The 141,955-nt window shown below is 47.9% G+C and overlaps 5 protein-coding genes and 2 pseudogenes across 7 annotated transcripts in view; 2 read left to right on the top strand and 5 right to left on the bottom strand.

The window, feature by feature from the left end:
- Positions 1 to 367: 367 nt before the first annotated feature.
- Positions 368 to 17,984, bottom strand: LOC118590219 (serine hydroxymethyltransferase, cytosolic-like). Its single transcript, XM_036198108.1, has 9 exons — positions 17,670 to 17,984; positions 14,628 to 14,724; positions 11,870 to 12,015; positions 10,086 to 10,201; positions 9,592 to 9,752; positions 5,957 to 6,038; positions 4,761 to 4,973; positions 2,245 to 2,360; positions 368 to 448 (listed from the first exon to the last, which is right to left on the bottom strand). Exons 2-9 carry the CDS (start codon positions 14,703 to 14,705, stop codon positions 431 to 433), a joined length of 930 nt encoding a protein of 309 aa, XP_036054001.1. The 5' UTR covers positions 14,706 to 14,724; positions 17,670 to 17,984; the 3' UTR covers positions 368 to 430.
- A 13,899-nt stretch (positions 17,985 to 31,883) lies between these two features.
- Positions 31,884 to 62,261, top strand: Dhrs7b (dehydrogenase/reductase 7B). 2 transcript variants are annotated; one of them, XM_036197472.1, is made up of 8 exons: positions 31,924 to 31,961; positions 37,599 to 37,657; positions 44,056 to 44,234; positions 49,463 to 49,572; positions 55,555 to 55,771; positions 56,206 to 56,298; positions 59,613 to 59,765; positions 61,823 to 62,261. In XM_036197472.1, exons 2-8 carry the CDS (start codon positions 37,638 to 37,640, stop codon positions 62,026 to 62,028), a joined length of 978 nt encoding a protein of 325 aa, XP_036053365.1. In that variant the 5' UTR covers positions 31,924 to 31,961; positions 37,599 to 37,637; the 3' UTR covers positions 62,029 to 62,261. The 2 variants fall into 2 exon arrangements, with proteins under 2 accessions (XP_036053364.1, XP_036053365.1); XM_036197471.1 differs by lacking the exon at positions 37,599 to 37,657 and having other exon boundaries at positions 31,884 to 31,961.
- LOC118590155 lies at positions 32,446 to 33,343 on the bottom strand (annotated as a pseudogene).
- Positions 47,354 to 47,746, bottom strand: LOC118589842 (annotated as a pseudogene).
- A 6,054-nt stretch (positions 62,262 to 68,315) lies between the features above and the next one.
- Positions 68,316 to 83,238, bottom strand: Tmem11 (transmembrane protein 11). Of its 2 annotated transcripts, XM_036197989.1 has the most exons (3): positions 82,920 to 83,238; positions 79,967 to 80,256; positions 68,316 to 69,209 (listed from the first exon to the last, which is right to left on the bottom strand). In XM_036197989.1, the coding sequence occupies exons 2-3, from the start codon at positions 79,978 to 79,980 to the stop codon at positions 68,693 to 68,695; spliced, it is 531 nt and encodes a 176-aa protein (XP_036053882.1). In that variant the 5' UTR covers positions 79,981 to 80,256; positions 82,920 to 83,238; the 3' UTR covers positions 68,316 to 68,692. The 2 variants fall into 2 exon arrangements, with proteins under 2 accessions (XP_036053882.1, XP_036053881.1); XM_036197988.1 differs by lacking the exon at positions 79,967 to 80,256.
- A 22,006-nt stretch (positions 83,239 to 105,244) lies between these two features.
- Natd1 (N-acetyltransferase domain containing 1) lies at positions 105,245 to 115,282 on the bottom strand. The gene is made up of 3 exons (XM_036196432.1): positions 115,092 to 115,282; positions 108,898 to 109,016; positions 105,245 to 108,194 (listed from the first exon to the last, which is right to left on the bottom strand). The coding sequence occupies exons 1-3, from the start codon at positions 115,186 to 115,188 to the stop codon at positions 108,078 to 108,080; spliced, it is 333 nt and encodes a 110-aa protein (XP_036052325.1). The 5' UTR covers positions 115,189 to 115,282; the 3' UTR covers positions 105,245 to 108,077.
- Positions 115,283 to 135,557: 20,275 nt separating this feature from the next.
- Positions 135,558 to 141,955, top strand: part of Map2k3 (mitogen-activated protein kinase kinase 3) — a 21,283-nt gene continuing 14,885 nt past the window's right edge. The window contains exon 1 of the mRNA XM_036198165.1: positions 135,558 to 135,802. Coding sequence (XP_036054058.1) covers positions 135,754 to 135,802 — 49 coding nt within the window. The 5' untranslated portion in view covers positions 135,558 to 135,753. The remainder of the gene's footprint in view (positions 135,803 to 141,955) is intronic.

The following is a 141,955-nucleotide window of genomic DNA, read 5'->3' on the forward strand; positions in this document are numbered from 1 at the left end:
GTGCCCTGGCCTCGTGGATGGTGTGAGCTGTCACCAAATGGAAGGATGCTGGCTCTGCCACCTGCAAATGCGTGACAGCTACAACCTGCCATCTCTCAGGTGAGTCTCAGCTATTCTCAGAACGTGCAGAGTCTCCGTACTGGGTGTCGCGTGGCAGCACACAGAAGGATAAGACCTGCAGCCAAGGGTATGCTCAGCCACCTGAGGTGCCAGGAGTCACTGCAGTGATGGCACACCCCACCCAGACCAGATGAACCAGGAGGCAAGACTTTACCATGCCGCCCACCAGAGAAGGTCTGCCCAGCACTGTGTGCATTCGGTGTACCTGTGACTACTTTGTAGCCTAGCTCGGTGAGGGCCTCGGACAGAGCCCTGCAGTTGGCCACCACCTGGAGCTGGTAGATTTTGAATTCTGTTGTCATGGCTTGCTTCAGGGCCACAGCAACACCTGGAGGAGGAGACAGATTTAAAGACAGTGGTGGCTCAGGAGCAGTCCTTGCTTTCAAGGAACCCAGTGTCTGTGAGTTATTACACCCCTCCCCCACTGCCCAATTATACATTTCTGGGTTTTTTGTTTTTTGTTTTTTTCAAAACAGGGTTTCTCTGTGTAGCTTTGCGCCTTTCCTGGAATTCACTTGGTAGCCCAGGCTGGCCTCGAACTCACAGAGATCCTCCTGGCTCTGCCTCCCGAGTGCTGGGATTAAAGGTGTGCGCCACCACCGCCTGGCCACATTTCTGTTCTTTTACAGTGCTAGGGATAGAACTCAGGACCGTGATTGTGCTACCCCCATATTCATTGTTTTAGCCCTATAATTACCCTGCCACCCTTGCAGAAGTCACTGAAGCCACTCTCCCAGGACTGCTTTGGATGAAAGCCCAGTGGTAATCTGATTGCCACAGGATGGCTTTTAGTCGCCTTTTATGCTTGATATATGGAAATGAATCTCTGGATGAACAAAGTCAGTCAGTGCCTTGTGTGACGTAATGCAGCATTCTGAGCTGTACTCCCAGAAGGGATGGCCCCGTTTGCCCCTCACCACTTAGGTGCACTGACACCCATGTAATTATTCCTGAGGGCTGTTTGACTACAAGGGAGAGAAACAGAGCACCACGCAAAAATGCACTTAAGTCCTGGTATGGAGCCACCTGTCTGCTTGTGGAAACCAGCAAGCCCAGCATCTTCGGTAAGCAGGAGCCATGAGAGCTAAGCATACAAACACAGTGGGGAAATCTGAAAACCTGCCCAGGGCCTGCTACATCCCATGGCCCCACGACTCAGGCATCCTCTGTGCTCCACCAATAAGCTGTGTTAGCCAAACTAGTTTCAAACTCCGAGATCTCTTCCTCTTCCAATGCTGGGTTTAAGGCATGTGTCACCATTTTAAATTTTCTTTTAATTTTATGTGTATGGGTATTTGGCTTGCGTGTGTGTGTGTGTGTGTGTGTGTGTGTGTGTGTGTGTGCGCGCGTGCGCGCGTGCGTGCGTATGTGAGCACATCACTTGCATGCCTGGTGCCTGCCGAGACCAGAAGTGGGTATTGGAGTTCCTGGACCGTGAACCCCCTGTGGATGCTGGGAATTGAGCCAGGTCCTCTGGGAGAGCAGCCACTCACCTAACTGCTAAGCCATCCCTCCAGCCCCACGTGCTGTTCAAATCAGTGTGTACACTGATGTCTTGCCTGAGAAACCCCACCTTGTCCCAAGTGCCTCAATACCAGCAAGGGCCACAATCTCTGCCAAAATGACAGTGAGGTGATCGAGACTGTTACAGGTTATCTATAAGCCATGTGTCCAAATAGAGGGGAAAGGAGGGGAGAGCCTGGAGGGCTCCCATGGAACCCAGGAGGTACTACTCTAGCCAGGGCTCAAGGTGCAGGGGTCGTAAAATGGGAGCCTACAGCCCCACGTGTGTGGGGGAAGAAAAGCAGCCCGTCCCGCAGAACTGGGCCGTACTTCTCCTCACTGCCAACTGCACTCATCTCTCAGGTATCTTCCCTGCTGCAGGAGTGCTGCCTAAGGATGGCCATCTGCGTGAACAGACCACTTCTCTCCTGTCCTCACCTTGTACCACTTTTAACTGCCTCCCCCCCTCCTGTACGACATTTTCTCCCAAGTTCCTTCTCCAGTGTGGAAGTCCAGGAACATCCTTTGGAGGAGGACAGGCAAGGATGAGTTATAGACTCCATGGGGCTATGCCAGCTAGGGTACAACCCAAGGGCTCTACAGTAGACTTGGTAATGTTACCAGCAATGGCATGGTTGTGGGGGCCCCTGGAGGCCTGGGAACACAGCAGAGTTGATGAGTGATTACCAGCTCATAATGAATCTCTTTGCCAGTCTTGGGATCCACACTGCGCACACCTGGTAAAGAAACGAGACTGTTAACAGGACCAGTTTCCTTTGACTCACAGCCAAATTGATATGTGTAGGCAGTCCCACCTCAGTCTGATCTGGGTGCAAGGAAGCTGTTTACAATACCAGAGCAAAGGGCCCCTGCCGATGGCTGCATGCTGGTTTTCAGTTGTACACCACCCTGCTTTTTGAGACAGTCTTGCTTTGCAGCTTTGGCCAGCCTGGAACTTGACTGGAACCTCCCCAAGTGCTGGATTAAAGGAGTGTGCCACCATGCTTGGCCCCCTTTTTTCTTTTTTTATATTCTGGAAAACTAATGAGTTTAGAGCACAGGCGATCTTAAGACAGAAACACTAGAGGAGTCTGCACTCAGTCTGGATGACGACTCTCCCATGGCTAACTAGATAGATTGCCCTTCCCTATCCTTTACCAGCCTATATAGTCTGGTCACATGCTATTAGGGCAGAATTGCATGCAACTGGTTTAAATGAATGGCTGGACACTCAGATGTAAGTTCCCGGACCCTCTCTCCCTCACCTCCTCCCTTTTTACCTTAATTAAAAAACCACAACTCTAGCAAGGGTGTGAGGTGCACACCTTTAATCCCAACACTCAAGAGGCAGAGGCAGGAGGACCTCAGAGTTTGAGGTCAGCCTGTTCTGCAGAGCAAGTTCCAGGACAGCCAGGGCTGTTACACAGAAACCACGTTTCAAAAATAAAAAACAAAAACCCCACAAATCTATTACTGTGTATGGGCATGATATGTGTGTGGACACACATGTACTGTGTATGGCAAGTCCCATGGAAAAGGTCAGAGGGCCACTGTAGAGTTGGTTCTTTACTTGCGTCTTGATGTGGATTCTGGGGATTGAACTCAGTCACTGGCTTGTGTGGAATGTGACCTAGTGACAGTATGATGGTAGTAATGCTCAGATGACTCTTGGTGAGGAAAAGCAGATAGTGTAGATAATTCCTACTCAACGGTCAGTATCAGTAACACCTACATGTTCTTGTAAGACAGGACTGTTGGAGAAGTCACTGAATCCCCAAACAGTCTAGAGGCATAAGCCCTACTGAGGCACTCTCTGCTCTAGAGATGGGGAAGCCAGGCTCAGAGAAGCTGATGGTGGCCCAAGATGACACAGCAGCAAGAGAGGCCAGATCCACTCTGACTGGCTGAGGACCAACAAATCCCCCTGCACACAGCAGACACACCAAAGGTCTCCTTGGCAAGGAAAACAGCTACCAACGTGTGCCTCACCTATAATCTGATCACTTGAGAGACTGAGACAGGAGGCTCGTGCTACAGAGTGAGACCCTGTTTCCAAACAAACACCAACAACAAGCAACCAACAACACCACTCCAAGCAAGCTGACAAAGGCCCTCAGGGGCCAGAGGACGGGGAGACTGAGGAGGCACTTGACTGGGGCTTGCCCTCAATAGGGTAGGGTGGGCTAAGGCAGGAAGAGCCTGCCAGGGCAAGACACACTGGAGGGCTAGTTTCTCGCTTCCCCAAGGCTACCTAACTGTTGACAGGACTTTCACCACTGTGGCAACTCCAGAATAAGGGGAGCATATGCAGAGGTGGGGTGTAAGGTAATAGGAGAGAAACACCTTACTAAAATGATGGACCTCATACAGAGGCTATTGTATGTTTTATGCATGAAGCGTGAGTCTGAACTACCTAGTCCTGGCTGGCCTAGAACTTAACTATGACAACCAGGCTGCCCCAAATTTGCAGCTGTCTCCTGCCTACACCTTCCAAGGGCTGGGATTACAGATGTGCACCACCACACCACTCCTGTATCCATGTTTTATAGCTTAATTATTGTTGCGTGTCAGTGTGTTAGTCTCACTGTTACCCCCACCCCCCTTCTGAGACAAAGTCTCAGGCTGGCTTCGAATTCCTGACCCTCCCGCTTCAGCTTAAGAGCTGCGATTATAGGTATGTACCACCACACCCAGCCCACACCAGTCTTTATGAGGGCCATCGAGGCGTCTCAGCAGATAAAGGTGCTCGCTGTACAAACCTGTAACCCCGAGTTCAATCCCCGGATCCCACGATGGAAGGAGAGAACTAACTTCCAAAAGTTGCCCTCTGTCATGTGGCATGTGAGTACTCTACCAATAACAGTATTTTAAAAAATCATTCTTGACCAATATACTAGTTCATCAAAATATTGCTGCATTCTGGAGCCCTGTGGATACCCCAACCTTCCTCCTATGGGGAGGGTCAGGTGAGCAGAACACTGCCTAAGCCCCTTCCTGTCATACACATCCAGGTCAGAACTGTGGCTTGGGGCTTCCTTCAGGGCACAGAATCCTGATCTTCAGAGTTTTCCCGGTTTCTTCTTCCACACAGGAAATATTAACCCACCCTCTGCCTGTCCCAGCATGTGGGAACTTACCCTTTCTGTAGAATATCATACCAGCACGGCAGCCTCTCAGGGTTTTGTGGGTTGTGGTGGTCACCACATGGCAGTGTTCAAAAGGGGAGGGCACCACACCAGCTGCTACCAGCCCACTGATGTGTGCCATGTCTGCCATGAGATATGCCCCGTTATCGTCTGCGATCTTTCGCAGACGTGCATAGTCCAGGTTCCGGGAGTAGCAGCTGGTGCCTGAGACACAGAGGTGACAGAGGAGTGTCAAAGATGTCCAGGGCAGTGAGCCAGCCTCTGATGGACAGCTCTGCAAGGAGATCCCCGCTCCCCCCCATCTTTAAGGACAGATGTGCAGTATGCCCTCAAAACCATCTGTGAGCTGAGTGTGGCGGTACACACACACACACACACACACACACACACACACACACACACGACACACAGCACTTCGATCCTGGCACTTGGAAAGCCAGCAGATCTCTGAGTTTGAGACCAGACACAATCAGGCGTCAACCACTGATCTACTACGCACTATTGATGACAAGCTGTTAAAATTTGTCTGAGAGGGATGTAAACAAGGTCTACCTTCCCCTCACATGATCCCAATAACAAACCAAAGTACAAGCTCACCATGGGAAACCAGAGCTTATTGGGCTTACTTATGGGTGAGAGAATAGTGACAGAAGGGTAGGTGGCCCTGATGCAGTTGTCCTGGAAGTCCTCACCAGCATGGATGGCCTCTCCATAACAGTGTAAAGAAAGCTCCCTTCCCAGTCTTCCCCAGCCGAGATTCTCTAGCCCCTCATGGAGGCCACTCACACTTAGGGCAGAAGGGCACAGATGGCTGGGAGACGTGGCCTGACACTCGGGTGAGGGTTCAATAACTCTTCTAGCTCCCTCCTGTCAACTTTCCACAGACCCAATCAAGATGGACCCTTAGGGTTGGGGATTTAGCTCCTAGCAAGCACAAGGCCCTGGGTTCGATCCTCAGCTCAAAAAAAAAAAAAAAAAAAAGATGGACCCTTGTCAGCAGGCACAGCTGACCTCATGAAGATGGCAGCCTGGCTCAAAGAATAGCTTTTTACAGTCCAAGTCAGAATAGGTCTCAAGTCACGAGCTCTGCACAGTGAGCTGGAGGATGGGATATCTTTCCACCCTTCCCTGGAGGAGGCAGAAGAGGCCCTGGCCAGGAACCAGGCTGTGTCCCACTTGCAGCTCACCTGCGATGATCAGCTTCGGGTGAAAGAGGCTGGCGTTCTCCTCCAGCTGGTCATAGTTGATGTAGCCAGTGTCTGGGTACACCTGGTGGGAGCAGGAAGACACAGGCTTGGCTGCTTCCTCTGGCCACACAGTGCTGCTTGCACACCTACCTGAGCCCATTCAACCTGCCACGACAGGGACCAGGACCTGAGGCAGGGCACTGCATTCAGCTTGCACAAGGGCATAAAAGGGCAAATATCACACAGACTTGGGAGTCCTCACAGGGGCCTCAGGATAGAGGGGAGACTCAGCCCTGGGTATTACACCATGTTATAGAACAAAAAGCCCAGGAAATGAGAAAGGCACAGCCAAGCCTAGAATCTCAGCTACTGGCTAAGGCAGAAGGATTGTCAAGAGTTCAAAGTCAGCCTTGGTTACAGTGTAAGACACTGGCTAATCAATAAAGACAAGAGCTGGAGAAATGGCTCAGCAGTTAGGAACACTTGTTGTTCTTGCAGAGGACCCAGGTTCAACTCCCAGCACCCACACAGATGCACACCACTGTCTGTAACACCAGTTCCAGGAAATCTGACGTCCTTTTCTGACCTCTTCAGGCACCAGATACACATACATGTTTTATATATGTACACACACACACACAGAGACACATACACACACATACACGTGCGCATATGCTCGCGCACACACAGGCAAATACTCATACACATAAATCTTTAAACAAACACCCAACAACAACCAAGACACACACCTGGAAGCATCCGAGCACTCACAGGCTAGCGAGCTTCTTTCTGGCAGGGTAGCACAGAGGCCACCAAGTAGGAGACCAGAGAGAGGGAGCGAGTCTCCATTTTCAGGAGGGAATGGAAGCAGGTGTGAGGTGTGAACCAGAAACAGTAATAGAAGGTCAGGGTTGCTGTCACTGCAGAGAAAGAAACCCCTGGCCCTGCGCCGGGTAGCTGATGAGAGTCCAGGAGAGATGGGCAGGGGCTGAAGTGAGAGACAAATGGTCTGAGGAAAGTGGACAGAGGAGAGCTGTGTCTCCTGGACCCAAGCAGCTCATTCTGGCCACACCTGACAGGCCACCACAGGCGCTATCATGGTCAAGGGCCACAACAAGTACAGTGCTGGAGAAAAACTGGCATTGGAACAGAGGAACGGGCTTCATGGCAAATTTAGACAGCAGGAAGCTGGCCAACAACGCATCACAGGTTACAGAGAAAACGCCTGCAGTTACTCCCTACCACAATTCTTTCTCTGTCCTAACAGTACAAACCAGCTTGTATGCTCTAGTGTAGTAAGACCAAAGAGACAGGACTTGGTTACTGTTGTCCCATGTTTCCAAGCTGGGCCTGGGGGCACCCGCCTTTAATCCTACACTCGGGAGGCAGAGGCAGGTGGATCTCTTGAGCTCTAGGCCAGCCTGGTCAATAAAACAAGTTCCAGGCCAGCTAGGGCCATACATAACAGAGAGACTTTATCCTAAATAAAGGAAGGAAGGAAGGAAGGAAGGAAGGAAGGAAGGAAGGAAGGAAGGAAGGAAGGAAGGAAGAAAGGAAGGAAGGAAGGTAGATAGATTTAGTTTCTAGGCTGGCCAATAAGGATCTGTGACGAGAAATCCTCAAGCTGTCCACAAAAGTCACTCACACCCACATATAGCTATTACAACTGAGACTCGGCTGATTTTACAGCAAATAGGATGCTATGAAGATGACAGCATTTTGTGTGTGTGTGTGTGTGTGTGTGTGTGTGTGTGTGTGTGTGTGTGTGTGTGTACGTGCACCCATGAGTACCATGGAGCACATGTGGAGGTCAGAGAGAAACTTAGGGGAGTTGGTTCTCTTATTTTACCATGTGGGTCCTTGAACTCAGGTCACCAGGCCTGGCAGCAAGCATTTTTATCTACTTACTTAGCTATCTTGCCAACCCTCAAATTTCTTAAAAGAATAGAAATCGCATCTAATAGTTGAGTAGAAAGATTCACTGTCACCTTTTCATGGTAGCAAACAGAAAACAACCAGAGACAGCATATTAAATACCAAATAATCCAAAAAGAAGGTCACCAGAAAGGACACACTACCACACAATAGAAAATATGCATGTTTCCTTCTTCTATCCAGGCACCCTTAGTTGTTTTTAGGATTTATTATATGTGTATGGGCGCTTTGCCTGCATGTATGTGTGTGCACTATATGCATGCCTGGTACCAGTGGAGGCCAGAAAGTGTTGGATCCCCTGGAACTGGAGTTAAAGATAGTTGTGAGTCACCAGGTAGGTGTGGGGGGGAACTGAACCCAGGCCCTCTGCAGCTCCTCAACATCTCCAGCTCCCGCTGTTGGTCAAACAGACAAATTATAACGGTACATATAAGTCCTTGGGATTTTCTTTATTTTTTTAAACATAAGGTCTCACTGACTTGAAACTCATGTAGCATCATCTGGCCTCAAAATTCTTGATCCTTCTGCCTTAGCCTCCCGTGTCTTAGGACAGAGAGCAAGTGTTGCCACCTCTGGGGAGGCCTCAAACCTATCTTTCTCCACTTTCTTTCTTTCTTTCTTTCTTTCTTTCTTTCTTTCTTTCTTTCTTTCTTTCTCCACTTTCTTTCTTTCTTTCTTTCTTCCTTTCTTTCTTTTTTTGGTTTGGTTTTTCGAGACAGGGTGTATCTGCGTGGCTTTGCACCTGTCCTGGAACTCGCTTTGTAGACCAGGCTGGCCTCGAACTCACAGAGATCCACCTGCCTCTGCCTCCCAAGTGCTGGGATTACAGGCGTGCGCCACCACCGCCCGGCTCCTCCTTCCCTTTCTTTAGACAGGGCTTTATGTACCTCACGGTGGTCTTGAACTTTTGAACCCACTGTATCCACCTTCTAAGGGCTGGGATTACATTAGGTGAAAGTACCATCTTGCAGAGCTAGGGCTGGAACCTAGGGTTTTGCACATAATAGGCAAGTACTTTTATCACCTGAGCCACATCCCCAACCCCCTATATTCATTTTCTGGGTTCATCTGATAATGCAGAAAAAGAAGAGGCACACAACACATACTGCCCCCTACACACACACACACACACACACACACACACACACACACACCCCACATACCGCCCCTGCCCCCTCCCCCACATATTTGCTGTGGGCACTCGCTCTAATGTAACAGATTCCACTGGTGGGTACATGGCCATAATAACGGCTGAGAAAAGACTGTGACATAGGGTAGTGGTGGGCTGCAGGGCTGCAGGGCTGGGCTGTAACCATATGCAGGCAAGGGCTGGCTCTAATTGGGCTGTAGAGGCCTATGGCTATTATTAATGGTGAAGCTGCTAGTATTGGTGTTAAGAGATGGGGACATTGCCATCTTTGCACTTGCTGACCTTGGTGAAGGCAGACCTGTGCCAGCAGCTGTTGCTAGGGATCTGGCTATCTGATCCTTTCTCAGTCATAGCTTCCATCATGTCATGACCTTGGCCCAAACCTTAACACCCCTTCCATGTTGTGCGCAATGTGCCAAGAGCCTGAGGGTGTCCTCGGGGCAAGGAAGTGAGGTCTAGTAGGAGGAACTGCGGCAGTGCTGTGCAAATGAAATTACTTATCCCCATGGGTGCTATCGCATAAGAACTGAGGAGACACACACCCCCCTACCTTATAAGGCATAGATTCAAAGAAGATAGATGTAGCAGAGACTTTCTTCTTGTCTGTCATGAAGCCATGAGTCAAATGACCTCCATCTGGCAGGTCCAAGCCCATGATACGCCCATGGGGCTCTACCAGGGCAGTATACACAGCAAAGTTTGCAGGGGAGCCTGAAACAGGGAGAACAGAGAGGCTATGAATATTCCTACCCATGAGACACAAAATGGCACCTGGGAGCTTGGCTATTAGACAATCTCTCGGCAGGCTGTCACCATGATTTTCCTGACCCTTAGAATGTACCCTTGTCCTAGTTCCAGGGCAGAATGCTACTTGGGAGGGGCGTGTAGAGCTAAGTCAGTCCAATGGAGATAGATACACATATTCCCTGGCTTGTCTCTGTTATTTATGGAAGCCTTTTGTAGGACTTGACCTGATGGCTGTAACACCATGGAGCTAGCTAGGCCTAAGGAGCTACCCAGGGTCTATGTGGATGCAACAATCACCTGAATAAGGCTGGACATTGACTCCCCAGCACTGAGGATCCAGATGATAGGCTTGCAATGCACGCTTCTGACACAGTGTCTCCAGCTCATCAATGAACTCATTCCCACCATAATACCTGTGAAGAGAAGCAGGATCCACATCCCCCTTGGGCCCAGTCTCTGTGCCTAGCAGAGGCCAAAGATGCCCAAGGGTGGGCAGAGTATGGTGGGGGATCTGAGTCCTGCTCTAAGGCTGCTGTGAGGATCCAGTGAAACATTAGTAGCTAGGCCAGATTTGGTGGTGCACACCTTCAATCCCAGCACTTGGGAGGAAGAAGCAGGAGGGGTTCCAGGCCAGCTGGTGCTATATACAAAGATCCTGTCCCGGGAAGAAAAAAAGGGGAAGGAAAAGAAACAAGGGTATCTCAGGACAGAGTGCATTGTATTCTTTGAAGGATCCTTTTTTTTTTTCCTTCCTGTTTCCATTGAAACGAATGCATACATGTGCAAAAAACACTGTCAACTTCTGTATTGCCTTTGCCTGATAATGACTGTAACAGATAGACAGACAGACAGACAGACAGACAGTCTGATAATGGGTGTGAGATAGATAGATAAATAGATAGATAGATAGATAACCGTTTGAACTTAGAAACACGAGGCCAGCCTATGCTATGCACTGAGATTCTCAGATTCAAATCAAACTGGTTTCAAGGTGGTGAGTGTCTAAGTCAGTGGTAGACTTGCCTAGTGTGCATGAGGTCCTAAAGTGAACTCCAAACAAGCACCACCAAACACAACAAAAAAGCTCAGGCATAGTGGTGCATGCTTGCAAGCAAAACAGAACACCCAAAATTTCAAGCTTTGAAACACTAGTTTCAGATATAGAAGGCTTCACCAAAGAATCAAGTAGATATTTTAATGAAAAACACTTCTGATTGTAAGCATTTTAGAGAAGGGAGGCTGAGCCTGCAGTACAGGGTTCTCACTTCCCAGACATAAAGATTCTCAGAGCAAAAGCCACTCTCTGCAGCTTCCTCACAGGACAATGACCTTTCCTACATCTCTCATAGACAAGCCTGCTTACAACGACTTGAACTCAGAGGGGCGAGGCCAGCCTATCCTAGGCAGGTTTTATAAAGGGACTGTTGAGGGGCTGGAAAGATGGCTCAGTGGTTAAGAGCACTGGTTGCTCTTCCAGAGGACCTGGGTTCAATTTCCAGCATCCACATGGCAGCTCACAACTGTCTGTAAGTCCAGTTCCAGGGGATCTGGCATCCTCACATAGACACACATGCAAACAAAACACCAATGCACATTAAGGGACTGTTAAGTAGGACTGCTGTGAGGAAGGTCACAGAATCCCACCCGAGCAGAGAACTGGAGAAGTTACATCAGAGAGCAAGAAGGGAAGACAACCCGACAGCTAGGAAGCTACAGGTGTTTGAAAGATACACATTAGTTGAAAGCCGGGCACCGTAATTACAACTGCCACAGCACTTGGAAGGCTGAGGCAGCCTGGGCTAGACAGTGAGTTCAAGGTCAGCCTGAACCACATAACAAGAAATAAAACCAAAATGGTCAGAGCGGGACTTTAAGAACACTCAACGAGGCCGGGGGTTGGTGGTGGCGCACAACTTGGATCCCAGCACTCCGGAGGCAGAGGCAGGAGGATCTCTGTGAGTTCGAGGCCAGCCTGGTATACAGTGAGATCCAGGGCAGGCCCAAAACTCCACAGAGAAACCCTGTCTCAAAAAACCAATAAAAACCCCAACTAAACAAAAAATGAAGAATACTCAACTCACCTTTGGCCTGGATACCCCTCGGAGTATTTGTTATTTAAGCAAGACCCCAGGGCCTCCAACACAGCTCTGCTGGCAAAGTTCTCTGAGGCAATCAGCTCTAGTCCAACCTTCTGCCGGTGGCTCTCCTTTTTAATGATGTTGTAAACCTTATCAGAGGAAAACAGACGTGGGGCTGGAGGGCAGCTCATCTAGCACTCAAAATCCCTTGCTTGGGTTTGATCCCCAGCACTGAATAGTTGGGGAGGGTGGCACATGCCTGAAATCTCAGTCCTCAGGATGTGAAGTTTCAAGGTCACCCTTGGCCGTACAAGAGTTTAATTAGAAAAAAGGCAACAAAAAATAAATTAACAAAATGAACAGGAACTGCTGGCACGTGTCTCTAGTCTCAACACTTGGGAGTGAAGGTGGGGTGACAGAGGCTCAGGGTCATCCTCAGATGGGGTGACAGAGGCTCAGGGTCACCCTCGGATGGGGTGACCAGAGGCTCAGGGTCACCCTCAGATAGGGTGACCAGAGGCTCAGGGTCACCCTCGGATGGGGTGACAGAGGCTCAGGGTCATCCTCAGATGGGGTGACAGAGGCTCAGGGTCACCCTCGGATGGGGTGACCAGAGGCTCAGGGTCACCCTCGGATGGGGTGACCAGAGGCTCAGGGTCACCCTCGGATGGGGTGACCAGAGGCTCAGGGTCACCCTCGGATGGGGTGACCAGAGGCTCAGGGTCACCCTCGGATGGGGTGACCAGAGGCTCAGGGTCACCCTCGGATGGGGTGACAGAGGCTCAGGGTCACCCTCGGATGGGGTGACCAGAGGCTCAGGGTCACCCTCAGATGGGGTAACAGAGGCTCAGGGTCACCTTCAGATGGGGTAACAGAGGCTCAGGGTCACCCTCAGATGGGGTAACAGAGGCTCAGGGTCACCCTCAGATGGGGTAACAGAGGCTCAGGGTCACCCTCAGATGGGGTAACAGAGGCTCAGGGTCACCCTCAGATAGGGTGACCAGAGGCTCAGGGTCACCCTCGGATGGGGTGACCAGAGGCTCAGGGTCACCCTCAGATGGGGTAACAGAGGCTCAGGGCCACCCTCGGATAGGGTGACCAAAGGCTCAGGGTCACCCTCAGATGGGGTAACAGAGGCTCAGGGTCACCCTCAGATAGGGTGACCAGAGGCTCAGGGTCATCCTCAGATGGGGTAACAGAGGCTCAGGGCCACCCTCAGATGGGGTAACAGAGGCTCAGGGTCACCCTCAGATGGGGTGACCAGAGGCTCAGGGTCACCCTCGGATGGGGTAACAGAGGCTCAGGGTCACCCTCGGATGGGGTGACCAGAGGCTCAGGGTCACCCTCGGATGGGGTGACCAGAGGCTCAGGGTCACCCTCGGATGGGGTAACAGAGGCTCAGGGCCACCCTCGGATGGGGTGACCAGAGGCTCAGGGTCACCCTCAGATGGGGTGACCAGAGGCTCAGGGTCACCCTCAGATAGGGTGACCAGAGGCTCAGGGTCACCCTCAGATGGGGTGACCAGAGGCTCAGGGTCATCCTCGGATGGGGTAACAGAGGCTCAGGGCCACCCTCAGAGAGCCAGAGAGCAATGTGATTTAGCATCATACCTAATTTCTATTGTTTTTGTTTGTTTACCGACACAGGGTCTCACTATGTGTCTTGGCTGGCCTGGAATATAGTCCAGGCTGGATTCTAATTCAGTGACCCACTTGCCCTTCTGCCAGCATTAAAGGCATGACCACCACCCCCAGCTAACTTTTAATTCTGTCCTTACATTTTACTAAGTTCTTCTCTCCAAGAACCTTATTCCAAAAATGTTTTAACAGACACAAAGAAACAGAAGCTTCACTAATGGTTGCCCAGGGTTGGGAAATTTAGGGAGAATGGGGTAGCTGCTCATGGATTCCTGGGTATAAAAATGTTCTTCACTCTACTTTGAGTATTGATGCTGCGGGACATTCAATTTCTCAGCTTCAGAGGCAAAGCACTGAGTAGAAACCACTTCAAGCTTTGAACAGGTCTCTTTCCCAGGCTAGAGAGATTCTGATCTCCCCTCCTGATCCTGGGCAATGGCAGCAAGCCACAGTGCCCAGTGAGCCCATGATGGGAAACGCTCTAACTATCCCGCTCCACACTGCCAAGCCTGGATGTGACAGGTGAGAAGTGGATTCAGTGCAGCGTGGCCTATCAACTTACATAGGTTTATTAGAGCACAACTACCATTGAGTACTAAAACCACTGAATTGTACAACTGAGTAATGTATCAATAAAGCTATTATAAATCAAGTTGCTTTTAGGCATTATGAGCACATCTGTAACTGTGCAATGTAAAGGAAGAAAGGCCAGCGTTCTTCCTATGTCCTAGAGCACCTAACATTGACCTCAGAAATACCTACATTTATCCCCAAAGGACTATCAGCCACAGCTCCTCCATCTGCCCCCTTTATTGGTGGTGCCAGAGATGTAATTGGGAGATTAACTGCTCTGCTGCCGCACTACACATCAGCCTCAATCTATCACTCTACAAAGCTGTCTGTACATAGTAGTCAACCCAGGATTGTAACGAGCAATTTAGAGGACAGGAATGCAGTAGTTCAGTAGTAGGACATCTGCCTAACAGGTGTGAGGCTCTGGGTTCCACCCCTAATAGCACAAGAATCAAAATGAAATAACACAAAATCCCCACAAAACAACAGAAAACCCACAGTGATCCTAACAAGACCGCCAATGGAAAAGCCTGTGAAGGAGCCATCTCACCTCAGCGTCACTGTCCTTGAGGGGCTGTGTCAACATCTTCTCATGAGAGGACCACAGGCTGACATCCATTTTTGCCATTGCACTGGTTCAGAGTTGCCTAAAACCAGGGGAAAGTACTTGTGGATTCCAACATCAACCTCCAGCAAGTCGCCTCTGTGTGGCTGATACACTTTTTTGATAAACAGGAACATAAATAAACCCCTGCAAATCACTTGGGGCTCCTTTCTGAACGTCCAATCTGATTCTCCTCATTCCAAAGTTCTCTGCCCCAAAGCCTCCTCCTTCCAAGGCTTTCTTAGTGGTTCTACACCCAGCCCTGCCAGCTAAACAATGGTCTTCCCTAATCTCCCACGGTATCCAGCACAGCTACACTGGGAAAAGCAACCTGTCCAAATGATCGACCAGACCCTTTACGTAAACCAATCCCACTGGCAGCGAACTGGCAAGTTCCTGTGAAACAATACACATTCCAGACTTAGCAAATTCTCAGATTTTCCTGCGTAGACACACAAACTAACAGAGAACACAGGCAACTGGGATACTCCTTCCAAGATGCCCTACAGCAGCACTTTATAGTTTTTTTCTCACATGGTCCAGGTTGGCCTTAGACTCAGCGTGTAGCTAGAAATGACTTTGAACTCCTTCTCTTTCTTCCAAGTGCTTGGATTATGGGCATGCTCTACTATATGCAGCAAGCATTTTATAATTAAGTCCTGCAATCTCTACTCCATCTGGACACATTTCTCTCAGACTCCGTGGAAGCACACATGGAGTTCTGCTGTAAGAAACTCTCTGATTTGTTGGGGTCCACAGAGGTTTCCTAGTGAGATCTGAGCTTGCTTTACCCAGCAGGGCTGTATGAGGGGATGGACTGGCCATGTGCATGTCACCAGGTGTTTGGAAGGGTCTGCACTTGGCTGTGCTAGGGGAGGTCTTTTGCTCCACCTCTTGGCATTTCCATAAACAGCCCTTTAGAAGAGACAGAGGGGGCTGGTGGGGTTTGACCCAGGCTCTCCTGAGGCTGTCCTATGTTTCTGTCTTTCCTCTTGTCGTCTAGGTATCTCTATCTAAATATTCCTCACTTCTCCCTGCTCCCCTGGTTGTAAAAGTGGGGGCTGGTCCCCCACATGGACTAGGCATAGAACAGCAAGGTGTGTGTTGTGCAAAACAGTCATGCACGTAAAGAAAATAAATGCAGAACACTACATTCAGTCTGGACATGGTGGCACATGCCTTTAATTCCAGCACTTGGGAGGCAGAGGCGGGGGCTATCCTGGTCTACAAAGAGTTTCAAAACAGCCGAAGATATGCAGAAACCCTGTTTTGGGGGTGGGGAGGGAGCAAAACAAACCCACTGCATTCACAGCTCTTCCTTTACACATGGCCCCTCCTTTTCTGTTCATTTGTGTAAACTTTATTTACAGGACAAGCAGTTAAGAACCTTCCACCAACTACTACTTTTTAGTGCTGTGGTCAACAAATCCGACTGGGGGCCCTGTCTTTATGGGGCTTCCTCTGGTGGAGAAGGACCACAGACCAACACAAATACTGAATACAGAAGGCCAATTAGGTGAAGAATTGAGCACTGGGGTGAGAGGTGCCTAGGACAGGAGGTCTCCTGATGGAAAAGGACACTCCCACAGACAGAAAGCAGCCAATCATGAGCAAAGAGCCTACTCTCCAAGAGGGCACACTCCCAGACAGACAAAACCAAGAGGCAAACTGCAAAAATAGTCCCACACACTAGAGCTCCTTCTCTCCGGACGAGGTAAACAAAGGAAGTGTCCATCACCTTTAAACAGAAAACCCCTAGTTAGGACTTTCAGAGTAGTTATTTTAACACAGCATGGAATCATCAGACATATATATAGCCACACTCGAAAAGCACTTAAGAGTCAAATTTGCTTCTGCAGCTACAGCAGCGCCCCGGGAAGGAGAGGTTTATAGTGACCTCAGCGACACATGCAAAGTACCGGGTGAGCTTCTTCCCTCAAGATCGGCACCAGGTAATCCAGGCACCTCTCTGGGCCCTTGGCAAACTGGAACCGCAATCCTCACCAGTCAGGTTGGGACTTTGCTCCTGGAATCCCAAAGGGCAGCATTTTGATTAAACATTAACTGCTGAAGGCTAGAAAGGGATCTCTCCTGACCATCAAGAGCGAAGATCCACTTGGAGTCCTCCTCTTCTCTGGAGGGCCAGCCCTCTTATCCTTGGGCAAGGAGCATTCAGTCCCTTTCTCCTCAGGAAGACCGTATTACCACCCTTGTCTAGGTACCATCAGCGTCCCCACTCTGGTCCACAGATTCACTTGCTGCCCATTGACTGGCCCACATGCAGTGGCTTTTCTGGCCCCAGTCATCAGAAGTAGCACTTAATTGAGCCCTAGGTGGGAGCTGCAGGGGTGGCCTTCCTTGTCTCACAACGTAGATTTTTGTGTTCTGCTTTATAGAGGACCCCAAAGGCCGTGAAACTACTTTGTCTACCTAAGGTCATACAACAAGAGTCAGAATCTGAGCTCCAGTTTACTTCCGGTCCTTCCCAGAACCCCGAGTAACACAATTATTCACCTCTCTTTGACATTCCCTCAAGGAAGAAATTTAAAATGGATTCCATAGGGAAACTAAACTGGTGTTTCCAGTCCAGCGACTGCGTGAGTCAAGGAAACACAGGTGTGCTTGCTTCAGCTAACCAAGGGTCCTCTAACTTCCAGACCTTGAAATAGAAGTCCTGGGCTAAGAACGTTACAACCCAACCTATCTCCTAGATAAGGGTAACACACCGCAGACAGGCGGGTGCTAGTGAATCAAAAGTAGTGATTACAGAACTACACACCTCAGGAGCTTCACTAATATGTATAAACCAAGGGGTTCCATCCCCAGCACCCCATAAACCAGGAGTGGTAGCTCTCGCTGGTGAGATGGACAATAAATAGTTCAAGGTCATCATCCTTGGCTACACAGCAAGTTCGAGGCTAGCACGTGTTACTTGAGACTTCCCCACCTCATAAAAACAAACAACCGCAAGGATCAGACATTACATACCTAGTATTAGGAGGGAGGAGTATTTTTGTGAGAAGGTCTCAATCTGTGGTCCAGGATGGCCTCCAATTCGCTTGGTAGCGGGATCTGGCTTTACACGCCTGGTCCTCCGGCCTTAACGAAAGGGGTTAGGGACAGCGTGCTGGCACACGCCTTTAATCCCAGCACTAGGGAGGCAGAGGCAGGTGGATCGCTGAGATTCCTGGAGAGCGCGCGAAGAACGATCCGAGTCCCACCGCCTGCCGGAAAGCCACACCGCGCTGTCTGGGATAACCCGCCAAGTCCCAACAGCCCAACACGTGCCCTGGGAACCAGCCCACAGACCACGTGACGCGCCGCGTCCCCGGGAACCCAAACTTGGCGCGCGGAGGCCGGAGCTCCACTAGGCTCTCCCTGGCACAGCCCTGCCCCGCCCCGCCCCTTCGGCGGCCCAATCAAAGGGCGCATTCAAGTAGAGCCCGCCCCCAGCCTCCCAGGCGCGATTCGCTGCCGCAGAGAAGGGCAAAGGCGGAAAGAGGAAGACAGCTGCAGCTGCAGAGGGGCGGGAGGGAGGAGGGGACCGGGCGGTCCCTCACCTTGGGACCTAGGACTTTGGGGCTTTAGATCTGGCTGTGGAGTGAAGGCTTGTGTCATCCAGAAGATCTGGGTTGGGTTGGGGATCAAGCCTAGCTCGGGTTCAATTCCCAGCAACTTTACAACTGTCTGTAACTCCAGTCCGAAGTTATCTGCGTCCAGAGTTCAGGGGTTAAAGGAATGTGCCACCATGCCTGGCTTAAATAAATCTACTTTAAAAGGAACGCATGATAGCTAGGGCCCTGGTTCCTGTCACAAAAACACAGCTGGAGTTAGGCATGACGGCATTACCAGAACTCTGTAGGCTTAGACACAGGGATCTTGAGACAAGGGACAACCTGACTGAATACCTTGATTCAGGCCAGCTGGCTGTCTCAAAAATTAAAACAAGGCTGGACTTGTAGCTAAGTGGTTAGAAAGCTTCCTTAGCATATACAAGGGTCTGGATTCAATCTGCATTACACATACACAAAAGTAAGTAATAACTAATGGAGCAAAATATAATGCCACCAGGCAAGAGAGATGGCTCAGTGGTTACAAGTATTGGTTGCTCTTGAAGAGGACCTGAATTCAATTCCCAGCACCCACATGGACAGCTCACAACCATTTATATCTTCAGTTCCAGGGGATTTGATGCACATGGTGCACACATACACACACAGGCAAACACTTGTACACATAGATAAAATAAATATTTAAATATATATACACATATATAATGCCACATGCATAAAATCGAAAAATACTTTGGTAACAAAATTAAAATAAGATTTAAAAACATTTTTTAGATCTGGCAGTGGTGGAGGCACATTCCTATAATCCCAGCACTCAGGAGGCAGAGACAGGCAGATCTCTGTGAGTTCAAAGACAGCCTGGTCTACAAAGTGAGTTCCAGGACAGCCAGGGCTACACAGAAAGACCCTGTCTCAATTATTTTTTATTTCATTTTCTGTGTATAAGTGTTTTGTCTCCATATATGTATGTGTACCATGTGCATGCCTGGTGCGCATGGAGGTCAAAAGAGGGTGTCGAATGCTCTAGAACACTGAAGTTATGAATGGTTATGAGCCACCACGTAGGTGCTGGGAATAAGTGCTCTTTTTTTTGTGGAGCTGAGGATCGAACCCAGGGCCTTGTGCTCACTAGGTAAGCACTCTACCACCGAACTAAATCCCCAACCCCTAGATTTTGGGGGTTTTTTGGGGGGGTTGTTTTTTGTTTGTTTGGTTTTGGTTTTTCAAAACAGGGTTTCTCTGTAGCTTTGGAGCCTGTCCTGGACTAGCTCTGTAGACCAGGCCAGCCTTGAACTCACAGAGATCCGCCTGCCTCTGCCTCCCGAGTGCTGGGATTACAGGCGTGTGCCACCACCACCCGGCAAGTGCTCTTAACTACTGAGCCATCTCTCCAGAACCTAACAAAAAGTTTTTTTTTAATAATATTAAAAACAAAATCCCGCCGGGCGGTGGTGGCGCACGCCTGTAATCCCAGCACTCGGGAGGCAGAGGCAGGCGGATCTCTGTGAGTTCGAGGCCAACCAGGGCTACCAAGTGAGTTCCAGGAAAGACGAAAAGCTACACAGAGAATCCCTGTCTCAAAAAAACAAAACAAAACAAACAACAACAACAACAACAACAAAACCCACAAGGGCTGAGAGTCACACCTCTGCTCTGTAGCAGTCACCTCTCAGTCTCGTTATCACCCAGAAGTGCGATGTCTAGCCTTCTGATTCTTGGGATTTCACACCCCTCATGATGCCCAACAAATTCCAAAGTGTATAAAATATGGCTAGTGTGACAGTCCAGAAGGCCAGACATAGTCACTTAGTCCTTGATTCCCAGCATGCAGGAGGCAGAGACAAAGGGATTATTGTAGGTTCCAGGCCAGCCTGGTCTACATAACAGTTCCAGACTACATAGTGAGACTTTGTCTCAAAAACGAAAAATAAAATCTGACTCAGAAAAGCTTGCAAATCAAACAAACAAACAAACCCCAGTAAGAATGGGGTGAGATTCACAGGTGGTCCCAGAAGACACTGTCACTTTCATTAGTCACACATACTTGGAATCAGGATTTTCCCAAATGCCTCTTTGGTTTAGGGATACTTCATCCTGCCCCACCCTTCCCCAGAGCGGACACCAAGTAGGGAGCTTGTTGGGACAAACAGAAGGTGGAGAGGTGTAATTTCCCAGTGGAAACCAGAGCTTCCCTCCGGTGTTTGACACTGGGGATTTACCTATGGGAAAACTTGCTATTGTATTCTTCCCATTCTTTGAAGTACACATAAACCCAGCTAGATAGGCTTTCTGTCAGTTTGATGGCATAGAAATATCTTTCCCACAGACTTGAAATAGAGCTAGGGTTGGTGGGGCATGTCTGTAATCCCAGTCCTCAGGAGGCAGGAGCCGAAGGATGATAAATTGGAAGTGAGCCTGAGCCAGGTGGTTGTGGTAACCAGTACTTGGGAGGCAGAGGTAGGAGGATCTCTGAGTTCCAGGCAGGACAGCCAGGGCTACACAGAAAAACTCTGTCCCAAAAAAAAACAAACCAACCCCTGGTGTTGTGATCCATGTCTATAATCCCAAAATTTGGGAGGCTAGGGCATAATTGGAAGTTTGAGGCCAGTCTCTAAAGTGAGACCCAGGCTCAAAAAACAAAAAATCCAGGGCTGGAGAGATGGCTCAGCAGTTAAGAGCACTGGCTGCTCTTGAAAGGGACCTAAGGAGCCCCCCAGCCTTCTGCTAGCTAACGATAGCTTTCCCTGCCCTGCAGCTGGAAGGTCCCTAACCACTATATCCTCCCACCAGTCAGCCCCTGGACTAATCTTTCCTCCACCAATCAGCACCAGATTAACCGCTCCTCCCTGGAATTCCTCTAACTCTGCTTACAAGGAGCTTGTGACCTCCTTTTGGGGTCACTATTTGCCACCCCAACATGTTAAAAATTATAAATGCTCTTGCTGATTGCATACCTGGCTGATGGTCTTTCTTGGGGGGCTTTTCTGGGACCCTAACACTCATCACCTGCGTAGTGGATTACAACCATCTGTAACTTCAATCCTGGGGATCAGACACCCCGTCTGGCCTCCTCAGACACTGCATGCATGTGTACCATCCATACACTAAATAAAGGAGAAAAAAACACAATAACTGAAAAATCTACCTCCTTGGACGTTTGTTTTTCTTTTAGATAGAGGTAAAAATTGAGCATAGGGGGGATTTAGCTCAGTGGTAGAGCGCTTGCCTATCAAGCACAAGGCCCTGGGTTCGGTTCTGAGCTCTGGAAAAAAACAAACAAACAAATCGAGCATAGGTTGTTGTGACTGCAATACACAAGGTGCTGAGAATAAAGTATTTATCAGGCCAGAAATGATATTAACATTTTAAACATTATGTTAATATATGTTTGGGGGTGTGTGGCAGGATGCATATGTGGAGATCAGGAGACAACTTTGGGAATTGAATTCAGGTGGTCAGGCTTAGTGACAAGTGCCTTTACCTGTTACGCCATCTCTGGCCATGATATAAAAGTTTACTAAAGATAGACATTGTGGGTTGATAATTATAGCTCAGTTGATCATGTGCTAGTTTTCAAGAAGCCGGGTTGGATCCCCAACACTGCATAAACTGGCAATGGTGGTCCAGTCCTGTAATCCCAGTATTTGGGAAGTAGAGACAGCATGGGAAGAGAGTTATAGTAAACCATCTGTCTATTTGTTCCTTGGTTCTTGGTTTTTTGTTTGTTCGTTTGGGTTTTCTTTGGTGATTTTGTTGTTGTTGTTTTAATACAAGGTTTCTCTTTGTAACAGAGCCCTAGCTGTCTTGAAACTCCATAGTAGACCAGACGGGCTTTGAACTCACAAGGATCTGCCTGCTTTTGTCTCTCCAGTGCTGGGATTCAAGGTGTGTGCCATCACCACCTGACTTTTTGTTTGTTTCTTAAAGGGCACTGTGGACAGAGAAAAATCACACTATTAGGAGTAAATTAGATCTTTTATAGTAGTTAACAGAAGTTACCTGGCCTTACTTCCTGGGCCATTATTGTGTCGTATTTGAATAGGATTCAACATAACTCACTAACTTGAGTCCTCCCTGAGACTGGCTATTAAATGAGGTGACAGAGAAAATTAGACATTAGGTTTTTTGTTTTGGTTTGGTTTTTGTTTTTGTTTATTCGAGACAGGGTTTCTCTGTAGCTTTAGAGCCTGTCCTGGACTAGCTCTGTAGACCATGCTGGCCTCGAACTCACAGAGATCCACCTGCCTCTGCCTCCCAAGTGCTGAGATTACACCACTCGGCTAGACATTTAGGTTTTAATTGTCTGTTTAGGGCATTAGAAGTCACTATGGCACCGGGCGGTGGTGACACATGCCTTTAATCCCAGCACTCGGGAGGCAGAGGCAGGCAGATCTCTGTGAGTTCGAGGCCAGCCTGGTCTACAAAGTGAGTTCCAGGAAAGGTGCAAAGCTACACAGAGAAACCCTGTCTTGAAAAACCAAGAAGAAGAAGAAGAAGAAGAAGAAGAAGAAGAAGAAGAAGAAGAAGAAGAAGAAGAAGAAGAAGAAGAAGAAGGAGAAGTCACTATGGCTGGACGTGGTGGCGCACACCTATAATTTCAGCACTCAAGAGGCAAGGGCAGGCAGATCTCTGAGTTTGAGGCCAGCCTGGTCTACATTAAAGAGTTCCAGAATAGCTAGGGCTACACAGCAGAGACACTCTGTCTGGAAAAATAAAACAAAACAAGTCACCATGGCTGAACATGGTGACACACACCTTTTAGTCCCAGCTCTCAGGAGGCAGAGGCAGGCAGATCTCTATGAGTTCAAGGCCAGCTGGTCTACACAGTAAGTTCTAGAACCACTGAGGCTACATAGTAGGACCCTGTCTTAAAATAATAATAATAATAATAACAATAATAATAATAATAATAAAAGATGTCACTATGTCCTCAGGCTCCAGATTGTTAGAATCACTGCTAGAGTACAATATTTCGCTTGATATTTTTGGCCTTTTCTTTACACAGATGGGCACACCAATTGCTGGAAAAAGTAAGGAACAAAAATATATGACAGACAGAGCTGTTAAAGCAGTTTGCTTCAGAACTAACTTTCTCTTGGATGTTATGGATGTGTTGGGTCATGACAGACTAGCTACAGAAGGAGGTGAGATTTCTTTCTGTCTATAATCATGTGAAGGACTGCTTGGTGTACACCACTCTTTGGGCTCAATGCTTAATTATTAACAAAACTGTTTGTTTTCCGCTGTTGACTAGGGTGAGAGTCCAGGGACTCTCCACTTCCTCCTTCTGCGGTGGAGTGTCAACAGTAACAGTCCCCAGCTTTGGAGTAGTCAGAGCCGTTGTGATGATGATGACAGCTGTTATACACAGAGAATATAATTCTACAACACTGTCCTCGAATGCATCTGCTTTCAATCATGTGGGTTCCAGTTATGCATAGTCATAGAATGGTGAATAAGCGATTTCCCCTAAAAGTTCACTTTGAGGACCCAATTTGCCTGTACACCCAAAACTAATTCAGGCTGGATTGGCCTTCCTCCTCCTACACCTGAACATAACTAGAGTAGAACTGAATAAAACCTGTCTAATTTTATGGTCATTAAGGAAAGGAGAAATGTATTCTATTCTTTAGAATGAGATGTGCATGCAACCTGACACAGGTGGATGCCCTAGGTTGCTAACAAATTGCTAGGTACATTGTTTGGAGGCTGTGTGTGTGTGTGTGTGTGTGTGTGTGTGTGTGTGTGTGTGTAGTGCATGCAGCTAAGTACATTATTAGAAGAGGGGTGTGTGCATACGCCAAAACAGGTAGAATCCCAGGTGGTTAAACTATTCCTTAAGCCTGTTTGTCTCAAGGCAAACTTCCCCAAGAGACTTTCCCCCTTGATATGGCAGATGAAAGCAGATCAGCCTTGCCGGGACTGCTTGTTCTAAGAATTTTCACTGTAGATTTTGTAGGGGATGCTAAGCAACATTCCCCCCTTGAGGTCCCATTGACAAACCAAAGCCTGATTCCACCAGAGTACACCCAGGGGAACCGATGAGTAGGCTTACTCACAGAGCAATGGGTCAGGGATTCCAGGCAGAAGAGTTGGTGACTTTAAAACAGTCACATTGGAAAGCCTGTTCCCTGCAGGGACAATGGTTAACTTGTGGCCCCGTAGATGGAGCTCCCTTCTCCTGGTTCTTACACACCTATATATTCCAGCCCCTCCTCGCAAGCCCCAAGGGAAGAACTGCATACAACTTATTGGGAAGGTGGCTGGATACTCAGGTGAGGGTTCTATGAGCTTTCCCACGCCCTCCTTTTATGAGGGAGCGTCAACAGTCAACAGTCCCAACTTGGGATGGATGCTCATTTTCAAGCACGCCCAGGTGAATTCCTGAAGATGGTAGCAGCTTGGCTCAGAGGATAGTCCTGTACAATATTGCTTCATGCTGAAGAGAAGCACAGAGCTAAGTAGGGCAGAAAAACAATCTCTCTTATTCTGTCCCTAAAGCAGTTGTATCTCCTGGGTCCTCATTGGAGAGTGTGATGGCTAATCTTGGTTGTCAACTTGACTACATCTGAAATTAAATGGGACCCAGGCTGCTAGGCACTCTTGTGGGGGACCCTCCTTAATCAGCTATTTGAAGCAGGAGGACTCACCCTAAATGAGGGCCTCCCCTTCTGATGGAAATCCAGACAGGACATGGAAGAGGATGCTTTGCTTTTCTGCCTGCTCGCCTCCACTCTTGCTGGCAAGTCCATCTACGTGTTGCTGTGGCAGGTCCTAAATTCAGCTTCTTTAGGATTCCAACCTAAACTGAAGACCAGCAGCTCTTTGGGAATACTCCAGGACTCCAGTACTAGTTGAGATTGCTGAGACATTCAGCCTCAGGACTGAACTACCAGATTCCTGACTTTTCCATCAGCACAGGGACATTGTTGGACTATCCAGACTGTATCCTGTAAGCTTGTCTATTAAAGTACACACACACACACACACACACACACACACACACACACACACACACACACTCTGTCAGATCTCACACACAAATGCCACATACAGGTAGATATATATGCTGATACGGAGAGAGCATCCATGAAACTTCCTAGCCTGCTGGTCCACGACCAAGCAGATGTTTCCCTCTCCATGGTCACCCGAGTCTCATTTCTTTGTTGTTCCCAGTGGCAGCTGTTGTTGAGAGACCATCTGTAAGTAGACTCTGTTTATTGACAAGTTTATTGAGAAGAAGAGATCCAAAAGCAAAGGAGAGAGGAAGGGAGAAGAGAGTCACCAGGAAAGGAGTACAAACATTACCCTATCTTTCCAGTCCGGGGTTGAAAGACTAGTACCAAGTTTTTCTTTCTCTTTTTTTCTTTTTTTTTTCTTTTAAATCTATTTTATGTTCATTGGTGTGAAGGTGCCAGATCCCTGGAACTGGAATTACAGACAGTTATGAGCTGCCATGTAGGTACTGGGAACTGAACTGGGTCCTCTGGAAGAGCAGCCAGTGCTCTTAACCACTGAGCCATCTCTCCAGCCCCTACCAAGCTTTTTAATTGCATTATCTCTGTCGAGGACATTTTTGACATTTCATTGTACTTTTCTATATGTATTAACACAAAACATCATTCCTTCTGGAGATACAAGTAAATTTCCCCCTGTCAGGCAGTAAGTGTGAGGCTTTCTGTTTTGGAGACCCACTTCTGCAAGGCAGTCTACTTGATGTTGAATTTAGGCTAGTCCTTCTGCAATCTCTTTTATAGTCCCTGAACTTACTTTAGCTTTATAGTTTTATTTTATTTTATTTTATGTGTACGAGTGCTTTGCCTCATGCATGTCTGTGTACCACATGCATGCCCAGTGTAGATCAGGAGAGGGAGTCAGATGCCCTGGAACTAGAGTTATAGATGGTTGTGAACCACCGTATGGACCTGGGAACCGAACCTAGGTCCTCTGCAGGAGCAACAAGAGCCATCTCTCCAGCCCCTCCTCGGGACTTTTATCACAGAAATATTTGCTGTTACATATCCCAGAGAGGAAGTGCCTTTCCAAAAAGAAAGCAATATTTAAAAAAGCCTGTTGCCCGGGGCTGGAGAGATGGCTCAGAGGTTAAGAGCACTGACTGCTCTTCCAGAGGTCCTGAGTTCAATTCCCTGCACCCACATGTGGCTCATAACCATCTGTAAGAGATCTGGTGCCCTCTTCTGGCCTGCAGTCATATAGGCTGTATACATAGTAAATACGTGAATAAATCTTAAAATATATATATATAAAAGCCTGTTGCCCACAAATAAGATATTTGAATTGGGTAGCTTGGGTGGGAGGTCCAAGTGTGGTTATCTGAAGGTCTGCATGTGGCAATTTAAGCTGAGGCCATTAGTGAATCCAGGTAGCAATTAGAGGTACATATCTCCAGGCTTGGTCTGCAGGATAACTCCTTATGCCCCCGAACTGGCTCTGACAAAAGGTGACCTTCCAGGTTGTTTTGACTGGGTTTGATTGTCTAGCCTTTCAAAGTACCAAGTACCTCTCTTTCAAAATCCTGCAGGAGCCAGAGGGTTTGTGATTATAGCTGATAAGAAGAAAATACCCATTATTACTAGATTTTTGTAGGAAGGGAGTCTGGGTTGGTCTAATCCCCCCCTTTTTTCTGTTTTAAATTTCATGAATTTCCCTATTTGCTTGTCTTTGAGACAGGTTCAGTCTGTAGCCCAGGAGGACTGAGAACTCACTATCAAGCTCAGACTGGCTTCAGATTCTTAGCAACCCTTCCTCTTTAACCTCTCAATGAGGCTTGAGACCACAGATGTCATCCATCACAGCTGGAGAATTTCACCAATCTTTGTCTTTATTTCTTTCTGCTTTTTTTTTTATTTGTGTAACATCATTAGATTTGAGACTTTGTAGTTGGTCTTTCTTTGGGCCACCTGCATCCCAAATAATGACACAGAGACTTGTTATTAATTATGAAAGCTTAGCCTTAGCTTAGGCTTGTTCCCACCTAGCTCTTAAAACTTAAATTAACCCATTCATATTAATCTACAGTTTGCCACATGGCTCATTGACTCTCCTCAGTACTATGTGTCCTGCTTCCTCACTGTCTGGCTGGCAAATCCTGCCTCTCTTCTTCCCAGAGTAACTATCTCTTCCTGGAAGTCCCATCTATCCTCTCTCACCTAGCTATTGGCTGTTCTGCTCTTTATTAAACCAATCAGAAGGTGCCTTGGCAGAGACACAGCTTCACACTGAACAAAAGGATTATCCCACAAGACTTCTCTTTTAAGCATTTAGTGCCATAAACTTCTCTCTCTGTATTGTCTTAGGTACATCTAAAAAAGTTCTGTTTCACTGGGCAGTGGTGGCACATGTCTTTAATCCCAGCATTCGGGAGGTAGAGGCAGGTGGAGCTCTGTGAGTTCGAGGCCAGCCTGGTCTATAGAGTGAGTTCCAGGACAGGCTCCAAAGCTACACAGAGAAACCTTGTCTCAAAAAAAAAAAAAAAAAAAAAAAAGAGTTCTGTTTCTTGTGGGTTCTAAATAGATGGCTCAGTAGTTAAGAGCACTGGCTGCTCTTCCAGAGGACCCAGTTCCAATTCCCAGTACCTACATGGAAGCTCACACTCATCTGTAACTTCAGTCTCAGAAGATTTGGTGCCTTCTTCTAGAGACCCTGGGCACCTGGCACATAAATGGTACATAGACATATAGGGCAGGTAAGACAACCATACACACAAAAATTTGAAAAGGGTTCAGTTTCTTTTTTTAAATTAATTAATTTATTTTTCTATTATCAGCTTGATACAGTATAAATTCTTATCCTAATAGTGAAATGTTTGATTGAGGCTTGCCCAGTAATTGAGTAAAACCAAAACTTATTATAAGCCACAGTCATCCTAGGGTCCCCCCTGCTATATAGCCTCCCTGCTTCTGTGGGTTGCAGTCTGATTGTTCTTTGCTTTATATCCAGAATCCACTTATGAGTGAGTACATACCATGTTTGTTCTTCTGGGTTTGGGTTACCTCACTTAGGATGATATTTTCTAGTTCTATCCATTTGCCTACAAATTTCATGCTGTCATTGTTTTTCTCTGCTGAGTAGTACTCCATTGTGTACATGTACCACATTTTCTTAATCCATTCTTCAGTTGACGGGCATCTAAGTTGTTTCCAGGTTCTGGTTATTACAAATAGTGTTGCTATGAACATAGTTGAGCATTATCTTTGTGGTATGGTTGAGCATTCCTTGGATATATGCCCAACAGTATTATGGCTGGGTCTTGAGGTAGATGGGTTCCCAATTTTCTGAGAAACCACCATACTGATTTCCACAGTGGTTGTACAAGTTTGCATTCCCACCAACAGTGGAGGAGTGTTCCCTTTGCTCCACATCCTCTCCAACATTGACTGTCATTAGTGTTTTTGATCTTAACCATTCTGATGGGTTCAGTTTCTTGATTGAAAAAAATGTATGCTTTTTAATTTTCTTTTTCGTGCTATGGATAAAACTCAGGGCATTGCACATGCTTACAACATTGTGCTATACGCCTGGCCTAAAGGGAGTGGTTTTTGACAGAAACCTGACCTTCTGAGTTCCATAAAATTCTAAATCCTATTTCCATTTTGCATTTAAGCTGGTTTCGTTGGACATTACTTTGGCAGGGGAATTTTATGCCTTTTTTGCTATCGGCAGATAGGAGTGGAAGTCTGTATGTTCCACGTCTCTGACATTTAGAGGAACTCTTGTTTCTATTTTGTACAAATAGAAGTCCAAGCTCCCAATAAGCCTCCGCTGCTACCCTCTTGTCTGGGAGGAGAAAGAGTATCTAGTTATTGCTTCCTGCATGGCCTCTTTCCATATGTGGGAAGTGGTCTTGGTGCCAGTAAGGAGTGATGGAAGTCCTGACTCTCTGCTTGGCTTCTGCTGATATCACACTGAGAGAAGGGGGGAGGGATGGGAGCCCAGGCTCCCCCATTGGCCCACTGACACCATTGGACAAGAGTCTCCTTACAGTGCACGGGGAATGGAAGTCCCAGCCTGCCATATGTTCTTCCCTGAGACTGTACCAGCAGAAGAGGAAGCAGTGGCATGGGGGCACCCTAGGCTTTCTTCTGAGCAAGCATGGAGGAGGGCTGGTTTTTTTCGTGATTTTGGAAAGAGTTGAACTGTCATTGTCTGAAAATTGTTTTCCTTTCTAAGTTGCTGCTTTCCTGGTCCTTTGCCAGAGAGAACAGTTTTTCCTGGGACTTTGTACTTGCTGACCTCTCTAGGTGGCCTATTCCTCCAGTATCTCATCTGGGATACATGAAGCCACCATGTTATTCCTTGGGACCTGAGGTCCTAGCTGGTCTATCTTTTCCCTACCTTTCAGTTCTCTGGTGGTGTTCAGGGTGTGATTCATACACAATGGGAGAAATAGGGAAAATGTATTTAGTCCATCTTCTTGGAAATAAACGTCCCCTGTCCTGTTTCTACAGAAGGTCATGGTGCTCCCCTAATCAGTGGGGTCTACTTGTGTAATATCCTGGCTGGAAAGTTCAAGTTCTTATATTTGCATGTGATAAACCCAATTCAAATGGGCTGCAAAGTACATTAGAATTTATTGTCTTGCTTCTAGAACAGTCTCTAAGCAGGAATGAAATGTGGGTTCACTAAGGTTTGGTAGATGGATCAGTCTTTCAGGATGATTCAGAATCATTCTGAATTGGCAAACAGGAGTATGGAGTTTTCAAAACTGTGAAGAGAAGCCATGCTGTCACATAAACGTCTGTGGATATGTTAAAAGGAAGGATACAGAAAATATTTGAAAATGTAGCTTACATATATTTAAAAATAAAATTTCTTCTAGGTACTCATGGTGATATAAATATTATATATAAAAATATATAATATCAATATATAATATATATATTCCCAGCTACTCAAAAGACCGAGGCAGGAGGATGGCTTGGCTTGAGCTCATTGAGTCCAGCCTGGGCAATTTGGAAGATCCTGTCTCTCAAAATAGAGCAATAAAACAAACAATAACAAAATAAATATTCCACTGTATTTCCAGACTTTGAGGATAATTGTAAGGATTTTAATTTAAACATAATTGATTAATTAGGAATGATAGATGTGGGAAGACATACACAGTTAATTGCAGTGTGATGGGGAGGTAAGAAAGGGGAAGACAGAAAGAATGGAGGGGAATATGACCAAAGCACATTTGCTGGGAACAGGGAGAAGCATTTGCCATAAGCACTGCCATTTTGACTTCAGACTCCATTTTACCTGCAGGGGAAAACAAAGTTCAAGTTCCCAAGCCCTGGGGGAGCCAGGAACTTTCCAATAACTGACCCACTCCTCCTCAAACAATAGAAACAGCCTGTTTTACATTTTCAGTTCTCTAGAAACACGATGGCTGTCCTTAACACCAAAAAGAACAACTGAGTCTGACTAGTCGGTCTGAAAAGCTTGCATTGTATGTCGGGTGACAATGATGGAACACAGAGCCTCTAATCTTTGAATTCTGATTGGTGAAAAATTGTAACTGTAGCTTGGCACTGATGTTCATGAGTTTGTGTGTGTGTGTGTGTGTGTGTGTGTGTGTGTGTTTAAATGTTTGCGTTAGCTGGCATTCTGGGTCATAGTTTAGCTCCTGAGTCTGTTTTGTGGCCCTGATTGATCAGTTTTTTGTTTTGTTTTGTGCTGTCCTGTATTAACTCTTGCTTTGCAAAAACCTCTTGTACCTGTTTGGGTTGATTCAGAGCCTTGACCCACAACACGTTATAAACTTTTTATAAAAATATCTTTATGTAACTTTATCCTTTCTATAATGAATATACAACAATGAAAATAAAATACATTTATTTGGAAGCTTTGGGTCATTTTTTTTTTTTTCCAGAGCTGAGGACTGAACCCAGGGCCTTGTGCTTGCTAGGCAAGCGCTCTACCACTGAACTAAATCCCCAACCCCCAAATAAATTTTTCTTCTTTTTTAAAAAAGCTGGTTGATTGTGGCGCACGCCTTTAATCCCAGTACTTGGCAGGCAGAGGCAGGTAGATCTCTGAGTTCCAGGCCAGCTTGGTCTACATAGTGAGTTCCCTGGACAGTGGACAGCCAGGGCTACACAAAGAAACCCTTTAACGTCTTGAAAAACGGAAAAAAGAAAAAAAAAAAGAAAAAAGAAAAAAAAAAGTTCCATCCCCAGTCCCCCAGTCCCCAGTTGGCCCACCTAGCACTCTTGGTAGAATAGTAGGTTCCTAGTTGTATTAACTGTGGCTTCCTGTTAGAAGGAAATGACTACTTATCTTTGTACCAACATCACATCGCTCTTTATAATACAGCTGTAGCATTTATTTTGCTTTTTGAGAAAGTGTCATGCAGCCTAGCCCGAAGGTGACCTTGAATTCCTGAACTTCCTCTCTCCATCTCCAAAGTGCTGGGATAACAGGCATATGCCATAACACCCAGCTTTGCAGTCTAAATTGTTTTCTGAAAGCCAACGGAACCCAAGCCACTACCCAGAATGTCCCTCCGGAAGACTTTAGGGAAAGGACTTTAAGCCGGATGATTTCACTCAGATCTCAAAGGTGAAACCGTACGCTAGGCGGGCGGTGCATCTCCATAGCGCATGTGCTCTCTAAGCGTTGTGATTGGACCGAGCCTGCTGCATTACGTCAATTCCGAGGCGGGAGGATGAAGCCGATAGACCATGGTCGCTCCATCCACTAGGTAAAGACTAGGGATGTAGGACCCTCTTTGGTGAGGGAGTATGAGGAGGGCAGTGTCCTGTCTAGAGCTGAGGCGTGCGGTGCATCCGATTCCAGTGACTCCTAGTCCGGGCGAGGCGGAGCACGCTGCGAGGAGGCCGTGGGCCCTGATAGTTTCCTGCTCCCTGCGGCGCCCAACTTTGAAGAAAGCTAGGTTCTGGCGCCGGGACTGGAATGGGGGTCCTGCGTGCCCGTCGCGGAGGTCGCTGGGTCTGCGCGCGCGCGTGTGTGTGTGTGTGTCGGGGTCTGCGAAGGGCACCTGAGCCTGCGCACAGCTACTGCGGCGTGTGTTGATGCGTGACCAGGGATGGAGCGCCCGGACCCGTGGCACCCCAGCCCGGGCATGGTTAGCACTAGCAAAGAAGATCTGGGTTGTCGGAAGGGCGGGCAAGATACTGACCCTGGAACATCCATGGGAATGGCTTTCTTAGATTTCTCTTTCAGCCCTAGCTCTGCCGCTTAGCGGGTGCAACTTTGGGCAGATGTCTTAAACATTCAGCGATCGTTTCTTCGGTTAAAACTTTAGGAATACGGCAGTAGTGAAGTGTAAATGAGATTTTGCTTTCAAGGGCTTAGCTAGTGGCTGCACGTAGTAGGTACTCAACACAATGTACACATAAAATTCTCTTCCGTTCATATGCCTTTAGTATAGTGATTTGAGAGTTAATACATATTCCTTTCCACACGAACACAACCTTGCACTACCTCTCAGGTGGTTATCTAATTTTGTTATTGTTTGTCTTTGTTCAATATTTTATTAAATGCCTTTATAGGACAACATCCAGCCTCTAGATGCTGCTTCCAAGACCCTGTAGGCACTGGCTGGGGCATAGCAGATGGCTCTGGCTTCCCACTCTTTTTTCTTTCTTTCTTTTTTTTTAATTTTTATTTTTTGGTGTTTTGAGACAGGGTTTCTCTGTGTAGTTTTGGTGTCTGTCCTGGAACTTGATTTGTAGACCAGGCTAGCCTCGAACTCACAGAGGTCTATTCCTCTCTGCCTCTCCAGTGCTATGTGCACCACGTGGCTTCCCACTCTTTCGTTCTGAGATGGGGCGTGGTGGAGTGGGCAGGATCTCATTTAGGTTCCAGGATGCTCTCATGGTCAGGCAGAGGCTTCTTATGGCGGATCTTACCAGTTGGGTCCCAGGGCAGCATGATCTTTTTCAGTACACCCTGTCTGAGCAACACGTGGTACAGGCGATGTAAATATAGTAGTTAACAGGGTGGGTCACCTCTGTGGGTATCCACAAACTTCATGGACTTGGCCCTCTGTCCTCAGAGCTTCCCAGACACCAGGAAGCCCTTGGTGCCACACTCCATAATGGACCCTAGCACACCATAGCAAGCCCTTGGAACAGCAAGCCCTCCTAGAAGTTTGTAACCTATAGATTCTAGGTGAGTATCTTTGTGCCTCAGATGTACACATCCATGCTACTGTTAGTGGAATTGCCTGTAAGGGCTTTTCTAAAGTTTATCTCTGCGGTGGTGGCTCACGCCTGTAATCCCAGCACTCGGGAGGCAGAGGCAGGCAGATCTCTGTGAGTTCGAGGCCAGCTTGGGCTACAGAGCCAGTCTAGGATAGGCTCCAAAGCTACAGAGAAACCCTGTCTCAAAAAACCAAAAAAAAAAAAAAAAAAAAAGTTTATCTGTGTGTGTGTGTGTGTGTGTGTGTGTGTGTGTGTGTGTGTGTGTGTGTATGTACTTTAGAGAAGTAGCAGGTGGAAAGGGGATCCCTTAGTGATACAGTTTGAATCAGCCATCAAGATCTACTTGTTTTAGAAGAGAGGGGAGGAAACTTAGTGGAGCACCCAGCATAGTGGCTGTTGTAGATAGATACCCAGGGTCTTCATCAATACAATAAAGTCAGTGGTATCGCCACGTTTCAGAAGTCACAGAAGCTAAGCTGCAGCACATTAGTGAGGGAGACAGGCTTTTAGACCCGTGCCTCTCTGCAAAACCTGTGTCCATTCAGGGAAGAAGATGGTCTTTGAGTTGGTCACTGTAAATGAAACTGTATTGAAAGATTGTTCCAAGTGTGTATCACAGAGCTGTACACTGGCTTAGTGTGGAGGCCACATTCCTCCTCACACCCAGTGCCAGGCACTTGGGAATGCCTGAAGTTCCAGTTACTCTGCATTAGGAGATCACAAGGCCAAGACTGGAGGCCAGGCCCTGGTGGAGGTGCTTTTTCTGGAGATACAAAAATGCCTATTCATTCCATGTAGAGAGCTGTGACAGACTAAAAGAGTGATCCCACCCACGTCAGGCGTGGTAAACAGTGAGATGATTAGGGTGACTTACGGGAGACTGGGTGAGGGATTACTTACAGGAACATGAACTATTCAAAGGCAGCTTTGTCGTTGAAAGGCCCATCACAGAGTGGGAGATGCAGCATTGGCTTCTGTTCACCCTGCAGGCAGCTACACCACTGAGCAGTCTCCCTCCACCAGCCTTCATTTGCTCTCTCCCCTGCAGTTGTTAACCCAGAGCTTTCAGGACAGGCATTGTTGAGTCTTGAAAGTTTCACAGACTTTCAGACTTGGAAGTTTTGCATTTCATGAGCTAGATAACCCCTCCTCGCTTGTTTAGTTTTTTCCTTCCCAACATTTAGCGTCTGTTTGGGCTCATTTATTCTAGTACATTGATTAATAGGATAGGTGGGAATTTCCTTTTGTTATAGAGAACAGGCTCTGAAAAACTGCTTGCTATATTGGAAAAGAGCTTTGCTCAGTTTTTTTCCTGACTTACAGGTTGACTAGGGATTTGGTAAGAGCAGCGAAACAAAATAGCCTGTGCTAATAACACATCATGTGCTTATCTAAGGCGAGACTAGCTTAGTTCCTTTCTTTTTTCCTCCTTATTTGACAGTCTGATTATGGAGCAACCAGGTTTCTGAGAAATTCCTTTCCCTTCCTGTATCTCCTTCTTGCCTGGTGCTGTCCGTCCTGTTCTTCATAGTCGGGTTAAATCTCGATATGGCTCTGGTTTCTCATCCTTAGTTAACTGAAAGAAGAAATATGAAGAGCCTCATGTTTTGACTGGACAGAATGTAACTGGAAAAAGTATGGAATACAGTTTTGATCTATCAGCTGTCAATGCAGGGAACACAGTGGGAATAAGAGAGAGTTTACTCTGGAGCCAGATACGATTCCACGTGCTAATAGCAGCGTGAGTTACAGTAACAAGAAAGAAAACCATAATTCCAGTCGCTCTGCGAACACATTGGTGGAAATACCTGGTAGTTGGTTACAGAAAAGTGGAAAAATCTCAATGCCAAGCCACAGATGCTGTCTGCAGCATTCATAGCCTTTTGGTTGGTGGAAGCTAGGAGTCTGTACATTCCAAAGCATTTATCTCAGGTTCACAAAGATGTTTGGTCCCATGTAGAGTTGGAGGATAAATGACAAGTAAGGGGGCTAGAGATGGCCCACGCTAATTTGGGCTCTGCACTTACAGCATTGCAGCCTCTTCACATCATTGACGTTCTAACAGTCGATTAGACAACTGTGTAGTCACAGCTTTGTTTCAGAAACTCCGGAATTATAGACACTTTAGGTTTTTAAGCAAATATCGCTTCCTATTCCTCTGTTGGCTTTACTTTTGCCCTTAGCAGCTCAGCGTGTTACATGTATAAATAATACACTTGGGGGGTTGGGGATTTAGCTCAGTGGTAGAGGGCTTGCCTAGCAAGCACAAGGCCCAGGGTTCAGTCCTCAGCTCTTGCAAAAAAAAAAAATAATAATAATAAAATAAATAAATAAATAAATAAATAAATAAATAATAATACACTCGGAACATCTTTCTTTCTACAGTTTGGCTGATCAGAGTCTCGACCCCAGCAACTGTTTGTTTTTATACTGCTGGGTAGTGGCCTTTGAGAGTCATCCAAGTTTCTGTTCTGTATGTGATGTTTTCTTCCTAATGCTCCCGCTCCTTCCTGCGGGATAATGTTTTATTTAGAGGGAGTACTGTAATTTGGAGGGAAATGCCACACAACAACATTGAAATTCCAGTTTTCGCCTATGTCAAAGTATGTAGGTAGGCATAGTCTGTCCTGGATTAAAGATGAAGAGCTGAGACTTTGTAATAAATGGTCAGCTTCCATATTGCGCTCTGCCAGGATGTGGCACTCTGCCTCTTCATGGCACTGCCTTGTGATCACTGCTTGATGGCTGCCTCCCAGTGGCCGTATTGCAGGGGCTGGCACTGAACCCTCTGTGAACCCTGTATGCAGGGTTGCTGGGAGTGTGTGCCTACTAGAGACCAGAGATGCTCAGTGTACTTGCTCTTTCCAGAACTGGCATGAAGTACCCTCTATCCTTGCTTCCCATTTTGTTACTGATGCCCATCTGTATTCCTTCAGATGTGGTACCCTAGGCTGACAGCCCCAAATACAACACTGTAGCTTGTTCCAGCAAAGTCCAGCTGGCCTGAAGGTGTTTTCCCGCCCCTGATCTTAAGCACTGTCACTGGTGTGGGGACAGGAGATGTCTTGCTGGACTCTGCTTATCAGATACAAGCTAGGAAAGAGTAAGTAAGTGCCTTTATTCCTTTTTAAAAAGGTTATACTTTCTGGGGGTGGGGTTAGAGAGGGGGCTCAGTGCCTAAGATCACTGGCTGTTCTTCTGAGTTCAGTTCTTAGCACCTTCATTGGGAGGTCACAATGGCCTGTAACTGTCACTCCAGGGGATCCGATGTTCAGTTTTTAAGCTCTTTGTATATCTAGATACTAGTCTTCTGTCAGATGGATAGATGGCAAAGATTTTCTCCCATTCTGTAGGCTGCCTATTCACACAATTAGCAATTTCCTTTGTAGACTAGCAGATTTTTCACTTTATTAGGTCTCACTTGCTGCTTGTTGGCCTTATTGCCTGAGCATCTAGTATCCAAGTAAGGAAGTCCTATGTGTGCCTCTATCTATAAGTGTACACCCAAATTTAAATTGAGGTCTCTGATCCATTTGGAATTGATCTTTGTGCAAGGTAAGAGGTGAAGATGGAGTTTGATTTGTCTAAATGTAGACATACAGCTTTCCCAGCACCATTTGTTGAAGATGCTTTCTTTTTCTTTTTCTTTCTTTCTTTTTTTTTTTTTTTTGGTGGGGGTAGAGGCAGGGTTTGAGACAGGGTTTCTCTGTGTAGCCCTGGATGTTCTGGAACTTGCTTTGTAACAAAGACCAGGGTGGCCTTGAACCCTGAGATCTACTTGCCTCTGGCTGCTGAGTGCTGGGCTGCGAGAGTGGAGGTTTCGAAGTCACTGGTTAGGATTTGGGTTGCATTTGCTTGGAAGACCTCTTTCCGTCTGTTCTCCTTAGCTTCAGATGTCAACTTGATACAACCTAGTCATCTAGGAAGGAGGATCTCAAATGAAGAGTTGCTTTGGTCAGGTTGGCCTGAGGGCATGCCTGTAGGGCATTGTCATGATTGGTGATTGATGTAGACACACACACACACACACACACACACAGAGTGAGTGGCACCATCACTTGTGGGTGGCACCAGGTGGGCCATGGGATGTATAAGAAAGCTAGCTGAACAAGTATCCAAGAGAGACTCAGAGGGATTCAGTAAGCAGCCTTCCTGCATGGTTTCTGCTCCAGGTCCTGCCTTGAGTTTCCTGCTGATTCCTTCGGCGATGGATGGATTGTTACCTGCACGTGTAAGCTGAAATAAACCTTTTCTTTTCCTCGGTTTCATATGGTTGTGGTGTTTATTAGAGCAACAGAAAAGCAACTAGAGCTCCGTCTAAGATGCCATCTGCTCTGACGAGGTGTGTTTCCTCGAGGCAGCAAGAGGAAGGATTGTGTCTTCTGATTGACAGCTAACATTCAGTCATTCTTGAAAAGTGTGTACCACGTCCTGTCATCCTGCTGCCTTTTGATGCTTTCTTAGTCCTCTTCTGTTTAACAACTGTCTTAGCCTTGGCAATTTCTTCTCTGTAGTCTCTTGGATATAATTGTCTCTCTCTTCCTTCTGATGTTTTCTTCCAGTATCTTCTGTAAGGCTGGCTTGTGATCATAGTTCCTTTAGCCAGCTTTTGAAGTGGAGAGTTCTTCCTCCCCTCTCATTTATGATAAAGTTTTGCTGGGTATATTAGGGTGGTGTCTTAGCTACTTTTCTGTCTCTGTGCTAAGATGCCATGAATAACTTGTAGAAGAAGAAAGAGCTTGTTGCGGGAGCTTGTGGTTTCAGAGGGCGAGTCCATAACACCATGATGATGGCGGGGAGCGTGGCAGCAGGCAGGCATGGTGTTGGAGCTGGAGCTGAGAGCTGACATTCTGATCCACACACAGGAAGCAGAGAGATCTAACTGAGAATAGCTTTGGCTTTTGAAACCTGAAAGACCACCTCCAGTGACACTTCTCCAAGAAGGCCACTCCTCCTAATCCTTCCCCAACAGTTCTACCAACTGGGGACCAGGCATTCAAATATATGGACCTGTAGGGGTCATTCTCATTCAAACTACAACACTCTACCCCCGGCCCATAGGCTTGTAGCCATAATACAAAAAGCACTTAGTCTAACTTAAAAAGTTCTCATAGACTTTCACTGTCTCAACACTCAACCAAAAATCTCTTAAGAGGGCATCAGATCCCACTATAGATGGTTGTGAGCCACCTTGTGGTTGCTGGGAATTGAACTCAGGGACTTCTAGAAGAGCAGTCAGTGCTCTTAACAGCTGAGCCATCTCTCCAGCCCCTCAAGGCAATCTCTTAATTGTAACCCCCTGTAAAATCAAAAAGCAGCCAGGCAGAGGTGGCGGATCTCTGTGAGTTCGAGGCCAGCCTGGGCTACCAAGTGAGTTCTAGGAAAAGGCGCAAAGCTACACAGAGAAACCCTGTCTCAAAAAACAAAAGCAAAACAAGACAAAAACAAAAAATAAGTAAAAAAGCAAATTACATATTTGCAATATACAATGGCACAGGATATATGTTACCATTCCAAAAAAGAGGAATAGGAGCATAGTGAGGAAATTCTGGGCCAAAGCAAGATGGAAATTCAGCAAGGCAAACTCCAAATCCTATAGCTCCATATGTGATGTTGAAGGACTTAGATAGTGTCTTAGTGTTCTATTTCTGGGAAGAGACATCATGACCACGGCAACTTTTTTTTTCCTTTTTTTTTTTTTTGAGCTGGGGATTGAGCCCAGGGCCTTGTGCTTGCTAGGCAAGCACTCTACCACTGAGCTAAATCCCCAACCTGACCATGGCAACTCTTATAAAGGAAAACGTTTAACTGGGGCTGGCTTACAGTTTCAGAGGTTTAGTCCGTTGTCATCATGGCGAAGTAGCAGAGAGTAACACATCTGGATACGCAGGCAGCAGGAAGAGAGACTCTGGGCTTGGAATGTATCAGGCTTTCTTGGACTGGCAGCCCCCAAATCATGTGGAGACTTATTAATTACGAAAACTTGGCCTATAGCTTAGGCTTGTCCCACTAGCTCTTACAACTTAAATTAACCCATTTTTTTTTTTTTATTAATCTACGTTTCGTCTCATAACTTTTTATCTCTCTTCCGTCTTGCACCTCCTGTTTCTTCTCCATGTCTATGGTGTCTCTCTTGTCTCACATCTCCTCTTCTCTCTCTGCCCAGAAGTCTTGCCTAACCTCTTCCTGCCTATCTATTGGCCATTCAGCTCTTTATTAAACCAATCAGAAGGTACCTTGTTAAAGACACATCTTCACAGTGCACAAAAGATTATTCCACAGCACCCCCAGTGACATAGTTCTTCCAACAAGGCCACACCTCCTGTACTTGCAAATAGTGCCACTGTCTGGTGACCAAGTACTCAAATCTATGAGCTGAGGGGGCCATTCTCATAAAAACCACCCAAGGTGGCTTTACCTTTCTGGGTATACTGCCTGCAACATACTTCCCCCTCTCTCAGGCTGGTTCCTCTCCCTAAGTGCAGTTCTCTATTTCCACTTGCCTTTCTACTTTAGTGGGCTGTTTGCAGGGTCCAAAAAGTCTTTTGTGGAGACTGGGTTGATGCTTTTCTTTATGCTTGTGCACGGCACTAGGCTCTCCTCGGGGTCTAGCAGTAAACCCATCATGAAAACGGAGTGCCAGTTGCCTATAGAACGGTCATTCTTTCCTTTAGCATTATTTTGGAGAGTAAAGAGACACCACCACCAGTCCTATGTGTCCTCGTGTGTTAGTTGTGGCTATGAGTGGAAAAAAAGAAGAGGACATAAATCACAGTGAGATCAGTAACAGGTTGCCATGTAGAGGAAAGAGCACGTACACAAGAGGAGAGTTAAAGATGTGCATGGAAATAAGGGAGCAGTCTTTTCTCTCAGGAGGTTCAGTCACAGAGACTCTAGGGCAGCCAGGACGATAGGATACAGAGAGAAAAGAAAAATACTACAATACTGAGAAAAGAAGCCGGCGTCGTGGTGGTGCATGCCTTTAATCCCCACACTGGGGAAGCAGAGGCAGGCCTGGTCTGCACATGGAGTTCCAGGACAGCCAGGGCTGTTACACAGAGAAACCAGTCTCAAAAACAAAACAAAGAATACTAAGAAAAGAAGAAAGAACCAACAACATGGTGTATTTTATAAACAAAAAAGAACTGTAGAAGGAAACAGAACTGGGAGGAGACTGGGTGTGAGGCCAGATACTCTACTGACTCCCTGACCTAGTAGGCGTCTTGGGATTCAGGCCAAAGTCTCGGTGTATTCAACGTCAAAAGTGACTAGGAGCTGGGACCAGAGAGCAGTGGCTGTCTGGCTTCAGATGCTGAGGCAGAGCAGGTAGGCTCCTTAAGTGCTAATGGCTGACCAGAGTTGGGGCTGAAGAATGGGCAGGCTGTCTTGGTGTCTCTGCCTCCCCACTTCCTCTTCTCTGACTTGTCTGTTACTTAAATTTGTGACTAATCCTCCCGCTTTAGCCTTGAGTACCAGAATTACAGGTGTGCACCATTATACCTGCCCCTCTCAGACTTTTGGAAAATAGATAGGAATTTTCAAACTTCTTTAGGTAGATTCTTGTCTTCCATTTGGAACCCTGTCTGCCCTTTGGCCCAGTTTGCTTGTAATGTGGCACAGTATTGCATGGTTCCCTTCTTACAGACCTGGACCGATTCCTCTCTAAGCTCTGGGCTATTCTTAGGTCCTGTTTTGTGATTTTCAGATTTACATGTTTAATTTCTGTGCGTCGTTTCTGACTAGATTACAATTGCCCATTTTTACTGATGATTTGGTTTTTTAAAACATCGCTTGAGTGAATAAAGGAACCTGAGGAACAAATCCCATTGACATAAAATGGTGAACTTTGGCCAAGGTAATTGAAAGGAGCTATCAGCATGGGTGACATAGCTTCATATCTAAGTTGCTGTTCTAGAAACCATTGCCAAAGAGAGCTGCTGAATGAGAGAGCTCGTAGCTGTGGCCACCTGGCCCGAGGAACACCTCAAAGGGGTACCCAGGCACGCTTTCTGGAGGTCTAGAATTCACCAGTGTACAAGCAGATAGCCTTAGCCTGTGAGCCCCTTGGCTCTGTCACTTATGCCAGTCTGTAGTTATTAGTGCAAGTTCAGGCCTTGCTCACTGGCAGTTAGGAGTAACTGTGACTGCTGTGCAGCCTGCATGGTAGGCGGCCCAGCCTCCCTCCTGGGTGGTCTGTGAGCACAGCGCACACTGTGCTGTCTGTTGAAGAAGCCTTCTCTCCCTGTGTCCTGCTCTGGTCAAATAGCCCTGGGCAGACTCTATCCCTTTTTCCTACCAGTTGATACCTGGAAAAGTTAAGCAAAGTAAGTCTGTCCCTGCCCTCCTTTTTTTTTTTTTTTTTGAAGCTGAGGATCGAACCCAGGGCCTTTCTGGTAGGCAAGTGCTCTACCACTGAGCTAAAACCCCAACCCCCCTTTTGGCTTTTATTTTGTTTTGTTTTTCTTTTTGATTTTTTTCGAGACAAGGTTTCTTTGTATAGTCTTAGCTGTCCTGGAACTAGCTCTGTAGCCCAGGCTGGCCTCAAATACCTAGAGACCCACCTGCCTCTGCCTCCTGATGCTGGGATTAAAGGTGTGCACCAGCACCACCCGGGAGGTGGGTTATTTATTTATTTATAATTTTAATTAATTAATTTTTATTTTATGTGCATTGGTGTTTTGCCTACATGTATGTCTGTGTGAGGGTGTCAGGTCCCCAGGAACTGGAGTTACAGACAGTTATGAGCTGCCTTGTGGATGCTGGGAATTGAACCTGGGTCCTCTGGAAGAGCAGTTAGTGCTCTTAACCTCTGAGCCATCTCTCCACCTTATCTATTTTTATGTAGACCAGGCTGGCCTCAGACTCACAGAGATCCCACTGCCTCTGCTTTTGCCTTCTACTGGAATCCCACTCTTTTATGTTGTCACTCTTGCCTTCCTGGTCCATAATTTGGCCAAAGCCTGAACTAGAAGTAAATATGCATTTGGATGTAACATGTGTGTTTTTATAAATGCACTAAAGCCCTCTTGTGAGCTACTTTGAAAGGAAACAGGCTTGTTTTTGGCCTTGCTTTATAGAAAAGATTTATTTCCTAGTCTGTAAATATGACTGCCCAAGACAAATTCCCTTCTACTTTTCAGTGAGATTACCCATACTCTTTTTTTCCCCCCCGCCTTGGAGCTGGGGACCGAACCCAGGGCCTTGCGCTTGCTAGGCAAGCACTCTACCACTGAACTAAATCCCCAACCCCCAAGATTACCCATACTCTTTTGGCTATCTTCATCCAGCTGTTTCAGAGAAGCCAGGAAGGCCCAAGCAGCCTGGAGGGTCATCGGTGGGGTTATGTGCCACGCAGTGTAGAATAGGTTGGTGGGGATTTAAATATTTGAAAGATGGTTGTGTCTTAGGGTTATCACTGTGATGAAACACTTGACCAAAGCAGGTTGGGGAGGAAAAGGGTTTATTTGGCTTACACCTGCACATTGGAGTCCATCATTGAAGGAGGTCTGGAAAAACGCACGTAGACATGGGATGCAAACTTTTTTTTTTTTTTTTTAATTTTTTCAAGACAGGGTTTCTCTGTGTAGCTTTGGAGCCTGTCCTGGAACTTGCTTTGTAGACCAGGCTGTCCTCTGAACTCAGAGATCTACCTGCCTCTGCTTCCCGAGTGCTGGGATCAAAGGCATGTGCCACCACCACCTGGTGGGATGCAAACTTTTTTGTGTGCATGTGACAAAATATGTTCTGTTAATTTAATTAAACTAAGTGATTTATGCAGGTACAAAAATTAAACCTCATAGAACCCTACCTACTCATTAAGTCTCTTTCATTAGGAAAGAACGAGTGTTTCCAAGGTCTCTTTTAGAATCTGTTGGCTGTGAAGCGAGTTTCTGAGGTCTGAGATGGCTCTGCATGAAGCTGCTTCTGCTGCCGCAGCTGCATCCCATGCACATGCCCCCAACCATGCACAAAGAAAGTTCATCACGCCTGTCAACAGGCCTGAGGGAGGAGGACAGAGGCCTAAGCTGGAAGTGCCAGTGGGATTGGATTGGCGCCCCCTGCAGGCTGGGAGGGGGCTGGTTCTTCAGGGCTCTCACTGCTACTCCCATGCCACTTCTGGCGTCTGAGTTCCTGGAGCCTCTTAGTAATTCTTGATACTCTGCCTCATGGCCTTTGCTGTAGCTGTGGTTCACTTACACGTTGTGGGTGTGAAAGGGGCTGAGACTCTGCTGGTTCTGGTCTTGGGGGCCCATGAGAGGGTGTGCAGAGTGGGCCCCAGTTAATAAGCCTAGCAAAGCCCTAGTTCATGTCCCAGAGGCTAAGCTCTGCTGTCCTTCCCTGAGCAGGGGCCCTACCCACCCATCTTCCCCTTATTTGGGAAATGACCAGCTCCTGGGCCATTTTGTACAAGGCAGGGTCGTTCCACACTGAGTCTTTCCTGGTACAAGGAGCTGAGATTGTAGTGAGAAAAAAAAAAAATGTCCCCAAGCCCTCACCTCAGCTGGGTTGAGCCCCAGTCTCCTCCAGCCCTAGTTATTACATGGAAAGGCTGGAGTGGGGTCTGCATAGCTTTGACTAATCCTCGGTTCTCCTCCTTTGTCCCTGATCGATTTGCTTTGATTCTTCCAGGAAGAGTATGCTGAAGGACAGGGTCATGGACTTGGTCACCCAGACAACCATCCTGCCCCTGCTGTTTGGCTGCCTGGGGATTTTCAGCCTCTTCCGGGTGCTACAGCGGATCCGCTCAAAGGCTTACCTGAGGAATGCTGTGGTGGTGGTTACAGGTGCCACCTCAGGGCTCGGCAGAGGTAAGTCATGGGTCTGTGATGCCAGGAGTGGAATCAGCAGGCTTCATGGGCATCACAGGACATGTGCAAGGGATCTGCTGTCCATGGTCCAATAGGAAAGAAGGGGCCTGTGAGGGGTGAGAAAGGCCTGAGCCTCAGTGTGGAGGATGAGGGCAAGTGTAGAGGCTGCTGCTGGGAAGCAGTGGCCTTCCTCAGCCTTGCTGCTTATTGAGAGAGGGGTTTTCAGATATGGAGAACTAGGTGAATGGGTGTGTTCACCGTTTTCTGGGTTTAGAGCTTGGCGCTGGCTTCCACGATTTCCCCTCTTCCCCATCAGGGACTTAGCAGGATTAGAGGTCAGGTCCATGAGGCCCCGGCTTTCCACACCTAGGCCTTCCAGCTCAGTGCCCTTGCCCTTCAGTGACACCTCTGAGTCATGGGGAAAGTGTGCTCGATGAAGCTCAGCCCTTTCCTTCCCTGGAGCTCTGTCAAAGACTCCAGCAGCCTAGGCAGAGGCTTACGACACACCTGCCATGTAGGGCACCTGCCCTCCTCCCTCAGCCTCTGCTCCCCATAACAGCTCCCTGTGTGCCATTCCAGGGAGGAAGGTTGAGGAGCCCTGGGATTGTGCCTCAGCAGTGTGTTCCCAACAGGCGTGGTGGGGAGGGACAGTAACCAGTGCCCTCACTGTGCCCTCCCAGCTGATAGTCCAGACGCCATGATTAGGCCTTAGAGCAGCAGCAGCTGCTGCAGAGACAGGAGCCAAACCCAGGTCTGACTCCAGAGCTCAATCCTAAAGGCGCAGCTAGGGAAGCGAGGAGCCCTTCAAAGAATGTGTGAGTCACAGGGATAGTCCAGATTCATCCACAGGTGGGAGCAAAAGGGTGTGGAAGGTGTGGAAGGTGGGTGTGAGAGGAACACAAAGGAGCAGACAGGCCTGTGGTGTGCCAGGGGAGTGAAGGAAGGCCCTCGAGCTCACTTGTATACCTGATGCTATGGCTGGTAGGTGAGGTCTCTGAGGGTGACCCCGGGTTTGCCTTTAGATCTTTAGAGACAGGGTTTCTCTGTGTAGCCCTGGCTGTCCTGGAATTCACTTAGTAGACCAGGCTGGCCTCCAACTCAGAGATCTGCATGCTTCTGCCTCTGGAGTGCTGGAAGTACAGCTGTGCTAGGCCCTGTGCATTGGTCAGGCCTCTGACCTCACTTAGCTACTACAAATAGGGCAGTCAGCAGCTGCTTATTGGATCTCACTGAAGAGGAGCAATTTGGGCCTATTTTTATGTTTTTTGAGACAGGGTCTCACTGTGAAGCCCTAACTGGCTAAGAACCTGCTTATATAGACCAGGTTGGCCTTGAACTTGTGATGGTCCTGTGGCCTCTGCTTCCCTGCTGCTGAGATTCCCATGCCTAGCTTGAGAAGAACAAATTTCCAAGTCCTTGGAGAGTGACAGCTGGCTAGATTGGAGTGATGCAGGGCGGGGGGCCGGACATGTGGATGTGTAGGCCATTGTCTGTTATCTGCGCTTTCTCTCCCAGTACCAGAAATGGGATTGAAGAAACTGCACCTGAGCATAGTGCACTCTTCTGTGCCTCCATCAGTGTGCTTACATTCTGCTCACATAAGGCCTTAGCAGCAGGAGTCCATCTGGGTTCAGTGGGACAGAGCCTTAGGAGGCCACCTCAGAGATATATACCTGCCTGGTTGCTGCTGGGGAAATGCTGCTGTCCTCTAGCATCCTGCCTACTGTGTCTGCTGCCCCGAGGGTCAGTGTTATAGAATACGTTTTCAGATAGACTGATTCTCAAAGTTTGTCTTCTGTTTTGTGCATTTAAGCTACATGAACCTTGTCCTTGTAGAACACTGACTAAATGTCCAGAAGGATTTGGATGTTCTGGATGCCGACTTGTGCCAGCCTGAAGCACGGTTATGCACAGCTGTCTTGTAGAGCCCAAGCACACCAGCAGTGCTAGGGACTTGTTTGCAGCCGTAGATAACTGCTGGCCTCTTCCCTTGGCCATCCTGCCTCCTGTGTCAGCTTTTCCAGGAAGCGAAAGTGGAATCTTTCCAGGCTGTTCTCACCTCTGTCACTACATCGATTTTAATTTCCCCCCTTTTAGGCATCTCTAGTACGCAAAGCTCACATAAAATCTAGATCATTTTCTAGAAGCTGTCTAGGCACCAGTATGACTCCTCACTCTCGTTCCTATGCATCACTTCCTAAAATGTCCCATCTCTTGGTCAGGACAGGACAAGACAGGGTGAGGAACCCTGCAGGGCCCAAGCTTCCGCCCCGTGGGGTGCTGTAGTAAGCCATGTAGTAAATAAGGTCTGGCCTCAGGAGCTAGCCTTCCATCAGGACGAGCCTGTGAACAAAGTTGTTGGCCTCCTTCAGAAATGACAGGACCCTGTTGTGCTTAGCACCTCCTTCAGAAGGGTGAGGGCTGCTGGCCTGATATGCTGGGGAATGCTGTGCAGGAGGCTGAAGGAACAGCCACAGGGCACAGAAGTACCTCCCTGTCCCATGAGCCGGTCCATGAGCCGCTCAGTTGGCAGAGCACCTCTCTTTTTTGTGAAGGACATGACTTTCTTCTGCTCTCTTACCCAGCTCTTGTGTGAGGGAAGGTTGTTTCCTCTCTACGCACAGTGTACAGTAGACCTTTGACCCTGACCCTTCTCAGATAAGCAAATGATAGCTTGGTGATGGCTTTCAGAGGTTGAATTGCCCTGCAAGGCAGGCTTGTCCCATCCTTCTTAGCCATAGTGCCTAAGAAACCTCTAGACTGCCTGGGCCTCTCAGATTGGATCAGAGACCTGTTGGGGACCCATGTGTCCTGAGAAGACAGCTGCACGGGCACTTGGGTTTTTTTTTTTTTTTTTTTTTTTTTAAGATTTATTTATTATGTATACAGTGTTCTACCTGCACGCCAGATCTCATTACAGATGCTTGTGAGCCACCATGTGGTTGCTGGGAATTGAACTCCAGACCTCTGGAAGAACAAGCAGTGCTCTTAACCTCTGAGCCATCTCTCCAGCCCTGCACGAGCACTTGTAAGACAAGTTTACACTTATGCCAGCTGCTTAGTTAGTTTGTTTGTTTTTTAGAGTTTTTCCTTTTTTATTGAACCATTCTTTCACGGACAATCATATATATAGTCAAGGATGCTAGAGTGGGGAAATCTTAGGATTATGAGAGAGAAGTCACAAGATAATTCCAGGTGCTGTCTTCAGTGATGCTTCTTATCATCACTCGGGGAGGTCAGGAAATGTTCAGCCCCTAGAGCTACCACAAATGCAGCAAAGCCCCATTGAACCTTTTGAACAACACGCTCATGAAGGAGATATTTTCTTCAAAGCTACCCATGTATCTCCAAGCCTCATTGTGAGCCCACGGATCCCTCAGTCCTCATGCAGCAAGCTTCTTCTGGACTGTTTCTAATGGTGTCCCTTCTGTTTTCCACTGTCTGTAATCTGGAAGTACCAATTTATCATGACCATGACCATGTCCATGATCGTGTCCATGCCCAGCTGCCATGTTTGACAGCAATATGACCTCTCAGGACACTCAATGTTCCGCCAGCTGCTTAGTTTGTAGGACACTTTTGAGGGGCAGTTTGGAAACATTAAAGCATTAGCCAGGCAAGGTGGTGCGTGCCTGTATCCTAACACTTGGATGGTAGAAGCAAGAGCATCAAGAGTTCAAGGCCATCCTCAGCTTCTTGGTGAGTTTGAAGGCCAGACTAGGCTGCATGAGGCCTTGTCTCCAAACAACAGAAAGGTTCAAGTATTCAAGACAGGCATTAAAAATACTTCATAATGCTTTACCTATGAAGTGATTACCTACTTTACCTCATTCAACCTCAGTCTCTCCTGGATGAGGTATTACTATTTATATCTTATGGGGGAAAGGGAGAAACAGATTGTAACGTAGGCGGTTATCACAGAACCTATAAGCAAAAGAAAGCTAGAGTTGTGTATAGACCTAGCTTAAGTCCGTTCTCCAGAACACTGGGCTCCACTCTGTCTAAACTGCAGATGTTGGGGCATAGTATGAATCTTAAAGGTTCTTATTAATAAAATCAAACCCGAGGCCAGTTATTGGGGTGAACGCTGGAAGATCAGAGAGATAGAACAAGCCACAGCTACCTCAGCTTGCCAGTTCCTCAGCTGGTCTTGTTTCCTCAGACTGGAAGCTTCTGAGTCCTCATCCCAATGGCTCTCAGCTGTGTTGCTCCAAAGCCTAAAAGCTTAACCAGCCAAAAGCTTAACCAGCCAAATGCTTAACCAGCCAAATGCTTAACCAGCCAAACGCTGCTAGTTTCTGGTCTTCACACCTTATATACCTTTCTACTTTCTACCGTCACTCCCTGGGATTAAAGGCTGGATTTCTGGGATTAAAGGCTGGATTTCTGGGACTAAAGGCTGGATTTCTGGGATTAAAGGCTGGATTTCTGGGATTAAAGACTGGATTTCTGGGACTAAAGGCTGGATTTCTGGGATTAAAGGCGTGTGTCACATTGGGGTACTGAGAGTTAGCTAGGACATGTTTGGGGGAGTAAACAAGGAGGAAGAGGCATTCCCCTATCACCCCACTTGATTTTGCTGCCTGAACATCTTCTCTGGCCCAGAAAGGCCTTAGGCCCAGCATCAATCACCTTCCATGGCCTAGTCCCCTGCCTCCAGTATTTCCTCTGCACTTACCCTTCAGGGTCAGGACTCCCGAAGGGCCCAGCCTTTCTGCTTTGATTTTTCCAAAGAACTGTGCATGTGTGTCTGCCGGTGCATTAGTGGTCTGGGCAGCAGCGTTGGCACTGGAAGGCAGCCTCCAGGGACCAACCACAGCCATGGGAGAACTCGCACCACTTGTGGAAGTGGGTTGAGTTTACTGAACAGGTTCTCTGCTTGTTGGTCTTGAACTCTGCTTAGCCTCGCTGGGCTTCATCAATAACAAGTGAGTTGATGCCCACAGGGTTGCTCAGGACCACATGAGAACACCATGGGAAGTTCTGAGCAATGTACTCACAAACCTGTCCACCTTCCTGGCTTTTCTCTGCCCCATAAATGTGTGTCATATCTTTGGATGGGAACCCTACACTAACCTTACCTCCCAGCTCCACACTGGTCTACATATACGTGTCAAGTATATGAGAAGCAGGCATTCTGCAACGCTGGGTGACTTTGAACTGATCTGCTTGGAAGAAAAATGGCACTGGATAATTACAGCTGTCAGAGTTCTTTTCTTTTCCCTTAGAATGTGCCAGAGTCTTCCATGCTGCGGGGGCTAAGCTGGTGCTCTGTGGTCGAAATGTGGAAGCCCTTGAAGAACTCACCAGGGAACTTGCTGGTTCCTCTACCTCCCAGGTGAGCTTACAGCAAGGGTTCAGGGGAAGGAAGACCTGTCGTAGGCCACAGTAGCCTACTCTAGGACTGCTGAGCTACAAGGCATCCATCTATCCATGTGATCACATTCTACTGGAAGGCAGCAGGCTCCAAGCAGTTTGAGAACCATCCACATTTTATATCCCAACATGGCCATCAGCTACCAGCCACCACTGCCTATGCTAACAGCTAGGGAAGTCTTCTTCATACTCATCTGGTGTTGGCTGGAGAAGTGGTGATGATTTTTTTTTTTAATTGTCTTACCAGCTGGGCAGTGGTGCATGCCTTTAATTCCAGTGCTTGGGAGGCAGAGGCAGACGGATCTCTGTGAGTTTGAGCCTGGTCTACAGAGTGAGTTCCAGGATAGCCAAGGCTACACAGAGAAACCCTGTCTTGAAAAAGAAAACAAAAAGACAAACAAACAGAAGTTGTTCCACTATCTGGAGAGATGATCAGAGGTTAATAACACTGGCTGCTCTTCCAGAGGTCCTGAGTTCAATTCCCAGCAACCACATGGTGGCTCACAACTATCTATAGTGAGATCTGGTGCCCTCTTCTGGCATGAAGGCATACATGCAGGTAGAACACAATACTAAATAAACAAACAAACAAACTCTTTAAAAAAATTGTCTTACAACATTTATAGTACTATTTTTTTTAAACCACTGAGCCATATCATCAGCTCTGCTTCAGTTAACTTTATATATAGTATTAGGAAAAGGTCCAATTTCACTCTGTAATTTTCTCTTTTCTTTAATTTTTTTTTGCTTTTTGAGACAGGGTCTTTCTTTGTAGCCCTAGCTGCCCTAGAACTCACTCTGTAGGACAGGCTGGCTTTGAACTCACATAGATCTGTTTACCTCTGTCCCCAAAATGCTGGGATTAAAGGCGAGTACCACTACGCCTGGCAGAATTATTTGTTATTACATAAATGTTTGATCTTATATTTTTTCGTAATAAACTTCTTTTTTGGTTTTTTGAGACAGGGTTTCTCTGTGTAGCTTTGCACCTTTCCTGGAACTCACTTGGTAGACCAGGCTGGCTTTGAACTCACAGAGATCTGCCTGCCTCTACCTCCCGAGTGCTGGGATTAAAGGTGTGCACCACCACCGCTTGACCTAAACTTCTAATATATAACATCCTTGTACTGTTTCTTTGACATTTAAAGTCTATTTTATCTAATGGTAGTGTAGTTACTGTATCTCCCTCTTGGTTGCTGTTTACATGAGGCATCTTTATGTCTAGATCTCAAGTGAGCCTTTCATATATAACATATAGTTGGATTGTTTTTAAAAAATTCATTTTGTTGGGGGTTGGAGAGATGGTTCAGCGGTTAAGAGCACTGGCTGCTCTTCCAGAGGACCCAAGTTCAATTCCCAGCACCCACATGGCAGCTCACAAGGCTTTTGACATCCTCATACAGACATACATTCAGGCAAAATGCTAGTGAGCATAAAATAGAAACAAATTATGTATTTAAAAAATAAATTTTGGGGTTGGGGATTTAGCTCAGTGGTAGAGCGCTTATCTAGCAAGCGCAAGGCCCTGGGTTCGATCCTCAGCTCCCCAAAAAAAACTAACTAAATTTTGTCAGTCTCTATATGATTAGAGAGTTTATTCTAATTACTTTTTTTTTGTTGTTTCAGTTTTTTTTTTTTTTTTTTTTTTTAAGCTGAGGATCGAACCAGGGCCTTGTGCTTGCTAGGCAAGCGCTCTACCACCGAGCTAAATCCCCAACCCCTTGTTTTAGTTTTTTGAGACAGGGTTTCTCTGTGTAGCCTTGGCTGTTCTGGAACTCACTTTGTAGACCACGCTGGCTGAAAACTCGAGATCCACCTGCCTCTGCCTCCTGAGTGCTGAGATTAAATGTTAGCATTTAGACTTCTGTACTGGCCTGCCCTCCGCAGCTGCAGTCACTAAGAGCACCACTGTGCACATTCGCTATGTTTCCTTATAAAAGGCCTTGTACACCTCCCAGCTCTTTCTCTTCCTGCGCTCTAGTCCCCAGGGACCAGTCTCTGCCCCATTTCTGTCCCTTTCTCTCCTCTCCCCTCAATAAACTTCCCACGTGGGCCTGTTGTATGGTGTAACTCCTTCTCGCCACTTTTTAAAAAAAATTCATTTATTATATATCCATGGTCTGCCTGCATGTATGCCTGCATTCCAGAGGAGGGCACCAGATCTCATTACAGATAGTTGTGAGCCACCATGTGGTTGCTGGGAATTGAACTCAGGACTCTTGAAGAAGAGTCAGTGCTTTTAACCTCTGAGCCATCTCTCCAGCCCATTCCCGCCACTTTTAAAATACAATATTAAAGGCTGTGCCAACACCGTGGGGCACTCTATTTACATTTAAAGTATTTTCTGACCAGGAGGGACCTTTTGCTATTTGCTATTCTATTATCTATATGCTTCCTAGCTTTTAATTTTAACCCCTCATTTCTTCTTTAATCATCTTTGTTGAAAAACTGATTTTTTTTGTTGTAGTTGTTGTTGTTTTTCAAGACAGGTTATCTCTATGTAGCTTTTGCACCTTTCCTGGAACTCGCTCTGTAGACCAGGAATCCACTTGCCTCTGCCTCCCGAGTGCTGGGATTAAAGGGAGCAGCACCACCGCTCGGCCATCTGAACTCTTCAGGCACCTCCACTCTCACATGCACAAGCTCACATGCAGACACATGTATACACACAAGTCAATCAGCAGAGGGGAACAATGGAAAACACCATTCGCTTAGCCACTGGACAAGGTACATGCACCTTCAAAGTATTCTTTTCTTTATGGCGCATGCTAAGCATGCTCAGAAGCATTTCTTTCCATCACTTTCACCCTTTATGTACGTTTTATGATTTTGAGCTAAATGCCCAAAATGTGTCTATCTTTTCGCCACCACCGCCCAGCTCTGATTTTCTTTTTTGATGGTAGTATTGATTCCCATCTCATTTCCTGACATGCCTATTTCCTTTGTGGTCAGGGTGCTCGCTCACCCATAGGGTGAGAATAAGATCACTACCTCAATTCTGAGCCAAGTTTGAAGCAAGCTTGACTTTATTGAAGTGCACCCCAGAGCTTTCCAGTGACTGCCTCTAAGTGGGGTCAAAGAGAACAGCCCCGAGTCCCTTCTTAGGCCCCTTTCAAGGAGTAAACTCACCAGCAGGTTTACAGAAGAGAGACAGTGGGCCGTAAGTACAGGAAGATCTCAGAAAACACCATGTGGTTGCCATGTGATTAGGGAGGGTTAAGGAGGGTCAGAGAGTCAGGGTGTTCTCAAAAACAAGTCAAGGCCATGGGTTGGGGCAAGACAGGCTCTGGGAGACGGCCTTAAAAGCAGCAACTCAGCTCTTACAGTAAATTGAAACTTTTGTTCGTTTGAGTCAGGGTTTCACTGTGTAAAATCAATTATTAATTTTTTTCTTTTTCTGTTTCTGGGACGGGGTTCCAGACAGGGTTTCTCTGTATAGCCCTGGCTGTCCTGGGACTTGCTAGGTAGACTAGGCTAGCCTTGAACTCAAGAGATCTACCTGGCTCTGCCTCCTCAGTACTGGGATTAAAGGTGTGCTGCACCACCACCACCACCACCACCACCACCACCACCACCACCACTCAACTCAGAAACTTATTTTTAACAGTACAGCATAATGACCCCTGTCTTCAAAATGGAGTCAGGCAGGTTCCTCATTGGAGATCACACTTGTTGTGACACTACCATTTTGCCTGCTAACTTCAGGAGCACGTAAAATTGATGTTGTCCGTGTCTCTGTTTATGCCATTATGTCACATAGTACATGTCACATAGTACATCTTTCTGTAGTTTGCCTAGTAATGGATTAATGATCTTTTAAAATTCACTTGTTTTAATTATGTAGAAAGCAAAAGACAGTTACACATCCAAATTCCAGTAACACTAGGTGTTATAATTCCCCATGCATCACTTGGCTAGAGACCTTTCTTTCTTTTTTTAATCTTGCTGGTTTTGTTTTTTAGTCAGGTCTCACGGAGCCAGTTTACATGTTGTTGGAGATTGAACCCAGGGCTTCAAGCACACTGGGCAAGCACCCAGTCAACTCAGCTATATTTGAGCCTTTCTCTTGAACATTCCTTGCAGGACAGATCTAATAGACCTGGGAATGCCTTCATCTCTCCTTCAGTTTTGAAGAGCTGTTATGCTATATGATTTAGTGTTTTCTTATAACTTTGAATATATTGACCTGCTTCTTTTAGCCCTCAAGGTTTCTGGTGAAACATGGGCTGGTATTCTTATGGAGGGCCTATATGTGAGGCACTGTTTCTGTTGCTGCTCTCAAGACACCACTGGCTTCTAATTGGTCGCACTGTGGGTCACCAGTTCATCTGGTTGGTGTGGAGCCTCTTAGATGGCGCTGACTCATGTCTTTGGTTGGCCATTTCATAGTTAAATACTCAGAGCTCCACATTTCCCATGTTGGCTTGCTTGACAAAACACTATAGATTTTTTAGGCTCTGTCTTTGTTTTTTCTTTTCTCTTTTAGATTTGTTAATTTAAATGATTATATTTTGGGTTCACAGATTTCTTCTTCTCTTTCCTCACCTGCTTCTAAACTCTGGTGACTTTCCCACAGCCTCACTTAGTATACTTAAGCTCTAGAATTTGAGTTCGTTTGCTTTTTGTTGTTTTGTTTTTCAAGACAGGGTTTCTCTGTGTTGCCCTGGCTGTCCTGGGACTCACTCTGTGGACCAGGTTGTCATCAAACTCAGAGATCTACCTGATTCTGCCTCCTGAGTGCTGGGATCAAAGATGTACGCTACCACCACCTGGCTAGAATTTCTTTTTGTAATTTTTCCCTTTATTGAAATACTCACTTTTTAAAAAATTATTATTCATCTATTTCCTGTTGTTGCCAATGTCTTCCTTCATTCTTGCAGCATTGTAGAGATAGTTATTTTAATGTCTTTGTTATTAGATCTAGTATCTCATCCTCCTGGGGATTCTTTTTTAGAGATTAATTTTGATGTTCCAAAGCAGTCTGCTGGCAGCTGTATTCAATGATGGCTGTTCCAACATCCTCCATGCCCCCCTCAGGCACGAGTGGTAGGTCAGCAATATGTGGCGGCTAAGTTCCTTCTCGCCCACTCTGGGTCCCCCCAGGCTACACCAGAAATAGGGTCTGCCTTTTGCACTGTTGCCTGCCAGGTTTTGGTGGCAGCAGCTACCAGCAGCCTGGTGGCTGCAACCCACCCCTGGTAGCTGTGATTTGCCAGCAGAGCACTCCCTTGGAAGGTACGTTCAGGTAGCCTGGAACTTCAAGTCACTCCACAGGGTTTCATTTCCAGATGGAGATGGGTTTCCAGAGCCTCCCACTCCGCCATCCTCTCTGCCTCCCCTCACTCCCTCTCTCCTCTCCTGAGCTGTGCAGCAGAACTGTGCTGGGCCCGCTCCTCCAGCACCTGGTACTTTGCAGCAGTTTTTATGATTATGGAGGTTAATTCCTCCCCTCCAGTCTGGGTCGGGAGCTATGTCTGGCCTCCTTTCTGCTGTGTCCCAGTGCTAGGCCTTCCGGGAATACATGATAACATTTCATAAACAGATGAGTAGAACTAACCACCTGGGGTGGACGGCAGCTGGGCCTTGATGACTGTTGAGTATAATCAAGGTAGCTATTGTTAATAACTTATGTGGTAATGTACACACCATACAAGTATGTTCACATCATACATGATCCTGACCCGTGGGTCAGTTTATTAGCTGATGAAAGTAAGAGGGGCCTGTGGTCACATCTTGTGGGGTATAGCAGTCAGCTTCAATCTCGGAGAAATTTGTCCAGGTAGATGTGAACACCTCAGACAGGAACTTCATAGGCTGCATCTTTGGAAGAGGGTTGGCACAAACTATTGCATTTGTGCTGAGTGGGCCAGTCCCAAAACTCTGAAGAGTAGGAACATGGCTGTCACTCAGGAGGTGCATTTTGTTTTTGTTTTTATTTGGCCAGGGACAGACACACAAACCTTACACGGTGACCTTCGACCTCGCAGACCCTGGTGCTATTGCTGCAGGAGCAGCTGAGATCCTACAGTGCTTTGGCTATGTGGACATCCTCATCAATAACGCTGGGGTCAGCTACCGTGGTGCCATCAGTGATACCATAGTGGACGTGGACAGGAGGGTGATGGAGATCAACTATTTTGGCCCCATTGCTCTAACAAAAGGTAGGTGGCATCTTAGGGTAGGAGATATAAGCACAGTCATTAGCACGCCTGTTAATCTTGGTTTCTTTTTAGTGAGACACTGTCTGTTCCTGTCCATTTTGCCCCTTGCAGTGGGTGTGGTCATTCGTCTGGGTGTTTTGCTTTTTCTGTGTTTATATCTGCATTGTGTCTGTTTTGCACCCTCATATCAGTGCTGGTCTCACTGATGCAGCTTTTGCATTTCTGCTCCATGCATCCCACCGAAGGCAATATTTTGATGTATACACAGACTTCAGCTCAGAGGTCAAGCTCCCAGTAGGATAAGGGCTGTGCTGTTCGTGTGTTCTGTTCTCTCCTCTCTGCTACAGTTCTCTATGGAAAACTGTAGTGTCTCCTCAGCACCACCAGGCACAGTGACTAGGAGACGCTGTCTAATTGTCCACCCTGTCCCTCAGCGCTCCTACCCTCCATGGTCAAGAGGAAGCGAGGCCACATCGTCGCCATCAGCAGCATCCAGGGCAAGATCAGCATTCCCTTTCGATCAGCATGTACGTACTTTACCTTCCTTTCCCAGAGCATTTTTTTTTTTTCTAATTATAAAAATGATGTGTCATTAGCTAGATTCATACACTGTAGAAATACCCTACAGATACATTAGTAACTTCATCAGAATAGTCTTTCTGGGTTTTTGTTTTGTTTTATGAGACAGTCTTTCTACTTAGCCTTGGCTATCTTGGAACTCACTATGTAGATCAGGCTGTCCTTGAACTCAGAGATCTGCCTGCCTCTGCCTCTCAAGTGTTAGGGCTAAAGGTGTTCGCTACCACGCCCAGCAATGATCAGAATGTTGTTTTTTGTTTTTTATAATTTATTTCATTTTATGTTCATTGGTGTTTTGCCCAAATTTATGCCTGTGTGACAGCGTCAGATCCTCTGAAACTTGAGTTACAGACAGGTGTGAGCTGCCATGTGGGTGCTGGGAATTGAACCTGGGTCCTCTGGAAGAGCAGCCAGTGCTCTTAACCACCAAGCCATCTCTCCAGCCCCTGATCAGAATGTTTTAAGCAGTTGTGTACCTTAGTTTAAATCCTAGCTTATTCCCTATCCTTCAGGTGACCTTGGGCAGGTGGTCCTCCCTCTGGGTGCTCATCTTTACTTGCAAGTGGAGAGAGCGCAGTGTGGACGGCTGTTATGAGGAAGACCTGCAGTGGCCTGGACTGAAGCCCTCTCAGCACATTTTACTTAGTGTTTCTGACTTGTTCAGTCCACTAGATAAGCATATAGGTTCTTTTTTTTTTTTTTTTAAAGATTTATTTATTTATTATGTATACAGAAGAGGGTGCCAGATCTCATTGCAGATGGTTGTGAGCCACCATGTGGGTGCTGGGAATTGAACTCAGGACCTCTGGAAGAGCATTCAGTGCTCTTAACCTCTGAGCCATCTCTCCACCCCCGCATATAGGTTCTTTTAATTAGATATAATTCAGTAAATGGCTATGACATAATTACCTTAGCCATTTTCTTCATCATCCCCCCCCCCAGACAGGATTAAAGGCATGTGGCACCTATTTTCATAGGCACTGGAGAATCCCCTATCCTCACCTCAAACTTTGACCTTTAGTAGTGATCTGTGACAGTATATCCTTGAATATTGATATCTCTAGATTAAGATAAGCTTGAAGAAGTAGAAACATCAGGTAACACCCAAATCTTAAAAACACCCACTTGGGCCGGCGTTGGTGGCGCGCCCCTTTAATTCCAGAGCTTGGGAGGCAGAGCCAGGCGGATCTCTGTGAGTTCGAGGCCAGCCTGGTCTACAGAGCGAGCTCTAGGACAGGCCCAAAGCTACAAAGAGAAACCCTGTCTCGAAAAACCAACCCCCTTCCCCCAAAAAAAGACCCACCCAGTTGGCTTCTTTCTATTCATGTGCCCACTTCTACCTAAGAGAGTGGCTACGATCTCAGATGCCCTTTGTTTGTCTGGCCTCCTGTTAACACATGCAAACAAACACACAGAGTATAGCTTCTAGTCTGTAGAGGGGGTTAAAAAGATATGAAAGGTACCCAGCAGTGGTGGCACACCTTTAATCCCAGCACTCAGCAGGCAGAGGCAGCTGGATCTCTGTGAGTTCAAGGCCAGCCTGGTCTACAGGACAGCCAAGGTTACACAGAGACACCCTGTCTTTGGGGATGGGGGGGAGATTTGAAAGGGAGTATCACAAACTCCTTAGTTATCTTTTTCTCTGAAACGGAAGCGCTGACTTGCTGACAGCCTTTGCCCATCTGCCTCCAAGGACCAGTGCAATCTGGCTAGCCCCGCCAAGGAGGGGCTGGGCTGTTTCAGCACTTGGAGGGACAGTGACACCACTCAACTCAATGAAGGGTAGCTGACCATTAAACAGAAGCACTTTCTTTCTCCCAGGCCTGGACCTCAGTTCTGCCTTTTGGCTCTCCTTTGTGTCCTGGGACCTTCACTTAACTTCAGACCCTAGGCTTTCCACTGCCACCACAGTGATCTGCATGCCGCCCAGCGCTGGTTCAAAGATGCAGTGAGCTGTGCTTTGTCACTCACTTAACAGCAGTGCAGCCTGATGCTCTATGGGCATCTCTCTCTGGTCTCATCCTTGTTTTAATCCCGATAGCACTGGACAGTTACCTACGGCTGCTCAGATGACTCTGCAGAAAAACAAAACCAAAACGCCATCATCAGGATTGATTAAGCAACTAAGCCACAGTGTTAATAGTGGTTAAACCGGAGTAGAGGTTTACAGAGTATGTCATGAATTACTACATGCCGCATTTCACTTTGACTTATTCCTGCTAGCTTTGGTCTTTAATGACAGCCCACTGACTGCAGCAGGTATGCACGGTGCTCTGGATACTAGATGGTTAACCAGACTGAGTCTGGCCAGCTCCCTAGGGAGGTGGAGTTAACCTGTGGTGAACAGCCTTCTTAGCAGTGCAGTGGCAGAAATGGCTTTATCCCCTCGGGCTGTTAGACACTGAGCTGTTCACAGCACAGCACACCCATTGGGGAGTGGCACTGTGTGTGCCCAGAGGAGGGGCCAGCTTTTACTGGCAGCATTGTGGGCTTGCTGTGCATAGCTGAAAGCCCATGGCCTGGGAGTTCTAGAATGACCCAGCTATCAATGTGGACTTCTGCTTTGAAGACCCAGAATGGCTGCTCTCCTCATCCCTTGGGCTGCTGCTCATCCAGGCCAGCATCTCTACCCACAAAGCCCTGCTGCTTCCTGGTGCCTGCTCTGACCCCCTTGCTTTGCCTTCCCAGTATGTTTGGCTGATGGGAGCCCCTTTTGACAAAACATTAGGACTCCAAACTAGAGGAGATGGGTTTTCTGTGGAGACGCTGGCTTGCTTCCTAAGAGCCTCACCAGGGTCTCCATGCCCGGGCGCATGACTGAGGAGCTGCTGCTGGGGAACACAGGGGCCTGTCTCATAGGCAGAATAGGCTTAGGTTCCTCCTTATGGAAGCAGTCAGGTTTGAATCTGCACAGCCCTGCATGAGGGAGGCTCTCTGAGACCATGTTCTGCAGGGACAAGGACTAGAAACAACTTGTGAAGGCTCCTGTGGGGTCCAGTTCTGTCATTGGGGGATCCCCTTGGCAGGGCTGAATATATTTATAGGTGTGTGTATATATGTATACACACACATATGCACACACCATTGAGAACAACCATTTGAGGATGCTGAAGGCATGGCAGTGCTTTATTCTTCTGACCTCAGTATCTTCTAAGAACAAGAACGAAGAGCACTTGTCAGAGTCAGGACTACTGTAGTGCTGCATGTAACCTTAAATGGAAACCCACACCAGCACCCTTTCTGCCTCTGTCCACACGTACAGACTCGGCCTCCAAGCATGCAACCCAGGCATTCTTTGACTGTTTGCGTGCTGAGATGGAGCAGGATAACATTGAGGTGACTGTGATAAGCCCTGGCTACATCTATACCAACCTCTCTGTAAATGCTGTCACTGCCGATGGCTCCAGATATGGAGGTAGGTCTGGTTTCTCTCCTTCGTCACTGAAAGCTACCAATTGTAATGCAGCACTCTGCTACCCAAGTGATTCCTGAGTGTTGGTTGCAGATGTGGACTGCTGTGTGCATGGCATTTCCCCACTGAGACCCCTTTGGCCTTATCCCAAATTCAGCTTTTAGAACAAGATCCCCCATAGGTAGAGAATTGGGACAGAAAATCCCTCACCAAACTTCCCACTAATATTCCCAAGGGATATTATAATTAGGACTAAGTAAATTGAACTCAAGGTTACTGGGGGTGCAGGGGTAGGGGCGGGGTCAGTGGAAGAAGGGGGCACTTGGTTTGATTGGTTCCTGCCCAGAGTGTTGGAGAAATGGCTGGTTTCAGGGAGAGTGTTCCGTGGATAGGGTGCAGCAGTATCAGCCTCCAACCTACTCAGCCAGAAGCAGCGCTGAGCTGACCTGCAGGTGCTGCTCATGGGTTGAGCAGCCTGACTCCTGCTTATACATACAGGAACGTCCATCTTGGGCCATTGTGTGCTGCAACTATGAGAGCCAGCCTTACCTGCCTGAGCTTGGAGCAGGCCTGCTGCTATCTAACACTAAGCCCTGCCCCCAGGATGGGTTCTGTGCTGCTGCTGCAGCTGCTCAGGTCCTGCAGGTCTTGCACCCATCTGACCAGGTCTGAATCAAGACCACTCCAATCTGGGTAGCTGCCTTGCCACACCAAGTCTCTTCACAGAAGCCACAATGGTAGGAACCAGACTGCTTCCAACCTGTTCATCCTGGAAAATTTAGTTCAAACTGTTCTCAATCTCCCATTCTCCTGTGGTGGACACACAGTGAGCAGATCCCCGTGGGAGCTCAGCTTCTGGGTGGTGTGTGCTAATGGTCTCTTCTGAGTCTGCGTCTGGTTCTGCTGTTAGCAAGATGGATGAGTCACCAGCAGAGAGGGAACATCAGATGCTGTTACCCTACACCCTCTTAACTGTCCCAGCTGTTCCTGATCCAGCCTTTGCATGCCACTGGGAACTGGGACAGCTGCTTACTCCCAGCTCAGTGCACAGGGGTGCACATGGGGTCAAGATGGTCTCTACCATCTTCCGCTGACAGCCTTGAGAACCAGCCAGGACAGAGTACATGATATACCATTCCCTAGTCACTGGTTGTTGCCCAGATGTAGAATATCCAAAGTCAAGAAGACTCTCAGGCCAGTGAAATGGCTCATGGGTAACACCTGCCACCAAGCCTGACAACCTCTCCAAGATTTATTTACTTAATATGGTTTTTGTTTGTTTGTTTTTGTTTTTGAGACAGGGTCTCTCTTTGTGGCTTTGGAGCCTGTCTTGGAACTTGCTCTGTAGACCAGGCTGGCCTGCCTCTGCCTCCTGAGTGCTGGGATTAAAGGCATGGGCCACCATTGCCTGGCTTATTTATATATTTTTAAAAATAAATTATTTATTTTTATCTTATTTGCATTGGTGTTTTGCTGCATGTATATAGACTGTGTGAGGGTGTCAGATCTTGGAGTTACAGACAGTTGTGAGCTGCCATGTGAGAACCCAGGTCCGCTGGAAGAGCAGTCAGTGCCCTTAACCACTGAGCCATCTCTCCAGCCCCTATTTATGTATTTTTATGTATGAGTGTTTTGTCTTCATGCATGCCAGAAGAGGGAATCAGATCCCATTACAGGTGGTTGTGAGCCACCATGTGGTTGTTGGAAATTGAACTCAGGACCTCTGGAAGAGCAGCCAGTGCTCTTAACCGCTGAGCCATCTCTCCAGCCCTGGCAATCTTGAGATGTGGGGTGGGGTCCACTCTGAGACCTACCTGTGCGGGCTTTGGACATCTGTCACAGACAGATGATCAGGCACCCTCACTAGTTAGTTGGTTCCACACACTAACTGGTATTCCCAGTCCGTCACCCTGTCTATACCTCTTTATCCCCATTTACCTGCTTTGAACCATAAAACAGTTACTCATTTTCTCAGTGTAACCATCTACTTCTGGGAGGAGCTCTGGGAAGCTGGCCTCATGACTGCTCACTTATCCTCATGTTCTTTTTCTTTCCTGTAGCTCTAGACAAGAACACAGCCCAGGGCAGAAGCCCTGCAGAGGTGGCCCAGGATGTCCTTGCTGCTGTGGGGAAGAAGAAAAAGGATGTGATCTTGACCGACTTACTGCCATCCATGGCCTTCTATCTCAGAACTCTGGCTCCTGGGATTTTCTTCAGAATCATGGCCTCTAGGGCCAGAAAAGAACGAAAATCCAAGAACTCCTGATATGGGTCAGCACTGCTAGCCTGGATTGGCCTGGTCAGACTGAGTACCACACCTTTCTGGGCTGGGATTGCTCTGCAAGGGACCCATGGCTGAGGGCTATCCTGTACTTGAAGGTGGACAGAGCGCTTGTGTGTCCCTGGGGTGGGCTAGCCCTTGAAAAGTAAAATATGGAGTTGGGCTGGGACTCTAGAGATGTAAAATAAACGACTGAACAGTGGTCAGAGTTCTCAGTAGAACCATATCCTGCCAGATTCTTGGAGGTTTGGGAACCAGGTGTCCTAATAGCACCAGCCCCAAGTCTTGTTTTGAGACAGGGTTTCCCTGTGTAGTCCTGGCTGGCCTTGAACTCAAGAGGTTAACCTGCTTCTGCCTCCAGAGTGCTGGGATTAAAGGCATGCGCCACCACTGTCGGGCCACCTCTGACTTATTAAAAAGGCATGATGGGTTCACTGAGCAGGTCAACTTCATTTTCCAAGTTTAAAAGGAAAATTTTCCTGTTACAGAAACTAACAGCTAAAACCATAGGAGGTCCATTGGAAATTTCCCCAAATCAAAGTAAATCTCCCATGTAAAGAAAGCTGTCCTCTTCATTTAGCTCTGGGCCTGCTGAACTGCCTTTTAAAATTATTTAACAGATCTACGTTGTGTGTTGGGCACACCCCTCTCCCCGTCTGCTCTTTTCTCACCCCCATTCTCACCCATCAGCCTTCTTCCCTCCCTGTCCCTTTGCTTCTGTTTTAATATATATCATTTTAAGTGACTGGAATTTAGGAACCACAAACAAGAGAAAACAGGATACGATACTTGTCTTCGGAGACTGGTAATTCACGGTATTGTCTCCTGTTGCGTTCATTTTCCACAAATGTACAAAACTTCATTCTTCATGGCTAAAGAAAGCCCAGAGTATGTGACGTTTTCCTTACCTCTATTTCATGTCTGATGTTGGACACCTAAGCTGGTTGCATATCTTAGCTATTGTGAACACTGCTGCAGTGCATGCCGATGAACTAGTGTCCCAGACAGTCTGACTTCTATCCTTTGGGTGAACATCAAGGGGATGCACATCAGTGTACAGCGTTACGAGAAACTTCCACACTGATTTCTGTAGAGGTCACAGTCATAGTTTAGATTCTTATTGGCAGTATATAAAGGTTCCCTTTTGTCCACATCCAGGCCAGCATTTACTATTTTCTTTTTTCCTGGTTTTTCAAGACAAGGTTTCACTGTGTAGCCCTGGCTATCCTGGAACTCACTCTGTAGACTCTGTAGACCAGGTCGGCTTTGAACTCAGAGACACCCCCCCCCCCCCCCCCCCCCCGCCTGTCTCCTGAGTGCTGGGATAAGTGTGTACCACCAGCAGCCAGTGCATTTGCTGTTTTATTTTCCTTTCCTGATTTTCCCACTTCTTTTTCTTTTTTCTTTTTTCCACGCCCGTCCACTTCTTTTTCTTAACAGTTTAAGTTTCACATCTTACATGGAAATATTGCTGTATTTGGAATTGACTTGTGCAGGGTGAGATAAATATCTAGTTTCCTTCTTGACCACACGGCCACCCAGGCCTCACAGCAGCACCATTTATAAGCATTTTTGGCATCTTTGTTTAAAAAAAAAAAAAAAAAAAGAGGTGGCTCTAGCAGTGTGAGTTTTTAATCTGTGTCTTTTGTTTTTGTGCCATTAATCTCTGTGTTCAATGCCAATCAATACCATGGTCTTTTTGTTTCCATGACTCTGTAATATAACATGAAGTCATTTATGGTGATAACTTCCCATATTTATTCTTTCTGCTTAAGATTACTTGGTTAACTGGGGGTTTTTGTGCTTCCAAGCAAGGTTGGTTTTTCTAGCTTTGAATATTTTTAGGAATGCTTTTGAATTTTGGTGCAATTGCATTGAATCTGTAGATACCACCTGGTATGGTAGCCAGTTTCCTTCCTTCCTTCCCTCCCAGACTGTATCTCAGTCTGGCCTCAAACTCTGTGGCTAATGACCTTCAACTCCTGACCCTGTCCTTCCCTCTCAAGTGCTGGGTTTCCATGCATACGTCACCAGGCCAATTTATACAGTGGTAAAGATCTGACTTAGGGCCTCAGACATGCTAGGCAGTCACTTATAAACTGAGCTACATCTGCAACCCCAAACAGCCATTTTCATAATATTAATTCTTCCAGCTCCTAAGAATGGAGGTCTTTTCATCTAGTGTCTTCAATTTTTCTTTTCTTTTTGGTTTTTCCAAGACAGACTGTGTGTAATAGTCCTGGAACTCACCCTGTAGACCAGGCTGTCTTCCAACTCAAGAGATCCACCTGCCTCTGCCTCCTGAGTGCTGGGATTAAAGGTGCGCCATCACCGCCTGACCAGTTTCTTTCTTGAATGTTTTCTTTTTGTAGAGGTCCTTAACCTCTCATAATGAAGATGCGTCTTCTCGGTTCTACTTTTCTGGTGGAGTCTTTAGAGTCATGTAGAAGCATAATTTGCAAATACCTTTTCCCTTTCCTATTTGTGTTTGATTTCCTTCTCTTATTGTTGAGTCGTATGGGTGTTCTGCCTGCATGTAATGCTTGCTGCCTGTGGAGGCCAGAGTACATATTTTCTGGGACTGGGGTTACTGCCTGCTCAACAAGAGGAAAACCATGCCTACTACTGGAAACCTAGTCAACTACATGGGGCTATTGAAGTCATGGATCTTGGAGTTACATCTACACCTCTTACTTTTCAATACCAATTTAATCCCTAACTACATTCTAAATATCTATCTTTATCTATTATCTTAAAACCTGGTTACTGCCAGGTTTTAAGCTGCCATTGTGGTTACTGAGAATGGAATCTGGATACTCTGGAAGAGCAGCCAGTACCCTTAACCACTGAGCCACCTCCTCAGTGCCTTATGGTTCTCCCTTGACCCTGATAGGTGATTAAAAATGGCGACGGATAGCCTAGGGTCAGTGTTGGGAGGCTTTCAAATTACCTGGGAGAAGGAAGGTGAGTAGGTGATCAGACTTGTGGCTTATTTACCCTGGCTCAGACCTTGTCTGAATGGCCCAAGAACTGTGGGTGAAATGTGGGTACAGGTTGTGGGTGGCCTCCCATTGTCCACAGATGTCATCTACCCTCCTGCCAGGGAGGAGAAAGGACTCCTGAGTGTTGACAGTAGATCCTAATGCCGGGGACGAATAAGTGCCAGCAACTAACTGTACTAGGACTGCAGCCTAGTTCCAGGTGCTATAAGTCTACAAAGCACCAAGCATGTTCCTAGTGAACATGCAGCAAGGACGCTCCTCTACTCGGACACGAGAACACTTTCTCTGACACTTTGAGAAGGATCACATCCAACTACCATTTTTTCCTCTTCATTAAATAGTGTTAAGCCATAGCAGCAACATGTGGTGATATATTGTGTACCCTAATAAAATGTGCTTGAAGATCAGAGAACAGAACAAGCCACTAGATTAAACGTAGAGGTCAAGTAGTGGTGACACACACCTTTAATCCTAACACCTGGGAGGCAGAGATCTGTCTGGATCTCTGAGTTCAAAGCCACCCTGGATCACATGAGATTGATTCAGTCTAGGAGAGAAACAGAGCCAGGCTGTGGTGGCACACACCCTAAATCTCAATACTAATCACATGCCTTTAATCCCAGCACTTGAGACCTCCTCATACCTTTGTTTGGGAAGCACCCAGGGCTTTAATCCCAGCACTTAGAAGGAAGTGATATGGCTGGGCAGAGAAAGTTATATAAGGTGTGAGGAGATAGGAACTAAAGGCTTTTCAGGCTGAGGAGTCCTAGAGTAAGACGTGGCAATGGTTTGTTCCTTTTGTCTCTCTGTTCTTCAGGCAAATTTTATTAGGAGCCTTTTGGGTGAGGACTCAGATTTCAAACAGAAGACTGGGGAGTCTGCGAGGAGAGATGTGGCAGTGGCTTGTTCCTTTGTCCCTTGGATCTTTCAGCATTTACCCCAATATCTGGATCCAGGTTTTTATTAAAAGGCCCGTTAGAATTTATGTTACAACAGCATACTCAGCCATCACAGTACAGAACATCAAACTGTTGAGGAGGATGTTTGGGAGACACTGTGGTAGACAGCTTGGAGCCACTAAGCCTCACAAGTGAGGGCAGCAAGGAGTCAAGTAACCTGCATATTCACGGACACTGTAGCCACGCCCTTTGTTTGCTTCCCATGCTAGGTGATGACCTAAGCCGTAGGTCTGAGGACAAGAGAACCACCAGCACGGTAATGCATAGCTAGTCCAGTCAACCTGTCCAGCCAACCTGAGTGCCCTCTTCCCACCTGCTCTGAAACTGTATGCTTGGGAGGCCCAGCCCCAGCCTGCCTTCACCTCCCGCTCTCTTGAATGAACTGACATTTTCAGCCCAGGGCCTGAGTGAGCAGCTGCCACCTGGGGTTGTAGGTGCTGCAGCTGTCCTGACTTTCTGTTCTCTGTAGGGTGCTCCCCCATCCTGAAATTCCTTCAGGTAGCTGGGTGGTCAAAGTTCAGTCTCCATCTTGCTCTTTCAACCTTGTGGTGTCTGGCCACTAGTGCTTCTTGACCCAGATGCAGCCCATCCTACAGGGCAAGTGACAGGGTAAGCTCATGCCCCACATACTCAAGGGCACAGTCACTGAACCAGATGTTATAAGGTCAGCAGGGTGAGACATACGTGGAAGGAGCTTCCTTAGGATCCGCTGGTCCATGTTTCCTGTTAACTGCCCCTTTATAGAGCTCTTAGCTCCTGAAAGTGGATCAGTAGGTAGGCAGTTAAGACTAGATTGGTTTGTTAGATTCATTTTCATGACCTATGCCTTAAAAGGGCCACACACAACCCTATCAGGTGGGTTTCCAACAGGAGGGTCCAAGACACGTGGCTTTCTTCTCAACCGAGAGCTATTGTGAGAGCACTGTGAGGTGAGGTTCACAGGCTGTCCCTCTCAAGAGCCCAGCACAGGCACACCCACACCCCTACCCTGTTGGCCAAACCAAGATGGCATTTCGGAATCTGGGTTAGTCCACTCAACAAGAGTCACTTTGTTCAGTGCAGCTTGGGAAATAGGAAGGAGCCATTTGTACCTGGCTTCTATTTTGGGCAAGGGCATCTGCTCAGCTGAAATGAGGTCCCCAGCCCATAGTGCCCCCCCAACCCTGCCCCCATGTAATCTGATATGTAGAAAGAACACAGCCAGACCAGGTGACTGACTGTTACAAAAACCCCTCCCATGCTGTGTTGCCCATCAGGCTCAGAGCCAGCCTTCAGCCACTCGAGGGCTCTCATAGGTACTAATTCACCCTGCAGAGATCTGATCATCTGGGATTGCTTGTAGCTAAGGCAGTTACCTCTTGTTCATCCCCTGACCCCACCGCACTGCCAAATAACAATACTGTTTGTGTAGCTAACATCATCTTACCACTGAGCAATCAAACTCAGCCATTAGCATTTCTACAGTACTTGGAATGAAGTCAAAGTTTCTTAGACTTTCATGGGCTTTTTGAAATCTCGCCCAAACTCTGAATCTCTTCTATCACAAATGTTCCAATTGCCCCTGGGAGTTCTCTAAAACCTTGCTTCCCTTACATCCAGGTTAGGACCCCTTCCTGATGCTGGGGGTCAGCACTTCCTATGGAGAAGCTAGCTTGGCCATCTACTAAAGACCACAGAAATACAATGCCCCAGCCTTTGTGCAAGGGATAATCTTCCACTTATTGAAAGCCTTATGGGGAAAAAAAAAAGACAAAGACACAAAGCTGGGCACAGTGGCACATGCCTTTAATCCCAGCACTCAGGAGGCAGAGACAAAGGATCTCTGAGTTCCAAGCCCAGCTGGTCTACACAGCAAGTTCTAGGGCAGCAAGAAAGACTGTCTCAGAAAAGCCAAAACCAAAAAAACATGTAAGACTCACTTCCACAAGGCAGAGGCACCTCCCACAGCCTGGGGCACTGGGTTGAGCTCAGGGCTACATAGGAACAACAGAGACTTGTTTCTCCGCTGTCCTAAGTCAGTCTTTGGAGAAGGGCTTCTGGGTTTGATGTCCCCAGGTGAACTAAAGGGAGACCAAAGCCCCCTTATCCTGCTATGTCTAGCAAATAACAGTCAACAGGGGCCATGACGAGGCTCGACTAGCAGTCCAGAACTAGGGAAGCTAGCCCTATTGTGTTGTGCATTCTTTTTGGCAGGATGTCAGCTCGAGTGCCACTCTGCTGCATGCAACAAGTTGCAGCAGGGTGTGTCTGCAGCACTTGCCTGTCCCACAAACAGCAGCAGCTGCAGACACAGGCATAGACAGAGAACAAGTTGAAATTCTCATAATTTTAATGGTCAATAGCTTCCGGTTGGCTCTGAATGGTATAGTTAAACAATATACTTAAGACATCCCCACAGCAAGTTCACACCCCTTAGTAAGTAGCGTTGGCTCCATCCATATTCCATTGCCCAGTCAGACTTCCACAGCCTGGGACCCACACCTGGGTTATGGAAATAGACATCTTAGTGTAATGAGCTGAATAAACCCCTGGCATACCCATGATCTGTTATTTTTGTTGAAGAACAACAAGTATTACACCAAACACTTTCCCAGGTGCTGTTGCCTCATGGCGAAAACCCAAGGCGTTGCTGTAGGGATCTGAGTCCTGTGGGCCCTGTGGTTCTGCTCGCGTCCCACTCTCCTGCAGTCATACGGCGTAGAGCTCATAAACCTTCTTTACACAGTACACCAGGGCAGCCAGTGCTATTGTGTTGTGCAATCTCTTTCTGTGCAGGTCGTCCTTCCGAACCAGCACCACTGGTGTGGAGGAGGTGAGCGTGTGCAGAGGCAGGCGCGACAGTTTATAGGCATCATACTCCACCTGGTACTTGCAGCATGGGTCAAACTGCCAGGAGATCCCATAGAGGGTACAGCAGGCCAGGCTCAGCACACCAGCGGGCAGGGAGACGTAGTGGGAGTAATCCAGGGGCAGTGCCAATGGGGTGAAGAGGCAGGCAGTGCCAGCCAACACGGCCGTCTTGTGCAGGCAGTTGCCCACAGTGATCCAACGTGCTGTCTCATCTCCAATTCGGGTGGGCTCTATCACAATGTACTTGTACTGGGCTTCCAGCGCCTGCTCCAGCTCATACTCAAACTGGTCCTGGGCATTCTCCCCACTGTAGATCTCATGCACTATGTAGCAGTCTGTGGCTGACAGGCTAACCCTTTAGTGGAGGGAAAAAGACAAGGTTAGGTTGAACAGCCTAGCTTATCTGGACATGTGGGGTTTGGACAAGTATTTGCCTCAGCCTCAAAGATAGCCCACTTAAGGTTCATTTGCTTCAGAACCCAACCCACAAGACAATTACTTCCCCCCTGAAAGAAATGGTGAAACAGGGGCTGGAGAGATGGCTCAAAGGTTAAGAGCACCAACTGTAGGTCCTGAGTTCAATTCCCAGCACCCACATGGTGGCTCATAACCATCTGTAATGAGATCTGGTGCCCTCTTCTGTGAACATAATAAATAAATCTTTAAAAAAAGAAAGAAATGGTGAGTCACAAAGACCACAAAGGTGCCCAGCACGGTGGCCCACACCTTTGATCCCAAGACTCAGGCGGCACAGGCAGGCAGATCTCAGGTCTGTGAGCTCAGGCCAGTCTGGTCAACACAGCAAGTCCCAGACAGCCAGCGCTACTCCCCTCTAAATAAGACTATACAGACCAGCACTCTTTAATAAAAAGGCACTGGCTTGGAGCTTGGATTCAGACAACGCAAATACTTTACCCCAAAACAGTGACTGTAATTAAACTGGGCTCAGATAAGGCTTAATTAAATCACATGTCCCAAGTCAGCTGTGCACCAGGGAGAATACTATTCCCTGGGGTGGGACTAGAAGCCTCAGCATGGGGAACAGAGATGGCTCAGAGGCAGAGCTTACCTAACCTGCATAGGGCCCCTGGGCTCACCCCAATACCACAAAAATAAAAAGCCACAGCATGGGGCATGGCCAAAGCAGCCTGTCCATTGGCATGCCATGTTGCAGGCTGCCTGTGACCTCCCAGGAAGCTGAAGATCCCAACTGGAAAGAAATTCCCCCATTAAGGTCTTCTGTGGAATTTCTCCATCTAGAGTTCATTCCAAGGGGAGGAAGGTGAGCAAGACACCTGCAGTTTGTTCACAACAGGACACACTTATTTTCAGACACTTTAGCCAATAAGTAAGAGCTTGAGGAAGGGGTCATCCCAGCTCAAAGATTTGAGACACAAAAAGCCAAAGTGCCAATTTACACTCAAGGCAAAATGTAGGTTCAAGCTGGGATTGCAGTACCCTTACAATGCCAGTCAACTTTAGTGTCATGGCCTCCTCTACCCTGTGGGCATGTGGCCATCTTGAACACAGAGCAGTTTATCTCAGTAAGGCATGTCCAGCACCTCCGACAGACTGCTTGTCTTAAAAACTTATCACTAAACTGGGCGGTGGTGGTGCACGCCTTTAATCCCAGCACTCGGGAGGCAGAGGCAGGCGGATCTTTGTGAGTTCGAGGCCAGCCTGGTCTCCAAAGCGAGTTCCAGGAAAGGCACAAAGCTACACAGAGGGTAAAAAACAAACAAACAAACAAAAAAACTAAAAACACTTATCACTAGGCAGATGACACTTCTGATTTCTGCCTGGCCAATCCCCAGCACCTCCTGCATGCCAATCTACCTAGACCATGCTGAGTCTACCTCTATTTATCAAGACAGATGAATAGGCATGTTCATGATTACAGACATGTCTGGAAATGGGAGGCCAGTGCTCCATAATATGGGGTGACAAGAAGCAGACACAGCCAGGGAAGAGCTGAGTCAATGGGTCATGACTCTCACAGGTCCTCACTGCAGGCAGTTTCGTGAACAGCACAGCTTGCAGCAGCTACAGACATGGGAGTGAGTGCCCATCCGATCCTCACAGACCCCGAGCCGGTCCTTTAGACATGCTCACCAAAGCCCTTTCCACCTATTCTGGACTTGGCCCAACTATACAGCACAAAACAAGCAAAGCAAGCCAACAACAGAGGAAGTGGATAACACAGAAGGAGTCTCTCAAGTTCACAGTAGGCAGCACCTACATACCCATGGGCACAAGACACATCAATTCTATGGCGACAGCCAGTTAAGAACAGTAGTACCGTGTCTCCTTTGGAATGGTAGAATCTTTAGAAAAGTGTATTTCCAGAGAGAAAATGGCAACACTCAAACCAAACATCCATGAAGCACAAGTCCCCTATGTTGAAGAGCATGGGGTTACACAAGATGCCAGCACCCTACTTTGTTATGCACTGGTAGAAAAGTGTGGTTTGTTTTTGTTGAGATAAGGTATCTCTGTGTAGTCCTGGAACTCAGAGATCAGCCAGCACTTCTGCCTTAAGTGCTAGGATTAAAGGCATACACCACCACCAGCTCCACTTTTTTTTAAAAACAGGGTCTCTCACTGACCCTGGAGTTTGCCAACTGGCTAGACTGGCAGGCCAGTGAGAGCTCCAGGGATCCCCTTGTCTCTTCCCGCCCCCAGCACTGGGGTTACAGGCTGACACATTTCATTTAGGTACCCCTCCTGCAAGCAGAGTAAGCATTTTATCCACAGAACCATCTACCCAACCCCAGGAAGGTGTTATTTTAGTTATCTACCTGTTTACATAAAAGCACCTGCATATCTAGGAGACAAGGAGGTCTGAGAATAGGGCTATTCATCATTAGGAGGGAAGTGAGTGGCCCAGGGAAGGAAAGGGAGCCCCCTTTCACTAAATGACCTTTGATCCTACACTTGGTCCAACCTCTCTATGCACTTTGCTAACACTGGGTGAGGGGTCACTCTATCCTGAGCCTTCAGTGGAACAGGTGGCAACCTTGCTCTAGCACCTCAGGTCATGGGCCTGTCCAGGTTAACCAGCTTTGGGTAGGGAGAGAGATAGTCAGCAAGAGTGACTTGCCAATGCTGCCACTGTGGCCGATGCCCTGAGAATGTCTGGCTGGCTGTGCAGAGGGCTCTTCAATCCCTTCTTACCCCCACCCAAGGCCAAATCTCAAATGTCAATCTTCCCAAAGTCTAAAATCACCCATTCAAGAGCTGGTGAGAGCAGAATCTGCCTGTTAATTGAGAAAGAACTAAACTGGGCTGCCCACTACCCAGGCAGTGGATAGCACGGCATCCTGTAATAGGGATGGCAAGCAGCAGATCCTCTCATGCTTCACTTAGGTACAGAACTAATAAGGTCTGTCATTCAAGCCTGTCTTCATTGTCAAGGAGGAAGAGTAAGGAAATGAGACTCCATAAGCAAGATGGTCTCTGCCAGAAGGAACTAAGTGGGGTAAGGCGAGGTTAGCTTTCCACTTACAAAGTTAAGTGGTAAGTACAAGTTTGTTTTGTTTTGTTTTGTTTTATGCAAACATGGTATCCCTGGCTAGTCTTGAACTCACAGGGATTGGGCTGCCTCTGCCTCCTGAGTCCTGGGATTAAAGATGTAGGCCACCAGGCCCGCTTGGCTGAAGCACAAGTTTTATTATTATCTGTGACAAAACATACCTAACAAAATTTAGCACCTTGTTAAATTTAGCACTATATAACTATCTCCGTAAGGTGTAAATCCAAAGTCGAACCCACTGAACACCCCCTTATCCCCCTATTCTACTTTCAACATATTGAGTTCAACTATTCTAGGTAATACACATTCATAGAATCACATTATTTGTCCTCTGATGGCTTGGCCATTTCACTTAAATGATGTTTTCTTCTAAAACAAAACAATTTTTCACCCTTAACATTTGTTTGTTTTTCTTCTTTTTGAGACAGGGTCTCACTCCATAACCCTAATTGTTCTGGAACTTGCTATTATAGACCAGGCTGGCCTTGAACTTGGAGATCCACCTACGTCTGCCTCTTGAGTGCTGGGATTAAAGGTATATACCATTAAGCCTGGCCAATACTTGGTTATATGTGTGCATGCATGGAAGTCACAGGACAATTTGCAGATGTCAGCTCTTTCCTACCCTATGTGAGTTCTAGGGAAAGATCTCTCACCAAGCAAATACTTTTTAGCCGATGAGCCATCTCTCTATGCCCTGCCCTGTTTTCAATTCCTCTAAAAAATTTTTATTTTATGTGCATTGGTGTTTTGCACGTGCATGTGTGTGTGTGTGTCAAATCTTGAAGTTACAGACAGTTGTGAGCTGCCATGTGGGTGCTGAGAGTAGAACCCAGGTCCTCTGGAAGAGCAGCCAGTGCTCCTAACCACCAAACCAGCTGTCCAGCCTTTTTTTTCCTCCGAGACAGGGTTTCTCTATGTTGTTTTGGTGCCTATCCTGGATCTTCCTCTGTAGCCCAGGCTGGCCTCAAACTCACAGAGGTCCACCTGGCTCTGCCTCCCAAGTGCCGGGATCAAAGGCGTGCGCCGCCACTGCCTTGCCCCCCCCCCTTTAACTTAAAATTTTCATTCAGGAGGAACATATACATGGCAGAGTACATGTGAAGATCAGGGACTGTAAGTTGGAGTTGGCTTTTTCCTCTCACCAAGGGAGTCCCAGGTACTGAGCTGAGGTCCTTACCCAATGAGCCTTACTAGCCCGGTTTCTTTTAGATAGCAGTCACTAGGGGGCCGGAGAGATGGCTCAGTGGTCAAGAGCACTGCCTGCTCTCCCAGAGGACCTGGGTTCAATTCCCAGTACCCACATGGCAGCTCACAACTGTAACTCCAGTTCCAGGGGATCCAGCACACAGACATGCATGCAGGGAAAACACCAGTGTACCTAAAATACAAATAAATTTAAAAAACACACAAATCAAGGGTTAAATGATCAGTCTAGCAAAAACTACTGTCAGCCTGCTATTGTATGGTGGCACCTGCCTGCAGTCCGGCATGAGCATCGCTGCTCTCCCTTTGCTTTGTATTTTTAATCACATTTTATCATGTTAAATATAGTGATGAATTCCCATGATCCCTGCACATGGAAGATGGCGGTAGAAGGATGAGTTTAAATCATGAGTTTAAAGGACAGCCTCTGCTACATAGAAAATGAGTCTAGTCCAGACTATATGAGACCATGTTGCAAACAATATGAAGAAAAAAGCCTTATCAAGGGAGAATGCACAGACCATGCAGCTCTGAATTTTAGTTGGCATAGCATCAATGCCATAATCTTAGGACACTTTCATCACCCTAGACACTCTGTACCCCTTAGGGTACTTTCTTTTCTTTCCCTTGATCCTTCTCAGTTGTTAGCAGCTACCAATCTGCTTCTTTGTGGATTTGCCAATTCTGGTTATTCCAGATAAACAGAACCACACACCACATAGGGCTTTGTGATGGGCTTTTTTCTTAAAAAGCATTATGCTTTTAAGAGACATCATGTACCAATGATATTTAATGTAATCTTTAAAAGTACATATTTAATGTAATTTTTAAAAACCCAGGAGAACTATATTACATGTATCAAAGGCTCTGTGTACCAAAGATCAACAGCCGCTTTCTTCCTGTGATGTCTAGTAGTTGACCGTTACAAGTTATGTTTACTAAGACCTTCTCTTTTAAAACCAAAACAAGAAGCCAGGAGGTGGTGACACACACCTTTAATCCCAGCACTTGAGAGGCAGAGTAAGACTGAGTTCGAGGCCAGCCTGGTCTACAGAGTGAGTTCCAGAACAGCTAGGGTTTACACAGAGAAACCCTGTCTGGGAAAAACAACAAAACAAACAAACATAAAAACAAAACAAGAAGTCTGTGAGATTGCTCCATGGATCAAGGTTTTTTTTTCCCACAATGCACGAAGATGAGTCTGGTCCCCAGGACCTCCATGTTTGAGGGAAGAGAACCAACTCCAACAAGTTGTCTTCTGACCTCCACATGCACACTGCGGCATGACTGCACACAAATACATGTAAGAGAAATTTTAAAATAAAATTTCAAAACAAGCATGTGTACGAGGTGTCAGAGCAGGATGTCAGGTGTCTTTCTCTCTTCCTGACCACCTTACTGCCTTGAGACAGGGCATTTGTGGAAATGTCAGTAAAATGTGCTATCTTTTCTGTCAAAGGAGTAAATGAAACAAAGTTTCAACATTAGCTGAAACCAGCATCTCCTTTGTCCAGGGTTCCTTCCGCTTTGCTCTTCCCATCCACTGGGGCCTACCTTCCTAGTTCTTGAGCTATGGTCTTAGGACAGGCCCCTAACCTAACATTTGACTAAGATCAAAGTATGCGCTCAAGACTGTGCCTCCTGGCCTCAAAAATTGCACTTCCCTAACCAACAGTGCTCCATTTACATTAGCAGATGCCTGTAACAATTTGAAGCTTTGAGGGTGTGCTTGCCTGTATAGCTGGCTCCATATGCAGCTGGACAGCCTTCTGCAGAAGTAAACTTTTTTTTTTTTTTTAACATTATATGGTTTATTTATATGCATTATTTCCCTGAGACCCCAGACCCATTTCTAACATTTAGCTAGGCTGGCTGGCCAGCATGCCTTCAGGATCTCCCTATCTCTCTGCCTAGCCCTCCAAATGCTGGGGTAACAGGTACACAGGGCCATGCCCAGCCTCCTTTTGTGTGAGTGCTAAGAATTTGAATGCAGGTCCTCATGCTTGTAGCACAAGCACTCTTACCCACTCGAGCTACCTCCCCAGCCCTATGCTTCTTTTATTTTTTTAAAGATTTATTTTTATGTATACAGAAGAGGGCGCCAGATCTCATTACAGGTGGTTGTGAGCCACCATGTGGTTGCTGGGAATTGAACTCAGGACCTCTGGAAGAGCAGTCAGTGCTCTTAACCTCTGAGCCATCTCTCCAGCCCCCTATGCTTCTTTTATAATAGAAAATTATTTTTTTTCTTAAAAAGAAAAATCTTGCTGGGCGGTGGTGGCGCATGCCTTTAATCCCAGCACCTGGGAGGCAGGGGCAGACGGATCTCTGTGAGTTCAAGGCAGCCTGGTCTACAGAGTGAGTTCCAAGATAGCCAGAACTATTTCAACAGAAACCCTGTCTCGAAAAACAAAAACAAAAACAAAAACAAAACAAACAAACAAACAACCTCAACTGGGCACAGTGGGACATAATTGTAGCACCAATTACCCAGAAGGCTAATGCAAGAAGACTGAGCCAGGCGGTGGTGGCGGATGACTTTAATCCCAGCACTCAGGAGGCAGAGAACCGGATCTCTGTGAGTTTGAGGCCAGCCTGGTCTACAAAGCAAGTTCTAGGACAGCCAAGGCTACACACAGAGAAACCCTGCCTCAAAACTAAACAAACAACAAACAAACAAAAGATGATTCTGAGTTCCAAGCCAGCCTGGGATATGCAGCAAGACTCCTTTCCCAAGGAGAATAAAATAAAGCTAGGACTGTGGCTTGGTGGAGAGAGTGCTTGCATAAAGCCCTGGTTTGATCCCTAGCAACAGATCAGAAGCCTATATGTTATCTTCTGCTACACATCAAGTTCAATGCAAGCCTGGTTACACTGGTTACCCTGTCTCAAAACAAAAACAAACAAACAAACAAAAAAAGCCGGTGGTGGGGGCACTCACTTTTAATCCCAGCACTTGGGAGGCAGAGGCAGGTGGATCTCTTTGACTGTGAGTTCAAGGCCAGCCTGGTCTACAGAGTGAGTTCCAGGACAGCCAGGGCTGTCACATAGAGAAACCTAGTCTCAAAAAACAAAAACAAAAAAAAAAACCCTCCAAATTCAACAATCTGTATGTACCCCTTATCAGAGAGACCAGATACCCATGGGGCTCCCTCTGCTAAGGCAAGCAGGAAGTAGCTCACCTCCCACTCTGGTAACTGTTTGTGCCTAAAGAGAAGTCACAGAAGCAAGCTCCCAGGCCAACCATTTCTGTGAGCAGGAAGGATCTTCTAGCTTTGTTGTACTGGCCTTATCCTATAGTCCTGCTGGGAAGAGGACAATTCTGTATTGTGGGGGTGGAGTGGGAAGGGGGTGTATCTCTCTAGACCCAGAACTCAATCTGATGGTCCACTTCCTAGGCCCCAGACTCTTATGCAGGGTTCAAGTGGAAACTCCCATCTAGGCTAGCAACTGGTGCTTGTTTCTTTTTTTTAAACACCTGAAGATATTTCCATCAAAGCATCCCTATGCAGCTCTGCCTGATTGACACAGGTTCCCACGAATGTTTGCAATGAGGGACAGGAAGAGAAAACTATTGTGACAATTAAGTCACCAGGGGCCTGAAAATGTAAAGTAGAGCCAGGGATCAAGCTGTCTTTTTGTTTTCAAACCAGGCCTCACTATGTAACAGTAGCTGGCCCAGAACTCAGATATCTGCCTGCCTCTGTCTTCCAAATGCTGGGATGAAGGGTACGTGCCATCATAAAGAACAATCATATTACTTACTCATAACCACCGATTTTTTTAAATACACATATATAGAAATGCATTGTGTGTGTGTGTGTGGGGCATCTCTCCACTTGGCATGTGTGTCTCCACTGCTGGGGCAGAAAAGCTTTTTAGTCACCAGATGACCACAGACAACCTCTTAGAGGAGCAAAGTGTCAGCCTAGTCTGGGTCTCCCTGTTGTCTGCCACATAGTCAACTGTTTGATCTTTCTGCTTTCTTTCATTCCCAGGAAGTCATGTTTGGTTAGCCAGAAGTGGGTTTCCTGGACTGGGGAGTGGGGGGGGGGGTGGAGGTGGAGTATAATACCTCCTATCACAAGAAGCTACTCAAGTGACCATGTTCTCATAGAGCAAAAAGTAGCCCGGTCTACCAAAAGGGACCCTGTCTCCAAAAAAGCAAAACAAAACACAAGAGCAACCTGACCACATTTGTAGGCCCCAGATACCTTAAATGTCAAAAGTTTCCCTCTTCCTGTCTCTCATTACAAACATTCTTTTTTTTTTTTTTTTAAAGATTTTATTTATTTATTATGTATACAGTGAGTGTTCTGCCTACAGGCCAGAAGAGGGCACCAGATCTCTCATTGTAGATGGTTGTGAGCCACCATGTGGTTGCTGGGAATTGAACTCAGGACCTCTGGAAGAACAGCCAGTGCTCTTAACCTCTGAGCCATCTCTCCAGCCCCATTACAAACATTCTTAGGAACCTGTTGCATTCAGGCAAAATTAGATAGGGATGCCTTGATGAAAACATCCTCATTTGTTTTATTAAATAAATAAATAAACAAACCAGTTGCTAACTTAGATGTGAGTTCCCATCTGAACCCTGCCTGGGAATCTGGGGCCTAGGAAGCACACTGTGAGATTTCATTCTTCTGGGTCTGGAGACCCTCTCCCCAGCAAATAGTACAGAGCTTGCTTGAATGAAACAAGGAATAGAATTGTCCTCTATTCTTAGGACACAGGATGAGGCCACACAGCTAGGAGACCCTTAATTATCACTATAGTACTGCCCTTCCAGAGAACACCAGTTCCCAACACCCACACGAGGCGGCTCACAACCATCTGCAACTCTAGCTCCAGGAGATCCAATGGTCTCTTCTGGACACTGCAGGCGCCCACTGAAACACACTATTAAACGAAATCTTGCCCAGTGGTGGTGGTGCACACCATTGATGCCAGCACTCCAGTGACCAGATTGGTCTACAGAATGAATTCCAGGATGGCCAGGACTACACAGAAAAATCCTGCCTTGAAAAACCAAACCAACCAAACCAAACAAACCCAAGAACAAACGCCCACAAATCTTGTGTTCTAAAAGTATGTAATATGTGAGTTATTTCCTGCCTCTCCACCTGCCCCACTTCCCCTACCCTCCCTTCCTGTTGCCCCTCCTCAAATTTACTCTCATTTGTTAAGTCCAAGGGCAAAATACTTTGCTACCTGAACCAGTTCCCCTGGTCTCTGAAAGCACTGTAGGAGTGTGAGGACCTGGCTGGGTGCATAAGTCAAAGAGGACAGCAGTAAGACATCTGTAGCTGTTTAAATGTAAATTAATTACTCGATAAAGTACAAACCTCAACCCCTCTGGCACAATAACATTTCAAGTGCTGACAGACACAGGCAACTAGTGGTAACCCCAATGATCAGCAGAGATGTATAGCCTTCACCTGAAGAACTGTGGGGAGAAGTCAGTGGTTACTGCCTTTCCCCAGGAACTCTGTGCCCACTAAAGTTGCTGTCGGCACCAGGACCCAAACACAGAGGCAGCAAGAAGGTTCCCTGACTGTGTATGCTGGCTCGTGAATCACACTTCCCATCCCACCCACAGCTCTTCCCACACTTGAGAAGCAAGCCATGGCCAACGCAAACTAGGCAGAGCAGCCTGAGCCTTCCCCCATCCCTGGACACTAACTATCAACCCTACCTTTCAGTGGGATCTACTGAAATTCAGAACCTGCAGAACTGGACCACTGTAGCAGAAATCAAAGCAAATGGAATCTAGACTGCTTGAGGAAAACAGAATACACCCCAAAGGCTGGACATGGCAGAATGGACTTACACATTCAGATCTGTGAGCAGAACATGTGGCTCAGCCAAGGGTGCTGTCATCTTTCACTAGCCAACAGGCAGAGCCCTGACCCTCACACAGTGGCTATAGATCAAGAAGAGGCCTGCTCACCTCATCCAGACCAGGAGGAAAATTACCAGATACCCAAGCCAGCATGAGAACCTCTTGAAATATTAGATGCCTCAAATCTCTGGAGTTCCCAGCTCTAAAAGGGAAGCATCAGAACAGAAAGGGGGTCTATCATCCCAGATATGTAAACCAGCCTGTCCACGTGGCTGTTCAAATGAAGTAGGCACTAACCCTACACTGGCCACTAGGATCTCATGTCCCTGTATTCACAAATATGACAGTCTTCCAAGAGGAGGTGGCAGGAAAGGATGTGGAGGCAACCCCATAACTGGCTGCCTGACAATTGCACAGAACAGGGGAAGGAAGCTAGAATACCCCATGCCGTCCTGAATCACCATCAGACACAGATCAATTATCTTCACAAGGTCATCAAAAAAGGGAATTCAGAGTACAGGGCTATACTCACATTCCAACAATCATGGAGATCTCAGGGATGCTCAGGGGCCCTGAGAGCAGCACCAAGTAGCCCAAGAAAGGATAGGCAGGGCTGTCTGAGAGCTGGTCCAGGCTGGCACACAGGTGGCAGAATACAGATCCCTGCTCTGCTTTCCTAGATGGGTAAGTGTGCCTCAAAGAGGCCAGCAGGACAAACGGCAATCTGTTTGCTGTGCTCGCTGTCAGTACGCTCAATTTTGGACAAGAATTCAGGTTACAGCTCAGAGTTTGATGTTCTTCATTACAAATACTGTTGTTTCCCTAGATTTAATGGAGTGGAGAGAAAAATCAACACATAAGCAGCTCTCAGTTTGCTCCTTTCCCCTCCAATCTAGACCAGCACTGTCCCTTGCGACTGCACTGATGATGGAAAAGCTCTCTCTATGCTTAGCCATTAGCCCAAAGTGAGTACCGGGCACCCGAAACATGGTCTGTGATCTAAGAACTAAACTTCTCATTGTATTTAATTTTAACTTCAATGTAATCGTCACACACGGCTAGCAGCTACTCAACTGCTACAATACTAGCTCTAGCACTAGCCTGTGTTTCTGGATGTAAGAAGTGGGCAAAGCAAGAACCACTGCAAACTAAGCTGACAATCAGCATCAAGCAAGGCATTAAAAACAACATATGCTCCAGAGCATGCAGCCACTGGCAAATAGGATGTCTGTCCAAAGCAATCCCACCCCAGCCCTTGCCACAAACCACACAGCATCTCCTTCAGTTTCAGCACAGGGCAGGCAGCAAGGTGTGAGCAACTCTGAAGTACTCTTAGCATGAAGCTGAAATTTGAGTCAGTCCAAATGTGACATGGAACAAAGTCACTTAGGAGCCAAACAGCTTACTTGTGTCATGAGAGCCAATAATACACTCAGTCCTCACACTCTATGGTGCTGAGCATACAATTATTCTGGACTGCTCCACCCAGTCAGGCCACCAAGTGAGCAGGAATGGAGGTGTGCCCAGAAGTCAGCCTGCTAGCCGGGGGGTGGGGGTGGGGGTTGTTATGTTTCCATACACTGCTCAGAGTGGGAGGGCCTTAAGGAGATGAGATCCTAAGAATGAGTCCTTTGGCAAGGGCCTTCCCACATAGGCAAACAGAGGGGTAGGGTAGCCTCCAGTCCACTACACATATCTAGGAGGGCAGGTGGCAACTCTCAAATCATAAAAACTGATGCACCATTCCCGGCAGACACACAACACCTGCATGCATGGGTAGAACCTGCAGTTTCTGGCCAAAGGTCACACCCACAACCTGAACACCTACAGGACCCATGTAGATAACTTCAATTAGTCAAGTTGCCAGGTGAGGAACTAAACAGAAGTTGCTCTGGAGAGTGTCAACTACTATCTAGTTTTACTGTGAAATCTGTCTGTATTTGATTTAAATTCCCTTAGAAGCTGTGGAAGCTCAATCAAGGACTGGACTCCTACTATGAGTGGCTGGCTGACAAACTTTTTAATTAGTATTTGTTTCAAGACAAAGGAAAGATCGTTCTCTGTATCTATTTTCTTAGGTAGGCTAGCAAGGCCCAAGCTTGAAGCATCCAAGTTTGGCCCTTGCAGTCTGTATCCAAGAGTCAGAGTAGGGTGTGGTGGCACACACCTTTAATCCCAGCACTTGGGAGGCAGAGACAGGCTGATCTCTGAGTTCAAGGTCAATCTGGTCTAGAGTGAATTCCAAGACAGCCAGAGCTACACAGTGAGACCTTGACTCTAAAAACAAAACAAGTAGTAAAAGTATCTTTGTCTCCTAGGAAGGTTCTTTCCTGTTACTAAGGGGCTGAAATTAAAGATCCTAAAAGCATTCTTTAAGGTTTTAGGACATGGAAAACAACAAAATAACCTCTTTTGATGTTCTTATCTAAAAAAACAAGCGAAAAGTTAGGAAAACCACTCTTTGCCACTGCTTTCCCATGGAACAGTAAATGCACAATACATTATTTTGCATAACCGAACTCAAGAATAAAACCAAGGCTAATTGCTACTGCCAAGCAAGGAGAATCGTGTGGGGTGGGAAAGCTCTCTGTAGGCAAAGCAAGGAACATAGGATGCATCAGTCAAAAAAGAACGCAGATGAGGTGAGACAAAACTTTTATGTTTGACAGTACTCACTGGAAAAGAAAAAAAAAAAAAAAAGCCAAACTTTCTTTTCTACTGACATCCACAGTAAAGTGCAGAGACCTTTACAAAAGGGACGGGGCGGTTTAATCTAGCAGTTCCACCGATACACACCCTTCTCCCCCCCAAAAACTTCTAATGGCCGAACAGTTTCTAGTAACCTATTAGTTAAAACATACTTCCCAAAATGAAAACATCTACACGTTCAACATGAAACATGCCAACCACTCTCGCCTTCGGGAAATCACGGCAAGAAACAAACTCCTAGCGCCCCCAAACGCATTCAGTAGAAAAGGTCACTTTAAAGGACTCAGGGCAGAAGCTTGCAGAGAACCCTCAAAGAGTGGCGATAACTGCCCGCTCAGAAGGCATCCGAGCACAGGCCCTTGGAGGCGCGCCCGGCACGCTGCCGCGCTCAGCAAACGCCCCTAGAAAGCACACCGCCCGGCGAACCTCTACCCTCCTCCTCTTCCAGGAGCCCATCCACGCCACGTCGGGCGCCCAGGCCCAGACAGCCACGTGCTCGAGCCAGCGGCCCGGAGCTCGCACCGCCGCTGCGTGGAACAGCCTGGCGGCCCTCGCAGTCGCTCACCCCGGTTCACGGACCGCCTAGCGCGGGCCGCCACCCCTTCTGGTCGAGCTCCCCGTGCTCCCCGGCCGTCGCGCCGGCCCGCTCCTCCCACACCAGGGCGCCGCGGACTGGGCCCCGCGCGCGGCAGGCACACGATCCGGAGTCACGCGTGGCGCAGAGGCTTCGCCGACTCTCGGGTCGGCGGCCTCCCGCAGTCGCGAGCCCAACTCACCTCTCTCGGGAGCTACCGCCGCCCGGACCCAGACGCCTCCTTCCCCACGCGGCCATCTTGGAGACTCTCGGCTCGTCGGGGGCTGGCGCCGACGCGGCTCGGGGCGCGCGCGGGCCGAAGGGAAACGTAGTCCGGTGAGCCGCTCGTCCGCAGTGGGAGGTTGCGAGCGGACTACAAAACCCACAATGCCGCATGCCGGAAGGCTGCTGTAAACGGCCGCGCGCAAGAGGGCGAAAGGTGGGCTCCGCCTGAGGTAAGAGTCTCCCGGTCGCAGTGTGCGAATTACTGCGCCCACCGCCTGGACGTCCTTGGGCGCCCAGAGCGAGTGGCTGAAGGAGAGCGGAAAGCAAGCGCCTACCACTCCCAGAGCGCCTCGCGCGGCGACCCCGCCCTCACGGCCCGAGAGGCCCGAGCCTGGCCTCAGCCCTCTTGCCCTTCACGGTGGCCTCGGCCGCTGGGGGGCCTGCGTTTCACCGGCCTCACGCTCCACGACGACCTGAGCAGCTTCACCGCCCCCATTGCTCTCTTCTCATCCGCAGACCAGAACTCGTGCGCCCCCAGTCCGAAGGTTACCTCTGCTTCCGCAGTGTCAGCTGCACCCCTCTCCTGACCAGAACTTGCCAGGCTGGCACGTGCCGAGATTTTTCAGGGTCTGCAGATGCGCGTTTCTATGCTTCCAAACCTGGCCTGGCTCTCTGTGGTTTCTAGTAAGTTCCCGGTTCTCCAATTGAGTGCTGCACCCCTGCCTCCAAGTGCCAGACTCGAGCACAGTGCAAGTGAGTGGCAGAAGCTAAGGGATGCGGAGAGGGAGGGAGGGAGGGAGGGAGACAGAAGAGTAAGGTATGAGGGCCTGCAGAGATGGGTCAGTGGTTAAGGGCACTGACTGCCCTTGAGGGGACTCAGGATCAGTTCCTGGCACATGGTGGCTAACAACAGTCAGCTACTCCAGTGACTGCTGAGGCCCTCTCCTGGCCTCATGAGCACTGCACACATGTGGTGCACAAACGCAGGCAAAGCAACCAGACACGTTAGAAGAAGAAAAAAAGAGCCGGGCGGGGGTGGCGCACGCCTGTAATCCCAGCACTCAGGAGGCAGAGGCAGGTGGATCTCTGTGAGTTCAAGGCCAGCCTGGGCTACAGAGTGAGTTCCAGGAAAGGCGCAAAGCTACACAGAGAAACCCTGTCTCGAAAAACCAAAAGAAAAAAGAAAAAGAAAAAAAGAAAAGTATGAAAAAGCCAGCTGATAGTGCCTGGAAACCCTTCCCTGCCTGGGCTACTCATAATAAACGGAATGCAGGAGAAAAACTTGGCCCTAGAGAAGGCAGGTGATGTGGAAATAGCCTATGAGAATCGTAGAAATAGTTCTTGAGAATCATGGCTAAGGACTTGAGTTTATGCATTTTTTTCCAGATTACTAGCCTACTCCCAATCTCCCGAGTGTCTTTGTAAATTTTTTAATAAGTTGACTCTATTGTTAACTCTGATGTATGTTTGTATCTCTGATAGAATTTGTCCTAGACACAAGAACCTGGAAACCTAAGCAGGTGGCCCTCTGTGACGCATCCAGGAGATAAAGTCTCTGCTATTTCTTATTTCCCATTTCCCCTTTCCTTGTTTACACTATTCTTTCACTTTCCCAGAAGCATTTTAAAGTGGTGGGGAAACTCTCAGCTTTCGAGGAACCCTGATAATAGTGCAGGGGCATGCTCCCTTTTCCATCATCCTTCACTTTTCTGTGTTTTTGCTACCTATGGTGTCCTCTACTCACAGCCTAGGGAAGCCTGTACCTTCTTCTCTGCCCTACTGTAACATGAGCAAAAAAAAAAAAAGCATTGACCAGGGGCTTCTAAGCTCACATTTAAACTGGGAGGCAGCTGGCCAGGAGGGTCGGCCTTTTCTGTGATGCCTGTGAGGTTCTAGTGTTCCAGTACCAAGTCTGAGAAATGGTGGATCGCCCTGGGGATTCATGTCCCTGTCTTAGTTTTATTTATTTATTGCTGTGATAAAAATACTCTGACACAAGTCACTTAAGGGAGAAGAGAGTTTATTTGGCTCACACTTCAGGTTACAGTCTGGTGGTTTTAATGAGAATGGTCCCCAAAGGCTCATAGATTTGAATGTTGGATTCCCGGTTGTACTGTGCAGGAAGAGTTAGGAGGTGGGTCACCGGGGGTGGGCTTTGGGTTTCCATAGCCCAGGCCAGGCGCAGTCTCTCTCTGCCTGTGGTTGTTGTTGTCTCAACATGTAGGACCTCAGCTGCTGCTCCAGCTGTGCCTGCCTGCCAGCTGTCGTTCTCACCACTGCTGGTCATAGACTCACCCTCTGAAAGTATAAACAAGCCCTAATTAAATGCTTTCTAAGTAGCCTTGGACGTGGTGTCTCTTCTCAACAATAGAACAGTGACTAAGACACAATCCATCGCAGCAGGGAAGCCATCACAGCAGGAGCTTGAGAACACTTCTCACACTACAGCCACAGAGCAGAGAATAACATATTAATGGGTGTTATACCCCAGTCTTGCTCTGCTTGTGTATAGTCCAGGATCTCTTGCCCCCAGTAGTGGGTAGTTCTTCCCATCTTAGTTAATTAAGATAATACCCCACAGACCTGCCCACAGTCCACCTTAAAAGGGGACTCAGACCCATTTTCCAGGTGACTCCAGTTTGTATAAAGTTGACAACACAAACTGACAACTCTACCTCATCTGAATTTGACACACAAACACATCGCTTTAAACCATAACCTTAAGCTTTCATTCCTTCTTCCCAGAGTCTCATGTTTAGCTCATCATGTAAAATAACAACCTAGCTTTTAAAATCCCAACACTTTAAAGTCCAAAGTCTTAACTGTGAGTCCCAACAATAGTAATAATAACATCTCCATCATATACTGGTACAAAATAAACAATCCCATTTCAGAATGGAAGGATCAGGACATAGCAAGGAATGATCAAAACAAAAATCCAGCAGAGCAAACACCAGATCCTGAAGCTTCATATCTAGCATCTGGGACTTGTGATAAAATTGACTATGGTCTGAAAAGTTCAAGCCCTGCTACTTGTAGCTCACATAGCGTAACTTTCAGGCCAGTTCTACTCCACACCTGCAGCCATTCTTGGCAGATGTCCTATGGTCCTGGCAATTCCAAAATCCTAGGGTTTCCAATGCAGCTTAAGTTTCACCTTCATAGCTTCACACAGTGGCCACTCAGAGCTTCTAACCCTGCCACACAATATCTGGCCTCAGTGGCTCCTCATGACCTCCTCAATCTTTGCTCTCTTTGCCTTTAAACCTAGAGGTCTAAATTTCCTCCATTTTACAACTGGATTTAGGTTTCAGTTTTTGGGTTTTTTTTTTTTTTTTTTCCCAATAAAGAGCCATTAGTAGTCAACACTGCCCCTGACAGCAGAGATGAGGAGGGAAGCATGTGTGAGGCCTGAGTCAGCCCCTACAGTTTCACAAGACAGTCACAAAAAAAAAGAGAGACAGAGAGAGAGAGACAGTTCCTGTAATCCCCTGAAACAGTATGCCCAAAGATGGAAAAACTGGAACCTCAGCCAATCAAAAACATACTAGTATAAATGAACATTTCTTTCTTACCCACCAGTTCCCAAATAACTGACTCAGAGGCTGACTATGAATTATAAATGCTTGGCCAATAGCTCAGGTTTGTTACTAACAGCTCTTACAACTTAAATTAACCCATTTCTATTAATCTATGTATTGCCATGTGGCTTGTGGCTTTACCTGTCCTCTAGCATGTCTTGCTTCCTAGGTGGCTGGTTAGAGTCTCCTGACTCTTCCTTGCTCCTTCCCAGCATTCTCAGTTTGGATCTCCTGCCTAACCTTATTCTGTTCAGCTATTGGCCAGTCAGCTTGTTTATTAAACCAATCACAGTGACAGATCTTCACAGTGTACAAAGGGGTTATTCCACAGCATACTAGTGTAACTGCTGTTTGCTTGACCAATTATGTTTGAGATAACCTAACTGTTCCTGAGATTCCCCTAGCTGTGCTTAAAAGGAGCCTGCCCGGAGTTGGGGATTTAGCTCAGTGGTAGACGCTTGCCTAGCAAGTGTAAGGCCCTGGGTTCGACCCTCAGCGAAAAAAAGAAAAAAAGGAAAAGAAAAGGAGCCTGCCCATTCCTCCCAGGGTCCTCACCATTTTGTACAGGTAAACGACCCCACATAGGCTGGTAAATAAATGCTCTGTGCTCTCTTACATACTATTTGAGTCTGGGGTCTTCCTTCAGCATTTTCTTGGACCCCTACAAAACCACTATCACATAGATAGTATTGCCAAGCTATGCTGCTAGCTTGAGATATATCCCAACCTTCTTGGACCATGGTTGAATCCACTCTGTGTGCTGACCCTGAAGAAATAATAATCTGTTTACACAGGTGCAGAGTGCCAGGTTTCTCTTTAATGACTCCATTCAGTCTCTTTAACTTTATGGCTGCTTTGTTGTCTACCCTCTTCTCCTCTGAAACTTTAAGCCTGCCTACATACTTTTCCTCTGTCAAGGAAGTTAGACCATTATCTCTGAATTCAGCTTCACTCAGGTTCTTGGAACATGAAGCCAGATGCTTGACCAAAATATCCCAAGAATGGCCCCTGGCATAGGTCTTGACACAGTCCTTTGTTACCCTGTGAAATCTCATGAGCCAGGCCCCCTGCATTGTGTTTCAGCATTACTATAGTCCCAACTCCCATCAGAATGACCCATGAGTCTCTACTTAGAGCTTTCATTGTTTTCTAGCCTAAAGTTCCAACTTCTTCCACACCTTCCCCACAATACAGTTCCAAAGGCCCCAAAGCCCATGTTCAGGTTTCCCACAGAAGCATCTCCACTTCTGGTCCCAGTTCCTGTCTCAGTTCTATTCCTTGTTGCTGTGACCCACTGAGAGAAGCACTTACATGGTTCACAATTCCAGGTTATAGTCCATCATGGCAGGGAAGTCACAGTGGAAGGAGTTTGAGAGAACTGGTCACATGACATCCACAGTCAAGAAGCAGACAGCAATGAATGCATACTTCTGCTCAGTTCCCTTTCTACATTTGTACAGTTCAGGTTCCCATGAAAGGAATGGTGTCACCCACAGTGCGTAGGCTTTCCCACCTGTGCTGGCTAGTTTTATGTCAACTTGACACAGGCTAGAGTCATCTGAAAGAACAGAACCTCAATTGAGAAAATGCCTCCATGTGATACCGCTGTAGGGCATTTTATCTTTCTTTCTTTCTCTCTCTCTCTCTCTCTCTCTCTCTCTCTTTCCTTCCTTCTCTCTGCCTCCCCTCCCCTCCCTCCCTCCCTCCCTCCCTCTCTCCCTCCCTCCCTCCCTTCTCTCTCTCTCTCTCTCTCTTTCTTTCGACAGATTTCTCTGATAGCTTTAGAGCCTTTCTTGGAACTCACTCTATAAACCAGGCTGGCCTTGAATTCACAGAGATCCGCCTGTCTCTGCCTCCTGAGTGCTGGGATCAAAGGCGTGCACCACCACCCGGTATGACATTTTCCTAATTAGTGATTGATGGAGGAGGGCCCAGCCAATTGTAGGTGCTGCTGTAAGCAAATAGGTTGAGCAAACCATGTGGAACAAGCCAGTAAGCAGCACCCCTCTATGGACTCTGCATCAGCTCCTGCCTCCAGATTCTTACCCTCTTTGAGTTCCTATGCCAACTTCCTTAAATGATAGATCATGATGTGGAAGTGTAAGCCAATAAACCCGTTCCTTTTCTTGTTTTTGATAATAGTATTTCATCATAGCAACATTAACCTTAAAACATCACCCATCACATGCCCATATGCCAAACTAGGGAATCCAAACCAGGCGGTGGTGGCACACAACTTTAACCCCAGCACTCCAGAGACAGGGTAACTCTGGTACATTTCAAATGCTGACTATTTCCTGCATAGTCCAATGCCTGTTGGCTTCATATGCTTACCCAGCCAGACTATTTCTGGCTGACTATGCTCCCCTCTTTTCTAACACTATGATTTATTTACTCCTGCATTATTATACTGTAAGTGCTAACTCCTCCCTGTCTAATTACAGTAGGTAGTGCTATCCCAGGGTATACAGATAATGCCCCAGCTAACAAGACATCCCTTGAGCATTAGATCCAAAGGGAAAAAATCCCACACATTTGGACTTTTAACCTGAATAATGATTTAAAACAAAATAGTAAATGCTATTCATAAAACTTGTCTCTTTTCTGAACTTAGCAGTTTAATAATTCAGGTTCCATTTGTCTGTCTATCTATCTATCTATCTATCTATCTATCTATCTATCTATCTATCTTAGGAGCTTCTTAGGAGAGCAATATTATTCCACTGAGATAAAACCAGCTTCAGAGATGCTCATAGCAGGGAATTTTATAACTGAATCCTGGAAGATGGACAATATAGGCAATTGGTTTAAAGCCCATTTGGGTAAAGAGTAATCCCAGAAGCATTTGGGATACAAACTAGTGCTTCTGATTTTGCTGTGACTATTGTCAGACATACCAGAGGATGTTTAGGGGTCAGAAGACAGAATGGTTGATTCCTGTTTGGGGCTGGAAAGATGGCTCTGTGTTTAAAAGCACTTGTTGCTCTTGTGGAAGACCCAGGTTCAGTTTGTAGCACCCACATGTATGGAGGATTTGACATTCTCTTCTGACCTCAGAGGACACCAGGCATATGTGTGGTACGCATATGTACATGCAAGCAAAACACCAGTACAAAAAAATCTTAAAAAGATGGAGGAGGAGGAGAAGACAGTGACAGGATGGAGAGCAGCCTTTGAAGGCTCAGCATTTCGAGAGAGATGCTCTCTCCAGTGTGCATTCTCCACTTAGCACCCTTTGAATTCCAATGCATCCTCAGGAATTGAACTAATGCTGCTCTTTGAAAACTTAAGTTTTTGTGTGTGTTTAGTGCATGTGTTTATGCACATGAGTATGTAGAGGTCAGAGGTCAAGTAAGTTTTCTACTATTGCTGCCATCCATTGCAACAGTGTCACTCAGTGAATCAGGATGTCCTAGACTGGCTGGTCAGCAAGCCCCAGTCATCTGCCTGTCTCTGTCAGAAGTGGTCATCGGATCCCCTGGAACTGGAGTTATAGATGGCTGTAAGTCACCTTGTGCTGGGAATCACACCCATTTGGTCACATTTTATAAGGAATATTAGAAAAATTCCCCATTGCCTTGGAATACACCACATACACCATACACACAAATATGTAGATAATTAATTATTGTCAGTGGAACAAGAGAATAAAAGTACCAGCTCAACAGTTTAGCCCTGCTAAACTTCCCAGGGGACAGAGACTTGGAGTTTCTAAAAAGAAGTCACAGGAGATGGAGAGACGGCTCAGTGGTTAAGAGCACATACCGAGCTTCCTGAGGACCTGAGTTTGATTCCCAGCACTTATATCAGGTGGCTTACAAATTCCTGTAACCCCAGTTCCAAGGGGATCTGAAACCTTGGACCTCTGGGCACTTGCATTCATGTGCACATATACTCCCATATAATAAACTTTAAAAAGTTACAATTTGCAGAAACCAGGCCCCAAGCTTAAAGGTAGAGACTGAAGAGATCACCATCTGTGATAAGCATAGTAAAAAATGCCCTTTAGATTTCTAGAAATAGCTTAGAGGGGAACCCCTCTACACCCAAGGCTGCAACTGACAACCAGAACCCAAGGACATCATTTACTCAGGATAAACAGACACGAGACTGTTAACAGACAGCTCTGTGACTCCCACCTGACAGTATAGAAGCAGAGACCAAGAGCAATGCATCACTCCTCACCTCTTCAGGACTGTCGAAGATATTGGAGAGACGCCACCTCGATCGATCCTGCGGCCTGCTGCTGGAGAGTCTCCCTGCAGTCCTGACCCTAGAATTGGAGACTAGGGTTAGAGACTGGATCCAACCTTCAGCTAAGATATATGACAGGTGAGCAGCCTTAGGAGACAGCCTTGGGACTGCAGTTAGGAATTTAGAGTATGAGTCTTGTGTGATGACCTTCGGCACGATAAAATATAACTTCTGTTATACCAACTATGCATACTTACCTTCTTGCTCCCTACAGATGGCCCAGCAGTTAAGAGCACTGGCTGCTCTTCCAGAGGACCCCAAGTTCCATTCCCAGCACCCACATGGCAGCTCACAGTCATTTGTAACTACAGTTCCAGGAGACCCAGTACCCTCTATCAGGCATGCAAGTAGTTTACAGGCATACATGTCTGCAGAACATCTATATACATTTAAAAAAAGGAAAGGGAACTCTCTCTGTCTCTCTCTCTCCCCTCTCTCTCTCTCTCTCTGTCTCTGTCTCTGTCTGTCTGTCTCTCTCTCTCTATATATATATATATAAAACACATATGCATATATACACACATATCTATATGTATATACACATATATGTGTGCATTTAGAATAGTTTGTGCTGTAGAGGCTAATTAAAAGTAAGGGAAGGGATTTAATTCATAAGCAACTAATTTCCCAATATTAGAACACGTACAGCAGGTGTGCCCTGCCACTTTGGTTTCGTTGATTCCAGCCGTACAGTCAAGTTGACAACCAATATCAGCCATCACAATGACTATTACCTGGAAGTATAAGATGAATAAATTCTTTCCTCCCAGGTTCCTTTTGTTGTGGTATTTATCACAGGAACAAAAAGCAAGCTAAGACAGTTTCCTAAGGTGGATAGATTGTAACATCTGCCAGTTGTTGAGGACCATCTTTCTAATTGGGTGGGAGCTTTCCCTCTCCCTAATGCTACAGCTAATTACATAACAAAAACAGTCTGGGTTGGGGATTTAGCTCAGTGGTAGAGCGCTTGCCTAGCAAGTACAAGGCCCTGGGTTCGATCCTCAGCTTAAAAAAAAAAAAAAAAAAAGTCCTAGAGCCAACAGTCCCAAGATCATGGAAGCCATTGTACTGCCATTATTTCTTAAGAAACTCGCTAAAGCACTAAACACTAGCCGGATCTATCATACTCATGGGCACTCTCCCTCCATGGGTAAAGTTGAAAGATTGGATCAAATCTTTAAAGGACACATTACTAAGTTAATCCTGGACAAGTCTCAGTTGCCTTGGGCCCAGTGTTTGCCTATAGCTTTGTTTAGAATCCACACAGCCCTCAGGATCTAGGACTGCCTCCTGTGAAATGCTGTATGGATTGCATGCAGTATCTGGGGAGGGCCACTAACTTTCCCACCACGGAAGCTAAAAGTTTCTCAGAAATGATGTGCTGCTCTCTCTTCCATCTTGGTTACAAGGCCCTCCTACCCTGACCCCTCCACAGGAATTTACAGCCCATTCTTTCCTGCCTAGAGACTGAATGCTGATAATAAGATGGAAGAGGCCAAGCTGGAACCAACTGGGAGTGGCCATTTCTGGTGCCGTTAACTACTCAAACTGCAGTTCAGGTGGCTGAGAGAGTGAAGAAGGCTGCCGATAACAGTGCCCAGAGAAAATAGACAATCTTTTTTTGTTTGCTTGGTTTTTTGTTTGTTTTTTGTTTTGTTTTTTGTTTTTTCTAGACAGGGTTTCTCTGTGCAACAGCCCTGGCTGTCCTGGAACTCACTCTATGTAGACCAAGCTGGCCATGAACTCAGAGATCTGCCTCCCCAGCCATGTAATTAAAGGCGTGCTGCACCACCACCACCACCACCACCACCACCCAGCTTGAAAATAGACAAATTTAACCACCAGGAGAATCTTTTGAAATTAAAGCTAAGAAAGAGCTGTCTTGACAAACAAAAACAAAACAACAAAAACAGAAAAGAACTAACTAACTAACTAACTAAATAAATAAATAAATAAATCAGACCAGGAACTATTTGTCACTTGGATACATGGGCTAGATGTATATAAATCATATCTGGGTAATAAGAGAGACCCAAGGGATGTTTTTCTATTAGTTCAATTACCTAACCTAGCCTCACCTCTAATCCAAAGATTTTTTTTTCTTTTTTGAAGATTTCTTCATTTATTATGTACACAGTGAGTGTTCAGCTTGCAGGCCAGAAAAGGGTAGCAGATCTCTTATTGTAGATGGTTGTGAGCCACCATGTGGTTGCTGGGAATTGAACTCAGGACCTCTAGGAAGAACAGCCAGTGCTCTTAACCTCTGAGCCATCTCTACAGCTCCCTAATCCAAAGATTCTTAAAGATGACAAAAGGGTTCACACCATAGAAATTAAAGATTAGCTAGCCTGGTGGTGGTACATGCCCTTAATCTCAGCACTTGGAATGCATAGATGTGTAGTTCAAGGCTAGCCTGGTCTACAGAGAGAATCAGGACAGCCAGGAGGACTACACAGAGAAACCCTGTCTAGAAAAGCCAAAAAAGAAAAAGAAAATAAATTAATAAAGATTTAAGACAGACTATAGAGGTTGGAATGGGGTATGAGGAAATGAATACATAGCTGGAATAGATCAATATTCCATCAGTGAATTAAATAAGATTGTTATACTTGAGTAGCAAGGAGGCCAGAAGGTCAAGTGGTCCCATTCTTGCTGGATGGACCTCAGACGCCCTAGGGAATCCTTGACCCCTTGGCTCCTGGCCATAAAGACAGAGGTAAAGACCTTTTCAAACTTTTGACTGTTCTTGATCAGAACCAATTACATGCCCTGCCTCAAAAGGTGTGGAGAGGAATTTGAATTCTTGGGCAGTGTGTCTGGATGGAAAAGCCTTTGTGTCTTTGAAATGTGACATTACTGTAGTCTGAACATTACCAGAGAAGGTGTCTGGTGGCATTGTGGTAGACCATTACTCAAAATCTTTCCAGCCAACTGGAGTAGAACCTGTGCTTTAGTCAACTAGCTATTCCTTTCATTATTATTATTTCATCAGCACAACCCGGGTCAACTTCAATTGTCTTGTAGAACAAGAGCAAGGGAGCTTCTGACTCCAAGAGCACCATTTGGTCTCCGTGTTTATACAGAGTCCACCAGAGTGCCAGGGGGAGGTCTTGATGAATTTAAGTCAAGGAACCAAATAGTAGTGGGCTTTGGGTCACGCTGTTGTTACCGTATGATCTACCATAGATAAAATGTAGACCAGATAAATTATATAGACCCAACAAAGCTTTGTGAATTGCACTAGGGATGCTATCAAGGGTATAGCAGGTCAACTGAGGGGCAGCAGTAGAAGGGTGGGAAAATGAACTGGCCCTAGACATGATATTACCACAAAAGGGTGGAGTCAGGTGTGTGGTGGAAGATGGCCCGTGTTGCATTGCATTGCTAGCAACATGGCTCCTGACGGCATCACTACGAGGGCTCTTCCAGAACTATTTGTCCAGTGAACTGAAAGTTCAGGAATAAATGACCCATTTTCTCCTTTTTCTAATCTTAAGGAACAGTGGTTTGAAATGAGGTAATGACTCCAGTCCTGACCTTCATTGTTATGGTACTAGGAGGAACAGTTGGAGGAGGATGTTGGACAATCCTGTGCATACAAGGTCTAGTTCAGCAATTAACTGACATCAATAATCGACAAAATTCCTACATCTTATCACATATGTTACTGATGAATACCTCAGAGCAGGAAAGTCTGGCAAAATGAATTGAATTAGAAGAAAAGAATGAAATAATATTGTAAAGGGGGGGCGTTACGGGAGATATAAATAAAATACACTGTCATTTCTACCAAAGGGTTGTAGGAGACCAAAAAAATTTTTCCATCCTTAAATAACACCATGCAGAAAAAAATCTCTCACCAGGGAGCGCCTGTCAAAGATAAGAGTATGCACCCAAGGCAACATCCTGTTCTCCCAAATTGTCCTTTGGTTACCAGCTGTGCCATTTTTTAATTAGCCAACCATGTAAGGGTGTTAGGCCAAGTTCTAACCACTCAGAGGCAAAGGAATAGAAAACCTAGTGGGGTTAAGGGTGTGGTGGCCCACCTCTAACCCCAGCACTGGGAGGCAGGGGCAGGCGGGTCTCTGTGAGTCCGAGGCCAGCCTGGGCTACAGAGCGAGCTCCAGGACAGCGAGGGCTACATACTGAGCCCTTGTCTCAAAAGGAAACAAGACACAACACCCCAGTGGGATGGCTCTGTGCATGCTTCCTGGACTCAGAGCAGTTTCGCACCTTCCACAGGAAGGGAGCTTTTTTGCCTTGCTGGAATACTTTGTATTGCGTGATCATTTCCTTGGAATCCCAGACCCATTCCTTTCTTTAAAAAAATAATTTTTTACATGCATGTATTATTTTGTGCATGTGTGCACACATAGGCGGGTCAGAGGAACACTTGCAGGGGTCAGTTCTCTTCTCTCCTTCCATCATGTGGCTTCCAGGGATCAACTCAACTCATCAGGCTTGGCATCAAACAACGTACCCTGTTGAGCCATCTTCCTGGCCCCAGCCTCATTTCTAACAACGGCTTGGCTGTGCCCAGTTACAGGGACCCCCCAGGTACCAGCCGGCCTAGGCAATTCTAACCTTGGGGCTCCAGGTTCAGAAAGCTCATGTCCCTCACGTTTAAGATGAGCACCAGAAGTGTCTTGGTTAGTTTTTTGTCAACTTGATTCAAGCTAGAGTCATTTGAGAAGAGGAATTTCAGTTGGGAAAATGTCCCCACTAGATTAGCCTGTGATCTGTTTTCTTGGTTGATATAGGCAGGCCCAGCTCATGTGGGCAACGCCACTCCTGGGCCAGTGGTCCCGGATTATATAAGAAAGCAAGCTAAATCCCAGCACTCAGGAGGCAGAGACAGGTGGATCTCTGAGTTTGAGGCCAGCCTGGTCTTCAGAGTGAGTTCCAGAACAGCCAGAGATACACAGTGAAACACTGTTTTGAAAAATCAAACCAAAAAATATAGAGTTCTGGCCCTGACTTGAACTTCAGTGATGGACTGTGACCTAGGATATGTAAGCAGAAATTAACCCCTTCCTCCCTGTCAGGTCCAAAAGAAATGGTTAACTGTGGCACCTATCAGCATACCCAAGAGCATGCTGACATCTCGGCCTCTCAAGTACTTGTTACAGAGTCTGTGCTGTCAGCTCTTCTCACCACGCCCCTACCCTTCTCTTGGTCTCTTTCGCTCCCTCTCCTCTTTTCCTCTCTCACTCCCCCCACCCCCACCTTCATGACCCAGTTCAGTCTCCTGGTCATGTTTAATTACTACTTTCTCTCCCTGCTCTAGAATCTTCCAGATGCTTTTGGCTGTACTTCCTCATAGCTACATGAAAAACCTTCCCCTCAACCATACCTTGGCATGGACATGTCCTCATTTCATTCAGTTCCCAAGTTCATTTTGGCTATGGTGTTTTATCACAGCAACAGAAATCCTAAGACAAAAGATGAATGTGCTTCAGCCTCAGATAAGTGGTGAACTTGCAATAGCCGGAAGACCCAGGCACCATCACAGTTGAGAAATTAACTGAGCATAAACCTTTGTCCACTCATCACAGTGCTAGGGGCATTATTTCCCAGTGTTGGAGATGGAACCCAGGGCCTCACACTTTCTAGGTAAGGACTCTATCTTTGAGCCCAGCCCCTTGCTGCTGTGTCAGATTGGGTGCCATCTGACCGCTAACCTACACTTATATGTAAGGGGAAGTCAGGCCACCCACCTAGCACAGCTGTACAACGGACTGCTGATACAGAAAGCAACTGTAAGGAGAGCCAAGACAATGCCTTGAGCTCTATCTCTAATGGCTCCTCCCTTCTCTAGGGGCCTAGGCTGATGTGGAAGCAGGTCTGTGGTTTGAGGCCAACCCCCTGCACTCTGTGGCTGGACTGGTTGCTCCATAGAAGGCAGGCACTCTTAGTCAAGGAAGGCCTGTACTTTGGGCTCTATTTTGCTGGAGTGTCAGCGTGAAGACAGATGGTTCTCACAGCTCACGGTGGATACAGGAAACAGTGTGTACAACACTGCAGTGGTATAGGCCTACAGACCCATGCCTGTCATAAAATGGAGACTTGCCTGGAACCCGAGATTTGAGGGCTGCTTACAAGTTCCTGGAATCTTCTAGAGAGGGTCCAGGCAGCCAGTGATACACAGAGAGATGTCCAAATAGGGGAAGAAGGCCTGGACTTGAGTCTTCGGTTGAGCACTAACTAGGTAAATAACTAGGTTATTTATACATTAAATTTTTTTTTTTTTTTACTTTTGGGCAGTGGTGGTCCATGCCTTTAATCCCAGCACTCAGGAAACAGGCAGGCAGATCTCTAAGTTTGAGGCCAGACTGGTCTACAGAGTGAGTTCCAGGACAGCCAGGACTATACAGAGAAACCCTGTCTTAAAAAACACAAACAACAACATCAACAACAAAAAATTTTACTGACCATCAGTGGTGGCTCATGCCTTTAATCCTAGCACTGAGAAGATAGGAGAATCTTTGTGAGTTCAAGCCCAGCCTGGTCTACAAAGCAAGTTCCAGGACAGCCAGAGCTGTTACACAGACAAACCCTGTCTCAAAACAAAACAAAAAAAATTAGCTCAGTGTGAGAATACTTGTCTAGCATGTACAAGGCCCTGAGTTCCTCAATTCATCCCTGCTAACACACACACACACACACACACACACACACACACACACACACAAATACACACACACACACACACACATACACAAATACACACACACTGCCAGGTATGGATGGTGCACATCTGTAAACCCAACACTTGGGAGGTAGAGTTAGGAGGATTAGGAGTTTCAAGACCATACTCAGCTACATAGTAAGTTCTAGGCCAGCCTGGGCTACCTAAGATTGTGTCTCAAAAAACAAACCAAACAAAAAGTACCAAGATAGTGTCTAAGTACTTCCTTTGCAAAGCACTGTGCTGTGGGGTTTTAGCAATAACCAAGACAGCTGTGGCTCTACCCTGGAGGACTGAAAGTGTATTGACCAGTCAACAAACAAGAAAATTCCAAGTGCTGAAATGAGATCAAAAGACCACACAGTCTTGGGATAAAGAATACCAGGAGTCAGTGTTAGATCAAGGATGGAATCATTTAGAATACAAAGGTGACACTGTCAGTGTCCATAGAAACAGAGACAGAGCTCCACACTGCCACTGCTGCGGCCTCAGGAGTCCTCTTCAGAGACTCGCACCAATGCTGAACTGGGATTTGTGGTTTCTACTAAAAAATAATTTTAGGATGAACTAGTTTGTAGCAGGACTGGAGATATTTTAAATAGGGAGGAAGTCTCAGCAGTTATGAGCATTTGCTGTCTTTCAGAGGACCTAGATTTGGTTCTTATAACCCATGCTGGGCAGCTCATAACCACCTGTAACTCTAGTTCCAGGGTATCTGATACTCTCTTGAGGCCTCCATGGGGTGCCAATACTCACACACATACACATACATGTACATGTAAGTAAATAATAAAATAACTATTTTTTAAATGGAAAAAGACAGGGAGGAGAAGATGGTTTGGTTGGTTAAAGTGCTTGACACACAGCAATAGGACCAGAGTTTGGATTCCCAGCATCCATGAAAAAAGCCAAGTGAAAGCTAGGCATGGTGTGGTGTCGCACACCTTTAATCGCAGCTCTTGGGAGGCAGAGGCAGGCAGATTTCTGTGAGTTTGAGGCCAGCTTGGTCTACATAGAGAATTCCAGGGCTGGAGAGATGGCTCAGAGGTTAAGAGCACTGGCTGCTCTTTCAGAGGTCCTGAGTTCAATTCCCAGCAACCACATGGTGGCTCATAACCATCTGTAATGAGATCTGATGCCCTCTTCTGGCCTGCAGTCATACATGCTGTATACGTAATAAATAAATAAATCTTAGAGGAGAGAGAGAGAGAGAGAGAGAGAGAGAGAGAGAGAGAGAGAGAGAGAATGAATTGCAGGTCAGCCAGAGCTACATAGTGAGATTGTTTTTTTGTTTTGTTTTTTTGTTTTAAAAAAAAGTCATCACAACAGTGTACCTGTAACCTCAGTACTAGGAGGCAGAGATAGGGCCCCTGGGGATGGATGGCCAGTCTAAACAAATCAGTTAGCTCTAGGTTCAGTGAGAGACCTTGGTTCAAAAAGCTGGGCAGAGAGCAGCTGAGAAAGAAACCTGATTTCATCTCTGGCCTCTGCACACACATGTATACATATGTATGCACACCTCCAGACATATGTACTCACACAGATGCACACACACACACATACACATATGCATGCACACCTCCAGACAGATGCACACATATATACACATATGCATGCACACCTCCAGTCTCATGCACTCACAGATGTACACATATGGGCATATATGCATGCACACCTCCAGACATATGCACTCACACAGATGTACACACATGTACACATATGCATGCACACCTCCAGACATATGCACTTACATGTATACATATGCATGCACACTTCCAGACATATGCAGTCACACAGATGTACACACATGGGCACGAAAACATCCACCCCGACACACAAAGATGAAAGCCCACAAAATGAATAAAGTACCTAAAGGTGTGGCTGCAGGCTTCCCAAAGAGCAGCTGCCTCCATGTCCTAAATGGGCCAAGGTAAGAACCCTGAGAATTCTGGGTGTGGGGCTTTGTTCTTAGAAGGTTGGCACAAGCAGGCAGGCAACCAGACTTTAAAGACACCATTGTAAGTTGTCAAGAACAGGCTAGAGAAAAACCACATCAAGGCTAATGTAGAGAAAAAGCTATGTCAGAGAAAGACTAGATGGCCCTCCTCATCCTCAATTCATGTAACAGGAGACTGGAGACAAGCCAGTGTTACAGAGACATGGGAGAGGCAGATCCTGTGTAAATAACCTATAAAGGGTCCTGGTCTCAGGGCCAGCACTTTGGAGGCATTTGGAAGCATGTATCGTTGGTATAGTCCTTGGTTCTCAGACACAAGAATCTGGAATTCAGTGCCCTCTAAACTCAGATCCATGCTTGTGACAAAAGTAAAATGTAAGATACTAGCTTTAAAAAAAAGAGTTAATAACATAGGTCTCTGGTAAAATTACATGGAGTAAGCTTACCTATATTCTGTGTGACTGCTTGTTGGAATTACATCTCCTATAATTTCCATTATGAAAAAAGAGTAATTTGGCAAACATTAAGATATACACACAGAGAGATTTTAAAATAGAATTTAATTAATTTATTTTATGTGTATGGGTATTTTTTAGCATTTATTTATTTATTTTTAATTTTGCTTTTTTTTTTTTTTGAGACAAGGTTTCTTTGTGTAGCCTTGGCTGTCCTGAAACTAGCTCTGTGGACCAGACTATACTCGAATTCACAGAGACCTGCTTGTGTAGTGGATAGCCATCCCAGCATTGGCCTGGAAGTTCCAACCCCCATTGAGGCTTCGGTAATGGTCACACCCACAAGGCGGGGCGGAGGAGGAAGCGGAAGACCCAAGACCAATATCTGGTGCCCAACGTGGGGCATGAACCCACGACCCTGAGATTAAGAGTCGATATTGGTGAAATTATTAAGGCCACTCCACGTAGTTAAAAGGGAGGTTTATTTTGTGGGGTAACTTACAAATGAAGGGATAGATTGTAGGGTCTGGCAAAGGTATGGCGCAGTCTGGCAGTGTTCTCTGGAGAACTCTGCTCAGTCTACCTCCTGTGTCCAGCGTCCCCAAACCAAGAGAGCGTGCCTCTCCTCTCTATCTTGGGTCTTCTGCTTCCTCCTCCGCCCTGCCTTGTGGGCGTGACCATTACCGAAGCCTCAATGGGGGTTGGGACTTCCAGGCCAATGCTGGGATGGCTACCCACTACACTCCTGAGTGCTGGAATTAAAGGTCTGTGCTAACCACTTGCAGCTATCTCCCTTTCTTTTTTAAAAGATTTAGTTATGGGCTGGAGAGATGGCTCAGAGGTTAAGAGCCCTGACTGCTCTTCCAGAGATCCTTGAGTTCAAGCAATTCCCAGCAACCACATGGTGGCTCACAACCATCTGTAATGAGATCTGATTCCCTCTTCTGTATACATAATAAATAAATAAATCTTTAAAAAATAGATTTAGTTATTATTTTTATTTTATGTGTATATAGGTGTTTTGCCTGCATACATGTCTGTGTATCAGCACATGCCTAGTGCCCTTGGAGGGCAGAAGAGGAGTTTAGACTAGAGTTACCAGCATTAGGTGCCATGTGGGTTCTGACAATAGAAGAACCTGGGTCCTCTGCAACAGCAATGCATGCTCTAAACTGCTGAGCCATCTCTCCAGCACCCATCCCACCCACTTAAGAGACAGGGTCTCACTATGCAGTCCTTGTGGGCCTGGAGCTTCCTAGGTAGACCAGGCTGGCCTCGAACTCACAGAGATCTGCCTGGCTTTGCCTTCCGAGTGCTGGGATTAAAGGCATGCACCACCATCGCCCGGCCAAAAACCAATTCTTTTGTGTATTTATTCGAGAGAGTGGCTGTGGAGTGCATCGGATCCCTGCTGGGGTGGGGGTGGGGTGGAGGCATCTGACCACAGAACCTGGGAACTGTTCGGCCTTGGCAGCCAAATCCTTTGCGATCTTATTGAATGTTCTTCCAAGTTTTCTAAGGTTGGCATACGGAGTACCTACCAAAGGCTCTGGTATTGAAAACATCCCCAGTCCATGGTGCTCTTGGGAGGTGGGAGGACCTTTAAGTGGTGGAGCCTAGTGGAAGTGAGGTCACTGCTGCTGTGACATTGAAAGCGATATCAGGACCCTCCATGTTATTATTTCCTGGCCATAAAGTAAGTGCTGTGTTAATACGCTTCCTGCCATTGCCATCCAAGACTCCAGCCTAGAAGCAATGAATCTACAACATCATGGTTTTGGACTTCGAAAATCATGAGCTAAAATAAGCCATCACTTACAATTATCTCTGTGGAAATCGAACACAGAGGCTGTTAGTAGTTCACTTTTCCAACACTGGTAGGCCAAACCCTGCCTACACTCCTTCTTGTTTATACACTGTGACTTGCATGAGCCACACACTCATTCATCCATCTACTCGTTTACCCACCTGTCCATCTATCCATCCTTTTGTCCATTTATCTACCTGTCCATCCCCTCATCTACCCATTTAACTATTCCCTATTTATCCATCTACCTACCTGTCCATCCATCCACTCATCCATCTGTCCAGCCATCTATTCATCACTCCATCCAATAGATAGTTTGTACATTATGTATATGCTGGACACTGATCTAGATGCTGTGATGTCTCAGTAAGAGAAAGAGAAGCACCAGGCGGTGGTGGCACACACCTTTAATTCCAGCACTTGGGAGGCAGAGCCAGGCGGATCTCTGTGAGTTCGAGGCCAGCCTGATCTACAGAGCGAGATCCAGGACAGGCACCAAAACTACAAGGAGAAACCTTGTCTTGAAAAAACTAAGAGAGAGAGAGAGAGAGAGAGAGAGAGAGAGAGAGAGAGAGAGAGAAGCAATCTGTGAGTTGTGTAGTGCTTGTTTGCAATCAAAGCACTTGGGAGGCTGAGGCAGGAGGATTAGGAATTAAAAGGCCCCAACAACAAAGCAGTTTTGAGCCCCCCTCCCAAAAGTTGTAAGACTGTGTCACAAAACAAGGAAAACAAAGCGCAGAAGAGAGAATGCAGGCTCCCACTGCTGGGCGGGGATGGCATTCCAGCAGAAAGAGACAGTGGATTGGATGACAAAGAAGACAAAAGAACTTAGATAATGTATAAGAAGAAATGGAGGCTTGGGGATGCAGAGCAGGGTGCGGGAGTCAGGAGAGGAGGCTGCAGCAATTTAAATGAGGGTGGAAGGATGGAAAGAAAGTCTCATGGAGAAGGAAACAGCCGGGTCCAGGCCTGAAGGTGTGGAGAAGACTGTGACCATACTCGGCTCTCTCTACACCATGGGCAGAGGAGTCAGCATGAACAAAGACCCCAAGGCAGAACAGGAGGTTTCTGGGAAACTGAGATGGAACAGTAATGAGGAGACAGTCAGAGGAAGGCCTCTAGGTTATTTAGGCACAAACCATCCTTTAAACCTCCCCTCCTCCTTTAGACAGGGTCTCAGAGATCCACCTGTCTTGAGGGCGGGGACCAAAGGTGTGTGCCACCACACCAGGCTCATGTCCTTTAAGAAAACCATCTAGGTCCTCAGATAGGAGCTGTGCTCATGTGTAGACATGGGCAGTCCCTCTACAGTTTCAGCCTGTGTACCTTCTCAGGACTTACCCCAGGAACTAGCAGATCCCAGGAAGATGGAGTCTCATCTGTCCTGGTTACCTGGTTACTCACTGATGCTGCCTTGTGGACAACCCTGGACCTCAGAGGGACAGCAACCAGTAAGCAATGAAGGTTCCCCTTAGCTTGCAAGAGGCCGATACATGGTTCTGGGTTGAATTTGAAATATCTCTTTCAGGGTCCTGTTTTGAACACTTGGAATCCTGCTGGTAGCACCATTTTTTTTGCAGGCTGTGGGTGTGACTTGGCTAGTAGAATAGGAACTCTGAAGGTCATCAGAGCACATGCAGGGCAGTAAACTTGGAGTTGTAGGGGGTCCGGCTGGTGAGATTTGGTACATTCCTGAATTAGGGAGAAGGGCGTGAGATCCCTGAGTGTTCAGCCCCTTACTGTGCAGGTGATGAGGGGGCTCCCCGACATTCACACTGTGAGCTTCTCTATGACATCATGCTGCCATGAGCTGCCATGGCTTCCTCACTATGGTGGGCTGACCCCTATGAAATGGAGTCAGAAGTTTTTCTTCTGTTGTTTCTATGAGATGTTTTGGTTATAGTGACAAACTGATATACATGTGATGCCTGCTTTCCTGAGTTCATCAGCAGATAAAACACAAAAACTCTGATTCTCAAAGAGGATCTCAAACTTGAGGCCAGTCTGGGCAACATTGTGCCATCCTATTTAAAAAAAAACGGTGTTCGTGAGAGGCTCCCACTCTCCTCAGTCTGGTTGGGATTCCCTCATCATGTTTCTCCCGAAGGAAGTTGACCTTTAGGAACAAACCTTCCAGGCTCTTGGCCAGGCCTTGTGGATCCTACCTCTTAATCCATAAATTTACCAGTCACTAGTCAGGTCTCTGCCTAGCTCCATTCTTCCTGGCTCAAGTGTGTTCCCTGGACCTTTGAGATAAACTGCTCCAAACAAGGAAGCTGTGACGTCAGTAGTGCCGGGGTCTGTGCCTGCTGGGTCTGCACAGACAGCGGGTGAACTGATCTGTGAGGTCCATTTTTCTCTGGTTTACTGTTAAGGAGGGAGGATCCTGGCGATGGAACCAAGAGCCTTATGCATGCTGAGCAAATGCTCTACCCATTAGGCTTTGCGGTATCAGCAGACTGGCGTCACTGCTTCACCTGATTGTCAGAAGGGGCTGCTGTAACCCACTCCTGCCAGGGCCTTAGCTGGTAAGTTCTCAGTTTCTGTTGGTGGGGCAGGGAGGCAAAAGGAGTAGCCTTGCTCTGAGGGGGTCTAATGTGGGGACAAGAGTGGTGCACTCCTGGAATTTGTTGTTCAGCAAGGAGAAACCTTGGCCACTGTGTGATTATGGCATTTGAGGACTCTGTCCCTCCAACCTCAGTGTAACAACTTTAATAGTTCTGAGTTTTTTTTTTGAGACAGGATTTGTTTAGTACTGGCTGTCCTGGAACTCACTCTGTAGACCAGGCTAGCCTTGAACTAACAGAGATCTGCCTGCCTCTGTTTCCCAAAGTGCTGGGATTAAAGGCATGCACCACCACAGTCCAGCTGAGAATTTTAAGGTTTTTTTTAAAGTTCTCTGCCCTAAATCCTACATAGATTCATTTTCCCCGATAGCTGATGTCACTGCTGGTAGCTGGAAACAGTTGCCTAAAGCTGTGAACAGGGATTGCTGATCTGTCTCCCTGAAGCTGGATCTCAGGAATGATCCCATTGCTGGGAAAATGATCCCCTGAAAACTCACATGTGGTGCAACATATACCAGAAAGACCATGCACTGCCGTTCAAGCCCCAACAGCGGGGAAAGGTGGGAACTTTAAGAGGTTTCTAGGTCATGAGGGCTCAGCCCTTAGGCATGGGCTAAGCATTATTGCATCATTACTGTAAAAGGAGTCTGGACATGCTCCCTTGCTCTTCTGCTGCCTGTCACAAATGGTGCAGCAAGAAGCCAGGTGTGGCCCTTGACTTTAGACTCTCTAGCCTGGGGAATCCTAGAACCAAACCAATGTTCTTTACAGAATATTCAATCCTGGTTCTGCTGTGACATCACTCAGTAGACTAATACACAAATGCTGCAGTGATCACCTGCTTTGAAAACAAAGCCTGAAAGACCGCCACATGCGGCTGCAGTCAGAGCTTCCCAGCTGGTCTGGGGCACAGTGACTGAGGACAATACTGAAGACGACAGAAAAACCACCATCAACTTTCATCCCAAGGCACTGAAAGAACCAGAGAGCAACTCTGACAACCAGAAAAGCATCTTTAATATCTTGAAGCCATAGGACACAGCTGAAACCCCTAAATGTGATCCTAGAGGTTGCAGTTAAAAGTCAACTGCCAGCCTCGCGGGATCTCGTGTATGAAACATAGGGCATTGAGCTGGAAGTAGGACCCTGAGTAAAAGGACTTGTGGGAGGTCTCGAACCAGCCCAAGTCCTGATCTGAGGAACAATAGGTGAGTGGCCTGGTGCTCCAGGGGAGTGTTCCTGTTCTCAAGCCAGACTTCTGGATATTGGCCATGTACCTTATAATTCAAGACAGAGCCCTATCTCAGTCCTTCAAAGGAATAAGGGAATTGCTAAAAATTTTATCTATGTATTACTGATGTCATTTGTCTCCCAAAGTAGACATCTGACCATAATACATGAGCTAGGAACCATCTAGGGGACAGGGACTAGTTTTGGATCCTGGGCTGTCTAGCTGTGTGGGTTGCAGGCTGGTTATCCCTTCAATCTGTCCCTGTCCCTTCATCTGCAAAACAGGCCTAATAACTGGTGTCTCTGGGGATTTCCATGAGAACTAAAGTGGGGGTAAACCACAAGGAGCTGCAACTGCTGTGCCTCTTTCTCAGTTCACTAGCTACCCAAGTCTGTGGGTTAGGTCCCACTAAGGAGGTGCTCACATGAGCAGATTCCCTATTTACCAATGTTGGGCCAGGAATCGACAAATGACCAACTTCAGGGCAAAGAGCAGCAGCTTGTGTCAGAGGCTAGTGTGGCACCATGACCTCTTCTAGGAATCCCTGTAAAGCTGCTGCCTAGGCAAGGAGAAGGGACGAAGATGGCAAAGTTATCCAGACCTGGGCTGGGATCCTGATGCTAATTACCACTATTGTGCTGGGAGACCTCAGTCAGGCCATGGCAGCCTTCAGAGCCTAGACTCCCCTCAAGTGGGGCTGTCCCACTATGCAGGTAGTACTGAGGACCAAGAAACAGGCTGGACACCAGGGAGGACTGCCTCCTACACAATCTATTTCCCCTTATTCCTTCACTCTGGGGCTCCCTGACCTCGCTGTGCCTCAGTCTTTTATTAGTTACCAACAGGATCATGCAACGTGTTCAAAAGTCAGAAAAGTGAGGGGGATGTAGGTCCCAAGACCAGCCTTGGCCCAGGTACTACTGGTGGCAGGTTCAGAGTAGAAAGGCACATGAGTTACTGCCTGTGTAGACTGGGCAAGGAAGAGAAATCCCAGGTGAGATCTGACTGCAGCACAGACCTACTGAAGGAACACAAACCTAGAGTGACCAGTGCCTAACCACGTGGCTCCTGGAGTGAGCTGGGACATGGAGCCAGTGTTGGGGGTAGGGTGGGAAGGCAGATGGGGTAGCACCAGAGTGGCCCAGTTGGGCAGTATTGGCCAAGAGGAAGAGGCAGAGATATGGTTATTGCTACACCGCAAGGTGGGAAGCCTCTGGGCACGGGCAGTGGAACTTTAAAGTTGCCAAGGCAGCGAGACTGCTCAGGCCACCTGCAGGGACTCGAAACAAGTCCACTCAGGAAGCCCAGCCACTCTTCTTGGGTCCACATGACTCAGGACCCTCATTCAAGTATTGTGTTGTAGACACACTGCCACCACAGCTGGCAGAATACTGACAGCAATGTCTTCCTAGAGGCTCAGGGTTTGTCTGGACCCTGAAAAGAGTCCCTGGCAGACAGAGAAGGGCAGGGGAGGTATGCTGAGTTATCCTGGAATTCTAGGAGGGTAGAAAAGGGGCAACAAGAACAGGGTAAGAGCCAGGGGTGCAGGAGGTAGGGAGATGCTGAGGGTGGGGACCATAAGGATCCATGCCCATGACTGCAGTGGTGAGTGAGGCTCAGGATTCCAAGCTTAAGGATTCCCAGGCGGGAAGTATGGCCTCCTGGTCCAGATGTCAGCACTCCTGAAGAGTAGGAAGGTGTCTGGAGTGGCCTAAGCAGCCATGGGGAGATAACCAGAAGCCAGGAGCACAAGAGAAGATATAAAATGGATTTTGTGTGCCACTCTCCCACCCTTCTCCAAAGTGACCCACAAGAAAGGCCTGGCAGTGCAGCTGGAAGGCCAGAGAGGGCCAAGGGACTGCACTGCTCGGCAGACCCACACTATCCTCGGAACTGGCTCCAGCAGATGGATCCACGGGAAGGCAGACCCTCAGACAGGGACCTTGTTTCCTTGTAGAACCCACACGAGAAGCCAAACAGTGTGGGTAACCAAAGAGAGGAAGGTGTTCACTGTCACTTGCCCTGTCTCTGTGCTCGTGTGTTGGTGTGCATGCCCACGGATGGGCCTGGGCCAGAGCTCTCTCACACACCAGGATCGGCTGCCCTCTGCTGCCACTCCACTGCCTGTGCCACGGCACAGAAGTCTGAGAAAGAGAAAGGGTTAGCACTGGCAGCGGCTAAGGCTTGGCACCCCCACCTTGGGAAGCTGGCACATAGGGTTCCTGTTGTTCTTCTTGGCTCCAGGAACACCCTCCTCATTTGCAGAAAGGACACAGCTCCAGGAGGTGGTGCCAGGGACTCGACCTCACCCTCTTGCTGATCTGAGCAGGGACCCAGTAGCCAGGCTAGAGGGGATGTGCAGCTGGCAGGAGGAGGGCCTCGGCCACTTGGCCTGCCCTTCATCCCACTCTGGATATCCACACATCCTCAGCCAGCAGCTGGTCCCCAGAATCCTGGATGAGGGCTGCGGATGAGTGTCCTTGCAAAAATAACTCTGAGCCTGTCCCCATGGGAACAGGTTCCTGAGAGCACATGAGCTGGCTGAGGCCCACGTGGAAGGCCCACAGGGTGCACTCCTGCACACAGTGGCCAGGGTCATGGCTGTAGGCGCTCCAGGTACTGTGGCAGGGGGTTCTCCTTGACGTACTTCTGGATGTACCAGCAGGTGAGATGGGCCTTCAGGTCTTCCTCCACCACGAAGTCCAAGGCAGCCTGGTTAGCAAAGAGAGAACAGTTGTTAAAAGTTGCAGCTTGCTTGGGGACTGTGGCCCATTGTGGTCTATGGTAGCCATCAGCTTTCTGTTATTTCCCCATGTTCCCCAAGTGGCTATTCTCCCGTTTTGCCTAGGTCAGTGTGTCTTGAGTTCCCTCCCTGGTAACTGGGTTAACTCACAGCGACCAGCTCGTGGCCAAGTCCTGTGTGTAAGGGCACGAGGCCCAGGAAGCCCCACAGGGAGGGACTGGGAAACCAGCAGAGGGCTCCACCAGAAGCACAGGGGTAGTGGCTGCACCCAGAAGTCATTCTTTGTTTTACCGTACTTTGTCCTCAGGCAGCCTGGGATTTTCAAGTGCCTCAGAGAGGCAGGTGAAGGTGGAGGACCTGGGCATGAGCCCACTGACTTGTACACTTCATTCACTTTGCATCATCAGGGCTTACTAAACAAGTATTGCATGCCAAGTCCTGGTCCCAAGATGGAGGCAGGCTGTGGGGACGCTATGCTCAAAATAATAGACCTGCTACAGAAGGCCTAGGAGCATGATAAGCAGTGTTCAAAGCTCTCCCTTTGCCAACTACAAACTTTTGACCAGACGGGCCTGTGAAGCTGTGGTCTAGACACAAACTAGAGTTAGCCACTAGTCAATCTTCCCTGCAAGGGGAGGGTGACAGCTGTGTCCTGGTCTGTATCCATCCTACCTTGGCCAGGTGCTTGGCAATGCCACGCCCACGGTAAGCATCTGGGACCTCTGTGTGCTGCAGGTCTACGATCCGCTTGCCCACATACTCATAGAGCAGGACAGCCCGGTCATGACATCCTGGAGCAGGGGATACAAACAACTGAGGTGTGGACTCCAGGGGTCCTCAGAGCTATTCCTGGCAATCCCAGGTGTGGAGGATAGGGTAAAGTATAGTATCTGGATCCAGACTACAGTGAGGTACCTCAGTTTCCATATCCCCAGAAGAGGGCACGATGGCATTCCTTAGAGGGCTGTCTGTAGGGTTCAATGGGGCATTCTCTGCACCAGGCTGAACGTGGTGCCAACACCACACAACCACCCACAGCCCTTGCTGCTGTCATTCTTAGCTAACCCCTCCCTACGTCCAGCACAGGCACAACAGAGCCCAACGAACCCATGACTTCAGTGGAGGAGGAAGAAGGAGGCACTATCAGTCCGAGAACAAGTCCTGCCCAGTCCCAGCCAAGACTCATGCTGAATCACCGCCCAAGGCACCAACATCAGGCATAGAAAGCAGGCACAAATGGTTATCCACCCTCCCAGCCCTGCCACAAGAGTTCACCAGCCTACCAAGAATCCTGCTGGCAAATGTTCCCAGGAAGTTGCCCTAATCACAGCTTTTTCTGTTCTCTGACTGCCTAGCTACTCATCCGGGCAATGTTTATTGAGCTGCCAACACTTTTCAGGTGCTGGGTATACAGAGAGGAACAAGGCTCTGCCCTCAGGACTAAGGGAGGAGAGAGAAACAAGCAAGTAGTGTATAAAGTATCAGCAGGGGAATGGGTGTGAGAAAGCTGGCTGGGGAGATGCTCCAGCAGGAACAGCTGTGCAAAGAAAGGCTGAGGCAGGCAGGAGAATGCAATGCCTTTATGAGGGACAGTGAGGATGCTGGCGAGGCTAGCTAGAGTGGACCAAGGGAGCGGGAAGTAACAGGGGCAGGGCCCCCAGTGCCTTCTTGGCCATCATGAACTAGGTCCTCAGTAGAGGGATGGAAGGTAACTTGGGGTTTCCCCAGAACCCTCTGGCTGCTGTGTGACAATAATCAAGGGCAAAAGATCCAATGCAGCAGCTGCCTTAGTCCTGGTGGGAAGAGGAGGCCAGACTCTTCCAAAGGTTTCAGCTTTGGAGCACTTGCTAGCAGCTGGGGTGTGCTCAATGAGCAAAGAAGCCAAAGGCAAACCCAACCTTTTTTATTTAAAGGGACTACCTGTGTATGAAAGAGATGCTCAAGCTGGCACCGGGGAGAGGTAGCCAGCATGGCAGAGGGTGCCAGAGGGCTTCAGGACAAAGTCTATCAGCTGGCTCTACTTTTTTTTTTTTTTTTTTTTTTGAGACAGGGTTTCTCTGTGTAGCTTTGGAGCCTATCCTGGACTAGCTCTGTAGACCAGGCTGGCCTTGAACTCACAGAGATCCACCTGCCTCTGCCTCCCGAGTGCTGGGATTAAAGGTGTGCGCCACCATTGTCCGGCTCCCTTCATGTATTTTAACTTCCAAACTAGCTGCATTTTAAATGTTCAAACTTTCATGTGCCAGAGAATCAGCTCCTACATGCTGCCTGGGTCCCCTGCCTGTACCAGGTGTCACAAGGGAAATGAGGGGCAGGCACAGTAGAGTCAATCCCACACACTCGCCAGGCACCTTCAAGGGTTCTGCCCTCAGTGTACTCAAGCCTCCCCAAGTTCCAGGAGGAAGACTAGGATTCACTAGCTCATTTCCAGAGCTAACCTCCTGAGATTCAAGTTATGCAGTTGCACAGGGGCTGAAGGTAGAGTGTAACCCAGTAACCCACCCTCCAAGCTCCACTCTGGTCTTTTCTTCTGAGACAGGGTCTCACTGGAGCCCAAGCTGGCCTAGAACCCAGAGTGCTGCCATTATGGACATGCATCACCTCAGCCATCCTCAAGTGCTTTGTTTCCTCTTCTTCCCACTTCCAGACTAGGATGCTCCTCTCAGCAGGGCCACAAGTGCCATGGCCTTCCCCTGTGCTGAAACCTCCCTCCTTACATTGATCTGTTCTAGGGCTGTGCCCATTCCCTGACCAAGGCCCAGCCGTGACCACCACAGCCACCCCCTGTAGCTGCAAGACATGGGACCCAGGTCTGATTCTGCACTTGCTGGGGTCAATCAAGCTCATCAGAGATGGGAGTGCAGAGAGAAGCTATTGTAGGACTGACCTGGTTCCCGGGAGATCCGCCCATCTGTCCTGACCTTGCACTGTGTTCTGGCAGTGTTTGGAGAACTAGGTGAGAAGACAGGCAGAGAACAAAACCGATACAGCACTCCTTCACATTTTAGTAGGGAGACACAAATGACAGGATTCTCAGGAGATTGGCAGAGAGCAGAGAAGGGGTAGGAGGCAGGGTGGGGACTGTTATCAGAAAGAGGATAGCTGGCTTGCCTGGTGGTGTGTGACACACGCCTTTAATCCCAGCACTTGGGAGGCAGAGCCAGGCAGATCTCTGTGAGTTTGAGGCCAGCCTGGTCTACAGAGAGAGACCCAGGACAGGCACCAAAACTATACAAAGAAACCCTGTCTTGACCCCCACCCCCCCCAAAAAAAAAGAATATCTGGCTCTTGTGCAAAAGACCTGAAGGAGTGAGGGACACAGGACCCTTTGGTGTGAGAAGTCCAGGTAGTGAGTGCAGCAGAAGCAAAGTCCTCATGATGCTCAGAATGACAAGGAAGCCAGAGTGGCTGGCCTGAGTGCGTAAGGGACAGGCAGTGTAGGGAACCAGGTGATGGAGACCCTAGGGCCAACAAAAGACCAGCTTATGCTCCCAGCAGTTTTGGGGGGCAGGACTGAGTTCTTGCAAACTTGCTAGTGTCTTCAGTCTCTTCCTGCTCGCAATCCCATGGAGCCTACTTAGCCTATGAGCAACCCTGGGATATCAGAGTGATTCTCTCTCTGCCTAGGCCTTTGGTGTCTGGTGGTCAGGACAGTCACCACCTTGTCCTCATAATCCCCAGGGTAGACACCCAGGAAATATCTGTCAAAAACCTGCTTCTTCCTACCAGATGCATTCTGAGACTGGAGGCTGACTAGTGGCATATGGCAGCCCCAAGGCCTAGCCCCTATGCCTTTAGCGGGATCCCCAGAGAACAGCCATGTAAGTCCCCAGCAGGTGTCTGCTTAAGGCCTGCAGAAGTACATGGGCTTGCTTTCAGATGTGCCAGCAGGCTCCAGCCACACCCTAACTGTAGTCCCTCCCTACAACAGCCACTAAGTGTTTGGTTAGCTGCTTGCTGATCTTCCCACTTGCCACATCTACACCCAGGGCTTCCCACCTTCTTATTCTAGGTGTTCCTTCATTAGGGGCTTCTCCTGTCTGCCCACCGTCATGGGACAGAATGCACACGGGGCACTGCCAGCTATAACAACTCCCAACACTCATGCAGTGGACAAGTGGTCCTACTACCTGGATTAGTGGTGACACAGACTCAGTCTAGGCTAGGCTCCGAATGCCCCAGACCTCAGGCAAGCATGTTGGGGACAGTCCTAGGCACCCAGGAACTGGAGGAACCAGCTGGGCTCAGTTCTAATCCTGTCTTCCCACTTGCAAAGCAGGGCGTAGAGAGATTCTGAGAGGGATCTGAGTGAGCCTTCTTGCAACAAGTAGCTGTCCCAGAGGCTAGAAAGCTGGCTCAGCTAACTAAGAGGGCTTTCTGCTCTTACAGAGGACTCTCAGTTCCTAGCACGCATGTCTGGAAGCTCCCACCTGCCTGTAACTCCAGCTGCAGGATCTGATGCCCTCTTTTGACCTCTACAGACACTGGAATACATGTCATGTATGCGCGCGCGCGCGCACACGCACACACACACACACACACACACACAATCTTTAAAACACATAAAGGTAAGAAAGAGAAGGCAAGGAAGGGGCTGGAGGCTGGGGCCTGAGCTAACCTCCTCCAACCTTTAGATGACAGCCCTCAGCAGACAACCTGAGGTTCCATTCTGGACTAGCTGTCCACCAGTCGTGCCTTGGTCTCTCACCGATTCAACAGTGGCCGCACAGCCCGCGTTTCAGAACTTCCATCCAGGGGTCACATATACCCGAGTTCCAGTCTTCTCTCACATTTTCCTGTCAGCAGGCTCTCTCCATGCTTCCTGTCACATCTGCTCAGGACTTAAGACATTTCTTCCCACCCCTGCTCACAGGGCTTGGACTAGTGTGGTAGCCAGCTCCGAGCACCCATTACCATGCCCCATAGTATGCTCTCCACCAGCCCAGCCTCAGGGCTCTTGGTCCATGTCACCTGTCCTCTTTTCAGGGCATTTTCAGGAACCCACAGTGCTCAGGGCCCAAGTCACACAAGTTAACATTTCCGTGCTATACTATCCGTCCCCGTGAACTCTCAGGCTCACCGTGCCTGCCAGGCTGCTCTATCCATGCACTGCTCCCGGCTGCTCTGAATACACAATGGGCACCACAGGGCCTTTGCTCTCAGCTGCTGTTTGCACATGGTGCCCTCTTAGGTGCCTTCTTGCCCCTTCCAGGTCTTTTAAAGACACCTGCTTGGAACCTGATGCTAAAGGACAGCCCTGTCCCAGTGTCACTTCTCTCAGATGCCTTTGTTTTATAAGGTATTATGTAATTTATCTGAGACCCATCTCCCCCTCTAGACTGTCAGGCCCACAAATCCTGGGCATCTTAAGAGTGCCGGTAAACAGCAGGTACTCAGTAAACACGAGTGGAATGAATCCTGGTTGGCGCAGGCTCTGCAGTAGGAGCGGAGGTGGGGCTGCCCGCCTCTAGCCACCCTGTCTCCCTAGGGCATTTGAGGTTAGCAACAGGGCAGCAGGTTCCAGAAGGGTTCATTTTAAAACTATAGTCTGCTCACAGCCATCACTGGAGTGTATCCTCTTGACTGGACCCATTTGGGAGAGAAAGGAAGAAGCAGCCGAGGGTTCCCCACTTTTCTCTTTGTGGATCTAATAGGCCTCCGGAGTCATCTGGAGAATCACAGCCCCCCCTGGAACTCAGAAAACTTCAGAAAAGAGGTTCTGAAAAAAACCTCAGATAAAAAACCTCAAGCTGAAAAAAACCTTAAGTGACCAGGGCCAAGTGTCACCGCCAGCTGAGCCACCACCAGCATGACGACAGGACTTGTTTCTCTAGGAAAAAGGCATGGCATAGAGGCAGCTGGGCCCAGATTTGAATATGACTCTGGTCTTGTTAAGACTGGGCAAGTCACTTCCTGAGCTCCTGCCTCAGTTTACTCATGTGTAATGTGGGGCAGAATGTCACAACACAGGAAGTAACAGCTGCCTCCACTGTAGTTAGGTGGCACAAATGGGAGACCAGGCCTCTTCTGCTTGTGACCAAGTGCCAGTGCGGTCGGTCACAGGAGGCTGGCTCAGTAAGTCAGGACAGGCTGCTCAGTACCTTCGCTGCTGTACAACTTAATGGCCGACTTCACACAAGTGCGTCCCTTCAAAACTGGCGCAGTGGCCTCTAAGTTAAGTCACGGACGTGCCCAGGGGGCCCAGCTGGGAGGGGTGGGCTACAAAGAACTCAAAGTCCCGTATTTCACAATCACTTCCAACCCCTAGTATCAATGGGAAGAGTGTTGGTCTGCTGGTACAAACGCTACAGAAGATGAGGCCTTGACCTAGCTAGCTGCCTGGTTTAAAAAGTAGCCATTTACCTATGTTTATCAGAGCTTGCTGTGCACCAAATGTGTCATTCTGAACCTTTACTGCCACAGTATCTCATCCTCACTGCCCAGCCAAAACAGTGTTCACTACAGCTTTCCCCACTGCAGATCCCAAGAGTCCGAGACACACATCGACTGGGTAAGTTGGCTAACATCTCAGAGCCACCTACCCACCTCCTCCTCCAGGCCACAAGTTCCCTGGGTTATGCCCCAGGCCCGCGCAGGCTCCTCCAGGGCGGCAGGAAGCAACCGAACACCCGGAGGGGCGGCAGGCCAACCAGCGACCTGCTCTCTGGGATCCAGGGTGGCAGCCCTCCGTCCGCGGTGCCGGAAACCGGCGGCAGCGCTAGCAGGTGCGGGCTGCCCGGGCGGGCGCGCTCTGGCGGTGCCTGTCGGGGTTCGGGAACCCTCCCGCCCCGGGATCCGTCCGCCCGCAGGTCCCGCCCCGTCCCGCCCGCCCGCGCGCGCGCGCGCAAACAAAGGCAGCGCGGTACCGTTGAGGCGCACGGAGAACTGGCGGCGTTGGCGGTCGTGTTCCACGCGGATGGGGCCGCCCTGCTCCAGCGCGCTCGGCGGGGCCGCATGCGCCATCGCGCGCGCCGAGACTGGGGACCGCGGGCCGCAGCGAACTGACTCTCGGGCGGCGCGGGCCGGGGAAGGGGGCGGGGCCGGAAATCAGCTGTGAGTCACGTGCGCCGCGCGCACGGTCTGTTTGGATACATTCCTGGCGTGTCTTAAAGGGGCCGCGCGGCGCGTTTCTCTCGCGGCACCAACGATAATGTGCTGGCCCTTCAAGGGTGCCGATTGTCCTCGCGTTTACCCCAGATGCATCTCTAGGACCCACACGGACCCATCTGAAAAACACGTAACGAACCTATGGGGCAACTCTGATCCTTCCCAAGACAGCCATTAGGCACTGGCTTCACTGGCAAGGCTGAGGCACAGATATCCCAGACCCTGTTTTACTGGGGCTGGGCATGGAAAGGCATAACTAATTTCAGCTGGAAACCCGCGGGGACTGGCGCTACGCAGCCCATCTCCCCGGGGCAGTTGCACGCAGTTGAAGCTGCTATTGAGAGATTACCCTCAGGCGTGTTTGGGACTGGGTGAAAAGCCATCTCTCCCAAAGAAAGGCAGAAATTGGAGGTCCCTGAGGAGCTAGCTACCCAGGAACCAGTGTCTTCCTAGAAGCCATGGTATTTGGAACGACTCCTCAGCAAATAGTATTTGGAAAGCCTGCCATGGATGTTCACAGAATCACATTCTGTTAATTAAGGTGAAAATCTGATGTCCACATCTATGAGACCACCACACAGATGGTGTACCTTAGTGGTAGAGTGCTTGAAGGTTGTGAGTTCAAAGCGGTACTGAGTGTGTGTGGGCAGTGGTGGGGGGGACAAGGAAGCACTTAGTAGCCAAATGGAGATCTTTGTGGGTCCTCTGCCAATTGATGCCTTCCTTTTGATGTATGCTCCCTGACTTTTCGCACTATTGACTAAACAGCTTCTCCCAAGAACATCCTACAAAATGGAACTACACAATATTGACCTTTCAGTATCTAGTTTCTTTCTTTTTTGTTTTTATTTTGGTTTTTTCGAGACAGAGTTTCTCTGTGTAGCTTTGGAGACTATTCTGGACCTCGCTCTGTATGCGCCGCCACCCCCTAGTTTAGTATTTAGTGTCTTTCTTGGCATCCACCTGTGATCAGCCACGTTGTTGCTGCTATCATGTTCATCACTGTATCAGGCGTTCCACGGTGAGTATGTACCAGTTTATCCATCACATGTTAATGGGTTGCTGTGTTGTTTTGGTTTGGAGCTGCTATGAGTAACATGTTGTGGATGTCCTCTGGCCAGCATTCCCCTGGGATAGTTCCCAGGAATGTATTACTGGATTTTATGGCCGGTATGTGCATAGTCTTGTGAAAAACTTCAAGACCCTCTTCTAAATGTACAACTTTACATTGCTACTGATAATTTTGGAAGTTGCAGTGGACATTTTGTCATTAGTGATAGTAATTGGCTCTTGAACCTCTCCCCAGGCTTCCAGGCCATTTGCATGTCTATTTAATGAAAAAATTTGTCTCATTTTGTGCCCACTAAATTTTCATTTTGATTTCTTCCCATTTTTATTATTTGGGTAGAGGTCAGATATACTATTGAGAGTGTCTTTTCTGAGCAAATAATTTCCTTTTCTTAACAAATGTGTGTTGTATCACAGCATTTGTAAACAAAAGAGGGCTGACTTGGGTCAGTATGTGCAAAGTGACAGAAAGGAATCCTGTGATCGGAGAGGGCTGTGAGCTTGGCTGAGTCAGGGCGTGAAGGAGGAAGATAAGACAAGACCTGTGAGTCTCAGGTGACTTCACTCCCCAAGAATGTAAGTGGACATGGCCAGAGGATGCACCTGGACAGTGTCTGGACAGGCCACTCATCTGCACACCACTGTGCCTTTGCGTGACTGCCCGAGCACCACTTCCTAGAGAAGCCTCCTCTGCATTCATGGCTACTGACAGGGTGTCTGACTTGCCAGTCTGGCCCTGGGGAAGAGTCTGGCCTGATAAGGGATTAGCACATGACAAGCTCTCTTCTCTTAGACTCTTTCTTCCCTACCTAAGTCTCTTTACATGCTGAAGTCTGTAAGCCCTGCAGAAATCCCTTTTAGAAGCTAGGCATAGTGTTGGCCAGTACTCTTAGCATCTGGGAGGTGGAGGTAGGAATTCAAGGCAATTCTCAGCTACATCCTCAGCGTGAGCCCACCCAAACCAAAGAAGTAAAGTCCTTTCTGGAAAATACAAGAATAACATGAGCAATGAATGTTTGCTAGAGTCACTGAATGACTCAGTGCTGGAAGCTTCCCATGGCCGTGCCTGCTTGGGTTTCATGGGGACCAGAGGAGGGGTGTGGATCTGATTTATTTGGGTGCTCTTTAATCTGCCAAGTATGTACTGAACATCTCCTGTGGAGCAGGCACTGTTGTGAGGACACAAATGAGCAAAGCAGATGAAGCCCCCATTCCTGCGGCATAGCTCTGCAGGAGTGCACTGAAATCAAAGAAGGAAGGAGTGGGCTGATGGAGCAAATGCTCCCCAGTCAGCTGGTTCTGGGTCAGTGTGCTCCTGGAGGCAGTCTGGCTTCAGCTGAGATGGAGGCTTTTAAAGAAAGACTTGAAGGAAGTAATGTAATGAGTTGGGTGGTAGAGGGGGAGGGGAGAGCAGGCCAGGCAGCAAGACCAGCTAAAGCAAAGGCGCTGGGTTAAAATAAAGAGCACTGGTGGGGCTGGGTGATAGTAGTGCACACCATTAATCCCAGCACTTAGGGGGCAGAGGCAGGTGGATCTCTGTGAGTTCCGAGACCAGCCTGGTTTACAGAGTGAGTTCCAGGACAGCCAAGGCTACACAGAGAAACCTTGTCTTGAAAGACAAAAACAAAACAAAAATACAGCACTGGTGCAAAGCTGCAGACTGCTTGCCATGGGGTCAGTACAGCAAGGGCCTCTGACATGGAGCTGGGAAAGAGGGGGGGGGGGGCTTGGGCATGATTTTATTTGTTGTTTGGATTTTTTTCCAAACACATTTGCAGATAGAATAGTAAAATACAGTCCTACGTATCTGCCCAACTGCTGTTTGTCTTCCTTTAACAAAATTTAAAAGAGTGTTTACATTTAGTAAGAACCCCTTCTTCTTTGAGTAGGCATTCTACAAGCCACTGAGCCGTCACTACCACTCAGTCCAAAACGATATCCAGCCCGGACACTTTGTTGACGCCCCCCCCCCCCCCCCCCCCCCGCCAGTGTTCGGTCCCTGTCCTTTTACCTTTGCTAGAATATCACACACCAGGAACCTCGCAGCTTGTGACCTCTGGCTTGTCCCCGTCATTCTCATGCCCTGCAATTGACTGGTACACTGAGCCACTCAGCACCCTATCCCTCCATGGCTGCATAAGATCTGAGAGATGGTGTTAAGGACCCCTCTGCCAACTGCATGAGGGTGGCCCAGAAGTGAAACAGGGATTAGGGACTCTACACTGATCCCAAGGACAGTGACAATCTAGCTGTTGTCCACAGTCCCAAGCGCTGCCATCCGGTGACAGGAAGCAAAGTTCCAGCCCCCACCTGTTCTGTCGCCAAGACTAGGAGGTCTCCATGAGCTCCCTGAACATTATGGACACTTTGTCTCTTTGCTGTGCTACTGTGGCTGGCTGGGGAAGAAATGAAGATATCCTGTGTCTCTCCATTTGACATCAGACTGTTCAATGGATCCCAAGGAATTTCCCCAGGAATCTCCTGCTGGGAGAAGGAAAGACACTAGCCACAAGGGAACCTGTCACACAGGTAACAAGTTGTCAGAGCATCTTACAGGATGAGACAGAGGTCCTGACAGTGATAGGTCAATGGTGAGCAGGACCACACCTTGACTGGTACTGCTCGGATGTACTCATTCTTGGCCTTCAATTTAAACTTTGGTCTCAGTTCAGGATTCCAAAGACTTGGGGGTTTGCTGGAACTCTGTCTCTTTTCCCAATGTGACCACATTAGAGTTTTGTTTGTTTTTCAAGACAGGGTTTCTCTGTGTAACTGCCCTGGATGTCCTGGAACTCTCTCTGTAGACCAGGCTGGCCTCAAACTCACAGAGATCTGTCTGCCTCTGCCTCCTGAGTGCTGGGATTAAAGGTGTGCACCACCACCGGCAGGCCGTGACCATATTGAATAAATATTTTTGTTCTTCTCTGATTTCTACTTTTAATTTGGCTTCTCTGGTTGAGTTATTGAGGATGAGTGGGCCAGACCTGCCTAGGAGCACAGGTTGTGACCCCCAAATTTGATAACAGTAAACAGAGGACACAACCCCAGGGAGATAGACAGACCTGACCTTGGAATCCGAACAAGCTGGAGTCTCCTCCCTCCCCTTGGCTTGCACAAGCTACTTGGCTTGATGTGGGTATCTTCACCCACTCCTAGAAGGGAGCTGACATTCCACCAGGAGAGGTGCCCACTGGAGATCAGTATCAGATTTGGATGGACTCCTGGGTCTGTTTGTATCTAAGGTCTCCAGTTCTATAAACCGGGGCTTCAGTTTTCCTTCATTTGTGAAATGGAGCTAAGGAACATAAACTTGTCTGGTGTCCAGGCATCCTGATGTTGGAGACCAAGGCCTGACCAAGGGCTCAGGCCAGTCACAGGCTATATCTCTGGGTTTCATACCCCTTCACCAGGCTCCTGCAGACCTGGCTTTCTGTGTTCTCCAGTTCTTGCCCTGGAGCTCCCAACCCATCTCCCCCTCTTAGAGCTCTCACCTTTTCTGGGCCTGAGTGACGTGGGCATGGGTGGGATGGCAGAGGCCTGTCTGTTCAGCAGCTCAGTGTTTTTCCAGTGAGCCCTTCCCCCACAACCTCTCAATTCTAAAACTATTTTTATTTTCCAATTAGAAGCATGGGGGATGCTCATTTTAACAGCTCAGAAAAAAAGTAGAAAAATATTAAGAAGATAAAAGTCCCTCTTAAATCTACTGGCAAGCCCATGTGGCCACGTGTCTACTTAGAAAGCAGCCTAACCTTGTCACCCATTGTTTCACTCATCCACCCACCCACTTGTGTTTTCTGAGCTGCAACTGTGTGTTCTGGACTAGGCATGCAGTCATCTGAACTGCAACTGTGTGTTCTAAACTAGGGATGCAGCCATCTGAGCTGCAACTGTGTGTTCTAGACTAGGGATGCAGCCATCTGAGCTGCAGCTGTGTGTTCTAGACTAGGGATGCAGCCATCTGAGCTGCAGCTGTGTGTTCTAGACTAGGGATGCAGCCATCTGAGCTGCAGCTGTGTGTTCTAGACTAGGGATGCAGTCATCTGAGCTGCAACTGTGTGTTCTGGACTAGGGATGCAGTCATCTGAGCTGCAGCTGTGTGTTCTGGACTAGGCATGCAGTCATCTGAACTGCAACTGTGTGTTCTAGACTAGGGATGCAGTCATCTGAGCTGCAGCTGTGTGTTCTGGACTAGGCATGCAGCCATCTGAGCTGCAACTGTATGTTCTGGACTAGGCATGCAGTAAAAAAATGAGGCAAAGTGCCTGCTCACACAGAGACTTTGTCACAAACATATTTTTTCCAAAAATGAAATCAAGTTGTATTTACTGAGTTTTCTGTTTTTGTTACTCTGACTTGGTTTTTTGAGATAGGGTCTCTATAAAACCCAGGCTGGGGTTGGGGATTTAGCTCAGTAGTAGAGCGCTTGCCTAGCAAGTGCAAGGCCCTGGGTTCGGTCCTTAGCTCTGGAAAACAAACAAACAAACAAATAAACAATCCCCAGGCTGGCCTTAAACTTTCAACCCTGCTTCAGCTCTTGAGTGCTCATATCATAGGCATGAGCTACCATGTCCGGATCATTTTTCGAGACAGGGTTTCTCTGAAGCTTTGGAGCCTGTCCTGGACTAGCTCTGTAGACCAGGCTGGCCTTGAACTCACAGAGATCCACCTGCCTCTGCCTCCCAAGTGCTGGGATTACAGGCGTGTTCCACCACTGCCTGGTCCATATTTGTTGTTTTACATCCTGCTTTTTTCCATTTAACAATATACTGTGAACATTTAACATTATATATATTTGTCTATCTATTGATTGATTGGGTTTCTCTATGTAGTCCTGGCTGTCATGGAACTTGCTTTGTAGACCAGGCTAGCCTTGAACTCACAGAGATCTGTTGTAGAATATTATTTTAAAGTGTGTTACTTTTGTTTACGTTGCATTTGTATAACTCTGTGAAGCTGTGTTACTGTACTTGTCTAAAACACCTGATGGTCTAATAAAGAACTGAATGGCCAATGGCAAGGCAGGAGATAGGAATTGGTGGGGCTGGCAGGCAGAGTGAATATATAGGAGAATTCTGGGAGAAGGAACCAGGGAAGGAGGAGGTCTCCAAGGACCAGCCACCCAGCAACACAGCAAGCCATGGAGTAAGAGTAAGATTTACAGAATTAAGAGAACAGGAAAAGTCCAGAGGCAAAAGGTAGCTGGGCTAAGTTAAGTAAAGCTGGCAAGAAACAAGCCAAGATAAAGCCAGGCATTTATAACTAAGAATAAGTCTCCATGTGTGATTTATTTGGGAGCTGGGTGGAGGGCCCCTCAAACAAATAAACAAACAACAGAGATCTACCTGCCTCTGTCTCCCAGGTGCTGGGATCAAAGGCATGCACTACCACATCCAGCTATCAATACCATTTAAATGAGATCATTGATATAGTTTAGATGTGAAGTGTCCCCTCCAAGGCCCACAGGGACACTTCAAGTCAGTCACCAGCTTGACACCATGGAGTTAGTGGACCTTTAAGGAGGTAGGGCCTATTAAAAGAAGATGAAGTCACTGGGGTGTGCCCTTGAAGAGGGCTGTGAAGCCCTGGCTCTTTCTTATCTATTACTTTTTGGCCATGACATGTGTGACATATCACCACAATATACTGCCACAGGCCCCAAATGAGGGGCCTCCAAAGCTGTGGCCCAAGCCCAACCTCTTTTCATATGTTTACTTATTTATTTTTGGTTTTTCGAGACAGGGTTTCTCTATGTAGCTTTGTGCCTTTTCCTGGAACTCACTCGGTAGCTCAGGTTGGCCTGGAACTCACAGAGATCCGCCTGGCTCTGCCTCCCGAGTGCTGGGATTACAGACGTGCGCCACCACCACCCGGCTTCTTTATATGTTTATTATTCTGGGCATTCTGTTATACCAGCAGAAAGCTGGCTAGCAGACTAACAAAGTCATATTTGTTTATTTATTTTTTTAAGATGTATTGTTTTTATTTTATGTGTATGGGTGTTTTGTCTGCACATCTGTCTGTGCGCCATGTTTGTGCCTGATGTCTGTGGAAGACGGAAGAGCACTTTGGATCCCTGTTAGAACATGGTCCAGGAACAGAGTCATGTGGGGAGATTTCTGAAGGCTGTGAAAAACTCCAGGAAACCAGGGCAAGACTCTTGTGACTTCAGTTTCTCCAAAAACACAGAATTGTTATTGGATTATGCTTTCATGTCTGCCACGTGCAGCTTGCTCTTGTGACTGGACACTTTACTCATGTGACTTCTGTCTGATGCTCTGAAGAAAGCCGGCAACTGTATGAGACTTTAGTCCGCCTTACTCATTGACCCCATTCTCCATGATCCCAGAGCCTCTAGAGCAGTAAACAGATCCCCTGGTCCTGGAGTTAGAATGGCTGTGAACCACCATGTGGTGCCGGGGGTCAAACCCAGGTCCTCTGCAAGAACAAGTGCTCTTAACCGCTGAGCCATCTCTCCATCACTGACAAAGTCATACTTCAAAAAATAAAACATTGCCATTTCTTATCTGTGAGGCATTGGCACAAATACTCCCTTGCAGACACCATCCCCACGAAACCAATGAGGCAGTACCTATTAGATGACGTTAGGCTTTGTCAAACCAACAAAGCTAACTATGATAGACCTCCTATTTGCATAAACATCTGCCTTATAATAGAGATGACTTATAATACCTGGCACAGTGTAAATGCTACAGAAATAGCTGCTATGTTGTCCTTTTAGGAAATAATGTCAAGGAAAAAACTCTACATGCTCAGCACAGATGTGATATCTCTGTGATTTGTGTGTGTGTTGGGGCTAGAACCTAGGGTTGTATGGGCACCAACTAGTGCTCTACTACTGAACTATAGCCAGTCCCTGAATGTCTCTGGCCCAAGGTTGGCAGGGACACAGATCTGGAATTTGTGTGCATAAGGGCTCAGGTGTGCAGGTTCAGAACTGAAGAAAACCTGCCTCCACTTTTCTGTCATCTGCTCAGCTCTCCCTAGTCACATGCAATGGAATTTATTTTTTAACCTGTCCCTTACGTATTCTTCCAGAATTTTACACCCATAAATACAAGTTAGTACAAATCTATATTTATTCGTCATTTTTCTTTTTCTTTTTTTGTATGTGGAGCTGAGGATCGAACCCAGGGCCTTGCTTGCACTTGCTAGGCAAGCGCTCTACCACTGAGCTAAATCCCCAACCCCCGATTCTCATTTTTCAAGTTAACATTTAGCATGTAATCCTAAAGTGAAACCCATCACTTAGCAGTCTTTCCTGGAGACCTGCCCTCATGTCCCCATTCTGCCATTGCTGTGAAGTGCACCACAATGACAGAACTTGGCCATCAGAAGCTGGCAAGGCTCCAGTCATTCATTTTTATGGACACCAATGGATAGCAGCTTGGGGCCTGTCTAAATGCAGCCTCTTGCTGGGCCTGGTGGGGCAGGCCTGTCATCCCAGCTGCTTGGGAGGCTGAGGTAGGAGAATCACAAGTTCAAGACTGACCTCAAATTAAAGAAATTAAAGAGGGCTGGAGATGTAGTTCAGTTATAGAGCACTCGCATGGCACACATGGAGCCCCAGGTTCAAATTGACAGTATTTCAAGAATACATACATAAATAAATACATTAGAAATTATAAATAGAACATCTTTGCCTCAGCTGTGGATCCTAGGTCACCTCCAGATTCTCACATCCGAGTGACTATGTTGCTGTATTTTTTCCCCCCTCTCTTCCTCAAGAATCCTCTCTTGAGAAGGTAGTAGAAAGAGCATTGAGTCACACTTTTCAGGCTTAGCTTCCTGTGCGTTACCTGATCAGTTGTTTGTCTACCGGAGAGTCTGGGTCCATGAGGTGAGGGTCATGGCCTGAGAGCAACTGAAGACTTTCCACAGGCCTCTTGGTGGCAGTTGGGACAGAACCTGACACCTTGAACTGCGGACAAGCATCAGCCTCAAGCAGTTGACCCGTCCCACACATTCCTTGGCAAGAGCAGCATCAAAAGAATATAGGAGAACCTGGGCCCTCAGGGTGTGGTAAAGGTGAGGTGCTACTCCCACGAGGGAGACATCTGGGGCTCTAACAAGAAGAGCCATGTGGTCCTGTGGGGCTGCCAGTCTTGCCTGGGATCTGGTCACTGCAGCTGACCATCCCATGGCAGACTGTCCCTGTTTTTCACTGTCAACAGGAACTGGAAAGCAAGCTTTGGTTTTTTTTTTTTGTTTTTTTTTTTTTTTGTTTTTGGAGACAGGGTTTCTCCAAAAAGTCATCTCTCCATTCCCAGTGTTTCACATATTCTAACACAAGTTCTGCATCTGAAATGTTGTGTGAAGATTTTTTTTTCTCAGCTTGCTTTGAACATTAAACAAGGTCATTAGCACTTAGTAAGTGGGTGCTGTCATCACTGTCAATATTGCCACAATTAGTTCATTGCTCCATTGTGACACTGCGGCTGGGGCCATGAACCCTCAGCTCAGAACTGCCAATGGCATCTTGGTACCCCCAAACCTGCCACTCAGGTCCCTCCAGCTAGACCTTCTTGAGGAAGCCAACAGCCTCCGGTGGAGCCTAAGGCCATGGTTGTTTATGATATTCATTTATCAAAACCCGTCAGCTGACTCAGGCTGATTGCTGGAGCTGTTCGCGGGAGGGAAGGGAGGTCCTGGAATATTGCCCTGCCCTGCCCGAGACACAGTCTTCCCCAACTTCTAGCCCATACCAGCAGCCTGCCTTTGCTGGGTACCTGCAGATAGCTCTTCTCATCAGAGCCCTGTCTTGCCTCATTTCCGATTCCTGTTTGCCACAAGAGACCACTGAGGCTCAAAGAGGTGGCTATACAAATTCCCACAGCCCAGAGTGAAGGGACCAAGATCTGCCCTGGGCACTGGCACCGCTGGCATCATTCTTATTGCCTCCCCCTCCAGCCTAGCCACATGAAGACCCGCCGTGGGTGAACACAACTACTGAACACCTAGCAGGCACTACACAGCGGACTCTTCCGGACCGCTCACGTATCAGGGAAGTGCATGTCCTGGTGGGATTCTGCTGTTTGACAAAAGTTGGAGGATCAGAGACCCAGAGCCTGACTACTGGATCAGATGGGACCTTGCATGTACAACTCACAGACCCAGGCTCCAGGCATGGTGTGGGCACACCTTTGCATGGCCATTACAATAGTCCCCAGAGTTCCGCTTTACCCAAGTCTTCTTTCCTTCCCTCTTCGGGTTCATTCTGGGCCTCCATTTCTGCTTCCATCCTCAGTGTTGTATGCTGTCCTCCCCTCCCAAAGCTGGCTTCACTGTTATCTACCCAATCTCCTGGGAGAAACAGGATGAATGCTTGTGTGGAGGGCAGTTTGGCCTGATCTGTCTCTATTCCGATGCCAAGGAGCTTTGCCCTAACCAGCCCCTTCCCAGGGCTGTCTTCCTGATGCACTCACACATGTGAGGAGGGAATCTCTGCATGAGGACAGTCACTGTCACTGCAAATTACTGGAGCCAGCCAGATGCTGGCACTATAGAGAGCCATCCATTACAGTACTAAGGATGGGGCCCCTGGGATTCTTGCCTAGTTGCTGGATGCTCAGCAATGGGGCCTATGGGTAAATCCCAGTGGGACTTTGGACCTTGGGGGGCAGAGTAAACCCACCCTATTATACTAGCTGTTTTTATTTAGCGCCCCCCCCCCAAGATGAGGACCAAATCCAGGGCAGGGTTTCTATGTGTAGTTTTATGCCTTTCCTGGAACTCACTTTGTAGACCAGGCTGACCTTGAACTCAGGAGATCCGCCTGGCTCTGCCTCCTGAGTACTGGGATTAAAGGCGTGCACCACCACCACCTGGCTTTGTTTGTTTTCTTTGATACAGGGTCTCCCTATGTAGATCAGGCTGGCCTCAAACTCAAAGTGGTCTGCCTGCCTGTCTCCTGCTGGCATTGAAAGTGTGCACAACCATGCCTGGCTTCTTCTAGCTGTTTTTTGTAGGCTGTTTTGTACCAGGAAAGGGCTTGGCAGTGACTTGAGAAATTCTCTCTTTCTCATTATTATTCCTTAACTAACAGACAGACACCTGCTGTGACCTGCCAGAGACTGAAGCTGTTGAGGCAGCACTGGTTTAGAAACTGGTTTGGGTCAAGCCCTAGCCTACAGTTCACCCTGTACAATAAAATAAGGCAACACTCAATCAGGAACCATATGCTCTGATCCCATCCATCTTCTTCCTCCATACCCAGCAGATACCATCTGAGTCTGAGGTTTTGAGTCATTAGGAGGTGTTGAGTCCCTTTTGGATCCAACCTGCCATTGAAGATCTTGGGTTGGTGATCCAGGAAGGCTACATGGAAGGGCTAGGATTTGAGCTGTACAGAACAGGCAGACTTAAAGAATCCATATTTCATCTATTTATGTCAAAACACTATTAACATTAATTAAATTAATCAGTTATGTTGATATTTAAATCCTAAATACTTAAAATATCCTGAAAATATATACTTCTTGCAGAAACATTTGGTGGATAAATCTTAAAGAGAAATAAATCACCAGGATGGAGCTTAGGGCTGGTTGGTGCTACATAGTGAGACCTTGTCTGTAAATAAAAGGGGAAAAAAGGGGCTGGAGAGATGGCTCAGCGGTTAAGAGTACTGACTGCTCTTCCAAAGGTCCCAGCAACCACATGGTGGCTCACAACCATCTGTAATGAGATCTGGTGCCCCCTTCTGGCCTGCAGCCATATGTGCAGGCAGAACATTGTATACATAATAAATAAATCTTTAAAAAAAAGTGGGGGGGGGGGAGGTAGAGCGCTATTAAGGAAGCTACCCAATGCTGACCTCTGGTTTCCAGATGTGTATGCACACACATACTCAACTGTCACAGCTGAGCTGCAGCTTTTTCCTGTTTCTACCAGTCAGCCTCACCGGCTACAGTCTGTGGCAAACTCTCCTCTGGCTTTAGTGGAGAAGAGACTAGCTGGTGAAAGGGAGAGTCCGATCATCCACCAGAGAACTAGCTGGTGAGGTGGCACACGCCTTTAATGCCAGCACTTGGGAGACAGAGTTCAAGGCCAGTCAGGTCTACATAGCGAGTTCTAGGACAGCGAGGGCTCTACAGAGAAGCCACAAAGAAAGGACCTGGTGGCTATAGTGTTTGTCAGCCATCAACCCCACTGCCTCTGCAGGACCCCTCCCTTCCTCCCTGTTATCACAGTGACCCTTCTGCTCCTCGGGTACCAGCCCCTCCCTTGAGGCGTGGCTCTACCCTGAGGGGTAGGGACAGCATTTGTTCCTAAAACCCGTCTTAGAGTTCTTAGCTCTCAAAACCCTCAAAACAACAAATAGACTCAGACTCACGACAGCCCTCAGTACAACAAATGAACAGGCTCGGGCCAGTGTCAACCGGGAGGGCAAGGTGGACACTTGCTCTCAGGGTACTGAAGTCCTCTGGGCTACTCAGCTGATAAATGTCCCAACCCATCTAGGGCTGGGCCCCAGGGGAGGAAATCATTTCCACAGGGACTCCCACCAGCCCCCAATCCAGAGGAGTTCTTCTCTCAGAACCATATGCATCCAAAGGCCAGATATGTGAACATGCTCCACTGTAGATATGAAGTGGGTGTACAGGGTGTGGCCTGAGACATGGATCCCAGGCAAGAGGAAGGCCCAGGGCTGCTGAACTGAGCAAAGAGATGGAGGTTTCCAGGTCTCCTCTCTGCACTGGCAGTGGAAGATGCTTGAGAAACCTTAGGACCTGATATCACTTCTCCTTTAATGTTTGCCTGGACCACGCAGTACTCAACTCCCAAGATCTGTGACTTGACCTGGAGGTGTGGCTAGTTAGCTCTCTGGCCTGATAGCCCCGTGAGAACCCACAAGACCTCTAAGGCCTGGCCAGCAAGGCTGACTCCCTATAATTCAGGTCCACGGCCATGCTTCCAGTTAAGGTTGACAGATGTAACTGGGAACCCTTTGGGCAGCTCCTTCTGCCTGCCTGGCCCAGATTCTTCTTAGAGGGATGCTCCTCTGAGGAGTCTGGGTACCAGGGATACAGTGTTTCCTAGCCTACCTCTGTCCTGGGATGCAGCCAAAGATATGCTTGGGATGGCCACCTGGCTGGAAGTGTAACTAGGTGGTTACAGCTGGTCATTGTGGCTCAGGTGCAGAGGCCAAACCAGTGACGGCTGGCATCTTCACCCATGGGGCTCTGCCGAGAAGCTTGTGGTTCTTCTGTGAACATGCAGTTCATAGGTGGGGTTCCAGAAGGGCCCTAGATGCTCCAAAAGTTTTTTTTCCACCATCTATCCCTTGCCCCCCCCCCCCACATTTGTCCTGTGTCTTGTGCACAGCTGCCCTTTCATTCTCCCTTGAAGTATGTTTTTGTTTGCTTTTTTAAATTTTTTACCAAAGCATCGCGGGCACGTGGTGTTTAATGTCAAGTAGCACTCTAACAACAACACAATACCCAGCAGCCACTGGACTGGCTCCCCAGCCTGCTCCTCATCAGTCACTGCCAGGCTTCCCACGTGGGAGATGAAGCCAAAGGGAACAAGCTCCTACCCTCGAACTCATTGAACCCCTCCTCCTTCCTTCTCCATCGTCCATGCAGACTGCCTTTGTTTCCCTTCCTTTCTTTTCCATTTTAGACAGCATCCAACGGCTTCCTGCCACGGAAGGCAAAGACTTGCAAAGGGGTCTGTAGGTTAGACAGACCAGTGGACCCCTTGACCTCCTGGGCACCAAGCTGTTAAGCTATTCTGTTAATGACTTGTAAGACATTCCATTAAAGTTACTTCTTAGTGTTAATACACTCAAGGCTATATTTGTGCCAGCTAGTTTTTACGTCCACCTGATGCAAGCTGGGGTCATTCAAGAGAGAACCTTAGTTGAGAAAATGCCCCCATAAGATCAGGCCGCAGACAGTTAAGTCTGTAGGGCATTTTTTTCTTTAAGCTGAGGATCGAACCCAGAGCTCTACCACTGAGTAGACATTGTTTAAATTAGTGTTTGATGGCAGAGAGCCCAGCTCACTGTGGGTGGGGTCATCCCTGGGCTGGTGGTCCTGGGTTCTATATGAAAACAGGCTGAGCAAGCCAGTAAGCAGCACCCCTCCGTGGCCTCTGCATCAGCTCCTGACTCCAGTTTCCTGCCCTGACTTTCTTCAGCGATGAACTGAGATACAGAAGTGTAAACAAAATAACCCTTTCCTCCCTAACTTGGCTTTGGTTACAGTGTTTCATCATAGCAACAGTAAACTCAATTAAGACAATATTGTCAGCATTTTTCCCGATGCTCTTTTTTAAAAAAATCTAGACAGGGTTTTTCTGTGTAACCCTGGCTGTTCTGGAACTCACTGTGTAGACCAGGCTGACCTCTCAAGTGCTGGGATTAAAGGCATGTACCACCACTGCCTGGCCCAATGTTCATTTTTGTAAATGAACAAAAAACCTGGGGTGGGCAGGCAATGAAGCTCCCTAAGTGCAGTGGCTGAACTTTTCCTTGATGCCCCGAGCAAAGGGACTGTTAGTCTAACAGCCAATGAGACTACCCTATGCCAGCACCAGCCATCTCGAATACTTACTTCACAGACACCCCGAGCCAACTATGTAGACAGCATGGATGACTGCCTTGGCTCCTGAAGGTGCAGCCTCAGTCAGGGATGTTTGGAGCAGTTTGTAACAGACCTCCCCTTATTTTATAATTAATTAATTAATATTTTATATGCATTGGTGTTTTTGCCTTCATATATGTCAGTGTGAGGGTGCCAGATCTCCTGGAACTGGGGTCACAGACAGTTGTGAGCTGCCATGTGGGTACTTGGAATCGAATCCTGGTCTTCTGGAAGAGCAGTCAGTGCTCTTAAACCCTGAGCCATCTCTCCAGCCCCATCCAGACCCTTTTTTTTGAGACAGGAGGGTCTCTAGTTCAGGATGGCTTCAAACTGCCTAAAGAGCAGAAGATGACCTTGGATTTCTGATCTTTCTTACCTCAGCCTCCCAAGCACTGCGATTACAGGCATGTGCCACCATACCTTGTGCTGGGGACTGAACCTAGGGCTTCTTGCATGACAGGCCAGCATTCTACTGAACTACAACTTGAACTACGGTTCCAGACTCTGGGGCCTTAGTGCTGCCGAGCGCTCTAAGACCCTGCAACTATTTTCATCCTGGCCAGAAGGGGCGCAATTCCCCCGGTATTCTCCTGAGGGACGGCTGAGGCTAGTGCTAAGAGGAAAGGCTATGATTGGTCCAAACAAACGGCCCTGATTGGCTCAACTACCGGCAAGTTGCTCAGGCGCTCCGGTCTCTTGAGCTACCATCCCCGGTGCTAAAATAGGGCCCAAGGAAAGGTTTCTTTCAGGTGATCTTTCTGCCCTTGCTTTCAGTAGTGTGGGCTGAGCTGGTAACACCTAAGAAAACAAGAAGCGGAGGGAGTAGCAAACGGCGATCACACACTAGAAGACAGCAGGAGAAGAGGCACCAAGAGGCAGCCGATCAGCAGGGGCAGTGACAGCTGAGCAGGTGGCTAGCGAAGGTGTGAAAGCAGCAAGGCAGCAGCCTATCACCGAAAAAACAGTGGTAGTCCCCTTGATGGTCCCAGTGGAGGTGGCAGTGGCCTATGAAAAGGCCTGCCAGCTGCCACAACTTCCTAGCAGCCGCTAAGTTGTGGATGGAGTCAGGCAACTTGGGGGTGGCTGAGAGGCGGCAGAAGTGATGGGAAAGAAAGCCCCATCCAAGCACTAGGGAGGCTAGAGCATGAGGATCAAGAATTTAAGGCTAAGGGAGGCAGAACCAGGCGGATCTCTGTGAGTTCAAAGCCAGCCTGGTCTACAGCGTGAGTTCCAGGACAGGCATCAAAACTACACAGAGAAACCCTGTCTCCAAAAACAAACAAACAAAAAAGAATTCAAGGCTAGCTTGGTCTACATCTTGAGATGCTATCTCCGAAGACACAGACAGACAGACAGACACACACACAAACACACACATGAAACACATGTGCACTTTGGGGGGGGGCAGAGACAAATGATTGGCTCAAGGTTACTCTGCTGCATTGTGGCTTAGGTTGGAGGACATCCCTGTGCAGGTGGACCCTGAGATTGCCCATGTGGTAAAGTTGATGCAGGGCTAATACACTTCTGCCTCTCTTTTCTTGGCTGTGTGACAATGGGCAAGTCACTGGTCTCTGTTTTTGACACTTCTCACTAAATCGTGGCAATTAGAACATTCTGGTAGTCCAGGGTTCCAGACAGCAGGACAAATAAGCACTCTGGTAAAAAGCCCCTACATGATACTTTGAGCCATCCTTGATCGTTTGGGTTAGGATTTGGCCTCCTCCCTCTCAGCCATGAGATGGTTGGGTCTTAGTTTCCTCATCTGGAAGAAGAATTTCCAACTATGCCAGCTTCACAACGTGTGAACTTGTGAGGCCTGGCATGAGTGACAATAAATGCTTGTATTCTGTGTCTAGGCAGGAAGGGCTGTGTTGGACACCTCTGAGCCTGGAACTCTTCCCTGCTGCAGCCAGAGGGCTCCATACAACCCTGTAAGGACCTGGGTAGTCCAGATCCAAGGGCAAAGAGCTACTGTCTTTCTAGAAAGCCATAGAAGAAACTCAGGGAAACTGTGTGATCCAGAAGAGCACTGTGAAGCATTTTAATGAGAGCATGGGCAGAAAAGGGCAGAGGAAAGTGTCATGATCTGCCAGACTCGAGTCTGAACAGTAGTAGTCTTGTGTATGTGCAGATCTTCACCCTCTGCTTCTGTTCTGCTTGGTGTCCAGGCAAAGGCACTCCACCTTGGGAAGTGTGTGCTCCAAGTGTTCAGCGAGGGCCTGCTGGGCACTGTGGGGGCCAGTAGCTGAGTATGGCTCCCCACAGCCTGCCTCATAAGAAGTCCTCTCTCTCTCTCTCTCTCTCTGAGCTGAGGATCGAACCCAGGGCCTTACGCTTGCTAGGCAAGTGCTCTACCACTGAGCTAAATCCTCAACCCAAGGAGTTCTCATGAGGGATAGGCACTCACTAGGGCTGGGAAAATGGTACTTGCTGTTGTATTGGTCTGAATTCAATATTTCAAAATGTTGGCCATTTAAATACAGCAGGTGAAAAAAATATTTAGCAGGGAAGTCTTGTTGGGATTTCACATTTTGTGAAGCTATATTGATTGGTGTAATAAAGAGCTGAACGGCTAATAGCTAGGCAGGAGAGGATAGGTAGGGTTTCCAGGGAGAGAGAGGAAGAGGAGGAGGAATCTAGGCATGTGGATTTTGCCAGCAGAATTGGAGAAGTCAGATGTGCTGTACTGAAGAAAGGGAAAAGCCACGTAGCAAAATGTAGATTAATAAGAGCAGATAAGCTTGAGTTATAAGAGCCTAAGCTAAAGGCCAAGCTCTCGTAATTAATAGTAAGTCTCCATGTCATTATTTGCATGCTGACAGTCCTGACGGGAAAGCACTACTACAAAGTCTCCCCTGTGGTTTTTCACATGGCAGAAGGAGAAGCGTGGAATGTATCGGATGAAGGCCGGGAGGGGCATTCCTGATGGAGGAAACAGCCTTGACAAAGACGGGACCAAGAAGGAAAGCTTGGTTTGGAAGTATCTAGAGCCAGGGTGTTGGAAATTCCCGATCTAAGGAACCAGGAAATGTCTGGAGCTTGGCCAGCCCTGTTTCAGAAAGCTTCCTCTGAAGCACTGTGGAGAATCTGCAGCGACTTGCACAGATGTGAGACAGCTGGATAGCAGACAAAGCACAAGGATGGTTTGTCCTGTGCAGGGCCCTGATGGAGCACAGCCACACCGGGTCTGGTCACCAGAAGGAACCCACCCCAGGTCAGCAAGCCCTGGAGGCTCTGCAGATGGCAGGGCACTGAACATACAAACAGAGCTGTGCGTGACTGCTGCTCCTGTGCAGTCATGCTGCATGCAAACAAACACAGGTGCACCTCACGGGTATCCAGGTGTGCTTGGGGGTTGTGTATGGTCAGCACATGGGGATGACACTGTCTCTGCATGTGGAAGGGCCGCATCTAAGGGAGAAGAGGGCCTCTCACCTCTGGCCACCCGGTGACACAGCTACCTTGGGGCTTTTGTATTACCATTCCCTCTGTTGGGAATGCTTACCCTTCCTCTTGCCTCCTCGAGTCTCTGTTTCCGTACCACCTTTAATGGAGGCTTTTTCTGACTGCCCTCATTAAAATAACACCCAACCTCTAGACACACTGTCTCTCTTCTGCTTTTTCCTGACAGCATTTGTCAATCTGAGATATCCTATCATTTAACATAGGCCAGAAGTTCATTTCTTCCTGAGAGCAGAGTTGTACCTGTATTGTTCAACGTTGACCCCATAATGTTAGGCACACAGTGTGTGTTCAATGAATGAGGTGTCTTGTGGTTACCTTGTCCCTGTCTCCCCCAACCCCCCCCCCCATTCCCCTTTCTCCAGGTCCTTCCTACCTCAAACATCCACATGCTGACACAGGCTGAACCCTTCCGATCCTAAACCTGAGTTTCCCTTAGTTTGCAGTGGGGGCTGCTCTCCTGGGAGCCAGAGTAAAAGGTGGCCCATTGGGAGCTGGATCCAATGCTCTGGGCAGTTCCTGAGTGGTCATGTACTCCCCCAGATTAAGTTCCATTTAGAGACAGGAGGGTCATAGATACTGAGAGAGAGAGAGAGAGAGAGAGAGAGAGAGAGAGAGAGAGAGAGAGAGAGAGAGAGCCCTAGTGGCCTTCCATCATGCCCCAGCATGCTGACTGACTGGCAGGTGCAGCCTAGCCTGGCTTCATAAACAGCTCTCCACTCCCTGAGCTGGCTTCTCTGTTCTTCCAAGAACGGTCTCTTGCCTCTCTGCCTGGCTACTAACCCATGAAGGTCACCTTCCTTGACCCCACCCAGGTGAGGTAGGGCCTCCTTTGGGACTTCTGCCATCTATTTTTAGCACCCCGCATGGAGTTTGTGATTCCTGGGCTGTTTGTCAAGTTCTCTGACTAACCCATTAAACTCCTCCTGTTTGAGGGCCTTGTCTGAGTCACCCTGGTGCCTGGGAGGCTGGCACGGGACTAGAATCACTTTACCCATGACTGTGGCATGCTTTCCTACTTCCTCTGTTCATTCCTCAAATAGTTCTTAGGCACCTACTATGTGTGTGGCTCTGGGCTGAGCCTTGGGATACGGCAGGGGATGAGACAATCAGAATTCCTAATGGGGAGGGGCGGGTGGCACGGGAGGAGGGGTGCGGTAGAAACCAAGTATGCAAGCAAGGCATTGCTGGCCTGAGTGCTGTCCAGAGAGCTAAGACTCACTCAGGCTGTGACTCCCTGACCTTGTGTTTCTTGCCCTCACTACGCCTGGCTTTCCATCCGATCCCAGAGACTCCTGGTTAGTGTGAGGACAGAGGCTCAGCGACCGACGGCCGAGATGGAACCCCACTCAAGGCTGCCCAAAGGTATTTCAATGTTAGGAATGACACCTAATTATCTCAGACTACCCCCAGCCTTCGGAGTAGAGAGGCTATAATGTTACAACCCAAACAGTTACTTGGTCACTAGGCACCACCAGGTTGGCCACTGAATCCGTGCGCTCCCGAAGTGCGGGCGGCGGCGTATCAGGTGCTGGCAGCTACTGCCGCCACAAGGACTTAAACTCGTGCGCGCTCAGCAAGGCGCAGTAAACTCTTTCCCACAGTTGGTCAACACTCACCTGGTACGCGCCGTCGCGGGATCTCGTTTTCCCTGCTGCCCTAAGAGGCAGGTCCGAGGTCGCTGCTCTCTGCAGGCGAGCACATGGAAGCTCACCCTCGGAAAGGCACAGCCACTTAGGAGTCCAATCTCCCTCAAGGAGCAGTACTTTTAACCCCACCAGCCGCATCGGCCAGGCCGGGCCACCCTAGGGATCTTGAGATTTTTTTCCAGATTACGACCTGCACACGCTGCACCGCAGCGGGGCACAGGCTGGGGCACCCAGGACCACGCCAGCACAATCCCGCGAGTGGGTAGGGCTGTCATCTTGATGGGCAAGAGGGCGGAGCCGGGCTGGACTGGTGGGGGGGGGGGGAAGCGGGGTTGGATTCCGGCTCCTGGAGGGTGGGGCTTGTGCGTGACAGTCCGGTCGGTGTCTGATAGGCAAGGGCCTTTTCAGGCGGGCCAATCAGCGCGAGGGGCGGGGTCTGCGTGGCGCCGTCGACCGGCGTCCGGCGCTGCCCAGTGTGGCTGTGGCGCCGCCCGCCTCGGACGCTCGCTGCCGCCGCCTCTCCGCTCCCTGTTGCTGGTCGTCCGCCGCCCGCCGCCAGCAGCCATGAGTGCGCCCGGCTCCGGTGTCATCTGCTGTCCTCTAGATTAGTGCTCTCCGCCGGGACCGTCCACAGCATGGAGTCGCCCGCCGCGAGCCCGCCGGCCAACTTGCCTCAGACCAAAGGTAGGCTCTCCCGCCCTACCGCGCGGCCCGAACCACACTACTAAGTTCGATCCGGTCCGGGACACTGGACTCCCTTCCGGGCCGGGCATGGGCAGCGGCACTCCAGCCCAAGACTGGGTCCAGCCCAAGCCCGGAACCTCACGGGACCTCATTGGAATCCGGATCTTAGGCCGTGGGACTGCACCCAGGCAGGACTCGTTCTCTTTACCCCGCTCCAAGTCTGGAGCCTGCTGCTGAGCTCCTCGTTTAGGCTCTCGGGCTGCATCCTGGACTCAGCCGGGATTTCACTGATCCCTGCTAGAGGGTCCTTGGGCTGCACCAGCCCCCTCAGGCCAGGTTCCTGGAGTGTGTCCAGGCTGGAATTTATTCTCCTCTGGGCCCCAGGGCTGTGTTCCCAATGCCGGAAACCTGCCTAGTCTTGAACTCAGAACTCCTCCTCTCCTCCAGCCCCCTCCATCCTTGTGAGTCCTCCTTAGCCCATACCTTGCTGGCCTGCACGCTGGCCGCCTGCACTCCTCCCTGGGGCTGCCTCTGTGGAACTTCCTGGCGGCTCCACTTCATTATAGCTCAGCCCATGCTACCTACTTCTGGTTGACTCAGTGGTAGTCTTCTCACTGCACATTAGGAGCTGACCTCTTCCTGCACTTGGTGTTTCTTGGACCTGCTGCTTTCAGAGCTGTTGTTTGCTGCTCGGGCTAGCTGCCGGGCCAGGGGCTAACCGTACAAGGCTTGGGCTTGTCTTCTTCTCCAAGTAACTAACTGGCTTTCCTGGAAATTTCTGTGAGGTGGCGGTGCTGCTGCGTGGGCTGCAGCGGCAGCAGCGTTTGTCATGGGAAGTGAGGGGGACAAGGCTTGGATGGCAGAGAGGTTTTTTTTTTTTTTTCCAGGAAGAGAGAAAGGTATTTTTGACATGTCAGAGACTAAGTAGGTCGGGCTGCAGAAAAGAGAATTCCAAACTAGACCCAGAGCTGTGAGTGGGTTGAGCCTCAGCATTCTGTATCTGCCACTGCCTCACCTGGTCAGTCTCTTGACATGCCCAGGCCTTATTAATGAAACAGATATCAGGGGTGTGATGTGAGATTTGAGTGTAGAATGGTTTGAAGCCAGCATGAGCGAGATGACCAAGAACCTAGCATAGCAACTGGCACATAGTTGGTAGGTACACAGGGGGAAAAAAGTTGCTGCATGACCTTGGCTGTTTGCAGCTTTTCTTGCTGGAAAGGCTCAGCCATGTGGGGTCAGGGCCCAGCTTTGGATTGCATCTAACTGCAGAGCACAGATGGCAGGAATGGCAGGCACTTAGAGAGTGCCTTCTCTCTCCTGACCTAGGAAGCCTCGACCTCAGGAGTCCTGGTCCTGGGCAGGCTGTCCTGGGCAGGCGGGGGCCTTTTCAGTCTCCTGCAGCTGGCTTCCATGGCTGTGCAGGAGCCCAGTAGGCGGGGTAATTGCATCTTACGTAAGTGGGAGGCCAGATCCCTGACCATTGCCCAACTTCTGTGAGTAACTAGGGAGGCACTTGTTGGGGGAGGTGGTTGGGGAGGGACTTGCTGTGCAGACCTCGTGGAACTTGAGAACCAGGAAATTAGATGCTGCTCCACTCAGGAAGGGTTTGGAAGCAGTGTTTGCTTTGGAGGCATTTCAGCTCTTCCAGGCAAGAGATGCTGCATCAAAATAAAAGTTGCAGTTGTAGATTACAAGGGAGAGAGATTGTGGGTGATGTAGCAAAGCGCTGATTGGGGATACTGTTGACCCTCATGTGCTGGGTAACTTGAGGCCTGGCCCTGGACTCTCTGGTTCTTTCTTCTGAGAGAGCCAGTATAAATTTGCAGATTGTAGGTTAGGTGACATGATATTGGGTGGGTTGGGTGGAGGTCATACTCTCTCCAAGACCCAGGATCCCTGTAGCCTTTTAGGGGTCTGGAGACATCTTTGGTGGTGGAATAACAATATCCATTCACCAAAAACGCTTGAGTTGCTGGGCAGTGGTGGCACATGCTTTTAATTCCAGTACTTGGCAGGGAGAGACAGGTGGATCTCTGTGAGTTTGAGGCTAGCCTGGTCTACAGAATGAGTTCCAGGACAGGCTCCAAAGCTACAGATGAAACTTTGTCTCGAAAAACTAAAAACAAACAAGCAAAAACACTTGAGTTGTCACTTACCAAGCTTTTTACCACGTGATATATATATACATGTATATATATATTTGCCTTGTTTATTCCCCGTAACCCCATTTGCTCATTAACAGAGGCTCAGGGACACTAACCATTTATAGAAGCTGTGACAGCCAGAGCGTGGGTGGGTACAGCAGGACTACAAGGTGATCTCTCCTGTCCTCCCTGCATCCCGTTCCTACATGAGGTGCTTAGGGGAACAGTGGGACACTGGCATCCTGACCATCACCTCCATGTCCATTGGACCTGGGGGCCTGCTGAAGCACCTATTGTGCATTCAGTCTTTAACAGTGGATGCTTCCTCCAGTGTGGCCCTGCAACAGATGTAAAGGTGTAGGTGTAGGCCCTGGTGAGTCTGCACCAGTATGGACCCTGCAGGAACTCTTTTCCACCTTTGCAGAAGACTTAAAAGAAATTACACTTCTATATGCATCTATAGATACACACATGTCGCAGCATAGTGCATGTATGGAAGTCTCTCTGGAAGTCAGAATACACTTAGTGGGGGTCAGTTCTCTCGTTCAACCTCACCACATGGGTTCCGGGCATAAGACTTGGGTCATCAGGCTTAATAGTAAGTACCCTTACCTGCTGAGCCATCTTGCCAGCCTGTTTGCTGAGAACTTTGAACAGAGCAGGGAGTGGTAGCACCTGACCTTTGGTGGGGAATTTTATCTGTGAACTTCCTACTGGACAGTTGACAGCCTGTCCTTTGTGCCCAAGCCTGGGAAGTTCTCCCCAAATGTGAGAGGCCCATAGGTCCCGCAGCTTTGCTCATTAGTGGGCCACTGGCTGCGGTCAGAGGCCAAGGGCAGCTGGTGTGCGCGGGATGGTCTGGGGAACCCTGTGCATATTGTGGTGGCCTTTGTCGCTTTGTTGGGGGCGTTCTCACTGGAGCTCATTGGTGGTGGTGCCTCTGGCAGCCCAGTGAGGCTGCAGGAGCACTGGATGTCTTGTCCTGGCCCTGCCTGCTAGGTTATGGCTTTCCTCCTGTCCTGGGAGTTGGAAAGACTAGAGGGTGGCACCTTGGGGACTTCCCCCCCCACCTCCCGTCCTAGTGTGACGCACAGGAAACTCTCTATCAGCCAGCCTGTGGCTCAGGGCCTGAAGGCAGTAAAGTTCCCAGTCAGCCTGTGTGGGGAGAGGCAGCCAGGCTTCCGGTGGGTGAATCAGCAGGCGCTGGGTGCTGACTCACCATGGGCATGCCAGTCACTGCCTATAGCTTAAAGGGGCAATGCCTGGCAGACAGTGGTAGGGGGTTACGTACCTGGCCTTGTAGGCTGCCCCCGGCTCTGAGCTGGACACCACAGGTCATCTGTTTTTGGGCTGGACCTGGCTTCTGGGCATGCCCTCCTGTTCTGTCCAGGAACTTCCTCTGTTAGGTAAACGACTCTTGCTTCCTCTTGCTCACTATTTAGGAGTAGGTGGCAGCTGTTGTTGACTACCCCTGGCCCAGAGAACAGGGCCTGGGGAAAGCCAGGAGCAGTGGCCTTGCAGGATCAGCTAGGTTGAACTACTTGGGGTCAGATCCCCATTCTGCTCATTTTGCAATGTGACATTGAGCAAATTGTGTCTGGTACATCCTCCATACTTTGTGTAGGTTTCAGTCCCGTGGGTAGGGCCCATCTTTCCAGAGAAGAAGCCCAAAGTTGTTTTGTTTTGTTTCTTCCCCCAGCAAAATGAGCATGTGAGCCCTGCCTTTATGGATGCAGATGGCCTTATCCAGTGGCCAGGTGTCAGGTTCTGGTCATTACAGCTATAATGGGCCTAGGATCTGGTCCTGACTCCATTGCTTCCTCTCTTGGGTAAATGTTATGTCCTCTTTGACTCAGCCCTCTTCTCCGAAGTGGGAGGAAGCGTCTTTCCCCTGCAGGGTGGTAGTAAAGATGGGAGATAGTGTTTCCCAAACAAGTGGCATCTGTTATTATTTAATTGGTGGGATTGTGGCTGCTTTTCATTGGGAGGTGGATAAATAGCCTTTGATGATAAACTCATAAGATCTGTGACACAAGGCATCCCTGGTCAGAGAGCCAGAATCGCTATGTTCTCAACCTTCCTCATGCTTCGACCCTTTAATACAGTTCCTCATGATGTGGTGACCTCCAACCATAAAATGATTGTCACTGCTATTTCGTAACCATAATTTGCTACTGTTAAGAATCATAATGTATATATCCATGTTTTCTGATGGTCTTAGGCGACCACGTGAAAGGGTCCTTTGACCCCCGAAATGCTGCTCTAGGATCTCTTTCTCCTCTGCTTCCTAAACTGCAGCTGTAGACTATTATTACTGCCTGGGCAGCCTGAGGAAATTAAGAGGGGATTACAGAACTGAGGTGCTTGGGCCTTTCTGCAGACCTGTCCCTGTCACTCAGCTTTGTTGTTCAGTGGCATTGAAAACATCAGTGAGGGGAGCCTTGAAGGTGTGGGACTGACCTAAGGGTAGAAGCTCCTGGACCAGTTTCTTAGGTAGCAGGATTTCATCGGTGTCAGATCTGGTGCTAGCCCGGGGAGTGCAGGGCTCATTCTGAATTCTCTCGAACATCTCCTTGAATGGTTTTCCATGTTGCACATTCTGTCAGGCCTGTGTGCCCAGCAGCCCCTATAGATTTCTCTTCGCCATTTCACATAAAGAGCAGAGACAATGCTCTGTCTTACTAGGCCACAGAGACAACAAGCCTAGCCATACTTGGTCTTGGGAGAGTCAGCAGCTTCCTGCCCTGACCCTTCTCCCTGCCTGCTGGGTTGCGGTAGTGTCTTGGCTGAGCTGGAGTTCTAGGGCTGCCCTGACTTCTCAGGGCTGCTGTGTCCAGCAGCACCCACAGCTAGTCCCTGACTCTGAGTGGCTCAGCTGATCCTTCCTTCCTTGTATGGGTCCGTGGTGAAGCCTCCTCTGTGACCCCCTCCTGGCTAAGCTTCCTTTTCCTTCTCTCCCTCTTCCTCATTTTCCCTTTACTCCCCATCTCCCCAGTACCGCACCTCATTTTTCTTTTCTTTCTTTTTTTTCTTTTTTTGAGACTTAATGACAGATGTGCCCTACCACTCCTGGTTTTATGTGGTGTTGTGGATCAAACTCAGGGTCTCTGGGGCCTCATGCATGCTAGGTAAGCACTCTACCAACTGAGCGACACCCCAGCCCCTTCAGTTCTTTTTAAAATTCGAGCTTACTAGCATTCAGTTGGTGGAGACAAGAGGATCAGAAGTTTAGTGTTGCAGATAGGCATGGTGGTGCATACCTTTAATCTCAGCACTTAGGAGTCACAGGCCATAGTAGGACCCTGTCTCAAAAGGAAAATTTCAATGTCATCCTCAGCTGTATACTATACAGTGAGTTCTTGCATGAGACTGTCTCAAAATACATAGGTAAAATTGAACTTTGGTATGCCCAACGTGTGTTTAGCCCTCTGTTCTACCAAGGCCCAGGCTGCATCCACATGGTGGACAACAGGGCAGCCCTGAGATGAGACTGGAAGGAAACTGGAGTCAGCTGTCTGGGACCACAGTGCCTCTTCACTCTTGGCTTTGGCTTCACTTGTGCTGGGACCTCAGTGCATGCTAGGTAAGCACTCTACCAACTGAGCGAAGGGAGGTTCTATGTGCTGGTTGATGGAGGTGCTGGTTTAGGACAGCTCGGAGTCTATGTGGGTGAGTGTTTTTCTGGCTGCCGCAACTTGTGTGGTGCCTACCTGTGTGGCTACAGGAACAATCTTGGCATTGGTCCCTTAAGCTTGTCTTGAGTCAGCAAGTGTGCAGTGACAGGCCAGGTTCCTTGGGGACAGGGCTGCAAAGGGCCCTGGATATTAGCAACAGGATTGGGCATAATCGAGAGACAGGTTGTGTCGGGGGAGCCAAGGACCAGTACTTTGGCTTGGCACATGATAGCTCACTGAGTTGCCATGGGAGTGGGTGGGCTGTCAGAGATGTTCTTCCTTCCTTCCTTCCTTCCTTCCTTCCTTTTTTTTTTTTTTTTTTTCCCGAGACA

The sequence above is a fragment of the Onychomys torridus genome, chromosome 8 (assembly GCF_903995425.1).
Source record: "Onychomys torridus chromosome 8, mOncTor1.1, whole genome shotgun sequence".
NCBI lineage: Eukaryota > Metazoa > Chordata > Mammalia > Rodentia > Cricetidae > Onychomys > Onychomys torridus.

Bases quoted from the DNA above. Each gene is read 5' to 3' on its own strand.
- LOC118590219 (XM_036198108.1), bottom strand. From the start codon at position 14,705: ATGGCAAAAATGGATGTCAGCCTGTGGTCCTCTCATGAGAAGATGTTG. The intron at 9,753-10,085 runs GTGATTGTTGCA...TCCCTGTTTCAG, and splicing joins CAATGTCCAGCCTTATTCAG to GCTCCCCTGCAAACTTTGCT. The intron at 6,039-9,591 runs GTAGGGGGGTGT...TGCTCCCACCAG, and splicing joins TTGAATCTATGCCTTATAAG to GTGTACCCAGACACTGGCTA.
- Dhrs7b (XM_036197471.1), top strand. From the start codon at position 31,942: ATGGTCGCTCCATCCACTAG. The intron at 55,772-56,205 runs GTAGGTGGCATC...CCTGTCCCTCAG, and splicing joins CCCCATTGCTCTAACAAAAG to CGCTCCTACCCTCCATGGTC. The intron at 59,766-61,822 runs GTAGGTCTGGTT...TCTTTCCTGTAG, and splicing joins CGATGGCTCCAGATATGGAG to CTCTAGACAAGAACACAGCC.
- Tmem11 (XM_036197988.1), bottom strand. From the start codon at position 83,113: ATGCGGCATTGTGGGTTTTGTAGTCCGCTCGCAACCTCCCACTGCGGA. The intron at 69,210-82,919 runs GTGAGTTGGGCT...CCTCCACTAAAG, and splicing joins GGCGGTAGCTCCCGAGAGAG to GGTTAGCCTGTCAGCCACAG.
- Natd1 (XM_036196432.1), bottom strand. From the start codon at position 115,188: ATGGCGCATGCGGCCCCGCCGAGCGCGCTGGAGCAGGGCGGCCCCATC. The intron at 109,017-115,091 runs GTACCGCGCTGC...CCCCTGCTCCAG, and splicing joins GTTCTCCGTGCGCCTCAACG to GATGTCATGACCGGGCTGTC. The intron at 108,195-108,897 runs GTAGGATGGATA...TTTGCTAACCAG, and splicing joins TTGCCAAGCACCTGGCCAAG to GCTGCCTTGGACTTCGTGGT.